The 144,179-nt window shown below is 45.0% G+C and overlaps 5 protein-coding genes, 2 pseudogenes and 1 gene segment (V, D, J or C); 3 read left to right on the top strand and 5 right to left on the bottom strand.

Annotated features, from left to right (window-relative positions):
* Nucleotides 1–2,097: 2,097 nt before the first annotated feature.
* On the bottom strand, nucleotides 2,098–23,186 carry LOC144673864 (D(2) dopamine receptor-like). The gene is made up of 7 exons (XM_078535503.1): nucleotides 23,079–23,186; nucleotides 15,792–16,114; nucleotides 7,012–7,140; nucleotides 5,618–5,900; nucleotides 4,409–4,501; nucleotides 3,171–3,357; nucleotides 2,098–2,285 (listed from the first exon to the last, which is right to left on the bottom strand). The coding sequence occupies exons 1-7, from the start codon at nucleotides 23,184–23,186 to the stop codon at nucleotides 2,098–2,100; spliced, it is 1,311 nt and encodes a 436-aa protein (XP_078391629.1).
* Nucleotides 23,187–30,872: 7,686 nt separating this feature from the next.
* LOC144673862 (uncharacterized) lies at nucleotides 30,873–32,347 on the top strand. The gene has a single exon (XM_078535502.1). It carries the CDS (start codon nucleotides 30,923–30,925, stop codon nucleotides 32,345–32,347), a length of 1,425 nt encoding a protein of 474 aa, XP_078391628.1. The 5' UTR covers nucleotides 30,873–30,922.
* Nucleotides 32,348–39,099: 6,752 nt separating this feature from the next.
* LOC144673856 (uncharacterized) lies at nucleotides 39,100–43,774 on the bottom strand. Of its 2 annotated transcripts, none has more exons than XM_078535498.1 (2): nucleotides 43,692–43,774; nucleotides 39,100–41,721 (listed from the first exon to the last, which is right to left on the bottom strand). In XM_078535498.1, the coding sequence occupies exon 2, from the start codon at nucleotides 41,607–41,609 to the stop codon at nucleotides 40,815–40,817; it is 795 nt and encodes a 264-aa protein (XP_078391624.1). In that variant the 5' UTR covers nucleotides 41,610–41,721; nucleotides 43,692–43,774; the 3' UTR covers nucleotides 39,100–40,814. The 2 variants fall into 2 exon arrangements, 1 of the variants encoding a protein (XP_078391624.1); XR_013574435.1 differs by lacking the exon at nucleotides 39,100–41,721 and adding an exon at nucleotides 42,702–42,794 and having other exon boundaries at nucleotides 43,692–43,760.
* A 1,248-nt stretch (nucleotides 43,775–45,022) lies between these two features.
* Nucleotides 45,023–46,007, top strand: LOC144673858 (uncharacterized). The gene has a single exon (XM_078535499.1). It carries the CDS (start codon nucleotides 45,053–45,055, stop codon nucleotides 45,941–45,943), a length of 891 nt encoding a protein of 296 aa, XP_078391625.1. The 5' UTR covers nucleotides 45,023–45,052; the 3' UTR covers nucleotides 45,944–46,007.
* Nucleotides 46,008–52,447: 6,440 nt separating this feature from the next.
* Nucleotides 52,448–116,232, top strand: LOC144673857 (uncharacterized; annotated as a pseudogene).
* LOC144673860 (uncharacterized) lies at nucleotides 62,347–63,392 on the bottom strand. The gene has a single exon (XM_078535500.1). It carries the CDS (start codon nucleotides 63,115–63,117, stop codon nucleotides 62,383–62,385), a length of 735 nt encoding a protein of 244 aa, XP_078391626.1. The 5' UTR covers nucleotides 63,118–63,392; the 3' UTR covers nucleotides 62,347–62,382.
* Nucleotides 81,409–91,337, bottom strand: LOC144673861 (uncharacterized; annotated as a pseudogene).
* A 10,901-nt stretch (nucleotides 116,233–127,133) lies between the features above and the next one.
* On the bottom strand, nucleotides 127,134–142,841 carry LOC144673869 (Ig heavy chain C region-like). The segment is given in 7 exon segments: nucleotides 127,134–127,552; nucleotides 128,269–128,577; nucleotides 129,197–129,511; nucleotides 129,727–130,023; nucleotides 141,020–141,066; nucleotides 142,306–142,606; nucleotides 142,735–142,841. Coding segments are annotated over 7 exon segments (1,719 nt in total).
* Between the last annotated feature and the right edge of the window lie 1,338 nt (nucleotides 142,842–144,179).

The following is a 144,179-nucleotide window of genomic DNA, read 5'->3' as shown; positions in this document are numbered from 1 at the left end:
CTCCACTTCCTCGCCTGACATATCCCCATATCCCTTAATATCCAAAAACGTATCAATCTCAGTCTTGAATATACTCAACGTCTGAGCATCCACAATTTTTTAGGGCAGGGAATTCCAAAGGTTCACAATGCTCTGAGCGAAGAGGTTTCTCCTCATCTCAGTCCAAAATTGCCAACCCTTTATCCTGAGGCTGCGCCGGCCCGCCCACCCATCACCCCACCACCACCCCACCACCACCCCACCACCACCCCACCACCACCCCACCACCACCCCACCACCACCCCACCACCACCCCACCACCACCCCACCACCACCCCACCACCACCCCACCACCACCCCACCACCACCCCACCACCCACCCACCACCCCACTACCCCACCACCCACCCACCCACCCACCACCCACCCCACCACCCACCCACCCACCCGTCACCCCACCACCCACCCACCCACCACCCACCCACCACCCACCCACCAACAACCCCGCCACCCCGCCCCCGCCCCCGTTCTGCCTCTCCAGCCAAGGTGGAAATCCAGACTTGGAAATATATCGCCGTTCCTTCACTGTCGCTGGGTCAAAATCCTGGAACTCCCTCCCTAACAGCAGCGTGGGTGTACCTACACCACATGGACTGCAGCGGTTCAAGAAGGCAGCTCAACACCAACTTCTCAAGGGGCGATTGGGGATGGACAATAAATGCTGGCCCAGCCAACGTAGCCCACATCCTGTGAACGGTTTTTTTTAAAACAGTGATCACTTATTGTCTCAAATTCTAACTTGATGGTGGACAGATTGGCATATGGCATTTTTTTTCAGGCACCATCTCGTTTCTGGGACAGCTTTGCTGAAGCATCTAGCACAGTGTGCATGACTAGAGATCTATAAAGATTTGAGCTTTCCATCACAATCTGTAAAGTGAGACAAGGACAGAGGTCACATCTCTACCCAAACGGGAATCAGGAGAATTGCGTATATTTCTCAGTATATTCACTGCTTCGAGGCATTATCTCTGTCCAAGAGTGGATTAAGGAGAAGAAAAGGCTTACGTTGGCATTAAATTAGAGCACAGAAGATGGCCATTTGGCCCATTGTGACTGTGCTGGCTCTCTGAAAGGACAGTCATGCAAGTTCTGGTACAATCACATTGCTTTTATATTCTGTGCCTCCATTTCTAAACTCAAGGAACCCATTTGCTTTTATTATCACTTTATCAACTCTGTTGAGTTGAACAGTAGCCTTGTGGTCATGTTACTGGACTAATAATCAGGAGACGTGAGTTCAAATCCCACCATGGCCAGAAGGAATTTAAATTAGGTTCATTAAATGAATCTGGAATTAAAAGTGAGTAACAGTGATCACGATACTATCATTCTTGTTGTAAAAAACCATCTGGTTCATTAATGTCCTTTAGGGAAGGAAATCTGTCATCCTTACCCGGTCTGGCCTGCATGTGATTCCAGAACCACAGCAATGTGGTTGACTCCTAGCTGCCCTCTGCAATGGCCTTGCAAGCCACTCAGTGGAATTCAAGAAGGCAAATCCCCATCATCTTCTCAAGGGGAAATGAGGGAGGGGCAATAAATGCCAGCCATGAATGAACGGAAAATTAGGTACCTGCCACCTTTAGGTTTGGGCTAATGTCTCTCTGCTCATCTCCACATCACCCATACGTTACATTTCGTGGTGGCACAATGATCAAGGGTTGCGTTTAATTCTGAGGATACTAGTTTGGGTGCCAGCAAGTGGGAACTTCAGTAAGGAACGCAACAACTAAACTCAGAGTAGGTGGCGATGGAAGGTGTTTAGGTGTAGAGAGACTGAATTTAAACTACATAACATTGTGGTGTGAGCACTCATCCTTTTATTGTCGTGTTCAGAAGGTGCCAGTGTGTGGTACACTCATGTTCCTCCAACTTTGGCAGGAAGGGATCATTCTGGCTTCCTGTTATGGTGTGGTGAAGACAGCAGAGACAAGGTGTTTATAGTCTGGGATCCTTAAAAGCCCGTGTCTCTCGTGTGGAGACATCAGTTGCAAGTCTCATGGTCTGGTCCGCTTGGCTCTCAGTCCCTGTTCCAGAGTCAGTCCCTGTTCCAGCTTCAGCAATGCAAGATCTTCATGATGGCTTTGCGGAACTCCACGTTGAAGGTCGTGTAGATGATGGGGTTGATGACGTAACCCAGCCAGGCGCAGGCGCTGTAGAGCGCTGGCGGGATGTAGCACGTCTGGCAGTGGACGTTCAGGATGTGAGTGATGAAAAACGGCAGCCAGCAGATGATGAAGACGCCTGCCAATCCGACAGAGAGAGAGAGAGGAAAAGAGTTGTCAATGCACATGTGGGCCATTTGTCATCGCAATGCAGTGACTCGTGAAAGGGTTCCTACACCACTCAGAGCTCCTCAACTATTTGGCAACAGGGCATCCATTAATTACTTACAGTTGCTAGTTCTTTGATAAAATTCACATTACATCTCTGGCACACAAGCTTACAAATTTGGTATCATCGGCATAGAATCCAATCCTAGAACAGAGCGATTCCATACAACTTAGCCTATTGTTCTAGATCATTGTAACACTATAGGACTCAGACTAATCTACTGGGAGTATGGTAACACCATACACAGCCAATTAGTCTAGATAATTACATTTCCGTGCAGCTTGGCCTATTGCTCTAGAACGTTGTGGTCTGGTGGAATGCAGCCTATTGTTCTAGATTACAGCAAAACCCATAGAACTTGGACTGATGATCTAAATCATTGTGCTACAATGCAACTTAACTTATGGTTCTAGATCATTGTGCTACAAGGCAACTTTGCCTATTTTCTAGATCATTTCAGGACTATTGAAGTTAGTCCACAGTTATAGAGCATGTAATTTAGCCTACAGTCCATGATCATTGCAAGATCCATGGAATCTATCCTGTTCTTCTAAATCATTGAGACACAATGGAACTTCGCCTATTGTTCTAGATACTTGTAACTACATAGAAATCGGTCTGTTGTTCTAGATCATTGTAAGAACCGGTAGACGTTTGCCTATTCTCGATCATTGTGGCACAACAGCACCTAACCAATTGTTCTAGACCACTGAGACTGTGGATCTTGGGCTATTGTTCTAGATCATTGTGACTCGGTGGAACATAGCCTATTGTTCTAGTTTGTTCTCGACTCACCTAAGACAACCGCCAACATTTGTTGCTTTCTTCTCCTTCTGGTGGGACAGTTTTCTTTCGCTGCTGATTTGGCCACTGGCACCTGTTTCTCGTCCGACACCCTCCGCACCTCAAAAGCGGTCCGCCTGAAGAACCTTGCTTGGCCATCGCACTCGGGGTCCCTGGATGCATCGATGGAGGAAGGGGCCTTCCATTTACCAGCCATCAGGCAGGATACGGAAGTGGTCCCAAGTTGGAAAGCCTGCGGAGTTCCTGTTGGCCTTGACCTCTCGGGAGGCCCCACAAAGTGGGCTCCCTCAGATTCTTCAGAGTAAGGGATTGCTTCTCGTACCAGTGTCCAGGATGCCAAAAAGAAGAGTAAATGGGTGTTACCAACAGCCAATAGCATAGACCAGAGCGCACACAAATCACAGGGGAGGAAAAGGAAGGGAATGACAAAGGGCCCTTGTCTCCAAGTCACCATTTTGTACATGGGGTGTGGGCAGTTAACTTGTTCACAGAATCATACTGCACAGGAGAAGGCCATTAAGCCCATCGAGCCTCTGCTGGCTCTTTGAAAGAGCTTTCTAATTAGTCCCACACTTTTTCCCGCTCTTTGCCCAACAGCCCAGCAAATCATTCCCCTTCAACTATTTACCCAATTCCCCTTTTGAAAGTTCCTACTGAATCTGCTTCCACCGCCCTTTCAGGCAGCGCCTTCCAGATCATAGCAACTCACCGTGTAAAAAGGAAAAAAAATCTCCTCATCTATCTCACTCTTTCTTTTACTGATTTTCTTCAATCTGTGTCCCTCTGGTTACTGACCCTCCTGACACAGGAAACAGTTTATCCTTATTTACTCTATCCGAACCCCTCATGATTTCACCCACCTCGATTAAATCTCTCTCTGAACCTTCTCTGCTCTAAGGAGAACAATCCCAACTTCTCCGATCTCTCCATGGAAGTGAAAGAAATTAGGGTTCTGTGCGATGGGAATGGATTGATCTATTGACATTCTGTGCAATAGGAGTGAAGGAGAAGGGGCTTGTTCCATTGGGATTGTGTACAATGGGAGTGAGTGGGAAGAGGTTTGGGTCCATTGAGATTCCGTGCGATGGCAGCGAATGGGAAGAGAGTTGATCAATGACCTTTGGAATGATTGGTGACCTTAGTGACAAGTGGGAATTTCGGCCACTCAAATTGAACTAGAATTTGTCAGTCAGCTCCGAGGATTCTGATGTCTCCAGATGAAGCCTTACCAATTTCTTTTTACTCACAATGGTGCTCCCGTTTGACTGGACCATTAAAGTGCAAAGTTTGACATCTTCCGAGTGTGTGCACTTATTCTGAAACTAAATAAAACAAAAAATGGAATTATCGACCCTGGCAACAGTGTAGGCACGAACATGGATACAAATACTTCATATTGGCCATAAAGAAAATCTATTGTTTACAATTTGAATTGAGAGATTATCCATTAAATAGGGCAAAAATCCTTTCAAAATTAATGACTTAAGTATTGCATTTTTAAAAAATTTATTCGTTCATGGGATGTGGGCTTCCCCGGCTGGCCCAGCATTTATTGCCCATCCCAAATTGCCCCTTGAGAAGGTGGGGGTGAGCTGCCTTCTTGAACCGTTGCAGTCCATGTGGTGTAGGTAAACCCACATTGCCGTTAGGGAGGGAGTTCAAGGATTTTGACCCAGCGACAGTGAAGGAACGGCCGATGTATTTCCAAGTCAGGATAGTGAGTGACTTGGTGAGGAACTTCCAGATGGTGGTGTTCCCACCTATCTGCTACCCTTGTCCTTCTAGATGGTCATGGTCATGGGTTTGGGAGGTGCTATCTAAGGAGACTTGGTGAGTTGCTGCAGTGCGTCTTGTAGATGGTACACTCTGCTGCCACTGTGCATCGGTGGTGGAGGGAGTGAATGTTTCAGGTGGAATATGATTGTGTGATACGCACAGTAATATTGCACAAGGAAATTTCACCCTGAATAGCATGTTTTTTAAATAATAAAGCAAGACACTGTCCCTTCCAAACACTCCCAGGACAGGTACAGCACGGGGTTAGATACAGAGTAAAGCTCCCTCTACACTGTCCCCACCAAACACTCCCAGGACAGGTACAGCACGCGGTTAGATGTACATTTCCCTCTATACCAATCTGCCGATCTGCAGCCTCCTACAAATGACCAACATCCTATAGTTGTGGTGACATCACTTCCTCAGTCATCCTGTATCCTCCCTTAAATGGCAGGTTGAAAGCAACTCTGCATCATGGCAGCGTGTCTGATACAAAATGGATCGAAGCCACTCTAACCCATGTCGAATTGAACCCGTGCAGCCTCTACACAAAGCGAACTTGGGCAGGATTTAATTGCGGCGTCTAGAGGTTAAAGGTCAGTCACTTACACCACGCCCACTACGCACATCCCCTCATTTTAATATTTGAGCTTGTTATTTACTCTTCCGACCTTTATGGGCGGTTTGGTTTCATGATCCATGGCAACGCTGAACCTCTTAGCTGCCACGCGCTTCCTCCTCTGTCTCAGCATGGCACAGATCTGGACATAAACTAACAGCATCACGATGAAGGGAACGTAGAAGGAGACAATAGAAGAATATAAGATGAAAAAAGGGTTCATGATAGCACATATGGTCTCTTCCCTTTTATCTGGAAGAGGACAGAGCACATTCCTGGTCTCCATAATTGCAAAAGCTGTCATTGAGTCACTAGGGAAGTTGTAACTAAAGGTTCACAAAGATGGCACTCGAATTACGAGCTTATAAATACCAGGCAAGACTGAACAGGCTGGGGCTCTTTCCTCTAGAAAAGAGAAGGCTGAGGGGTGACCTGATAGAAGCCTTTAAAACTATGAAAGAGTTTTGACAGGGTGAACCTAGAGAAGTTGTTTCCACTTTTTGGGTGGGGTGGGGGAGGGTAAGGCTGGTAGGAGACCAGAACTAGACAGCCATCAATATAAGATAGTCACTAGTGTTGTATGTACCTGCATGCCACTGTAATGTAAAGGTGCTCGGCAGAGTAAGGGTCAGAGAGGAACTGGAGAATAGCACCACCCATGGTATGATGTATAAAGTCACATGGTAACAGACTGAGAGAACAGTCTAGAGAGAACACTCTGGAACCAGCCTGCATGGAGGTAGCAGCGCCATGCATGACAGTAACCTGAGATCTATAAGTAGATAAAGAGTTCATGTTTAAATCTACAAGTCTCAATGTTGCATCGTTGAGACACCACTGCGCACCATAATACAATATGGTTGGCAGTGGTGGGATACCAGCACTATCAGCATACGGCAACAACTAGTAAATCCAATGGGGAATTCAGGAGAAACTTCTTCACCCAGAGAGTGGGGGAGAATGTGAAACTCACTCCCACAGGGAGTAGTTGAGGCGAATATTATCGATGTATTTAATGGGGAAGCTGGATAAACACATGAGGGAGAAAGGAATAGAAGGAAATGGTGATGAGGGAGATAAAGAGGGGGTGGGAGTGGGCTCATGTGGAGTATAAATTCTCCTCCTCCCCCCCTCTGGTTCTTTTCCCGATTCTCTTCAATCTGTGGTCCTCTGGTTACCGGCCCTCCTGCCACTGGAAACACTTTCTCCTTATTTACTCTGTCAAAACCTCTCATGATTTTGCATGCCTCAATTAAATCTCCCCCTGAACCTTCTCTACTCTAAGGAGAACGATCCCAGCTGATCCGGTCTCTCCATATAACTGAAGTCCCCAATCCTTGGGACTGCTGTGAGAATTCTCATGGCCCTCCCTTACCATAGAAGGAGACAATAGAGGAATAAAAGATGAAAGAAGGGTTCTTGATGGGCACAGCTTACCAGGGTGGTTTTTTAGCCCGAAGAGCAGCGTGCATGAGATGGCGAAGGACAGCAACCTGACCATGGTTATTATCAACGTGACTCTCCGCTTGGATATTGTAGAGCATTGGCATGGCAACCGCTGTATACCTGCAAGGGGTGTACAAGAAACAGGTTAGAGCTGTTAATGAACCGGACGGTCTTTAAAAAGCTCCAAAATAGGTGGTGAGTGAAGCAGGGAAGTAAGTTCAATAGGCCAAATGGCGTACTCCTGTAGCCATGACAACCAAGGGAGGTTGAGGATGAGGTTCCATTGATCCAGTCGGAAAAAGGTACACAATACTCCCAAGAACTAGCAAACAGCCAGACAAATAGGAGCAGGAGGAGGCCACTCGGCCTCTCGAGCCTGCCTCACCCATTCATTAAGATCATGGCTGATGTTCTACTTCAAATCCACTTTCCCACCCTCAGTGCCCAAAAATCTATCAATCTGAGTCTTGAGTATACCCAATGATGGAGCATCCATAGCTCTCTGGGGTAGATAATTCCAAAGATTCACAACCCTCTGAGTGAAGAAATTTCTCCTCATCTCAGTCCAAAATGGCTGACCTCTTATCCTAAGACTGTGACCCCCACCATTGTTCCAGACTCCCCAGCCAGGGGAGGGGGTGGGGGGTTAACAGCCTCCCAGAATCGACCCTGTAAACCCCCGAAGAATTTTGTACATTTCAATTAGATCACCTCTCATTCTTCTAAACTCCAGAGAATATGGGGCCATTCTACTCAATCTCCCCTCATAGGACATCCCTCTCATCCCAGGAATCAGTTTAGTTAGAGTTATGGATGGGGTTAGGGAGTTAGGGTTAGGAGTAGGGAGTTAGGGATGGGGTTAGGGTTAGGGGTAGTCAGTTAGGGGTGGGGTTTGGGGAGTTAGGGATGAGGTACGGAGTTAGGGATGGGGTTAGGGCCGGAGTTGGGAGTTACGGATGGGGTTGGAGAGTTAGGGATGGGGTTAGGGAGTTAGGATTAGGGATAGGGAGTTGGGGATGAGGTTAGGGAGTTAGGGTTGGGTTTGGGGTAAGGGGTAGGGTTAGGGATCCAGAACTGTGCACAATATTCGGGTGTAGTCTCACCAAAGATCTATATAATTATTTTAAGACATCTTTACTTTTTATATGCCAATCCGTTTGCAATAAAGGCGAACATGCCATTTACCTTTCGAGTTCCTTGCTGTACCTACCTGCTGTCTTTCTGTGATTCGTGTACAAGGACACCCAGGTCCCTCTGCATCCCAATATTTCCCAGTTTCCTACCATTTCCAACCAGGATCACAAGCGGGACAGCCTCTCTCATGGGAGGGTCCCATTCTCTATCGAGCTTCAGGGAGGAGGGGGGGAACCTTGTCAATGCACATCTGGCGAACCTGGAGTCATGAAAGGGCCACTCGCTGGCCGTTGGTTCTCGGTGGCCCCACTCCTCCCAAAACTAGGGAGCCCAGGAAAAGTAATGGAGGAATAAGGGAGGGTGGTGGGTAAAGGCCTGAGGAGGGAGGTGGGGGGTGGGGTGCAGGGAAGAGAGGGAGGAAGAGTCTAGCTACCCTTGTGCAGCCCAGAGGGCACTCCACTGACAATGGCACACGCGTGTCATGTACCCCACTGGAACGCTGATGTGTATGAATTCAGATGGACACATCACAAATTATGAATTAGGAGCAGGAGTCGGCCACTCGGCCCCTTGAGCCTGTTCCATCATTCAATAAGATCATGGCTGATCTGATTGTAACCTCAACCCCACATTCCTGCCTACCCCCGTTAACCTTTCAACGCTTTGTTAAGCAAGAATCTATCTAGCTCTGCCTTAGAAATATTCAAAGACTCTGCATCTACCGCCTTTTGAGGAAGAGAGTTCCATAGGCTCACGAACCTCTGAGAGAAATAAGTTCTCCTCATCTCTGTCTTAAATGAGCGACCTCTTATTTTTAAACAGTGACCTCTCGTTCTAGATTCTCCCACAAGAGGCAACATCCTCTCCACATCCACCCTGTCAAGACCGCTCGGGATCTTAAATGTTTCAATCAAGTCACCTCTTACTCATCTAAATTCCAGTGGATACAAGCCTAACCTGTCCAACCTTTCCTCATAAGACAACCCACACATTCTTGGTATTAGCCTGGTAAACATCCTCTGAACTGCTTCTAACGCATTGACACCTTTCCTTAAATAAGGTGACCAATACTGTACACAGTACTCCAGATACGGTCTCACCAGTGCCCCGTAGAACTGAAGCATAACCTCCCTACAATCAATTCCCCTCACAATAAACGATAACATTCTATTAGCCTTCCTAATTACTTGATGTAAAGGCTATTAGCCTTTTGTGATTCATGCACTAGGATACCCAGATCCCTCTGCATCTCAGAGCTCTGCAATCTCTCACCATTTAGATAATATGCCTCTTTTTTATTCTTCCTGGCACAGCCCCGCCACCCGGTGCCAAAAGGGCTGGAGAAGCAGGTTGTCCGCTACCATTTTAAGTCTGTTGCTGTGCAGTTTCCGCCAGGTGGAGTGAAATTAAACCCCTTTTTCCGATCTTCTCAGCACTTCACAGCGCCGAAGGAGGCTATTCTTCATCTATTCTGCATTTCCTACACTGCCAAAATCCGAGAGGTTATAACTCTCAGGAAAAACTGAACAGGCTGGGGCTCTTTTCTCTAGAAATGAGAAAGCTGAGGGGTGACCTGATTAAGACGATGAAAGGGGTTTTTCGATAGGGCAGCGAAAGTCTTTCTATTTTTGTGGGGTGAGACCAGAACTAAGGGCTATCAATATTTGATTGTCACTAAAAGGTGAGATGGCGGCATAACATTAATGTCTGGACTACTAATCCAGAGGCCTAGGCTAATGCTCTGGGAGACATGGGTTCAATTCCCACCACAGTGGTAGGTGGAATTTAAATTCAATTAATAAATCTGGAATTGAAAGCTAGTCTCAGTAATGGTGATCATCCATTGTCATAAATACCCTGTTTGTTTCACTGATGTACTTTCGGGAAGGAAAGTGTGATAGAGTTGATTTTCTAGGCAGCTTTGCTTGGTGGAAACGTTGAACTTTATTTACAAGACGGCAGCAGCAGTTACATGTGTGCATCTAACTCTATAACTAAAGAAGAATTCTCTCCTCGAGGGTCCCCGTGCTGCTAACTCATTGGTCCATACAGGTCATGTGATCTTACAACACATGAGTATTCTTAAAGCTACAGCCCTACGTTTAACAGAACTATAATTACTGTAGCCACCCCGCCCCACCCCCAACCTTAAACTTTTCTCTACCTTTTGTATTTATCTCATGCCATCACAATATTTACACAGGTCATGAAATTACAAATTCAGTCTTTAAGATAGTTTCCTGATCTGTGTGGAACGTCGAAGCTCCACGACTTCCGATTCTTTTGCAGGAACCATATTCTCTGGAACCGCATTAACATCAGTTACCTCATTAGGCACAGGCAGTTCAGTGTCTTCCACTCCGACAGAGACATCGGGCATGTCTGTCCTTGGTTGAGCAACTTCAACAGGAACCATAGGTTCAGCAATGGTTAGAGGTGGAACATCATTTTCTTGGGATATCTCTCTTCCTCAATGATCCACATGCTTACGGGTGATCCGGCCCTCCACTTCCATACGGTACGACAATGGTCCGGTCACAGAGCTTACTTTACCAGCTAACCACTTCAGTCCTTACATACACTGTTTCTCCAACAGTAAATTGTTGCTCATGACTATGCAAATCAGGAGTCGCTTTTTGGTTCCCTTGACTTTTCTCCATCTTATCCTCCAAATTGGGATTGTTCTGTAGTGAAATAGGAAACGAGCAAGTTTAGTTTCCGATGATCACCTGTTAACTTTTTCATTCTCGCCATTTATTGTCTTTTCAGGACCTTCCTCCTTTTTGTCTTCTGCTTTCTACCACAGAGTATAGTCTTGGCCTTCATCTTGACTTCACTGTCGGCCAGACTTCTCTCAGGTGATTTCTCAACTTGTCTTAGTTCAGTAATTGAGTTACCCATGACTTCATTATCTACTTGCATCTTGGAAAGGTCTACGACCTTTAGCTTCATTCAGCTGATTCTTCAGCTCTTCTGTCTCCTTCGTGTATCTGTTGGCTTCCTCCTGGAACCTTGAACATTGCTGCGTCTTCTGTGCCAATTCGTTCTTCAGTTTGCTCAGACTGACGTTAAATTCTTCCTGCTTCTCTTCGTAATTTTCCAGAGGTACAAATTTTGACCTGAGGGATCCTTGTGGTGTGTGAGGGTCTTTCAACAGGGTTTTTCTTTTCTTTGTGAAACTCACTCGCTTCAACTTGAACTCTGTAGTTCAGCAGAGTCGCCTTGAGTTTCTTCTGCTGTTCTTCCATGTCGTAGTTTAAGACAGTCTTCATTTCTTCAGGTTGCTGAATAGCTACACATTCCATTTGCATCCAGATGCGGTCCTTGGACTCTCTAGGCTCTTTCTGAAGGACCTTGCCTTGTTCCTTTTCCAACTCAGGAACTCTTCCTGCTTCCTTTTGAAATCTCATTGGCCAATCAAGGTTAATTTCCTTCAACCAATTTCGACTTAGAAGGCTTGGTCCTGTACCTTCTAATACCATCACTGGCAGTTGTGCTGTTTGGTGTCTATAATAAGCAGGTACTCTGGTGATACCTTATACCTGGATTTCTTCGCTTGTGTACGTTTTCAACTTGGTGGAAGTTTGTTCCAAATTTAATTGTTGAGCACCTTTATTTAAATATCTGAAATTGTGTTCTCCTACTACAGTGGTAGAAGCACCAGTGCCTACTTCCATTATTAAGAGTTTCCCATTCACCTGTAAAGTGACAGTGACTGGCTCTGTCTTCCCAACTCTCATGTTGAATAAGGATTAAATGTCAGAATTGGTTGTTTCTGGCTCTTCCACACTATATACTTCATTGGGCTTTTGTTGCCTGGAAGCCTGTTTTAATGTTGTGTTGCAATGTTTCAATATGTGTCCTTTTTTGTGACAAAAATAACATTCCACCTTTTAAATTGCCAATCGTTAGGAGTGTGATTGTTTCCACGTCGATAAAAATTAGTTTTCGAATTTGCTAATGGACTCGTTCCTCCTCCAATCCCTACAACCCTCCTTATCTCTGTAACCTCCTCTAGTCCCTACAACCCTCCTTAACTCTGTAACCTCCTCCAGCCCCTACAACACTCCCTATCTCTGTAACCTCCTCCAGCCCCCACAACCCTCCCTAACTCTGTAACCTCCTCTAGTCCCTAAAACCTCCCTATCTCTGTATGCTCCTCCAGCCCCCACAACCCTCCCTATCTCTGTAACCTCCTCTAGTCCTTAAAACCCTCCCTATCTCTGTAACCTCCTCCAGCCCACACAACCCTCCCTATCTCTGTAACCTCCTCCAGTCCCTACAACCCGCCCTATCTCTGTAACCTCTTCCAGCCCCCTACAACCCTCCCTATCTCTGGAGCCTCCTCCAGCCCCTATCTCTCTCTCTTTCTATCTCTCTCTCTCACTCTCTCCTGCTTTAAGACGTTCCTTAAAACCTCACTCTGTGACTGAGCTTTTGGTCACCGGTCCCTCATATCTCCTGATGTGGCTTGGGGTCAAATATTGTTTGATAATCACTTCTGTGAGGCACCTTGGAGACACTTCATTAAATTGAAGGTGCTGTAGAATCAAAAGTTGTTGTTGAAATTATAAACTTTCTGCTGCTGTTTTGCTGTTGACAGTTTTGCACTTATTGACATTTTTATTAAATAACACATCAATTATTCATTCATGTCAGAGAAAAAGCCTAGACATTTTCATATTCTAAACATAAATATGCCAAGAGAACGTGTTGATTTGAATCATTTGAATATGTGTTATAGCATCATCTTAACAATCTTCTGTTGAGAAACTAACACTTATTCTGCACCTACATTAATCAAACTTGGAGAACATTGGCTTAACACTTGGGTCGTTTTATGCATTTGTCACTGATGTGGTGTCTTTCATGAACGGACCACAGGAGACTCAGGTACAGGTTACGATCGTTTATTCGAGCAATTGCAAGGAGGGCACCATCTCAATACAGCTTGAGACAGTACTCTGCTAAGCTACAAGTGTTCACCATATTTATACATTATTGGTCACATACAAGAACACCCTCCAGATTCCAATCTTCTTAACATATAGGTTTACATTAAACAGACAAGTCTCTGGTACAAAGGTACATGCATCATCTGACCCTACTTTCACCCAGGCAGAGACCTGCCTTCCTATCTAAGCTGGGACCATCTGTCCTTCCCCTATCTGTTGAAGAACACACTTAAAATATGTTCTTGCCATCCTCTGACTCCAGTCTAACTCCCAGGACATTGCTGGTGATTGCAAACCCTGAGGGTGTACAAAGTTTGAGAGTGTAAAAGGTTCATCTGGTTTAACTGTTTAATTGTTGATTTACAGATTTGCGCTGGCCTGCCTATAGATTCTAATTTAAGTAATTCATTCCCTTATCATGAATTCTCCCTTACCATAAATTCTCATTTACTTTCTTCCCCCTAAAAGTCACTGAGGTCCATAGAGATATTACATCTCCATTGAAAAGAATATAAAAGGCGAAAATAATAGTTCGGGTAATTTCAAGATGAAGAGATTAAACGCTTGTGGACAATCTCGATAGTATGAAGTATAAATTAGTTTGAAAGCGCTGCAGCAAAGAATATTACAGTAATTTTCATTTCCTATAAAACTAATTTTGCTCCAGATTTGATTGTGTGAGAATAGTGCGATTAGATATCTAGCGGAGACATTATACAAAATGAATTATCTAGCAGTTCGATGATAATGAATGAATATTTTATCATTTGTGCAATGAATAGCTTCATTGCGCCGGCTGATCTTATGTTTGCTTTTTCTTTGTTTGAAGTGGTAATGAAAGCGATTGAGAGATGGGATTGCGAGATTCGCTCTTTGGAGGATCACAACACTCAGAAGAGTGCCCGACGGCTGCAATATTATCCCCCATCCATGACGATCGTTCAGCGGCCGAGGGTTGCCCACGACAATGTGGGAACGGCTTTTGCTGAGGCGGATAAGCCTTTGGTGCAAGTGAGCGTCACCAGCAGGGGGCGAGGTGAGGAAGGGCGACTTTTAATCACACAGCGAGTTGTTGTGATCTGGAAGGCGCTGCCTGAAAGGGCGGGGGAAGCAGATTCAACAGGAACTTTCAAAGGGGAGGAATCGGATAAATACTGGAAGGGGAGAAATTTTCAGGGCGACGGGGGAAAGAGCAGTGGGGGGTGGGGGGAGAGTGGGGATTAATTGGATTGATCTTTCAAAAATCTGCAGCAGACTCAATTTTCTTTTTATCTTTTTCATGGGATGTGGGCGTCGCTGGCAAGGCCAGCATTTGTTGCCCATCCCTAATTGCCCCTGAACTGATTGGCTTTCTCGGCCATTTCAGAGGGAAATTAAAAGTCAACCACATCGCTGTGGGCCTGGAGTGACATGTAGGCCAGACCGGGTAAGGACGGCAGATTTCCTTCCCTAAAGGGCATTAGTGAACCAGATGGGTTTTATAACAATTGATGATAGTTTCATGGTCACCATGACTGAGACTAGCTTTCAATTGCTGATTTATTAATTGAACTTAAATTCTAGCAGCTGCCTTGTAGGGATTTAAACCCATGTCCCCAGAGCGTTACATAGGGCCTTCAGTTTACTAGTCCAGTGACATTGCTACTACGCCACTGTGTCTCCATTTGATGGGCCAAATGGTCTCCTTCTGTGCAGGACCATTCCAATCTAATGGTGAAACAGGCTCGATGGACTGAATGGCCTGCTCCTGTCCCTATTGTGCGCAGTTTTGGTCTTATTTCCTAGGAAAGGGTATAATTGCCATAGAGGGAGTGCAATGAAGGTTCACTAGGCTGATTCCTGGGGTGGCAGGATTGTCATATGAGGAGAGATTGGGCTGACTAGGCCTGTATTCACTGGAGTTTAGAAGAATGAGAGGGGATCTCATTGAAACGTATAAAATTCTGACAGGGCTGGACAGACTGGATGCAGGGATGACGTTTCCTCTGGCTGGTGGGGTGGTCTAGAACAAGGAGTCATAGTCTCAGGAAATGGGGTAGGCCATTTAGGGCTGAGATGAGGAGAAAATTCTTCACTCAGAGGGTGGTGAACCTGTGGAATTCTCCACCACAGAGGCTGTGGAGGCCAAGTCACTGAGTATATTTAAGAAGGAAATAGATGGATTTCTAGACTCCAAAGGCACCAAGGGGTATGGGGAGAGCACGGGAGTGTGGCGTTGAGATAGAGGATCAGCAATGATCATATTGAATGGCGGAACAGACTTGAAGGGCCGAATGACCTATTCCTGCTCCTATTTTCTGTAGCCAGGATTTTATGGCCCCACCGCAGCGTGTCTCCCCCCCAGTGGACGCGGCGAGCCAATTAAATCTCCATTTAGTTCGGCAGGACCGTAATAACCCGCCGGGCAGGAGGGGCCATAAAATCCTGGCCTATGTTTCTATACGGCCAAGTTCAGTCTTGTGTTGTTCACCAATCGCCTGGTATCTAAATGGATGACCAGAAGAGAGACCTTGTTCTGGCCGTGACTGATGCACAAGTGACTGGCTCCAGGAAGGGAAGTGGGAAAAGGACTTAGGACCTCAATGACGGGGGGTGGGGTCGCTGAGGAGTGATGTCGGTAGCTGCGAGGCCCAACGCCCTTCGGGGCCCCTCCCGCCTATCGATAAGCGGGAGCGAACTAACGGTTTAACCTCCAGATAGACAACCCAGGGCATCACCAGCGTGGCCACCAGTAGGTCTGCCACAGCCAGGCTGACGATGAGGTAGTTGGTGGTCGTCTGCAGTGCCCTCTCCCTGGACACTGCCATGCACATCAACACATGGCCAAACACCACCACGAAGATCAGGAGGCTGAGCAATGCCGCGTAGAAATTGTAGCGATGCCTCCATTGCTCACCGGCCGAGTTGCTCCAGGGCCCCAGCTCCCTCATCTGCGAGTCATTCAGGGCGGCTGTGTTTGGAGCAGCTACTGGCAGCGACCTCTGAACTCCAGCCTCCTCAGTAGCCTGCAGAGGAAAGAAGGCAAAAATTTAACCCCAACCAAGTGGGAAAATGGTGCAACAATACCGGCGATCCAGGCACCAAGGGTAAAAAGGAAGCAATTGCGGCAACAACAACTTATATTTATCTAGCGCCTTTAGCAAGGCAAAGCGTCCCAAGGTGCTTCATAGGAGCATTATTACATTTGACACCGAGCCACATAAGGAGATATTGCGGCCAATAATTCGGTCAGAGAGGTCAGTTTTTAAGGGGTATCTTAAAGGAGGAGAGAGAGAGAGAGAGAGTCAGAGAGGTTTAGCGAAGGAATTCCACAGCTTAGGGCACCTGGCAGCTAAAGGCACGGCAGCCAATGGTGGAGCAATGGGAATCGGAGGATGCTCAAGAGGGCAGGATTGAGGAACGCAGGGAGGATTAAATCAGATGATCTGGTCATTAACCGCCTTGAAGTTGGCGGGATCTTGCTGTGTTCAATTTGGCACCCGCCTTTGATACTTCCGTCATTTGTTCAAAAAGGCTTTGGGACATGGGCAGGTCCAAAATGCGAACAATAGTTCTCTAAAATGTTCACATAAACACCCCTTAAACGGTGCCTCTTAATCCAATCTAGTTGGCTTTGACCAACAGTAAAGATTATGGTCGGCGAAGGTGTCATCTCCGGATGTTCAACTGTAATTTAATCTGATTCCATTAAAGCTGCCTTATCAAAACATTTATTAAATCAATAAAACCTCTTGTATGTCAAGCATTGTGCACAGACCATTTATAAGCATTAATCAGTTCACATGAGGGATGTGTGTTCACGATACCTTGAGAAGATAATTATATGAAATCTATCAGCAGCCATGATATGAACTACACAATTGTGGTCCCCAAACTATTGCTAACTCATTCATTGTATGTCGACTGGTCTACACACAAAATTAAATTACTCAGTAGATAATGATCTGCAGTGGTATGATTATACTCAGGGACAAAAACCCACCAGTCTGCTATGCCCCCTCCCCTCTCTCTCTCTAGATTCTTTCCCTACATAAATCCGCCTCGTCCTCTCTACTTACCTCTTTGAAGACTGCCCAATCCTCTCCTCTCTTCCTGCTAAGTGGACCTCCAATCCCAATGTAAACCACATGGGCCAATCTCACCGGATATCAACCAGCCAATCCTGTCCCTCAGGCCAACCCTCGGGTACCCTCCTCTCTCTTCTCAGGTTAAAAGCAGGTGAGAGAGGAAATGCGTGAGGAAGGAACGATGGAGAATGGAAGGGAAGGAAGGATGGAGGAATGGAAGGAATAAATTGGGGAAATTAGTTGTATGGGAGGAAGGAAGGAAGGGAGGGTGGGAGGAAAAAATATGAGGGAAGGAAATAATAAACCACTGGATTCCATCCGACCCTTTCTCCCTTGTATAACTCACTGGATTCCACCCTGACTCTCTCTCCTTTGTAAAAACAACTGGATTTCATCCTGACCCTTTCTCCTCTGGAAAAACCACTGGGTTCCACCCTGACCCTCTCTCCTCTGTAAAAAATCACTGGATCCCATCCTGACCTTCTCTCCTCTCTATAACCCACTGGATTCCACCCTGACCCTCTCTCCTCTCTAATAACACACTGGATTTCATCCTGACACTCTCTCGTCTGTATAAACAGGGAGAGGGAGAGAAGATCTGGGAGACCAGGGGAACGGGAGAGATGGAGAGAGACTGGGAGAAATGGGAGATTGGGAGAGAAAGAAACAGAGTTGGGATTCAAACCTTCAATTTTCTAAAGGCGGGTGTGGAAGAGACCGAAGGGAGAGAGCGGGTGGAAGGGGGGTGGGGTGAAGAGAGAGGTTGCGGTAGGGAGGAAGAACAGATTAGAGGAAAAGGAGGGAGAGAGAGAGCGCGAGAAAGGGAGATGATGAATGGGGATGGAAGAAAGGGAAAGGGAGAGAGACAGAGCGGGAGACGGGGGTAGTGGGAGAGGGAGAGAAGGAGAGGGGGACCAGGGGAAATGAGAGAGCGGGAGAGACGGAGAGGGAGACCGGGGGAGTGGGAGATTAGGAGAGAGAGAGACCTTGGGGAATGAGAGAGCAGGAGAGAAGGAGAGAGAGACTTTTTAAAAAATTCATTCATGGGATTTGGGCTTCGCTGGCTGGACCAGCATTTATTGCCCATCCCTAATTGCCCTTGAGAAGGTGGTGGTGAGCTGCCTTCTTGAACCGCTGCAGTCCACGTGGTGTAGGTACACCCAAAGTGCTGTTAGGGAGGGGGTTCCAGAAATTTGACCCAGTGACAGTGAAGGAACGGCCGATATATTTCCAAGTCAGGATGGTGAGTGACTTGGAGGGGAACTTCCAAGTGTTGGTGTTCCCATCTATCTGCTGCCCTTGTCCTTCTAGATGCTAGTGGTCGTGGGTTAGGAAGGTGCTGTCAAAGGAGTCTTGGTGAATTCCTGCTGTGTATCTTGTAGATGGTACACACTGCTGCTACTGTGCGTCAGTAGTGGAGGGAGTGAATGTTTGTGGATGTGGTGCCAATCAAGAGGGGATGCTTTGTCCTGGATGGTGTCCAGCTCCTTGAGTGTTGAGGGAGCTGCACTCATCCAGACAAGCGGGGATTATTCCATCACACTCCTGACTTGTGCCTTGTAGATGGTAGACATGCTTTGGGGAGTCAGGAGATGAGTAACTCGTCGCAGGATTCCTAGCCTTTGACCTGCTCTTGTAGCCACAGTATTTAAATGGCTCCTCCAGCTGTTGGTAAGGAGGACTTAGGGTCGACGGGGCTGAGATTGCTGTTGTCGGTTCCGGTGCCTATGTCAATGCCAGATGGCCCATCCTGTTTCGTTCCTTTTTCGAGACTTTGTAGCGGTTTTGATACAACTGAGTGCCAGCTCGGCCATTTCAGAGGGCATTTAGGAGTCAACCACATTGCTGTGGGTCTGGGGTCACATGTAGGCCATACCAGGTAAGGATGACCTTCCTAAAGGGGCATTAGTGAACCAGATGGGTTTTTACAACAATCGACAATGGTTTCATGGTTATCGTAAGACTTTTAATTCCAGATTTTTACTGAATTCAAATTCCACCATCTGAACCCACCACCGTTCGAACCCAGGCCCCCAGAGCATTACCCTGGGTCTCTGGACTACTAGCCCAGCGACAATACCACTACGGCATCGCCTCCCCTAACTGGGAAGTGGGAGAGCGGAAGAGAAGGAGAGAGAGAGACTGGAGAGAACGGGAGAGCAGGAGAGAAGGAGAGAGAAACCTGAGACAATGGCAGAGCAGGAGAGAAGGAGAGAGAGACCTGGGAGAATGGAAGGGTGGGAGAGAGACTGCGGGGAGTGGGAGAGGTGAAGAGAAGGAGAGAGAAACCGGAGAGAATGGGAGAGTGGTAGAGAGAGACCAGAGAGAACGGGAGAGCAGGAGAGAGAGATTGGAGAGAATGGGAGAGCGGGAGAGGAGAGAGAGACCATGGGGAGTGGGAGAGTGGGATAGAAGGAGAGACTGGGATGTGGGAGAGTGGGAGGGAAGGAGAGAGCGGGGAGAACGGGAGAGCGAGAGAGAGAAACCAGGGAAAATGGGAGAGCGGGAGAGAAGGAGACACCGGGGGTATGGGAGAGAAGGAGAGAGAGAACAGGGAGAGTGGGACAGCGGGAGAGAAGGAGAGGGAGACTGGTGGAGTGGGACAGTAGGAGGGAAGGAGAGGGAGACTAGGAGGGAAGGAGACAGAGACTAGGAGGAGTGGGAGAGAAGGCGACAGAGACTGGGAGGAGTGGGAGAGCAGGCGAGGAGAGGAAGATCAGGGGGGGTGGGAGAGCAGGAAGGAAGGGGAGGGAGACCAGGGAGTGGGAGAGTGGGAGAGAACAAGAGAGAGAGACCGGTGAGAATGGGAGAGCGAGTGGGAAGGAGAGGGAAACCAGGAGGAGTGGGAGAGTGGGAGGGAAGGAGAGGGAGACCGGGGGAAGTGGGAGAGCGGGAGAGAAGGAGAGGGAGAGTGGGGAGAATTGGAGAGTCGGAGGGAAGGAGAGAGAGCCCGGGGAGAGTGGGAGAGCGGGAGAGGAGGAGAGGGAAAACGGAAGAGGGAGAGGAAGGCGGACATGACAGAGAACCAGAATAAAACAGTGACAAAAACAAGCAAATGTGCTAGTTAGTGACTGTGGAGGGTGCATAATCCAGTGTGTGGGCAGAAAGAAATGAATCATAAAATCTTACAACACAGGAAGAGGCCATTCAGCCCATTGTGCTTGTGATGGCTCTCTGAAAGATCTATCCAATTAGTCCCACTTCCCCCACGTTGCTCTTTCCCCCATAGCCCTGAAAACATTTCCCCTTCAAGTATTTATTCAATTCCCCTTTTGAAAGTTCCTGTTGAATCTGCTTCCACCACCCTTTCAGGCAGCGCCTCCCAGATCACAGCAGATTACTCGCTGTGTAAAAAAAAAATCCCCCTCATCTCCCCCTCTGGTTCTTTTCCCGATTCTCTTCAATCTGTGTCCCTCTATTCACCGACCCTCCTGCCACTGGAAACAGTTACTCCTTGTTTACTCCAGCGAAAACCCTGATGGTCGTAGGGAAGGTGTCACGATATCAATGCCCAATCATTTACAGCTCAAATAGCTGACTGTGAAGGTGCCAGGCTTTACCAGGTGTGGCAGGAGGGCACCAGCAGCCTTTTCCTGGCTCCGTACTGATTTCCCTGGAGCTGTGCCGAACCCATAAGACCATCAGACCACAAGACATAGGAGCAGAAATTAGGCCATTCGGCCCATCGAATCTGCTCCGCCATTCAATCATGGCTGATAAGTTTCTCAACCCCATTCTCCCGCCTTCGCCCCGTAACCTTTGATCCCCTTACCAATCAAGAACCTCTCTATCTCGGTCTTAAATACACTCAATGACCTGGCCTCCACAGCCTTCTGTGGCAATGAATTCCATAGATTCACCAATCTCTGGCTAAAGAAGTTTCTCCTCATCTCTGTTCTAAAAGGTCTTCTCTTTACTCTGAGGCTGTGCCCTCGGGTCCTAGTCTCTCTTACTTATGGAAACATCTTCCCCACGTTCACTCTATCCAGGCCTTTCAGTATTCTGTAAGTTTCAATTAAATCCCCCCTCATCCTTCTAAACTCCATCGAGTATAAACCCAGAGTCCTCAAACGTTCCTCATATGTTAAGCTTTTCATTCCTTGGATCGTTCTCGTGAACATCCTCTGGACCCTCTCCAGGGCCAGAACATCCTACCTGAGGTTCGGGGCCCGAAATTGCTCACAATATTCTAAATGTGGTCTGACCAGAGCCTTATAAAGCCTCAGCAGCACATCCCTGCTTTTATATTCTAGTCCTCTCGAAATAAATGCCAACATTGCATTTGCCTTCCTAACTACCTGCAAGTTAACCTTAAGAGAATCTTGGACTAGGACTCCCAAGTCCCTTTGCACTCCAGATTGCTGAATTCGCTCCCCATTTAGAAAATAGTCTATGCCTCTATTCTTCCTACCAAAGTGCATGACCTCACATTTCCCCACGTTGTATTCCATCTGCCACTTATTCGCCCATTCTCCTAACCTGTCCAAATCCTTCTGCAGCCTCCCAGCCTCCTCAATACTACCTGTGCCTCCACCTATCTTTGTATCATCTGCAAACTTAGCCAGAATGCCCTCAGTTCCTTCATCTCGATCATTAATGTATAAAGTGAAAAGTTGTGGTCCAAATACTGACCCCTGCAGAACTCCACTAATCACCAGCCGCCATTCTGAGAAGGACCCCCTTATCCCCACTCTCTGCCTCCTGCCAGACAGCCAATCTTCTATCCATGCTAGTACCTTGCCTCTAACACCATGGGCTCTTATCTTACTGAGCAGCCTCCTGTGCGGCACCTTGTCAAAGGCCTTCTGGAAGTCCAAGTAGATAACATCAATTGGCTCTCCTTTGTTTAACCTACTCGTTACCTCCTTAAAGAATTCTAACAGATTTGTCAGGCATGACCTCCCCTTGATGGAACCATGCTGACTTTGCCCTATTTTACCATGCACTTCCAAGTATTCTGAAATCTCATCCTTAATAATGGACTCTAAAATCTTACCAGCGACCGAGGTTGTTGAACCCTCTGCCTGAGAAACAAACTTCCTGTGCTCCGGAGCTGTCCCCCATTCCCCGCGAGGGAGGCAGTGCGGCACCTTCGAGAGGGAGTGGGTTACCACAGGGCGGTACAAATATGTGTTGACAGGACTGAACCCAACCTGTTTGGATATAGAAAGAAAACTTGGCAGAAACTTTGCTCCCATTCACCAAATTTGTGCAGCACTGAAGGAGACCATCGAGCCTATTGAGTCCGTGCCAGCACTTCTGACGAGCGATCGGGTTAGTCTCACTACCACCACCCCCACCCTAACTCTTTCCCTTAAATGCTATTCACCTCGACCACTCCCAATGGGAGCGAGTTCCACATTCTCCCCAATCTCTGGGTAAATTCTCCTGAATTCTCCATTGGATTTATTAATGACTATCTGATATTGATAACACTAACCACCCCTACCCCCACCGCCCAGTTTTGGTCTCCTCCACATCTTCTCTACGTCTACCCGCTCGAAACCCTTTCAACATTTTAAGGACCTCGATCAGGTCAACCTCTCAGCCTTCTCTTTTCTGGAGAAAAGAGCCCCAGCCTGTTCAGTCTTTCCTGACGGTTATAACCTCTCAGATCTGGAATCGTCCTTGTAAATCTTTTTTTGTTTTGCATCTTCTCCGGTGCCTCTATATCCTTTTTTATAATACGGAGGCCAGAACCGTGCACAGTGCTCCCATCGCTCGAGATAGGGTAGAACAAAACTTCTGTTTTTCAACGTTCACCCTCTAGAAATGAAACCAATTGCTTATTGCTCTTTTAAATGTCTCTATCATCCTTCATCACCAACTTTTCGCCACTGGCGTTCCATTCCTGTTTGCTCCCCTTGATAATTTGGTGTTGAAAATTTGGTAGCACACTCACTTCTGCTCCGTACAGAGACTCCTTGCGAGTCTCCTTCCGCTCTTCCTTCCCTGCAGCAACCACATAGCGGAGAGTCTCACTCCGGCAGAGAGAGATGTTCTTGATCATTCAGGGCTGCACTGGTGCTGCCTGTACCGAACTATCAGCACAGCCTGTCTCTCCCTTACATACACATACACACACACACCATCAGAAACCTGCTCTCCTCAACATCATCCCTCTCCCTGACAGCTTGATGTTCTCTCACAATAAGCCAGACACCCAATCGGATTACAACTCAACATGCCAGAAATTAATTCCCCCAACTATATTCATTCTGACAGTTGGAGTTTGTTTCTGCTGATGTTAATAATTGAACTGAAGTTTAGTATTCTGGTTACATAGCAAATAAATCAGCATTGTTTTAAACATATTGTCGTAGATTTTTGTCTTTCCCACCTGAGTGTTTAACATCACTTGGCTGGAGCTCAGAAAGGACAATCTGGGGGAGGATCATATGGCAGGAACAGAACTTCAGCCTGGACACAGTCCAGGAGCATGGTGACCATCCACATCTTGTCCCTGTTGGATAAAATCAAACACAGCGTTTATTCTCCATCTGGTTATCTGACATTTTCATTATATACAGTTCACACGGATCTTCATGATAACACAAATATTGCATTTCCATCCTTCATTTCCATTTCGCTAATATAAGATTTGTTTCCCACAAGTCTATCTAGAACATCATATGGACCTTCCCAATTAGCAACCCGACCCGACCCCTTTTCACAAGGTTTTTAACATGACTTCATCTCCCATTGAACAGTTAATGTAACGGGTAGGGTTGTACTCCCAGGAGGTGTTGAGATGGGCAGCACCATCTTCTCCACTGCCTGTAGTCCCACTGAGGGAGGATGCTGAGGTTTGTTGGAGGTTCTGGAGAAACAGATCCTGAATCTGTCGAGTAGCAATGGGGAGTAGGATCGCAGGGCGATGCACAATCTGCATTTTGTGCCCTGTCATGAGCTGAATTGGGCTGCAATTGGAGCAGTGCACAGGATGGGAGTGAATGGTCATTAACACACCAGGCAAGGCAGTTGACCTTGACCAGATCATCAGCTCCCTTCATGACAGCTTTTCTCAGTACTGTTTTTATAGAAAAGTAAAGCCCTCGACTATCCCGCTAACTGCTCGGTGGTAGGTGATGTGGAAATGTTGTTCCACAACCACAAGATGACGGAACTGCTGCATTAATTCAGCTGTGAAATGAGAACCAATATCACTCTCTATCCTTTTCAGAAAGTCCCATCTGATAAAGATCTGTTCCCACAAGATTTTAGCTGTAGTGGCTGCATCATTTTTTACAGGCAGGGAAAGATTCAATCCACCAGGTAAGCATAACTACAACTACCTGGATATACCGGTCCCTTCCTGTTACTGTGGGTAGTGGGCCTGTATAATCAATCTGCAATGTTTCCCACGGAACGTCATTCAGATGAGACATGTCCGTTCACGAGTCCGGGTTAATTTGGTCACAGGTTCAGGTAGTGATGGACATCCTGGTGCATCCTGTGTTGTCAATAGTAATTATGCAACATATCGAGGATTGGAAAAAGAGAAACATGTCCCAAATTTGATCCATCAACAAAAATAATTCTTTTCTGAGGCATCAAAGTGTGACCCAAGTCAAATTAGAGCCACCCTTGTTGGATGAATGAGTCCTTGCTGAGAAAGGATGAGGGAAAGTCTTTGCTATGGTGTACGGCCTCTTTGGCCACAGTCACATCAGGGTCATGGTCCTGACAAGTTTTTAAATCACGTTTAACTGGAGTCTGTCGTACCAGTGCCAGTGTTCTGGGTGGATCCCATGGAATTCCCTCTGGAGTAACTTTCCTGGTGAGTCAGTCTGCCTGGGTATTACCATCACCCTCTTCACTAACTCTTGCTGCTGATGTACATTCACATTACAAATAGCAAATTGTTCCCGTCACTTACCAGCAATATACCAAATCATTCGGCATTTGGAGTGGTGGGTGAGTGGTTTCCTTTCTGTTGTGGAGAAGTTGTGTTTTTTTTTGCTAGAGAGGAAGGTTTTCCCTGAGGGAGTTACAACCAATGGATAGTTTCTGAATAGTTGGAGTTTCCATCAGTGGCAGTTTGAAGGGCTGTGATCACAATAAGCTCAGATTTCTGGGTTAAATATTATGTTGAGTATTTAATAAGGATATTACAGCTGTCATGAGGGACATAAGATGCAGCAACAGTCTGATACAGTCCTTATTCATAAAGTTGAGATCCATCCACATGAACACCAGTGAAATTGGACAGTGGTGTGGCCCTAATATGTCCAATGGACACGGCCTCTTTCACTGGACAAGTATGTGGGGTTCTTTCAAACTGCAACATCCCAGCTAATTGGCATTTGTGAGGTTACAGCATATTAATATCCTTGATTCGTAACTCCATAATTCATCTACTCTATCACATCAGGGATATTCCCTTCACTTGGCCCTTTGTTAATAATGTCACTGTGGTATGTGGGGTGTGCAGAATTATCGAATTAAACTCGACCAAGTACTCTGTACTTAACTAACCAGTGAACCCTTAAATAAAAGCAATATACTGCGGATAGTGGAGATCTGAAATAAAAATCGGAAGGTGTTGGAAAAACTCAGCAGGTCTAACAGCATCTGTGGAGAGAGAAGCAGATTTAATGTTTCGACTGCAATGTGACTCTTCTTCAGAACTGAAGAGATGGAGAAATAGGATGGGTTTTCTGGCATTGAAAAGTGGGGAGGGTCAGGTACAACAAAAGAGAAGGTCAGGAGGACGGGAGAGATTAAACAAAGATGTGATTGAACAAAAGGCAAAGGGAGTGGTCATGTTTGTAGTATAAAATAAAAAGCACGGTAAGTTTTAAAGTCAGAATACAGCAAAAATGGCTGTCCATTTCAGTTTCGAAGGAGGGGAGTAGACGGCAGAGCGGTAATTGCTAAACTAGTAATCCAGAGACCCAGGGCAATGCGCTGGATAATCCCACCACAGTGCGAATAAAAATCTGGAATTAAAAGTCGAATGATGACTACCCATCTGGTTCACAAATGTCATTTAGTGAAATGGTAACTACATGTGACAGCAATGTGGTTAACTCTAAATGCCCTCTGAGCTAGGGCAACTAGGGATAGGACACCTACATCCCATGATTGAATAAAATAAAGAATCATATTGGAATCAAAACACTAACACTGTTCCTCTCTCCAGAGGAGTTGCCAGACCTGCTGAGTTTTTGTGGCACTTGCGGTTTTATTTCAGCTCAGAACACTGGTCAGTCAATATTCCCAGATTCCGGGAGATCCTTTCCCATTCACCTCCTGCATTACTACAGCAGATATGCATCATTTTGACAGTACCAGCCGGGCTGTGGAATTACTTGGATAGATCGTCCAAAAAGGTCAGCACAGGGATGATGGGCTGAATAGTGTCCATCTGTGCTGTATCATTATATCAAAGAGTGAATATTCAGTAACATAAGATAGAGAGAGAAAGAGAGGAACCAGTGACTGTGGGATTGAACCCAGCCAGGGTCAGCACCTGCATGGGAGGAGAGAGAGGGGAACCATTGGAAAAAGCTTTAAAAACTCAGTGTATTCCGAATGGAGCAAAGATTTAAATCACGTTGGGAGATGGAACCTAGCAGCACACAAATTCACAAACATTTACGTGTCTTTTTTTAAAATTAATTTATCCCAATTGGTTAACAGAAAGATTTTCTATTTTGTATTTCGAGTGTCAATGGCGCTGCTGTTACCCAACATTCCGTGCGGATGTGAATGTGCTCTAGTCACTGTACAGGAGCCCAGTGCGCAGGCGCCGTGCTGATCAGTTGGGAGCATGCGCAATGTCACTTTGATCGGAGCCCAGTGAGTGCGGGAGAGGTTTTTGGAAATGGGTGAGGGAGGAATTTAGCCGGGAGGTGAGGGTAGGGAAAGGAGGCTTCATAAACACCCGATGTAGGCCGCAAGCCCAGAATCAGACTGTGCAGGAATGGGAATGGCGTTTGCAGCTCCGGGGAACAGACCCTGGTTAAAAACAAAAAAACGGCGGATGCTGGAAATGCAAAACCAAAACAGAAACAGAAACACCTGCAAAAACTCAGCAGGTCCGGCAGCATCGGCGGAGAAGAGGATGTTCTGTTGAAGGGTCATGAGGACTCGAAACGTCAACTTTGTTCTTCTCCGCCGATGCTGCCAGACCTGCTGAGTTTTTCCAGGTGTTTCTATTTCTGTTAACAGACCCTGGTTAACGGCCGCCATCTTCCGAAGGGGCAATTTGCTGCAGGGCGCATGCGCGGTCTTCCCAAGCGCCGGAATAAGAACATCAGGAGACCATTCAGCCCATCGAGCCTGTTCTGCCATTCAATAAGGTCATAGCTGGTCTGCTTGTCGCCTTAACTCTACTCTCCTGTCTGCGCCCCCTCCCTCCCCCCCACCCCCCCCCCCCCCCCCCACCACCCCCAACATAACGCTTGTGTCCCTTGTAGATCAAAAATCTGCTTAACTCAACCTTGAATATATTCAATGACCCAGACTCCACTGCTCTCTGGAGAAATGAATTCCACAGACTCATGACCCTCTGAGATAAGAAATTTCCCCTCCTCTGTGTAAAATGAGAGACCCCCTTATTTGTAAACTGTGCCCCCTACCCTTGTTCTAGATTCCCCCATGAGAGGAAACACCCTCTCAGCATCTGTCAAGAGCCCTCAGAATCTAACATGTTTCAATAAGATCACATCTCATTCTTATAAATTCCCATGAGTATAGTCCCAACCTGCTCAACCTTTCCTCATAAGACAACCCCCCTCACTCCAGGAATTGGCCTAGTAAACCTTCTCTGACCTGCTTCCAATGGAAATTGTCACTGCTTAAGTAATCCTAGGCCAGGAGGAGGGAATGTTGTGAATTTCTATCCTGGACAAACAGTGATGGATTTTGGAAACTCCTTTTACAGAGGGTTAGAAGGGGAGGATCAACACACAGGAAACTCAAACCAAGATAAACGTTTGTCTCCTCTGAATTTCAAACCTGGACTGACACATATGACTTTTGTAATATCCTTTTACAGGTGCTTTCACTGCTTGTAATATCTTTCCAGCTGCAGGCTCTGGCAGAAGATTTTAAATTTGAAAACAGTGAAATTGTTTCAGAGGTGAGTATTATTGAACATTCATCTACAATTTAGAGCTTTTAGTGCTGTGCTCTGGTTTCCATAGCTTTGGGGCTGGTGTGGCTTCTTTACTGTGGATCTGAATCTATGTCCATCCATTGCTCTGTTTCACCTCTGCCTCCCTGATCACCTCTTTTCCATTGTTTAACTTCCTCTCCCTCGAACAATGGGTGTATTTTAAACATGTTTGGTATTTCCCTGTTATTTCTGCCAGCTGTGTCTAAATGAGGTGTCCCCTGCTGCCCGTCTCCCGTCTTTCCACTGCTGATTTACCAGCTTTACCTTCCCGTGGTCAGGAATTGTTTTTCCTGCACTAGAGATCATTCTCTTCTGCTTCTGAGCTTATATTGACCATAAAATTCTGCTGAATTTTTATTCCCTGTAATTGATTCTGCACATCCTGAAATGTTAACTCTCTTTTTCTACAGTTACTGTCTGACCTGGAGCATTTCCAGCATTTGCTCTTTTTCTTTCAGATTTACAGCAAACACAATATTTTGTATTTGTTTTATTGCAGCTGTTGCTCACAGAACTGAGTCTAGAAACAGAGATGGACCATTTAACAACTGATTTGTAATGGGCTGCGTGTTGGTTGCAGAAGTTGGTCCCTGGCCTCCGGTGTAGGTCCTTTTTCATTGAATCTGAGGATCATTGAGTGATTGCAATTCAGAAGGTGCCATTTCGCCGTCATGCTCGTGCTGGCTCTCCAGAACAGTAAATCAGCTTGTCCCACTCCCCTGCCCTTTCCTCATAGCCCAGCAATTTATCCAATTCCCTTTTGGAAGCCTTTGTTGCATGAGTTTGAGCTGGAGTGGAGATGGAGGAGAAGCTGCTGGGATTAACCCTGAGGACTTTGGAACCCAGTCGGGCCCAGCAATTTCCAATGTGAAATTGTCATGGGAGGTAGATTCTAGGGGAGATCAGGTTGCTAAACGGACACTGTCCAGACAATGTAAAAGAATATTGTTTAAAGAACAATTATTTTTGTAGGTGTTTTTAATCTATTTTACATATCCATATTTACATACAAGTTTTTAAAATTTATTCTTGGGATTTGGGTGTCATTAACAAGACCTGCAGCATATATTGCCAATCCCCAGTTACCTGTGGAGAAGATGATGTTTGACCTTCTTGAACAGCTACAGTCCATGTGGTGAAGGTGCTCCCACAATGCTGTTAGTTAAGGAATTACACTTTTTTCACCCAGTGATGATGTCGGAACAGTGATATATGTCCAAGTCAATGACACTTAATTTGTTTTTATATAACACCTTAATGTAATAAAACGTTCCAAAGCATTTCTGAGGAATGTTACAAAACAACATTTGACAACAAGCCACATAAGGAAATATTAGGGCAGGTGACCAAAAACTTGGGCAAAGGCGTAGCTTTTAAGGAGTATCTTGAAGAGGAAAGTGAGGTAGAGAGGCAGAGAGCTTCAGGGATGAAATTCCACATTCCAATTTAACATCCTGCAGCAAGAGCTGGTCGAAGGAGTTGACAATTTTCGAGTGCAGGCAAGTCAATGAAGCCGGTAGATGGGGAGGATTGGAGGCGGTGGAGTGGGCAGTGAGATGTTATAAAGGTCCACTGGAGGCTTCGACACCCGAGTAAATTGCAGTGGCCCCGCGGTCGCAGCGAACGGTCCTGGGAGCAGCTGCGGGCCGCGGTTCTCAGTAAAATGGCGGAGTCAACGGCCGCCATCTTGAGCGGGGTCAATGTGCAGCAGTACGCATGCGCAGACATCCCTGTCCCTGTCAGCAGGAGGAGAGAATATTGTGCATTTCTATAAAAACAAAAAACTGCAGATGCTGAAAATCCAATACAAAAACAGAAACACCTGGAAAAACTCAGCTGGTCCGGCAGCATCAATGGAGAGAAAGGCGGAGTTTACGTTTCGAGTCCGTATGACTTCTTCAGAACTCGAGAGTCATATGGACTCGAAACGTTAACTCTGTCTTTCTCTCCACAGATGCTGTCAGACCTGCTGAGTTTTTTTCCAGCAATTTTTGTTTTTGTTTCAGATTTCCAGCATCCGCAGTATTTTGCTTTTATCTAGGTCTTTAAAATCCTCATTAGGATGGGCAGGTCGATGCGGACAGAATGTTTCCACTTGTTGGTCTGTCCAATGCTGGAGGTCTTGTGTACACAATAGTTACAAATAAATCCAACAGGAAAACTGGAGATATTTCTTTCCTCAGGCAGTAATTAAAATGTGGAACTCGCTACTACAGTAAGTGGCTGAGAAAAATACCTGAGACTCTTTCAAAAAGAAATTAAATGAGAACATGAGAGAAAAGGGATTAGAAAGATCAGCTGAAAGGCTGAGATTAGGTTGGCAGAATGGGAGGAGATTTGTGTGGAGTAGAAACTCCAGTACAGACTAGATAAACCGAATGGCCTGTTTGTGTAATGTACACAGTGTAATTCTTTGTAAACTTATTTTACAGGGTAATAGAAGAGGAGGATCTGCAGACAGGAATATCAAATCAAACCTCACGTCTGACAGAGTCAGCTGGGTCATTGGGATCTGAAGATTTGTACATCTGAAGGGATTTAATCGACCGCCTCAGCTGGAAACTGGTGAGAGGCTGTTCACCTGCTCCTCCTGTGTGAAGGGATTGATACAGCTGGTAAACATGCTGACACGACAGCGAGCTCAAAATAGTGAGAGGCTGTTCACCTGCTCTGCGTGTGGGAAGAAATTCATGTGCTCATCCAACCTGCTGGCACACCAACTCGATCACTTTGATGAGAAGCCTCTTCAATGCTCTCACTCTGGGAAAAGTTTTGAAACCTCTGAGGAACTGGTCCAGCAGCAGCGAGTTCACACTGATGAGAGACCGTTCAGCTGCTCCCACTGCGGGAAGAGGTTCAGGCTGTCCTCCTGCCTCGCGGAGCACCAGCTCCTTCACACACACGAGAGGCCGTTCAGCTGCTCTCTCTGTGGGGAGTCGTTCAGTGAGTCAGGGCATCTCACTGAGCACCAGCGAGTTCACACCAAGGACAGGCCATTCTGCTGCTCCCAGTGTGGGAAGGCATTCACTCAGTTTTCAAGCTACACTAAGCACCAACTGGTTCACTCCGATGAGAGACCTTTTAAATGCTCCGAATGTGAGAAAACCTTTAAAAGAAGCATTGATCTGCTGAGGCACCAGTGCATTCACACTGGGGAGAGGCCGTTCCCCTGCTCTGTGTGTGGAAAAAGATTCATTCATTCTTTCCACCTTCTGACACATAAGCGTGGTCACACTGGGGAGAGACCATTCATCTGCTCCGTGTGTGGGAAGGGTTTCATTCGGTCATCCAGCCTTCTTATGCACCAACGGATTCACACCGGGGAGAGACCATTCACCTGCTCCATATGTGGCAAGGGATTCACTCGTTCAAACCAAGTTCTGATACACAAGCGAGTTCATACTGGAGAGAGACCTTTCACCTGCTCCGTGTGTGGGAAGAGATTCACTCAGTCAGCCAACTTGCGGACACATCAGTGGGTTCACACTGGGGAGAGGCCATTCATCTGCTCCGTATGTGGCAAGAGTTTCTCTCGTTTGTCCTACCTTGAGGTACATGAGCGATTTCACACCGGTGTGAGGCCGTTCACCTGCTCCACGTGTGGGAAGAGATTCGCTCATTCTTCCCATCTGGTGAGACACCAGCGCAGTCACACTGGAGAGAGGCCGTTCACCTGCACAGTGTGTAGGAAGGGATTCACTTGTTCATCTTATCTGGTGAGACATCAGCGCATTCACACTAGGGAGAAGCTGTTCACCTGCTCCTTGTGTGGGAAGGGATTCACTGGTTCAACCCACCTGCTGAGACACCACCGCATTCATATGGGGTTGAGGCCGTTCTCCTGTTCTGTGTGTGAGAAGGGATTCACTAATTCATCCAACCTGCTGAGACACCAACGAATTCACACTGGGGAGAGGCCGTTCACCTGCTCCATGTGTGAGAAGAGATTTACTCGGTCATCCGACCTGCTGAGACATAAGCGAGTTCATATGTTACCAGAAAAGTTGGATTCAGTTGTTGATGCTGAGAATCACATCCAGAACTGAACCTTTTCTCCTTTCTAACTCTAGATTATTTCAGTTTTCATACCTTCAGTTACTCTCATGGACAAGTCCCAGCTCCCCGTACCTCCCAGAGTGTCTCAACTTTTTACGATTTACATCAATGACTGAGATGAGGGGAGTGAAGACATGGTGGCTAAATTTGCAGAGGACACAAAGATAGATAGGAAAGTATGTTGTGAAGAGGGCATGAGGAGGTTGCAGATGGATATAGGTAGGTTGAGTGAGTGGACAAAGACCTGGCAAATGGAGTTTAATGTGGGAAAATGTGAAGTTCACTTTGGCAGGGAGAATGAAAAAGCAGAGTATTACTTAAATGGAGAACGGCTGCATAATTCTGAGGTGCAGAGGGATTTAGGTATTCTAGTACATGAGTCACAAAAAGTTATTAAGCAGGAACAGCAAGTAATTAAGAAGGCTAATGGAATGCAATCCTTTATTATGAGAGGGATTGAACATAAATGTAAGGATTTCACGCTTGAGTTATACAGGACATTGGTGAGATCGCACCTCGAATACTGTATACAGTTTTAGTCTCCTTATTTAAGGAAGGATAGAAATACATTGGAGGCGGTTCAAAGGAGGTTTACTAGATTGATACCTGGAATGAGTGGGTTGTCTTATGAGGAAAGGTTGGACAGACTGGTCTTGTTTCCACTGGAGTTTAGAAGAGTGACGGGTGATTTGATTGAAGTTTACAAGATCCTGAACGGCCTTGACAAGGTGGATGTCGAAAGGATGTTTCCTCTTGTGGGTGAGTCTAGGGGGCACTGTTTTAAAATCAGGGTCGCCCTTTTAGGACAGAAATGAAAATTTTATCTCTCTCAGAGCATTGTGCAACTTTGGAACTCTGCCTCAGAAGGCGGTGGAGGCGGGGTCACTGAATATTTTTAAGGCACAGGTAAATAGATTCTTGTTAGGTGAGGGAATCAAAGGTTATCAGGATTGAAACATAAGATCAGCCATGATCTTATTGAATGGTGGAGCAGGCTCAAGGGGCCGAATGGTCTACTCCAGTTCCTATTTCTTAAGTTATTATGTCTCTCCTAGCCTTGGCATCCAGGGAAGGATAACACACCCAGGATCATTATTGGTAAAATTTTGCTGAACATTTCTGAAAAAAGAGACATGCTGTTGAAGTTTTTCATCCTGCACTCATCAGGACAGATTTGTAAGAATACCAATTGTAAATGGAACAATGATTTATACTACATGAGAGGAGGGGCTGATTGGTTGGCAAGAGGACTCTGATTGGTAGAGGTGTTACCATGGAAAATGCACCAGGCAGTAGTTAACTGCCAAGCTTTTGTTTAAATTCAAACCAGGTAGGTCGACTCTGATTGGTCATGGGAAATGAACCAGGGAATGACTGTCCCTAAGCTTTTGTTTTTTTGAGAAAGCGCAGTGTGTGGACATGCTCTTTCTGTTTGCAAAGGACGGGACCCTGTGTGTGAATACATGAGTTTCTAGCATGTGTAAGTGAGCTATACCGTGAGCATGACTGATAATTTTAAATTGTTTGTCAGTGTCATTCTTAGCACAATCAGATTTGTTTAGTAAGCGCTGTCCAATTGCAGAGTCGCTTATCATGTTGGACACTTAGTTCTGAGATTTGCAAGCATGGGCTGGTTTATTATGGTCAGCACTTTCCCTGTTGTGAACAGCCGAAGGGACGCGCTGTTTGACAAGAATGATACCAGAAATGTTTGTGTTGACATATGAGGAAAGGATTGACAGGCTGGGTCTCTTCTCTCTTGGATAAAGGAGACTGAGAGGTGACCTAATCGAGGCCTTTAAATTGATGAAAGGTTTTGATAGAGAGGATACAGAGAGAATGCTTCCTCTTGTGGGGAAGAGAGACCATCAATATAAGATAGTCACCAAGAATCCAATAGGGAATTCAGAAGAAACTTCCTAACCCAGAGAGTGGTGAGAATGTGGAACTCACTATCACAGGGAGTGGGTGAAGTGTATAGTATGGATGTATTTAAGGGGAAACGAGATAAGCACAAGAGGGAGAAGGGAGTAGAGGGTTACAGTGATGGATTTAGATGAGGAAAGATGGGAGGAGGCTCGAGTGGATCATAAACACCAGCATGGACTGGTTAGGCTGAATGGCCTATTTCTGTGCCTTATATCCTCTGTAATCCTATGTAATCGAGCTCTGAATCCACTGTATTATTTCTGTTTGTGTCTGGAAGCAGCATGGCATTAACCTGAAGACTAAACTCAGACTCTCCCAGGCCATTGTCCTTACCACCCTGCTCTATGGAGCAGCATCCTGGGTCTGCTATCGGAGCCACGTCAAAGCTCTGGAACGCTTCCACCAAAGACACCTGAGGTCCATCATGAGGATTCGATGGCAGGACAAAATCACAAAACAACGAGGTCTCCATCGTGCTGGGCTCAACAGCACAGAGACCACCCTCCAGAAAATTCCACTTGGATGGCCAGGCCATGTCCCCCACATGGATGATGACAGAATCCCCAAGCAGATCGTCAATGGGGAACTGCCTCAGGGTAAACAACATCAAGGTGGTCAGTACAAACGGTACAAGGACACCCTTAAAAAAGAGCCTTACAAACTTGTGCATTGCAGACCACCTCTCTGGGGAAAACATTGCAGCCGACCGGCCCATGTGGAGGCAAACACTGAAATTTGGTTCAGCATGTTTCAAGGACCATCTACTCCAGACTCGCAACATCCGATGTGCCCAGAGGAAGACCAGTGGTGGAGCAGCTGCAGAAGTTCCCCCGGTACCAACAACGACAACATGAACTGCCAGTCCATGGCAATCCCACATCAGACTCTTCAGTCATGAGAGGAGCCACAGAAAACGATGCAATCATTGACAGCTTGGACATACTCGAACAACGAGGCGTCTACCCCAACATTACCCCTGTTCCCTGGATCGGGGAACTATACTCTGTATGATTGCAGTGCTGTTAATAAAGTCAGGAAAGACAATCTATTGTTGTGAGTTTGATTATCTGGTGTCTGAAATCACAAGATTCAGCATTTAGAGTCAACAAGATGAACAAGGAAACACATCACGGCCCAATATTCCAGCTCAATATTCCCAGGAGAAAGTCTGTTATCTAACACCTCGAGTGGACAGAACAGAGAAAGATCCCATCTGTAAGAAACCCTCGAATCATTTGTAAATATCTTTCAAATGTTGACAGGTTCCAACTGTCAGTTTCCATTACACTGAAGTTAATGGGAGGTGATAGATCGGTTATTCCAGAACTGTAAAGAACACTAGTTAGACCACAGCTAGAGTACTGAGTACAGTTCAGGTCACCACATTACAGGATGTGATTGCACTGGAGAGGGTAGAGAAGAGGTTTATCTATATGTTGCCCAGATTGGGGAACTTTGACTGTGAGGAAATATCGGATAGACTGGGATTGTTTTCTGTGGAACAGAGGAGGCTGAGGGGAGATTTAATTGAGATGTATAAAATTATGAGGGGCCCAGATAGAGCGGACAGGACCTATTTCATTAACAGAGAGATCAGTAACCAGGGGGCAAAGATTTAAACTAATTGATGGAGGATTAGAGGGGAGCTGAGTAATGTTTTCACCCAGAGGGTGGTTGGGGATCTGGAACTCACTGTCAGAAAGGGTGGTAGAGGCAGAAACTCTCATCACATTTAAGAAACACTCCAATATACAGCTGGAGGTGCTGTAACCTCCAGGGCTACAGACCAAGAGCTGGAAAGTGGGATTAGACTGGATAACTAATTTTCGGCCAGCACACGCATGATGGGCTCAATGGCCTCCTCTGTGCTCTAAATTTCTGTGATGACAAGTGGTCCTCGTGTTTTTATCTGAGACAGGCCTCAGCCGAGTCATTTGCTCCAAGTGTTGATGTGATGGTTGAAGCTAAGAGGTGTCAGGTGTCAGGAGCAGCAAGAGCAGTAAATAAATGGAGATGTCAGTAAATACTGATGTAGTTTATCTGTATCTAGTTCCATTTTAATAACTTCTGCTGAATGTGGCCCTCACCCAGTGCCAGGATATCAGATCAGAGCCACCATGGAAAATTAGTTTGACACTCCTGAGTCTCTGTAATCTCCTCCAGCCCGACAACCCTCTGTGTAAATACAAGGTGTTGTTGGATTACACCCAGAGATAGACAATGTCAATCTGATTCCCCTCATCCACAAACACAACAACTTCTCCACAAAACACAAACAGGTTTGTAAGTTGTGACCTTCTTTTCTGGAAGCCATGTTGAGGATCTCTAATGGCTCCTTCTCTTTCCCAGTGATCAGAAACGGCATCTCTTAGGATCCCTTCAAGATCCTGTGATCGACATCACACTCATGGGCCTGTCGTTCCCTGTTTCTGATTTGTCTCCAATTCGTAAAGCGGGAACTAAGTGAGGTGCCTTCCAATCTCAGGGAACAATCCTCAACTCTCTTGAGCTGTTGAAGATTCAGCCAAGGGGCTCAAAGAGTAGCCGTCCCATCTCCTTAAACACCCTTGGGTGGGTATCATCTGGACCTGGAGCACCATCTAGTTTGAGATTTCCTATTTTATCCAGGATGACAATCACTTTCTACTTTAATATTGATGATGTTACTGTCAACAGCACATCCCACAGCTGGAATCTGAACATCATCCACAGGAGTGCAGACTGATGTGAAATAGTCATTTAACAGCTCTGTTATATCCTGGCAATCTGTTTCAATCTGTCCTGAACTGACTGAGACTCAAAACCATCTTTAACCATCTTCTCACTCCTGATGGAGCTGGAAAAGTTGTCACTATTATTCCTATAATTGTTCACCACCTTCTTTTCCAAAGATTGCTTCACTTCTCTAAAGGCTGCTTTTGTCTCCCTCAATTGTGGGTGATATTTGTCCCTATTCTCCTGGATACTGAATCCATCTTGTTCTAAACTGGGTTCAATGTCAGACAGTTCAGGGAGTCGGGAATCATTCACCCCTAGACCTACACTGACAGGTAAAACCCCAGAGAGCTCTTCAGTCAGGATTCCTCTGGTTTGTTACCATGTATTAGTCAGGATACTGAAATCCAGTTTTTTTACAGTCCACTCCTGGAGACCCCACAACCTTCAGCAGGGTCAGTGGTGGAGCTCCACAGCGGAAGTGATCCCAGAGTAACTGTCGGGATCACACTGCCATGGGTGTTCCAAGTTGGGTATTTTTAGTTATCCTGATGTCTCTCACACACACATCAATAAAACAGGGAATTCCTGGAAACACACTGCAGCTCCTGCTTTATCTGGAGATCAAGTGTCTGTTTTTTTTTATTCATTCAGAGGATGTGGGCTTCATTGGCTGGGCCAGCATTTGTTGCCCATCCCTAGTTGCCCTTGAGAAGGTGGTGATGAGCTGCCTTCTTAAACCACTGCAGTCCATGTGGTGTAGGTACACCCACAGTGCTGTTAGGGAGGGAATTCTAGGATTTTGACCCAGCCACAGTGAAGGAACGGCAATATTGTTCTGAATCAGGATGGTGAGTGACTTGGAGGGGAACTTCCAGGTGGTGGTGTTCCCATCTTTCTGCTGCCCTTGTCCTTCTAGGTGGTAGTGGTCGTGGGTTTGGAAGGTGCTGTCAAAGGAGCCTTGGTGAATTCCTACAGTGCATCTTGTAGATGCTACACACTGCTGCTACTGTATGTCAGTGCTGGAGGGAGTGATTGTTGGTGGATGTGGTCCTAATCAAGTGGGTTGCTTTATCCTGGATGGTGTCAAGTTTCTTGAGTGTTGTTGAAGCTGCACTCATCCAGGCAAGTGGGGAGTATTCCATCACACCCCTGACTTGTGCCTTGTAGATAGTGGACAGGTTTTGGGGAGTCTGGAGGTGAGTTACTCGTCACAGGATTCCTAGCCTCTGAACTGCTCTTGTAGCCACAGTATTTATATGGCTGGACCACTTCAGTTTCTGGTCAATGGTAACCCGCAGAATGTTGATAGTGGGGGATTCAGTGATGGTAATGCCATTGAATGTCAAGGGGCGATGGTTAGATTCTCCCTTGTTGGAGATGGTCATTGCCTGGCACTTGGGCGACGCGAATGTTACTTGTCAGCCCAAACCTGGATATTATCCAGGTCTTGCTGCATTTGGACATGGACTGCTTCAGTATTTGAGGAGTTGCGAATAGTGCTGAACATCGTGCAATCATCAGCGAACATCTCTGACCTTAAGATGGAAGGAAGGTCTGAAGCAGCTGAAGATGGTTGGGCCTAGGACACTACCCTGAGGAACTCCTGCAGTGTTGTCCTCAAGCTGAGATGACTGACCTCCAACAACCTCAACGATCTTCCTTTGTGCTAGGTATGACTCTGACCAGTGGAGAATTTCCCCCCTGATTCTCATTGACTCCAGTTTTGCTCGGGCTCCTTGATGCTACACTCTGTCAAATACGGCCTTGATGTCAAGGGCAGTCACTCTCATCTCACTTTGAGAGTTCAGTTGTTTTGACCATGTTTGAACAAAAGCTTTAATGAGGTCAGGAGCTGAGTGGCCCTGGCGGAACAAAACTGGGCGTCAATGAGCAAGTTCTTGCTCAGCGAGTGCTGCTTGATAGTATCGTTTATTTATGTTCGAGAGCGGACTGATGGGGCGGTAATTGGCCGGGTTGGATTTGTCCTGCTCCTTGTGTGCAGGACATAAGTGGGTACAGGCATAATTATCCCAGCAGTTAACTGGCTCCTATGAACTCTTCCATCTGTTATTTTAATGCAGACTTTCACAAAATTACTTAAAATGGGTTTATTTTAAACTAGTAACACCAGCCCTCAAGTTGTAGTTTCAGGACTGTCACACAAACACATTCAATCATCATGGAATAATTACCACAATCATTTTCAGACTGGAAACTTAAACCTGCCGTTTCACTCTCAGTCAGGAACAGATCACAGTTTTACACCAATCACTGATTTGACAGCACGTTTCCAGCATTCACCGTTGTTCTTCCTGACTCTAAACCCAGTTGTAAAGGAGCCTTCTGTTCCGTGTCTAGGAGCCCTGAACCATGAAAGAGAGCGGCTGGGACACATTTCATCCACACCTCAGGGTTAACCCACACACGGACTTTGCTGTCAGTGAAGAGAGATGAGAAAGACCAAAGTGCCGCTTGTCCTTCTCAGTGTGACCCTGAAGGACTGTGTCCAGGCTGAAGTTCTGTTCCTGCCGTATGATCCTCCCCCAGATTGTCCTTTCTGAGTTCCAGCCAGGTGATGTTAAACACTCAGGTGGGAAAGAGAAACATCTACAACAATGTGTTTCAAACAACATTGATTTATTTGACAAAAATAGCTGGAAAAACTCAGCAGGTCTGACAGCTTCTGCGGAGTTAACGTTTCGAGTCCATATGACTCTTTATCAGAACTGTTGGAGTTGAGGCTGAAAAGAGATCAGCCATGATTGTATTGAATGGTAGGGCAGGTTCGAGGGGCTGAATTACCCACTCCTGCTCCTTGTTCTTATGTTTTGTTAACATGATTCAGTCATGGATGTGATTAACAGCAGCAATAAGAGCAGAATACAACCTCTGCTGTCACCTGTGAACTCACTGGTTTCTCAGCAGGGTGGATGACCGATTGAATCTCTTCACACATACGGAGCAGGTGAATGGTCTCTCCCCAGTGTGGGTGCAATGGTGGACACTGAGTTCATATGATCATCTGAACCCAGTCCCGTAGTGAGAGAACCTGATCAGTCTCTTGTCAGTGTGAACATGTTGATGACATGTCAGCTCCATAGATCTTTCATAACATATCCAGCAATCCAGACATTTAAAAGATCTTCCGTCAGTGTGAACTCGCTGGTAGGTCAAGAGGTTGAATGAGTTGGGAATCCCTCCCCACACACGGAGCAGGTGAATGACCTCTCCCCAGTGTGAACTCACCGGTGTTGCTGCAGGACAGACAATCACCTGAACCTCTGCCCACACTGAGAGCAGGTGAATGGAGTGGATCCGGAGTGAATGCACTGGTGCATCATCAGTGAATGTGGGTTTTTAAAGCTCTTGTCACAGTCTAAATATTTAAACCCTCTCTCTCCAATATGAACTCACTGGTGTGTGTGTGGAGGCTGGATGGAGAAAGATGGGAGTTCAGGGCTCAGACAAGGAGGAACTTTAGACACAGTTTGGCCCAGTGGGCTAGTGGAAAGTAGGGGAGCAGCAGAGGCAGCTGATTGGATTGTCTCAATCTTAGTGACAAAGAAGCTCCATGAGCTCCTCATGCTTGTTGTTGGCGGTGAGGTTGGAGGATACGGGGAGAGCCCTTCAAAAGGAACTAACTTGTGTTAGAAATACTATAAAGATTCACCACACTGTGTGTTAACACAAAACTGATTTTTTTTTACATTTATCAACTATATTAACACCTATAGCTGGGATGGAGTTTATTAACATCAGCAGAAACAGACCCCAATTCCAGTTCCAAATGTGATTAACAGAAAAATCCAATCACTGTAGTGACTTGTGAACTCGCTGGTGTTTCAGCTGGCCGGATGAGGTAGTGAATCCCTTCCCACACTCAGAGCAGGTGAACGGCCTCTCCCCAGTGTGAATTCGCTGGTGTGTCAGGAGGTTGGATGATTGAGTGAAACCCTTCCCACACTGGGGACAGGTGAATGGCCTCTCCCCCGTGTGAACTCGCTGGTGTACAGTGAGTTGAGATGAGTTCCTGAACCCAGTCCCGCAGCGAGAGCACCTGAATGGTTTCTCATCAGTGTGAATACGTTGATGGGACATCAGGTCCACGGAACTTTTATAGCACTTCCCGCAGTCTGTGCATTTAAAAGGTCTCTCGTCAGTGTGAACTCGTTGGTGTGTCTGCAGGGTGGATGAATAAGTGAATCCCTTCCCACACTGGGAGCAGGTGAATGGCCTCTCCCCAGTGTGAACCCGTTGGTGTAACGCTAGGTTGGATGACTGATTGAATCCCTTCCCACACTTGGAGCAGGTGAATGGTCTCTCCACAGTGTGAACTCGCTGGTGTCTCACCAGGTGGGATGAGGTAGCAAATCCCTTCCCACACTCGGAGCAGGTGAATGGCTTCTCCCGGGTGTGACTGCGCCGATGAGTTTCCAGCTTCGATGGGTAATCGAATCCTTTCCCACAGTCCCCACATTTCAATGGTTTCTGCCCATTGAGACTGCATTTATGTTCTGACAGGTCAGATGATTGGCTGAAGTCCTGTCCACACACACAACACGTGTACAGTTTCTCCCCACTGTGAATGGTGCTTTTTCCTTCCATATTCAAAATCCAATGATGATATTCACATTACAATAAATTGGGTGACTCTGTCAGATTTTGATGTGATGTTTGGTTTGAGTTTACCGACTGCAAATCCTCCCCTTCTAATACCCTGTAAAATTAATTGAAAACAGAAAAAAGGGAGTGAGAGAGAACCCACAAAAACACAAAGGCAGGTTGTGAAACTGAGCTGAATGAATCTGGTAATTTGTGGGGTTGGCATTAAGAAAAAGTGAACATGAAAACTGCTGGATTGTCATAAAAACCCAACTGGTTCACTAATGACCTTCAGGGAAGGCAACCTGCCACCCAGTCTGGACCTACACAAGATCCAGCATCTATGCGCAGAGAGAGTGGGAGAGAGAGACAGAGACAGAGGGAGAAAGAGGAGAGAGACAGACAGACAGATAGAGACGGAGGGAGAGAGAAAGAGGGAGGGAGAGACAAAGGGAGAGAGATGGAGGGAGAAAGAGAGACGCACAGAGAGACAGAGACAGAGAGAGGTAGAAACAGAGAGGGAGGGCAGAGGGTGAAGGAGAGGGATTTTATATATCTACAATTCAACCAGAACTATGACAGCATCTCCCAAACGTTCAACCTCCACTTCCCGGAAGAACCAGGATAGGTGTATGTGAAAACTATCAACTCCAGGTTCCCCTTGTTAATTCCAATAACTATGCTGAGGAAGAATGAGTCTGAAACTAGCCTGTACCTTAAAACAGGTTTATTTCCAAGACAGCAGAGTCAAGTAACAGAGTCTCCCAGACACCCAGAGTAAACTAGTTTATATACAGTTGCAAAGATTCCCTAATCCTTCCCCTACTGGGGATAGCTGTGCTTAATTACCCACCTAAAGCTTGTATTCCATTGCAGCACAATTTCAACATTAACGTTTTGGAGCAGATGGAATTTCTGCTGAAATTCTGAAATGCCACAGAGTTACACTCCTGGCACAGCTGCACAACCTCATATCCCTCACCTGGGAAGGGGGAAGCATGACAGGGAATCTCTGGGACACTGTGACTGTGTTCAAGAGGGGAGATGAGTCCTATTGCGATAATTACAGAGGAGTCTCCCTGCTGTCTGCTATGGCAAAGATCATCCTCAATTGCGTCCTCCCAATGGCTGAAGAGCTCCTTCCAGAGTCGCAAGGCAGTTTTCCCCCATCGAAAGGCATCACCTTCACTGCAGGGAAAGCCCAAGAAATTGCAAGGAACTGCACCAACTGCTGAACTTGAATTCTTTCGACCTCACAAAAGCCTTTTGCACTGTCAAACATGAAGTTTAAGCAGTATCTGCCTCAAATTTAGCTGCGCTCAGAAATTTGCCACCAACCTCCACCTACTCCACAATGTCATGAAAGCCGTGATCCTCATCAACAGAACCACCACAGACTGTATCACAGTGAAGACTGGGATCAGGCAAGGCTGTGCCTTTGCACCAACCCTCCTCCAATTTCCTCTCTGCATCTCACTTTGAGAAAATTACCCACAGGTGTGGAGATAATTTACAGAACAGACGGGAAACCTACACCACCTTCAAAACAAAAGCAGAATCAGTCCAACCTCAGATACTGAGCTCCAGTATGTAGGTGCCTGATTTCTACATTAAATCCATCCATCTCCCTTGATTCCATGACTCTAAATACTCACTTGCCTCACAAACGTCCAGCAATCTCAGTTTTTTAATTTTGAATTGACCAAATCTCCACAGAATTCCAGATTTCCACTATATTTTCTGTGAAGTGATTTCTGACATTGTTCCTGAACAGCCGAGTCTCAGTTACACAAATAAATATCACTGATTTGTACATTTAAATGGTCACAATTATTTTACTATTAATTAGATATTCAACAAAATTGCAAAGAAACATAATAATTTTAGTAAAATAAGGTGAATGCTGGAAATCTGAAATAAAAACAGAAAGTTCTGGAAATCCTCAGCAAGTTTGGCAGCTTCTGTGAAGAGAGAGAAACAGATTTAACATTTCCAATCCAATATGATTCTTCTTCAGAACTGAGTATTTCCAGCATCCTGATTTAATTTTAAACACATAATTGATGTAAAGTTTATTGTCCTTACAGGTATCTGGATGTAAATCTGATTTCAGACCTTCCTCTGAACAGTTTGCAAACTGACTCCAGCTCATTGTCCATTCCTTCACTAAAGACCCGGATGGAAAACCCTCATCACAAGATGGCGGCGGCCGGTTGCCCGGGTAACCCGGGCCGGTCACCGGGGAGAAAGCCCCGCCTTCTCCAAGATGGTCGCCCATGCGCCTGGCACTCTGAACAAGACCCGTCTTCCTCTCCCAAGATGGCGGCGGCCGGTGAGGCAACTCCCAGTGCGCAGGTGCAGTGTGGGTGAGCGCTCTGAGCATGCTCAGTGTCAGTCATGGTGACAGAGTGAGGAGGAGCGGACGGTTCGGGAGGCGGGAGGAGATTGTGAGCACAGGGTAGGAATGGAAACCGCGGCTGGACTGGGAACTGGAGCAACTTCTGGGGTAGGCCCCAGGCCCCGTGTTTACCCCGCGGTGACAGGCCCGGGGGGAGGGAGCGATGGAGCCGGCGGCTGGACGGGGAGGATTTGGAAACACTTTGTGGATCCGCAAACCCTGAGGAATAATTGTCAGCTCCTGGTTTGCAGCTGCGGGGCTTCTCCCTCCCGGGAACAGGCCCAGGTTAACGGCCGCCATCCTGGCTCAGCGAGTGGAGGATGGTTCACATCAGAGGATGGGGGAGGGGGGACAATAAATAAGAGGTTACACTTTGGGCTCAAATCAATGAGGATCTGATCTGTGGGAAGGAAGGAAACCCTGGGAGGTGGGCGGGGAGGATTCAGAAACACCCGCTGGGGGCCCCAAACTCCCAATAAGACTCATTGATTTTATTGTCAGTCTGCAGACAGGAGCTGGAGAACTGAACCCAGGCAGGGGAGAGGGAGGGAGAAAACTGGGAGTGGAGGAAAGAAATGGTGGAGATGGTGAGATGGGTTTGGATTTCAGCCCAGGGAGGAGGGAGAGTGTGTGGGACGGGGATTTACAGCTTTGGGGGAACAAGACAGGAAAACAAGTTCCATAGAAACTAGAATTGTCTGTTTTGATGACTTTTGTAAACTCCCTTTACAGAATATTGGAAGGATTTGCAGATGTAAAACTCAAACCAAACATCATATCACAATCTGGATGACTCACTTAATTCATTTGGACCTGAATATCGTTGGCCTTTGAATGTGGAAAGATAAATGTTTATCTGTTCAGTCTGTTGGAAAAGATTTCAAACATTAGTGTGGCTGGAAAAGCACCGAGAAACACACACCCAAGTGAGTGTTCCAGTGAACTGACTGGAAATAACTGCAACCAGTTACACAGTCTGAAAAAACATCACACCATTCAAAGTGAGGAGAAACTGTACAAGTGTTGTATGTGGATGAGGCTTCACTGAATGTCCAACCTGGAGAGACACAAGCACATTGGTACCATGGAGAAACCATGGAAATGTCGGGACTGTGGTAAAGGATTCAATTATCCATCCCTTCTGGAAATTCATCAACACAGTCACACTGGGGCCAGCACCCAAGAGAAACTATGGAAATGTGAAGATTGTGGTAAAGGATTCAATTATCCATCCCAGCTGAAAAACCATCAACACATTCACACTGTGGAAAAGCCATTCACCTGTTCAGTTTGTGGGAAGGGATTCACTGGGTCATCCCACCTGCTGACACACCAGCTTATTCACACTGAGGAGAAGCCATTCATCTGCACTTACTGTGGAAAGAGATTCAGATCTTCTTCCAACCTCACTGCACACCAGCGAATTCACACTGGGGAGAGGCTGTTCGCCTGCTCGGTGTGTGGGAAGAGGTTCACTGGGTCATCCCACCTGCTGACACACCAGCTTATTCACACTGAGGAGAAGCCATTCATCTGCACTTACTGTGGAAAGCGGTTCAGATCTTCATCCAACCTCACTGCACACCAGCAAATTCACACTGAGGAGAGGCCGTTCACCTGCTCCTTGTGTGAGAAGGAATTTGCTCGGTTATCCAGCCTCCAGAACCACCAGCAGGCTCACACTGAGCAGAAGCTATTCACCTGCAGCTCCTGTGGAAAAAGGTTCAGGTGTTCATCCAGCCTTGTTAAACATCAGCGAGTTCACACTGGGGAGAAGCCATTCATCTGCTCTGTGTGTGGGAAAGGATTCACAAAGTCCTCCAACTTGGTGATACACCAGAGAATTCACACTGGCGAGAGACCGTTCATTTGCTCCGTGTGTGGGAAGAGATTCACTCAGTCACAACACCTGCTGAGACACCAGCAAATTCATAAATGACTGCGGGGATTGGTTTCTGCTGTTTTTGCTGCTGTGAATCAGGTCCAGCATTGGCATTCTGATGTTATTAACAACCCCACAACTGGCTGGAGTTGAATGTTCCGGAGATGTCACTGATTTTCGGGTCTGCAATGTCCCGTTTTAAAAGCACCATCTGTGATCTTTCCCCTTAGTTTAAGAAATCTCAACAAGAACCCGCTTACAATAAAATTATGAACTTTTACTTCAATCCTAAATTGATCTTTGATGAAAAATCTACAATTCAGTGTCTGAAGGGTTCCTCCGATTAACATCTCCAATTAGAAAGTGCTAATTAATCCTTGCTGACAATTCTTAATGACTTCCACATTTTTCATAGTGACACCTCCATTATGAAATTAAATTAAGGAACATAAACAAAACAGTAAAATATTTTACAGGCACATCAATAAAAGCTTCATCAATCAACATTGATATTGATGAAGTTTGGAAGTCACTGATTCAATCATTTCTGACACAGCAGCAGCAACTTTTGGTAAAGGTGGAACCCACAACAAAGACTAGTTTGAGACCCACTCAGCAGAGATGGCATCTGTCATTGAAGCAAAAAGCAAAGCCCACCAGATGCACAGCATAGAACACTCAATCACTTAAAAGTATCAAGACAGTTGTGCAAAAAGAACAGGGTGATGATGTGCAAATAAACTCTGGATCAACTTACATGAAATCCAAACCACCTGTGACAATGGTAATCTGCGTGCTATGTATGATGGGATCAAGAGCACACTTGGTCCTACCATCACCAAAGTTGCCCCCCTGAAATTGAAATTGACAGATGGTGAAGTACTCACCAACTGATGTAAACATATGTCCTGCTGGGTTGAACACTACTGTCAGCTGTACACCCATGAGATGGACATCTCCCAGTTTCCGTTTGACACTTTCCCACAGCTTCCTGTCAGGGTTGAGTTGGATGAGCTCAAAAAGACCATCGATTTCTTAGCAAACAGGAAGGCACCCGGCTCTTGCAGCCAAACTGCTCAAGCACAGAAAGTCCCATCTCCTGCCACACTTTCACGACCTCTGTCTCTATTGGAAGGTATGATCCCTTCGACCCGATATGTGTGATTCAAAAATCATCACAATATACAAAAGCAAAGACTACAGGGGCATCTCACTTCTCAGTGTCACAGGGAAGACCTTCGGTAGGGTTTTGCTTAAAAGACTACATCTACATGCAGACCAGTTGGGGATGGGGTGTGGGGAAGCAGCAGAGTCGAGCCTGAGACAGAAGTCTTTTGTTCTCTGGAACATTTGGAAACAGCAGCTTATTGTGAATAGTATAATTCAATAAATAAAGTACTTGTAGAAAATAGACTCTGAACAACCTTCATTAGATTAATTAGTCTTCTAAAATTAATTTAACAACTGGCTATTTCAGACTGGTACATTCTTTGTTTATAATATGAGTTGTTCATTGAATCAAGTTCGAATGAGAGTCCCTGACCTGTGAAGGGATTTGCTTTGACACAGAACTAGCTAGCGGGCTGGGAGCAGTGGAACCCAAGTCTTGGCTGATTATAGTGAATCAGTGCCAGTTTTCAGTCACAGTGACCTGCTCACGAAGGGTTCGATGGGGCCCCACGATGGCTCTGTATTGCTGTCAGGCTCTTGGAAAGCCGAGTGAGTGAGTGGGGGCATTGGGAAGAGGGGCTGCTGAATGAGTTGGGGTAGGGGTGTAGGTTGGGAAGAATTGGGGGGGTGGGGGGGCGGGGGGCAGGGTTGAGAAGAGAAACTGCTAAATGGATGGGGTTGGTGAATGGGACTGCCGAGTGAGTGAGTGGGTGGGATTTGGAAAGAAGGGCGTGTGTGTGTGTGTGTGTGTGTAATGGGCGGGGCGGGGGGGGGGGGGGGGGGGCGGTGTGAGGGAGCAGCTGATTACAAAGTGTGTGTGGGAGGATGGAGGTGTGAGGAGTTTCACTGAGTTGGCTTAACCTACGAATGTGTAAAATAATATTTTTAGCAAGTTCTTTAAAAATACAGACTTTCATATTGATATGTTGATCTATGATGTGGATTTTAACAATTATTTGCTGAATGTTACTGTGCTGCTTTATTGCTTTGTTTTTACTGGCGTCTGGGATCACATTAATTTTCAAGAGTTTTGTTGTATAGATGTTTGTTTATGCAATGTGGGCATCACTGGCAAGACCAACATCTGTTGCCCATCCCTAATTGCCCTCGAAGGTATTGGTGAGTTAAAATGGTGGCACATTGGAAAATAGCTGGTGACACACTGACATAACCCTTTGCTTCACTTCGCATGTACATAACCCAGCAAGCTCATGTTGTTGTTAGTATGGACTTCATCCTGTATTACAGGCACTAACTGCATTGAATGCTCATCTCACTCTGGTGACTTGATACAAAGGCATTGGTCACAGTTTTGATGGTAATAGAAGGTAAACAAAAGGAAAACTCAGGTTTTACCCACTTGAAGTTGAATAATTCCACCCATTTGAAGTGGGCTAGAAGAATTTGAATTTATTTCACATCATAAAAACTGCTAAATTACATGATTCCTTATCACCAAAAGATTTTCAGACCTTTCTGTCTTTGGCTATTCTCATCCCTGGTGACTGCAGCCACTTGGCAACAGGCGCCAACACTGAAAACAACAACCCACAACCCCACCTGAGAACCACTTCACATCTGACACTTGTGGCAGAACCTGCCTCCCACGGATTGGTCTCTTCAGCCATCAGTAAAAGTGAACCATATGAGGCTCCCCCATCCCCAACAGTTTGATTTGCTGTACGTCCATCATGTCATGTAGATGGAAGGATGACGATTCCGTTGCAGTACCAAGGGAGCACTGCACTGTCAGATGAGATCTTCAGCCGATGGGTATACAAGATCCATTGCTGCTATTTTGACGAGCAGGGAAGCTCTGCCCAGTGTCATGACCAATGTTGATCCCTTGATCAACATCACTCAAACAGCTTTTCTGGGTCTGATCATGTTGCTTCCATGGGATCTTGCTGTGCATAAATGAGCTGCTGTATTTCCTACATTACAACATGTGCTGCACTTCATAGAAATTTCATTAGCTGTTAAATGCTTTGAGATATCCTGGTGTCATGAAAGGCTCTACAGAAATACAAATCTTTCTTGAACGGAGGAGAAAAGGCCCAGAAATGGAACAGTTGACAACAAGATTTCAATTAGTCTCCTCTTATCCTGGAGAAAACAAATACTCCACACAGTGTGTTTGACACCAAGCTGATTAATTTAACATTTATCCAGAATTAAACACCAGCCCAGTTATAGGGATCATTATCAGCAGAAACAAACACCTCGTATCAAAATGAACATTGTCCAGTCCTGGAGGTGATTAACTACGGTAATAACAATGGAATTCAAACCCCTGCAGTCACTTGTGAACATCCTGGTGTCTCTGCAGATTGGATGACACATTGAATCCCTTCCCACACACAGAGCAGATGAACAGCCTCTCCCTGACGTGAACTCGCTGGAGTGTCAGCAGAAGGAATGGATATTTGAATTCCTTCCCACACACAGGATAGGTGTAAGGCCTCTCCCCAGTGTGTGAGCACTGGTGTTGCATCATTTGATTTCTGCTTTCAAATATCTTCCCACAGTCAGAACATTTAAAATGTTTCTTAATGGAGTGAACTTGCTGGTGTTTCTGAAGGTGGGATGTTCATGTGAATCCCTACCCACACTCTGAGCAGGTGAATGGCCTCTCCCCAGTGTGAATTCGCTGGTATTTCAGCAGATCTGTTGGGCCTTTAAAGCTCCTCTCACAGTCAGAACATTTGAACAGTCTCTGAGCACTGTGAACAAGTTGGTGTGTCAGCAGAACAGATGATTGAGTGAATCCTTTCCCACAAATCGAACAAGTGAATGGCCTCTCGCTGGTGGGTATTAAGATTGGATGAACTCCTGAATCTTTTCCCACAGTCAGAGCAGGTGAACGGCCTCTCCCCAGTGTGAAGGAGTTGGTGTGTCAGATCCATTTTTCTTTTGAAGCTTTTCTCATGGTCAGAACATTTAAAATGTTTGTCATCGGAATGACCAAGTTGATGTGTCAGAAGGCGGGATTACTGAGATTCACTTCCCACACACAGAGCAGGTGAATGGCCTCTCCCCAGTGTGAATACGCCAATGCATTTCCAGCAGGGATGGGGAAATGGATCCGGTTCCACAGTCCCCATATTTCCATGGTTTCTCCATGGTGTTAGTGTCCCTGTGTCTCTCCAACGGACAATCAGTTGAAACCTCATTCATACTCAGAACACCTGTACAGTTTAGTTTCTGTCTGCTGTGAATGGTGTGATGTTTATTCAAGCCGTGTAACTGGTTAAAGCTCTTTCCATAGTCAGTGCATTGGAACCCTCTCACTTGGATGTGTGTCCCAGTGCTTTTCCAGTCACACTGATCTTTGTAATATTTTTCCATAGACAGACGAGACAAACATTTCTTCCTCTACATTCAAAGGCTGATGATACTCAGATCTTGATGACTGAGGTGACTCTGTCTACTCTTGACTTGATGTTTGAGTTTCCTGTATACAAATCCTCCATTTTAATGACCTGGAAAAGGAGTTTACAATAGTCATCGCTGTAAGTCCAGGATAGAAATTCAGAAGACAATTCTAGTTTCTTTGGAAGATATTTTTCCCTTTTGTTCTCCAAAAGCTGTAAGTCCCCATTCCACACAGTCTCCCTCACCTTGGGCTGAAATCGAAACCCGTCTCACCATCTGCACCATTTCTTTCCTCCACTCCCAGTTTCTCCCTTCCCCTCCTCTGCCTGGGTTCAGTTCTCCAGCCCCTGTGAGCAGGATGAGAGTAAAATCAATGATTTTATTATTTATTAATGATTTTTCTCTTGGTCACTGAGACCCTGAACACCCGCCCTCCCTTTGTTGCGTCACCAAGATTGCAGCGCATGCGCTCTCCTACCTACTAAAACAAGATGGTGGCCGTTGATCTGGGCCTTTCCCCGGGAAAAAAAACTCGGAGCCTCAAACGCCGGACTGCAGGTTCTCATTCGGTGCTGGCAGCCGACACTGGGTGTTATTGATACCTCCCTGCCCACCCGCCGGGTCCATCGCTCCCTTCTCCGCTTACCGGCTGCAAATGCGGTAAACAAGGGTTTATCCATCATCATCATCACTGCGCCTGCGTATTGCTCTCCCGGGGTGTGGATAGGGGGCATTCTCCACCGCGGCGGATGATGGGTAAAAGCCCCGCCATTGACAGTCCCGATTAGTTTATAGTTATTTATTTACGGGTGGTTGAAGGGAAGGACTCAATTCACCCCCATCCATCTGCAGGAACATTGAGTTGCAAAAGTATTGCACTGAATTGAATTCCTACCCCGAGAGCTTTACAGTCCTGTCAACTGTTAAGCTTCGTGGTTGGCACAAAAGCTTTATGGTGCTACAAAAACTTTTAGATTGCCTATGCATTAAGCAGTCCCTTTTACTGTTCTTAGACAGTAAGAAGTAAGCTTTTAATATATCTGTTAGTAGATGTTGATAAAAATGTTTCCCCTACGATTGTTTCTTAATTTTCCCAACCGCTCCTACTGTCCAAGAGAGAAGCCGATTGGTGTATCTGGGTCACGTGTGTGTCCAGAGGGGCTGAGCTTTGTAGCAGTACGCATGCGCAGTTATCCAGGGCCCGGAAGCAGAAAGAGAATGTTATGACTTTCTGTCCAGGGCTGACAGTGATGGATTTAATAAACTCCTTTCACAGGGATTAGGAGGGAAGACTCACGAAAACAAACACATAGGTTTCATATTTGTGGTTTCTTTTAAGTCAGTCATGGGCTGTATGCATTGCTGGCAAGGACAGCAGTTGTTACCCATTACTAATTTCCCTTGTGGTGGTGCTGAGCCGCCTTCTTGCACTGCTGAAGGTAATTTGATGTCGGTACGCTCATAGAGTTTTTCTCTGTCGTGTGTTTTGACACAACTGAGTGGCTGGCTAGGCCATTTCAGAGGGCAGTTGCAATCAAGCACAATTCTATGGAAATTGAGAGACAAAAGAAAGTTCCATGGTAACTAGAACAGTCGATTCTAAATATCTGTCCTGTATTTACAATAATAAACTTTATAAATTTAATTTACAGGGTATTAGAAGGGGAGGATTTACAGAGTATGCAAACCGAAGTACCAAGATACACACACAAACCTGAGTGAGAGTATCCCAGTGAACTGACTGTGGAAACAGCATGAACCAGTTCCACAGCCTGAAAAAAACATTGAACCCTTCACAGTAGGGAGCAACTGGACACGTGTTCTGAATATAAATGAGGCTTCAACTGATCGTCCAACCTGGAGAGCCACAAAGACACCCGCATCGTGGAGAAACCATGGAAATGTGGGGACTGTGGGAAGGGATTCATTTGCCCATCCCAGCTGGAAGCTCATCGACGCACTCACACTGGGGAGAGACCATACACCTGCTCCGTGTGTGGGAAGGGATTCACTCTGATGTCCAGCCTTCAGTTACACCAGCTAGTTCACACTGACGAGAGGCCATTTAAATGTTCTAATATTGGGAAAGGCTTTAAAATCTCACCGGATCTAATTAAACACCAGTTTGTTCACACTGACGAGAGACCATTTGGTTGTTCTCAATGCGAGAAGAGATTCAGACAGTCATCTCACCTCATTCAACACCAGCGAGTTCACACTGGAGAGCGACCCCTTACCTGCTCCATGTGTGGGAAGGGATTCACTTCTTCATCCAACCTGGTGAGACACCAACGGGTTCACACAGGGGAGAAGATATTCACCTGCTCTGTGTGTGGGAAGCACTTTTCTCAGTCTTCCAACCTGCTGAGACACCAGAAAGTTCACACTGGGGAGAGGCCGTTCACCTGCTCTGTCTGTGGGAAGAGATTTGCTCGTTCTTCTCACTTGCTGACACACCAGCGAGTTCACAAGTGATTGTAGAGGTTGGAAATTGCTGTTAATCAAGTCCTTTGTTTGTTTTTGCTGATGTTAATACCTCCTATAACTGGCCTGGAGTTTAATATTCTGGACATTGGTCAAATGTATCAGTTTTGGGGGAAGCAGACTGCATGTCATAAAATCATAAGAGAGGAGCAGACCATATGGCCCATCGTGCCTGCTCCGCCATTCAATACGATCATGGCTGATCGTTAGCTTCAATTGCACTTTTTCGCCCACTCCCCATTTCCTTGATTCCCTGAGAGACCAAAAATCTGTCTATCTCAGTCTTAAATATGTTCAACAATGGAGCATGTACAACCCTCTGGGGAAAGAGAATTCCAAACATTCACATGTCTTCATGTGAATAAATGTCTCCTCACCTCAATTCTAAATTAACCGGAGTGTGTGCCCCCATCTCCTCGATTCGCCAGCCAGGGGAAACAACCTCCCAGTGTTTACCCTGTCAAGCCCATTCAGAATCTTATATGTTTCAGTGAGATCACCTCTCACTCCCCTGAACGCCAGAGAATATAGGCCTCTCATCGTAAGACAACCCTCTCATCCCAGGAACCAATACAGTGCTGTACTGCCTCCCAATGCAACTATATCCTTCATTAAATCTTCATCTTCTTCAGTTCTCTGCCTGAAAGCAGGTCTGACTCACAGCACCCTGATCTCCACCCTGCACAGGGCAAGGAGGCGGGTCCCAAATCCACCCCAGCTGGAACAGGAATCAAACTCCATGCTGTTTGTACCAATCGGATCCACACCAGCCATCCAGCAAACTGCCCGCCTAAGGAGTCCGAGTTGCTATGACAACATACACTTTAACATACATGTTGTAGTCCGGAGCTAGAAATAGTGATGGAAGAGACTCCAATCTTCTTTCCACCACATGGGTGACACGGACTCCCTCCCTCTCTTTCCATCTGCCATCGGTGTGAGTTGGGAGCGTTTATAAGTTGATACCCGAGCTGTTTGGCTGTGTGATGAACACAGCTTCCGTGGCCAAGTCCTGGAGTGCGACTTGAACCCAGAGCTTCCGGCTCAGAGACAGGGACATTACCCACTGCACCACAAGACCTCTTCCTTCCTTAAATACGGAGACCAAAACTGCACTCAGTGCCCCAGTTATCCTCTTAAATTCTCCAGGATAAAAGGAAAGTAATTGATGTCCTTTTACTGACACTTCCATCTTTGGACCTTTCCCCCTTTCTAACTCTCGATTATTTCAGCTCTCCTACCTTCAGTTCCTCTCATGGACAAGTCCCAGCTCCCCATACCTTCCAGACTGTCCCTCCTAGTCTTAGCATCCAGGAAAGACATCACTAACATATCCAGGATCACTAAACCCAAAGCTCAGTTTGTTAAACACTTTCAGCTACTGGACACAGTGTGTGTCCCACAGCATCTCTCGCACCTTTGATGTATGAATAGAGCATCATGTCTTTAAACCTGGTTTAAATTGAAATTGACTCAGCAAATGTATTAACAGCCTTGTGCTCACAGTCAGAAAAATGCACAGGTATCCTTGTGGTTATAGTTTGAACATGGTCAGATCACGAATGTAGTGAACAAGTTAAAATATAAATATCTCCAGTTTAGCCACAGCTTGTTCGACCAGAGCTGGAAAGAAAGCTCTGAATCCACTGAATTATCCTCTGTTCCCCATATTGGGTAAGTATTTTTTTGATATAATAATATTTTATTCAAGAAATATGTTCACAGCCCAAAGGCTGCATTGCAGTGTAACTTACGTCAAAAAACTCATAAAATTCATTTATAGACGAAGTAATCAAGTTAAAAATATGGAAATGTGACAATCACGTAATAATATGAAATAGACAAACAAATTCAGCAGGGAAGTGGTAGATGGGATATAAAAAGAAGGAATATTGAATTAAAATTACAAACCAATACACTTTTCCTATATTACAGTTCCTGAAGTACATATAAGTTTCATCGTTCAAGTGCTTCTCAGAGGACCGGAACCATGTAAGGAATTACTCTGTCTGTATGATTGCAGTGCTGTTAATAAAGTCAGGAAAAGACAATCTGTTGTTGTGAGCTTGATTACCTGGTGTCTGAAACCACAAGATTCAACATTTAGAGTCAACAAGATGAACAAGGAAACACATCATGGCCCAATACTCCAGCTCGATATTCACAGAAGGAAGTCTGTTATCTAATGCCTCGAGTGGACAGAACAGAGAAAGATCCCAACTGTAAGACAACCTCGACTCATTTGTAAATATCTTTCAAGTGCTGACAGGTTCCAACAGTCAGTTTCCATTACATTGAAGTCAATGGAAGGTGAGAAAGCGCTTATAAACGTTCCATACACAAATGCAACTTGTTATTGCCATAAAATGGTAGACTCAGGAATATCACACAAATTTTAAATCCTCGTACCGTAATAATCATCAGACTGGAAACTTAAACCTGCTGTTTCACTCTCAGTCAGGAACAGATCACTGTTTTACACCAATCTCTGATTTGACAGCACGTTTCCAGCATTCACTGTTCTTCCTGACTCTAAACCCAGTTGTAAAGGAGCCTTCTGTTCTGTGTCTACGAGCTTTCAACCATGGAAGAGAGCGGCTGTGACACATTTCTTACACACCTCACGATTAACCCACAAGTTCAATCCTGGATGTGATTAGCAGCAGCAATAACAGAATTCAACTCCTGCAGTCACTTGTGTACTCGCTGGGGTTTCAGGCTGGATGACTGCGTGGCCTTCCCACACAAAGAGCAGATGAACAGCGTCTTTCTAGTGTGTACTCGCTGGTATTTCAGAAGCTGGTCTGACTGAGTGAATCCCTTCCCACACACACAGCAGGGGAATGGAAGCTCCTCAGTGTGAACTTGCTCAACGCCAGCTTGTCAGATGAGTAGGCAAATTTCTTCTCACACACAGAGCACCTGAATGATCTTTTTCCGGTGTGAACATGCTGGTGTGTCAACACACTGGATAATTGAATGAATCCATTTCCACACATAGAGCAGGTGTATGGCCTCTCCCCATTCTGACTGCGTTGATCAGTTTCCAGTTCAAATGGGGAAATGAATCCCAACCCACTGTCCCCCAATTCCACAGATTCGCCAAGGTGCCAGTGTCCTTGTGTCTCTCCAGGTTGGACGATCAGTTGAAGCCTTACACGCGCAAAACAACATGTGTACAGTCTCTCCCCAGTGTGAATGGTGCGGTTCTTTTTTCAGGCAGTGCACCTGGTTAAAGCTCTTTCCATAGTCAGTTCACTCTCACTTGGGTGTGTGTGTCTAGGTGCTTTTCCAGTCACACTGATGCTTGAAATCTTCTCCCATGGACAGAACAAACATTTCTCCTTCCACATTCAAAGACCGATGATATTCAGGTCCTGATGAATCGAGTTACTCTGTCAGATCTCGACATGATGTTTGTTATGACTTTCCCATCTGGAACCCCTCCCCATGTAACCCCCTGTAAAAGGAGGTTACAGAAATTATCTCTGTAAACACAGGATAGAAATTCAGAACTGACAATTCTAGTTTCTATGGAACATTTCCCCCCTTTCTTTCACCCAAATCTATAAATCTCTGTCCCACACACTCCTCTCCCTCTCTGCTCATTGTTCCAGATTCAGTGTCCAGTCTCCTACTTATTCTTTTCTCCTCCTGTCCTTAAACACTGATTCAGACTGTGGGCCAGTCCCACTCGCTGATTCTAATTCTGCCAAAGAATTTGGCTCAGAACTGTTTATGAGGTTGCACATAAGGCCAATGTTATAGGGCATGGAAATGTCGGAATCGCAACACGTATATTGACCAGTGAAGGTAGACATGCAGTAGACGGTAGTAGAGATTAGCAAGTATCTCAACCACCACGATGAGGAATGGGAGCTCATTTGACTGCTCCATTTCAAAGGTAAACTCGAGCACCGGCTGGAACCCATTAAGGTGTGTAAGGAAAATCTTACATGCAGCTGCAAATTCAAGTATAGGAAATATATCATCTATGCCTTGGGAATACGCAAGGGGTAGGGGTTCTCTCCAACAGGATTTCCATTGGTCTCTTTCACCATTTTCACCTGAAGAAGAGTCACACAGACTCGAAGCATTAACCCTGTTTCTCTCTTCATAAATGCTGCCAGACCTGCTGAGTTTTACCAGCGTGTAAAATTAAAGCATATGGGATTGGGGGTAATGTATTGAGATGGATAGAAAACTGGTTGGCAGGCAGGAAACAAAGAGTAGGAATAAACGGGTCTTTTTCCGAATGGCAGGCAGTGACTAGTGGGGTACCGCAGGGATCGGTGCTGGGACCCCAGCTATTCACAATATATATTAATGATTTAGATGAGGGAGCTAAATGTAATATCTCCAAATTTGCAGATGACACAAAGCTGGGTGGGAGGGTGAGCTGTGAGGAGGATGCAGAGATGCTTCAGGGTGATTTGGACAAGCTACGTGAGTGTACAAATGCATGACAGATGGGTGTCCTCGTACACCAGTTGTTGAAGGTAAGCATGCAGGTGTAGCAGGCGGTAAAGAAAGCAAATGGTATGTTGGCCTTCACAGCAAGAGGATTCGAGTCCAGGAGCAGGGATGTCTTGCTGCAATTACACAGGGCCTTGGTGAGACCACACTTGGAATATTATGTGCAGTTTTGGCCTGCTTGTCTGAGGAAGGATGTTCTTGCTATAGAGGGAATGCAGCGAATGTTTATCAGACTGATTCCTGGGATGGCGGGACTGACATATGAAGAGGAATTGAGTCGGTTAGAATTATATTCGCTGGAGTTCAGAAGAATGAGGGGGGATCTCATAGGAACCTATAAAATTCTAACAGGACAAGACAGGGTAGATGTAGGAAGGATGTTCCCGATGGTGGGGGAGTCCAGAACCAGGGGTCACAGTTTGAGAATACGGGGTAGACCATTTAGGACTGAGATGAGGAGAAATTTCTTCACCAGAGAGGTGGTGAGCCTGTGGAATTCGCTACCACAGGAAGTAGCTGAGGCCAAAACATTGTATGTTTTCAAGAAGGAGTTAGATATAGCTCTTGGGGTGAAAGGGATCAAAGGATATGGGGAGAAAGCGGGAGCAGGCTATTGAGTTGGATGATCAGCCATTATCATAATGAATGGCGGAGCAGGCTCGAAGGGCCAAATGGCCTACTCCTGCTCCTATTTTCTATGTTTCTGTTTTTGTATTTGATGTCCAGCATCTGCAGAATTTTGCTTTTATTTTCCCATCAATACCTTGTATTAATACATTTTTACTCAGTGAATGTTTCAAACAAAAGTCTAAATCTTTTGCTAGCAATAAGTTCTGAATCGAGCCAGTGTCTCTCAGGATAACAAGCTTTCCAGGCCCTTTCTTGGACAAAAAATGTAGTGACTTCCCCTTCAAATATAAACCCTTCTTAATCCCTCATGTCTCTATTTTCACCCATGGTAAATACATTAGAAGATTAGAAGGAATAAATCCTGTTCATTCTCATATCATTTCACTTTCCAGCTCTTATGGGTTTGCGACCAGTGGTTTGTTGTCACTAAGGTGTTGTGAGTCAAATCATAGCTATCAGCTAAAACAGCAGCTTCCCTTATAGTAAAAACATACAGTGCACCAGGTGTGTAATAATGCTGTTTTTAAATTCTTCCATTTCGATTATTTAATCCACATTCTCAAAACTGTAAAATTTTCATTGCTCAAAATCACCTGTCAAACATCATTTCTTTTTTACGTAGCAAATTTTATGAAGGTTTGGGTCTGTCTTTTCACAAGGTCCAAAATTTTAATAGATACGATTTGGGAACGAGCTCATATGCATTAAGCACCACAGTTTGAACAGTCTCATAATTTGAAGCTTAACTTGAATAAACATCCATTGCCTTTCCCAATAACCCCTTTGCAAAATAAAAGCCCATACCTTCTTTGGCCACCCTAACTTTGCAACAAATTTTCCAAACAAGGCAGAATCTCTCCAATGCCTTCTTCAGTGAAATTTAGGCATGAGGCAAATGTTCCTTGCAAAATGATAACTCACAGTGGGACTCGACTCATTGTCTGAACGGTTAGTTCCTCTTTCACCACTTAACTTAGGATTTTCTTTAGCCAGTTCATAATGTTTAATTTTTTTCTCTCTTTGAAGCTCTCTGTTTCTTTCCTTATCTCTTTCTTCCCTTTCTATTTTTTCCATTTGGAATTCTAGTTCAAGCCTCAGCATTTCCATTTTTTTCTTCTTTCTTTTTCCTTTTCCTCTCCTTCATGTTCGAGATTTTGATTTTCTCTACCCCATTGGAATTCTCACTCAAGTTTTTGATCTGCAATTGAATTCTCGGTAACTCATCTGGACTGTTATCTGGGTAAAGCTTTTCTTCTTCCAATTCCAAATGCGGTGCTATTGCATCAACTATTTCTGCTTTTTAAGTCCCTGCTTTGAAATCCAAAAACCACTGTTTTGCTCATTCCATCAACCTCACCTTTACTCATTGTTTCAAAACACCCAGGGATAAATCATCGCCCTGAAGACGTCTTAGCAATTAACAAAACCATTCTGCTTCTCAATGAATATGGTAAGGTTCATTCTGAAATATTGTTAGCCTAAACCTTAGCAAAACATAGCGCACCCTTACCAGTCTGTGGATTCAGAATCCCGAATGGGCCCCAAATATTGTTACAATCCTGATAGGGACCATTAATGTTTAAAGAAAAATCCGAACACCCACTAAATAACTGAATGAATTATGCCACAATATTTGACATTTTGAAAAAAATAAACTTTCCTGTATATAAAAGAATTAAATGATATAAGCGCTACCACTTAAGACCATGTTATATAAATACTTAAGTTATAAACCCGGTTCTAATTTTTAGTTCCACCAAGAGTTCCTTTATACATTATGAAACCCTAAGGGTTCATTCACTTCTCCTGGAGCCAACCCATATGCCACAGCCCTCTGGAATTCACTTTGATTCCTCCTCAGTATTCCACCTACTCTTCCAAGCTACAAGATTTCCTGGGCATCTTTCCAGTAGCTTTTTGCCAATCTACCTGTTAAAATTTCTTTATGACCTCACAACTGTGGATTCCTCCACTCAGGCTTGAGCCTCACTGCCTTATTGCCCTGACTTTGGACAGACTGACTGCTTCTCCCCATGCTGCTCCCACAGCTTCTTCACAGCTCTTTCAAAGCTCACTGTTCAAGCTGACTCCTATCTGCCACAAGGCTAACTGCCTTTCACTATCAGGATCATTCAAGATTTCTTCCTCTAGCTCCAAGCTAGGCAAATCTTCCAGCTTCTTTTCCCCTCACCAACTCCAAGTGAACTGCAACGTACACAAGACCAAATCTGTAACTGTCTTCTAAGGACATAGGAAATAGGAGCAGGAATAGGCCATTCGGCCCATTGAGCCTGCTCTGCCATTCAATTAGATCATGGCTGACCATCTGTCTCAACACCATTTTCCTGCACTCTCCCCATATCCCCTGATGCCTTCGATATCTAAAAATCTATCAATCTCTGTCTTAAATGTACTCAATGACTGAGCCTCCACAGCCCTCAGAGGTAGAGAATTCCAAAGGTTCTTCACCCTCTAAGTGAAGAAATTCCTCCTCATCTGAGTCCTAAATGGTCTTCCCCTTATTCTGAGGCTGTGTCCCTGGTTCTAGACACCCCCAGCCAGGGGATATATCCTTCCTGCATCGACCCTGTCGAGCCCTGTAGAATTTTGTAGGTTTCAATGAGATCACCTCTCATTCTTCTAAGCTTTAAAGAATATAGGCCCAGTCTCCTCAATTCCTCCTCATAGGGCAATCCTGCCATCTCAGGAATCAGGTGAATCTCTGTTGCACTCTCTCTATGGCAAGTATAACCCTCCTTAGGTAAGGTGACCAAAATTGTACATAATGCTCCAGGTGTGGTCTAACCATGGTTCTATACAATTGCAGCAATACCTCTTTACTACCCTCCTCAAATCCTCTTGCGATAAAGGCCACCATGTGCCTTCCTAATTGCTTGCTGCAACTGTATGTTAGTTTTCAGTGGCTCATGAACAATGACGCCCAGGTCCTATTTATTCTAACTCTCTGTTTTCTGTCTGTTAACCAATTCTCAATCTATGCCAGTAAAGCTCCCCCAATCCCATGTGCTCTAATTCTGCTTACTAACCTCTTATCGAAAGCTTTCTGAAAATCCAAAAGCTCCACATCCACTGGTTCCCTCTTATCTGTTTTGCTAGTTACATCCTCAAAAAACTCCATCAGGTTTAAACATGATTCCCCTTTCATAAATCCATGTTGATTCTGCCCAATCAGATCATTATTTTTTAAGTAACCAGCTATCACATGCTTTATAATAGATTCTAGTATTTCCCCTGCTACTGATGTCAGACTAACAGATCTGTCATTCCCCATTTTCTCCCTCCTTTTGTAAATAGTGGAGTTATATTTGCCACCTTCCAATCTGCAGGAGCCATCGCAGAAACTATAGAATTTTGAAAGATGACCACCAATGTATCCACTACCTCTACAGCCACCTCCTTCAACATTCTGGGATGTAGATTATCGGATCCCAGGGATTTATCAACTTTCAGTCCCATTAATTTCTCTGGTGCATGTTCACTAATACTAACCTCTTTCAGTTCCTATGCTCACTAGTCCCTTGGTTCTCTAGTATCTTTGGGGCAATTTCCGTATCTTCCTCCATGAAGACAGACAAACATTTGTTTAGTTTCTCTGCCATTTCCACATTCCTCGTTTAAATTCTCCTGTCTCCACCTGTAATGGGCCCATACTTGTCTTTGCTAATCCTTTCCTTTTCACATAAAAAAAGATTTTATAGTCAGTTTTTATGTTTCTCACCAGTGTGTTCTCATATTCTATTCTTTCTTTATTTATCAGTTTCTTGGTTCTCCTTTGCTGAATTCTAAATATCTCCCAATCCTCAGGCTAACTACGTTTTAGGCCACTTACTTTGATCTAATGCAATCTTTAGCTTCTCTTATTAACCACTGTTGCATCAACTTTCCTGTTGGGTTTTTGTTCCTGTATTAATTCCTTAAATGCCAGCCATTGCCTGTCTGCCACCATACCTTTTAATGTAGTTTCTCAATCTACCACAGCCAACTTGCCCCTCATACCTTTGTAGTTTCCTTCTGTGAGAAACGCCAGATAAATAAAACAAAAGAACCTTCTAACCACCACAGCCCATTTCTGTAACAGTGAAGCATGCGTTTAAGGCGGTGAGGGGGTTCCAAACAGAAATACAAACCAGATCTCTTTTACCTTCCAAACACCAAATATCAACTAGATTTTTGCAACAAGGCTCAAAGAGCATCAATCCACCGGAAGCAAAGTTGTGAGACCGGCCAGTCCAGCAGAAAGAAACCCTCCGACCCTCCCACTTCACAACTGTCAGAATGAACATGGTTCAGTCCTGGGTGTAATTAACATCAGCAATAACAGCAGAATCAAACCCCTGTAATCACTTGTGAACTCGCTGGTGTCTTTGCAGGTGAGATAACTGAATGAATCCTTTCTCACACATGGAGCAGCTGAATGGTCTCTCCCCAGTGTGAACTCGTTGGTGTGTCAACAGGTTGGACGACTGAGCGAATCCCTTCCCACACTCAGTGCAGGTGAACGGCCTCTCTCCAGTGTGAACTCGCTGGTGTATCAGCAGGGTGAATGATTCACTGAATCCCTTCCCACACTCGGAGCAGGTGAATGGCCTCTCCCCAGTGTGAACCCGCTGGTGTGTCAGCAGATGGGATAACTGAGTGAATCTCTTGCCACACTCAGAGCAGGTGAATGGCCTCTCCCTAGTGTGAACTCGTTGGTGTGTTTGCAGGCTGCATAACCGACTGAATCCTTTCCCACACTCAGAGCAGGTGAACGGCCTCTCTCCAGTATGAAGTCGCTGGTGTGTCAACAGGTTCCAGGTGTGAGTGAATCCCTTCCCACACACGGAGCAGGTGAATGGCCTCTCCCCAGTGTGAACTCGCTGGTGTGTCCGCAGGTTGTTTAAATGAGTGAATCCCTTCCCACACTCTGAGCAGGTGAACGGCCTCTCCCCAGTGTGAATGCGTTGATGAATCTCCAGCTCAGATGGGGAACGGGATTCCTTCCCACAGTCTCCACATTTCCACGGTTTCTCCATGGAGCCGGTGTCCTTGTGTCTCTCCAGGTTTGATGATCTGTTGAAGCCTCGTTCACACATAGAACAACGTCTATGGTTGCTCCCCACTGTGAATGGTGCAATGGTTTTTTCAGGCTGTGTAACTGGTTAAACCTCTTTCCAGTCAGTGCACTGGGGTGTGTGTGTCTCAGTGCTTTTCCAGTCAACTGATGTTTAAAATGGTTTGAAGCAGACAGAACAGAAACATTTCTCCTTCTAGATTCAAAGGCCAATGATATTCAGGCCCTGATGAATTGAGAGACTCTGTCAGATCTTGATGTGATGTTTGATTTGAGATTTCTGTTTGCAATTCGTTCCCTTCTGAAGTCCTGTAAAAGGAGTTTACAAAAGTCATCACTGTCAGTTCAGGACAGAAATTCAGAACAGATGATTCTAGATTCTATGGAAAACACCTCTCTCTCTCATTCCTCAAAAGCAGTAAATCCCTGTCCCCCGCACTCTCCCTCCATTCGCACTCTGCTGTACCTAATATACACCCTCCCAAGTCTCCTGAAGGTGTTAATTGATGCTGATCAACATTCACTGCTTCCTGTCCTCAACAGAGAGATCATAAGTAATAAGAATAGGAGTAGGCCATTCGGCTCATCGAGCCTGCTCTTCCATTTAATAAGATCAAGGCTGATCTGATTGTAGCCTTAACTTAAAATTTCCTGCCTGTCTCCCATAGTCTTTGACTCCCTTGTCAATCAAAATCGGTCTAATTCAGCCTTGAATTTATTCAATGACCCAGCCTCCACTGCTCTTTGTGGAAGAGAATTCCAAAGACTAAACACCCTTTGAGAGAAGAGATTCCTCTTCATCTCTGTCTTAAATGGGAGACCCCTTATCTTTACACTGTGCCCCTCTCGTTCTAGATGCCCCCATGAGAAGAAACATCCACCCTGTCAAACCCCCTCAGAAACCTGTATGTTTCAATAAGATTACCTCTGTATTGGCTCAGCCTTTCCTTGTAAGACGACCACTTCATCCCTGGAATCAGCCTAGAAAACCTTCTGTGAACTGCTTCCAATGCATATTCCTCCTCTGTAGGGAGACTAAAACTGTTCACCGTTCTCCAGGTGTGGTCTCACCAATATTCTGTACAGCTGCAGGAAGACTTCCCTACTTTTATATTCCACTCCCCTTGCAATAAAGGCCAACACTCCATCTGCCTTCTGTTATGATACAGCAGGTGGTATTTGCCAGGCTGACCAATTCCACAAGGGAAGCTTGGCTATGCTATCACAACAGTTTTGCAATTTGTATTAATTATGAAAAGGTTTGTGCACTGAATTCAGAAGTAATAAGTCCACTAACCCCTTTAGCAATTTTACAAATTAAATTAAAATATTTATTAACAAAGAAAAATACATACATAAGATTAAAAGATACATGGTTACATAATATTATAACAATTTCCAAAATTCCTAATTAACCAGGCTCACAACTACACAACTCACAACTGCTCCCCCTTGTCCTCACTTATCAACCCACCAGCCTCCGCGTTCAAAGAATCATCTTCCACCATTTCTGCCAACTCCAGCATGATGCCACTACCAAACACATCTTCCCTACACCCACCCAGGCGGCTTTCCGCAGGGATTGTTCCCTCCGGGACACCCTGGTCCATTCCTCCATCACCCCCTACACCTCAACCCCCTCCCACGGCACCTTCCCATGCAACCGCAGAAGGTGCAACATCTGCTCCTTTACTTCCCCTCTCCTCGCCGTCCAAGGGCCCAAACACTCCTTTCAAGTGAAGCAGCATTTCACTTCCACTTCCCTCAATTTAGTCTACTGCATTTGCTGCTCCCAATGCGGTCTCCTCTACATTGGAGAGACCAAACGCAGACTGGGTGACCGCTTTGCGGAACACCTTTGGTCTGTCCGCAAGCATGATCCAGACCTTCCTGTCGCTTGCCATTTCAACACTCCACCCTGCTCTCATGCCCACATGTCCGTCCTTGGCCTGCTGCAATGTTCCAGTGAAGCTCAACGCAAACTGGAGGAACAGCACTTCATCTTCCAGCTAGGCACTTTACAGTCTTCCGGACTTAATATTGAGTTCAACAATTTCAGATCATGAACTCTCTTCTCCATCCCCACCCCCTTTTCCAATAATTTATAATTTTTTTACAACTATTTTTTTCTTTTCCCTCAGATTTTTAAATTTATTTCAATCTATTGTTTCATCTCCACCTTTTAGCCCATTTCGATCCCATCCCCCCACCCGCACTCAGGCCATCTTCCACTAGCTCGCTTCCCTTAATATCCCCATTAGCACATCTTTTAGATAATATCACCACCATCAACACCCCTTTGTTATTTTGTCTCTGACATCTTTGGCAGTCTCTTCTTGGCCTCCACCTATCACTGGCCCCCTATCGAACTCTCCTGTCCCACCCTCTTCTACCAGCTTATATTTCATCTCATTTCTATATGTCTTAGTTCTGATGAAGGGTCATATGGACTCGAAACGTCAACTGCATCCCTCTCTGCAGATGCTGTCAGACCTGCTGAGTTTTTCCAGGTATTTTTGTTTTTGTTCACAACTACACACCCCCTTTAAGGCAACAGTCCAAAATAGATTATAAATTTGTCGAGACAATCCAGCAAGGTTACCACGAGCACCCACTCGACAGTGGAATTCCAAAGGCTTTTAACATAATTTTGGTTACTGAAACAGCAGACTTCTGCAAAGTGGCTAGAGGCGTTTCCCCAATTCTGTTTTACATGGTGTACCTTTCAGATCTTGCACAGCCATGCCCCCACACAGCCTTCCATCCTTCTTTAAATATATTTTCCTTATTAGATTTCTAATGTTCCTCCATGTCTTTGGAATCTACTTTTCCCATAATATAAAAAATTCATGTTATCATTATGCTCAGCACTTTTAGGAAAAATCAATGTAATAACCTTGTTCTATTTATTTTGCCAGTCGTAAAAACCTTATCACGTCTCATTAAAATCCAACAACTTTTCCCCTGAGCTAAGAATGCAAATTTCATTCATACCCTATCTGCTGACTTTACCCTCGCTCACTCATTAGCATTTCAAATGACCTTTTTACACCTAACACTTATGATAATTTCAACCTTGCAGTTTATCCATCTCTAATTCAATTAAATTAGTCACACAGACGGAACCATCCACACACACAAAAGCCTACTTTACAAATTCCCACATTAATATTCTGGAAAAATGATAGTTTCATGACACTTCCTAATTACTTGCTGTACCTGCATGCTGACTTTTTGCACTTTCTGTACAGGGATACCCAGATCCCTCTGTTCTGCAGCATCCTGCAGTCTCCCTCTATTTAAATAATATTCTTTTTTATTCTTCCTGCCAAAGCCGACAAGCTCATATTTTCCCCACACTATACACAATCGGCCCCTTTTTTGTCCACTCACTTAACCTATCGATATCCCTTTGCAGACTCTTTGCATCCTCTTCACAACTTGCTTTCCTACGTATTGTTGTATCACCAGAAATAGTACAGTCGGTTCCTTCATCCAAGTCATTAATATGCATTGTAAATAGTTGAGGCCCCAGTACTGACCCCTGCAGGACTCCACTTTGTTAACCTGAAACTGGCTAATTTACCCCAACTCCTTGTTTCCTGTTGGCTAGCCAATCCTATTTCCGTGCTAATATATCACCCCCACAACCATGAGCTCGTACCTTGTGTCGTAACCTTTTATGTGACCTCTTATTGAATGCCTTTTGTAAATCCAAATATATGACATCGATTGGCTCTCCAATCACAGATGTTAAACTGAGTGGCCTGTAGTTTCCTGCTTTCCATCTCCCACCTCTCCTGAATAGAGGTGTTACATTTGTGGTTTTCTAATCCACTGGGACCTTTCCGAATTTGAGGGCACTTTCAAAGTTGATGAAACAATGCAGCCACTATCTCTGCAAACACTTCCCTTAAGACCCGAAGAAGCAGGCCATCAGATCCTGGAAACGTGTCAGCCTTTAGCCCTATTAGTTTTCCTAGTGCTTTTGCTCTAGAGATTGTAATCATTTAATTTCCTCCTTCCCTCTTGCCTCTGCTTCTCTACTATTCTTGGGATGATTTTGTGTCTTCTACTGTAAGACAGATACAAAATACTTGTTCAAAATCTCTGCCACTTCCTTCTTTCCCATTATTAGTTCCCCAGTTTCACCCTCTAAGTGATTGAAGCTCACTTTCACTACTTTTTCCCTTTTTATATATTTCTAGAAGCCTTTAATGTCTGTTTTTATATTTTTTGCTGGTTTATTCAAAATTCTCTCTCTTCATTTTTTTAGTTTGTTATCCTTTGCTGGTTTCTAAGATTTTTCCAATCTTCTGGCCTACCACTAATCTTTGTATCACTGAAAAATCATCAAGCAGGCTGCTAGTCTAAATATGTACATGTGTTTATAATAATGGACTGAAAGTGTAAGGTACAATATTGACCAGAGGTACAGGTGGGATGTGACGAAGAACTTTATTTTGGCAGCGAGTGGTCATGTTCTGGAAAACTCTGTCTATAAGGGTTTGGAAGCAGAGATGATCGATGATTTAAAAATGGAGTTGGGTGGGCACTTGAAAGAAATAAACTTGCGGGGGTATGGGGATGTGGAGAGAGAATGGGACTGACTGGATTGCTCTACAGGGAGTTGATATGGACTCGAGTTGCAAAATGGGCTCCTTCTGTGCCGTACTGACTCAATGACTTTAAATACATAACATAGCTACAGTATTATATTACAAAACTAGAAATAATAAGAGATGTTCTTTATTAGATGTATTACTTATGGTTCTCCAATATGTGCCATGTAACAACACTAGTAGTTTCTCTGTCCTATATTAATTTACCGTCCCCATAATTGTCAGCCAAATCCTGGGAAACCACCCCTTTAATTGTGAACATTAGGAATCAGGCCATCAGACAAATAAATGTGACAAGCTGAGAGAGCAAAGGATGTCAATGTCTTTGAGAGAGAGAGGGAGACCTGGGCAACCTTTCCAGAGCCTGCACCTTCCCTGGATTCACTTCCTTTCCCTTCAGGAAGAGTGACATCACAGGACAGTGTGAGAGAGCGGCGGAGAGATCAGAACCAGCACAAGTGCGGGGAAGCTTCAAAAAGTGACACCAGCACAAAGGTGAGAACTGATTGGTGAGTAGTGGCTAAGTGTTTTTCTCCAGCTGTTCCCGAAGTTTAAAATAGAATAAGCTAAGAAAAGATAGTTCTAGTTTTTATTTAAAGTTATTAAATAATTTAAATTTTTTAATGTGTTTAAAGTAAGGTTTTTTTTTCAACTAGAGGCATGGCAGGGCAGCTCCGTCCCGTGTTATGTACCACCTGCAACATTTGGGAAGTCCTAGATGCTCCTTGCGCTCTGACCGACTACGTGTGCAGGAAGTGCCACCAGCTACAGCGACCTGAGCTCTGAGTTTCGGAGCTTGAGCAGCAGCTGGAGGCACTGAGGTGCATCCACGAGGCTGAGAGTTTTGTGGATAGCACATTTTTAGACGTGGTCGTCCCACAGCTTATGAAAGTGCAGACAGAGAGGGAATGGGTGACCATCAGTCACAAAAAAGGTGTCAGGCAGATAGTCAGGAAATCCCCAGGGTGCATCTCGCTCAAGAACCGTTTGTCTGTGTTGGAAAGCGATAAGAGTGACGGTTCCTCTGGGGAGTGCAGCCACGCTCATGGCACTGTGAATGGCTCAGCTGCACGGGGTGGGGAGGAAAAAGAGGGGAAGAGCAATAGTGGTAGGAGACTCGATAGTAAGGGGAACAGACAGGCGTTTCTGCGGCCGTAGACGTGACTCCAGGATGGTATGTTGCCTCCCTGGTGCCAGGGTCAAGGATGTCACTGAACGGCTGCAAGGCATTCTAAAGGGGGAGGGCAAACAGAAAGAAATCATGGTATATATTGGTACCAACGACAAAGGTAGAAAGAGGGATGAGGTCCTGCAAGAAGAATTTAGGGAGCTAGGAAGCAGATTAAAAAATAGGACCTCAAACAGGCCTCAACTATTTACTTCCGGTGCCACGCGCTAGTGAGTATAGAAATAGGAGGTCAGTCCAGATGAATGCGTGGCTGGAGAGATGGTGCAGGAGGGAGGGCTTTAGATTCCTGGGACATTGGGACCGTTTCTGGGGGTGGTGGGGCCTGTACAAAGCGAACGGGTTGCACCTGAACCGGAATGGGACCAACATCCTTGCGGGGAGGTTTGCTAATGCTGTTGGGGAGGGTTTAACTAACTTGGCAGGGGGATGGGATCCTGAGAGGAGGTTCAGCAGGGGAAGATGCACAGCCAAAATTAGAAGAGAGAGCAAGTGAGTTTGGAAGGAGTAGAAATTATAGGCCAGTTAAGGAACAAGGGAGTTTGGCAAGATTGGATGGTATTTATTTTAATGCAAGGGGTCTGACGAATAAGGCAGATGAGTTGAGGGCACAAATTAACACTTGAAAGTATGATGTCATTGCTGTCACAGACACATAGTTGAGAGAGGGGCAGGATTGGCAGCCCAATTTTCCAGGATATAGGGTCTTCAGGCGAGATAGGGAAGGAGGTAAAAGGTTATCGCAATATTGATCAAGGAATCAATTAAAGCAGTAAGGGGGGATGACATCTTAGAAATCTCCTCAAATGAAGCCACATGGGTAGAACTTAGAAACAAAAAAGGAGCAATCACATTGCTGGGAATGTACTATTGGCCCCCAACCAATCAGAGAGAAATAAAAGAGCAGATATGTAGGCAAATTTCAGAGAAGTGTAAAAATAATAGGGTAGTAATAGTGGGGGATTTCAACTTCCCCAACAGTAACTGGGTTAGTCATAGCGTGATAGGTTTAGAGGGAGCAGAATTAAAATGCATCCAGGAGAACTTCTTAAGCCAGTATGTAGAAGGTCCAACAACGCAGGGGACGGTCCAGGACTTAATTTTAGGGAATGAAGCCGGGCAAGTGGTAGAGGTATCAATGGGGGAGCATTTTGCGGACAGTGATCATCACTCCGTTAGATTCAAGGTTATCATGGAAAAGAACAAAAATGGGCCAGAAATCAGAGTTCTAAATTGGGAGAAGGCCGATTTTAACAAAATCAGATATGATTTGGCCAGAGTGGACTGGGAGCAGCTACTTGTAGGTAAATCTGTGTCAGATCAGTGGGACTCATTCAAGAAGGAAATAGGGAGAGTACAGGGCCAACATATTCCAGGAAAGATAAAGGATGGGGCCAACAAATCCAGGGAACCCTGGATGTCAACGGATATAGAGGATTAGACAAAGAGAAAAAGGGAGGTTTATGGCAGATACCGAGGGGCTCAAAACAGTGGAAGCCCTGGAGGAGTATAGAATGTGTAGGGGGAAATTTGCAAAGCAAATTAGGAGAGCAAAAAGGGGGCATGAATAAACATTTGCAGGTAAAATAAAGGAAAATCCAAAGTTATTTTACAAGTGCATTAAGAGTTCGAGGATAACTGGGAAAGAGTAGGGCCCATTAAGGACCATAGTGGTCATTTGTGTGTGGAGCCGGAAGACGTAGGTAGGGTTCTAAATGAATACTTTGTGTCGGTGTTCATAAGTGAGAGGGACAACATCAGTATGGAAATTAGGCAGAAGGATTGTGATATAATTAAGAAATTAGCATAGAAAGGGAGGAGGTTCTAAGTGATCTAGCAGACTTAGAAGTAGATAAATCTCCAAGCCCGGGTGAAATGTATCCCAGGCTGTTGAGTGAGGCAAAAGAGGAGATAGCAGGGGCTCTGGCAATAATTTTCAATACATCTCTGGCCACAGGAGAGGTGCCAGAGGACTGGAGGACAGCCAATGTGGTACCGTTATTCAAGGGAGGAAGGAAGGGATAAACCAGGGGACTACAGGCCAGTCAGTCTAACCTCAGTGGTGGGGAAACTATTGGAAGAAATTCTGAGGGACAGAATGAGTCTACATTTGGAGAGGCAGGGATTAATCAAGCACAGTCAGCTTGGTTTTGTTAAGGGGAGGTCACGTCTGACCAATTTGATTGAACTTTTCGAAGAGGTGACCAGGTGTGTAGATGAGGACAATGCATTTTATGTAGTCTACTTGGACTTCAGCAAGGCTTTTCATAAGGTCCCGCATGGGAGACTGATAACGAAGATAAGAGCCCATGGGATCCAAGGCAATTTGGCAAATTGGATCCAGAATTGGCTGAGTGGCAGGAACTAGAGGGTGATGGTCGAGGGGTGTTTTTGTGACTGAATGCCTGTGTCCAGTGGGGTTCCACAGGGATCGGAGTTGGGTCCCTTGCAGTTTGTGGTACATATAAACAATTTAGACTCAAATGTAGGAGGGTTGATCAGTAAGTTTGTGGATGACACAAAAATTGGCGGAGTGATAAATAGTGAGGAGGATAGCCTCAGATTACAGGAGGATATAGACGGGCTGGTCAGATTGGCTGATCAGTGGCAAATGGAATTTAATCCGGATAAGTGTGAGGTGATGCACTTGGGCAGGACAAACAAGGCACGGGAATACACGATGAATGGTAGGACCCTGGAGAGTACCAAGGATCAGAGGGACATCGGTGTGCATGTCCACTGGTCCCTTAAGGTAGTGGGACAGGTAGATGAGGTGGTTAAGAAAGCATATGGGATACTTGCCTTTATTAGCCGAATATAAGAGCAGGGAGGTTATGATGGAACTGTACAAAATGCTGGTTAGGCCACAGCTACAGTATTGTGTGCAATTCTGGAATCCGCATTATAGGAAGGATGTGTTTGCTTGAGAGAGAGTGCAGAAGAAATTTACCAGGATGTTGTCTGGGCTGGAGAATTTTAGATATGAGGAGAGATTGGATAGACTGGTGTTATTTTCCCTGGAGCAGAGGAGATTGAGGGGGGACATGATTGAGGTGTATAAAATTATGAGGGGCATAGATAGGGTAGACAGGAAGGAACTTTTCCCCTTGGTGGAGGGATCAATAACCAGGGGGTGTAGATTTAAGGTAAGGGGCAGGAGGTTTAGAGGGGATGTGAGGAAGAAATTTCTTTGGTGGGAATCTGGAACTCACTGCCTGAAACTCATAACATTGAAGAAGTATTTGGATGTGCACTTGCGATGCCATGGCGTACCAGAGCGGGCCTAGTGCTGGAAAATGGGATTAGAATAGTTAGGTACTTGTTTGACTGGCGCAGGCTCGATGGGTCGAAGGGCCTTTTTCTGCGCTGTGGACCTCTCCGACTCTGTGAGTTCCTGTAAATCAACAATTTACCCCCAGAATTAGAAAAGGAAGAGAAAGTGTTTTACTCACAGATGTTGGACACAGAAGGAGGTTGCAGGCTCTGTGAAGCTCTATCTGCAGTGACACAAAGCCAGCGCTCTGATTGGCTGGAGGATCAAAGGCCTTCCGGTCCTCCAACTTTTTCCATTGGTCAACACCACAACATGGCAGACAAGGGCGGGCCTTCCTCCGCACATGCGCAGTTTCCCCGCTGCCTTGGACATGCGCATTCCTGGACCGCCCGCCCGCGCGGCGGATAGCTCAGTTTCCCCAGCGCGGGCGGTTGTGGGAGATTCGACCGCCATTACCCATCCGGAGCCCAGTCGCCAAACTCCTCAGACTGGGATGAAAGGTGGGCGTGGGGACGCAGTGACAACACCCTAACACAAAGTAAATGTGGCATTGATTGCGACGCCCCCTTAGCAAAGCGGTTTGTTAATTTCAGGAATAAAGATTTAGACACCTGGGTGACATATTGGGGAGGGCAAGAGGTGAGTATGAAACTGAGCCTATTAGGGGAAGCGAAATGGGAAAAAGCAGGAGGAGGGATAGTAGGATGAATTGGGTTTACAAACAGTCGGGTGGAGGGAGTGTGTGGGAGACAGCGATTTATAGTTTGAGAGGGAGAAGGATATTTTTGACAAGTAGAATTGTTAGTTCTGGTTTTCTGTCCGGAACTTACAGTGATTACTTTTGTTTACTCCCTTTACAGGTATTAGGGAGGAGAATTTTGGACATTAAACTCAAAACAATTAGCATGTCAAGATCTGACAGTCATTCAATTCATCTGGATCTGAATATTTTCAGTCTAGGAAGAAACATGTTTGTCTCTTCCATCTGAGGGCAAATATTTCAAACACCAGTGTGAATAGAAAAGCAGCGAGACTTGTGCATCCAAGTATTCCAATGTATTTGCAGCGACCAGGAGGATCAGGGAGCAGGAGGTTCAGGAAGCAGGGGTGGTGGTAGGCAGGAGGTAACTGAATTAAAAAGTTACATTTTTCATTCAAAATAAAATAAGTTGAAAAATATAAAAGCGATTTAATTTACCAATGTAGGAATTTAGCAATATAGAAATTGCAACTTAGAGGGTATAATGTTTCAATATTTGTTTTTTTCCTGATAAGGAAATTCCCACAGAACCTAACTACAGTTTTAACATTGATTCCAATGGGAACCAATTATCCACTTAAAGTCGTTTGAGTTAAAGTTGTGATTTTCAGGATCACAACCACAACTTTAAATAAATACATGTGTATTTATTATTAAGTACAATATATGATTTTGTTTTAGTTACATGCATTGCTCTGTATCATAACATCATGTAGTAAGCAATGATAATTTAGTTAAGTAGTCAATTGGCTCTCACGTTGCAGATTTTTTGTTGGAGAGACCCTTGCTTGAAAAATAGTGAAGATCATTGGTGTAGAGGGTAGCACATTAGCATGGATCGAGGATTGGTTAGCTAACAGGGAACAGAGACTAAGCATAAATGGGTCTTTTTCAGATTGGCAAGATATCACGAGTGGAGTTCCACAGGGATCAGTGCTGGGCCCTCAGCCATTTACAACCTACGTTAATGATTTTGATAAGGGGACGGATGGTGTGGTTGCTAAATTTAATGACACAAAGATAGGTAGGAATGTAAGCTGTGAAGAGGACATAAGGAGGCTACAAAATTATATACATAGGTAAGGTGAATGGGCAAAGATCTGGCAAATAGAGTATAATGTAATGAAATGTGAGGGTGTACATTTTAGCAGGAAGAATAAAAAAGAAGCATATTATCTAAATGATGAGAGATTGCAGAGCTTTGAGGTGCAGAGGGATCTGGGTGTCCTAGTGCATGAATCACAAAAGGCTAGTATGCAGGTTCAGCAAGTAATTAGGAAAGCTAATAGAATGTTATCATTTATTGTGAGGGGAATTGAATATAAAAGTAGGGGGGTTATGCCTCAGTATACAGGGCATTGGTGAGACCACATTTGGAGTATTGTGTACAATACTGGTCTCCTTATTTAAAGAGAAATTAAATGTGTTGGAAGCAGCTCAGAGAAATTTCTTCCTGAAAAGGCAATGGATGCAGAGTCTTTGAATATTTTTAAGGCAGAAGTGGATAGATTCTTGGTAAGCAAGGGGGTGATAGGCTATCCAGAGTAGGTGGGATGCAGATTTGAAGTTACTATCAGATCAGCCAGAACCTCATTAAATGGTGGAGCAGACTCGAGAGGCTGAATGGCCTACTCCTGCTCCTTATGTTCGTAAGATTTACTAGGTAATACCTGGAATGGACGGTTTGTCTTATTAGGAAAGGTTGGACAGGTTAGGCGTGTACCTGCTGGAGTTTAGAAGAGTAAGAGGCACCTTGATTGAAACATATAAGATCCTGAGGGCTCTTGACAGGGTGGAGTTGGAGAGGATGTTTCCTCTTGTGGGAGAATCCAGAACTAGAGGTCACTGTTTTGAAATAAGGGGTCACCCATTTAAGACAGAGATGAGGAGAAAAATTTTTCTCTGAGGGTTGTGAGTCTTTGGAACTCTCTTCCTCTGAAGGCGGTGGAAGCAGAGTCTTTGAATATTTTTAAGGCAGAGTTAGACAGATTTTTGATAAGCAAAGGGGTGAAAGGTTATCGGGGGTAGGCGGGAATGTGGAGTTGAGGTTACTATCAGGTCAGCCATGATCTTATTGAATGGCGGAGAAGGTTCGAGGGGCCGAGTGGCCTACTCCTGCTCCTAATTCTTATGAAAGATATTTACCATGTAAATAATATCCTTGATTGTGCATCCCAATAACCTCCATTAAACCAATTCCCCTTTAATATTCCTGATCAACCGAGTGCAGAAACCTGGAATATGCAATGAAGAGGCTTTGTTCCATCAATCACAGCAGTGTTTACACAGGAGGCACAGTTGATCGAAATCCAGGGAAATGCAGTCACCAGAGTCTCGGAGAGATTCCACTGGTACAGAAACTAAAGAACAGATATTTCTTATATCAGCTTTTAGTGGAAATACCACAGAAGGACGATTCAAACTCCTCATTGACCCAACAAGAAGTTATAACTTTCTTGTTCAGACAACATTGTGGTGCTGATGCTGGAGTGTATTAATATTCAGTGAGGCACTGAGAGTCAAAACCTGATGGTTCCTGTAAAATATCTCCTGTACATTCCGAGCAGACAATCTCCACCTCAGCCTCTAATCTCCTAAGCAGGTTGACTCCTTCATGAGCTATAGTTCCACAGGCACCATCCATTCTGCAGGGAAAAGGTTATTCGGGCTCTTCTGAAACCAGCTGATGTCATGCTGCTATTGATATCTCTACATAATGCTGTGACTTTTTACTCGATCATGGGATGTGGGCTTCGCTGGCTAGGGCAGCATTTATTGCCCATCCCTAGTTACCTTCGAGAAGGTGGTGGTGAGCTTCCTTCTTGAACTGCTGCAGTCCCCGGGTGTAGGTACACCCACAGTGCTGTTAGGAAGGGAGTTCCAGGATTTTGACCCAGCGACAGTGAAAGAATGGCGATATATTACCAAGTCAGGATGGTGAGTGGCATGGAGGGGAACTTCCAGGTGGTGGTGTTCCCATGTGTCTGCTGCCCTTATCCTTCCAGACGGTAGCGGTCATTGGTTTGGAAGGTGCTGCCTAAGCAGGCTTGGTGAGTTCCTGCAGTGCATCCTGCAATAATGCTAACTTTAGCCCCTGTCTGTTAAGTAGGAATGTTTAAATCAAATTAAAAGCATCCCTGAGTATTGGAAGCAGGCTTTAGTCATTTCAGTTGCAGACAGTGATTCACTGTGGGTAGCTCTGATGATAATGAATAGCCCTTTTAATGGGACCCTCCGGCACTGCTACAAGCACAATAGGAGCTATTTCCCTTCACTCCACCCACCTCCCAGACTGAAACTGAAGGGACAACATTGTGTTTAATTACTGTCCTGTTCCCTGTTCCGTTCACTGCTGCCTGCTCTGATGTCATGAATTAGACAATAAAGGAGCTTTCAGCAGATTGGATGAATAAGAGAACAAAGGACCTCATTGGATACCACCTGCTGATTCTGTCAAGAATGAACCAATAGGCAGAGACATCGGATTTAACTCAACATTAACCCGCTCTTCACGAAAACAATTTTGGGTTCAGCCCATTCTGTTCAAATCCGGCATCAACTTTCAGTAAACATGTCTTTATCTGGATGTCACGTTTCTGTTATATAATTGTCCCAGCAGTTAACAGGGTCCTGTGAACTCCTCCATCTGCAATTATAATGGAGACATTAACTGATTTATTTTCATTGGTTTTATCTTAAATTAGAATATGTCTGTCTTAAAATGATAGACTCAAGACTGTCACACAAACATGTTCAATATTCAGAGTTTAGTAACCAGTCATTTTCAAACTGGAAACTTAAACCTGCCATTTCACTTTAAGTCAGGAACAGATCACAGTTTTACACCAATCTCTGATTTGACAACACGTTTCCAGCATTCACCATTGTTCTTCCTGACTCTAAACCCAGTTGTAAAGGAGCCTTCTGTTCCGTGTCTAGGAGCTCTGAACCATGGAAGACAGTGGCTGGGACGCATTTCTTACACATCTCAAGATTCACCCACATGGGGACTTTGGTCTTTCGCATCTCTCTTCACTGACACCAAAGTGCTGTTTGTCCCTCTGAGTGTTACCCTGACGGACTGCGTCCAGGCTGAAGTTCTGTTCCAGCCACGTGATCCTCCCTGCAGATTGTCCTTTCTGAGCTCCAGCCAGGTGATATTAAACACTCAGGTGGGAAAGACAAAAATCCACAACAATATATTTAAAACAAAGCTGATTTATTTGACATTTATCCAGAATATTAAACTCCAGCACATGTCAGAAATGTGATGGAATACTCCCCACTTGCCTGGATGAGTGCAGCTCCCACAACACTCAGGAAGCTTTATACCATCCAGGACAAAGCAGCTGGCTTGATTGGCACACCTTCCACAAACACTCACTTCCTCCACCACCGACGCACAGTAGCAGTAGTGTGTAAAATCTACAAGATGTACTGCAAGAACACATGAAGCCTCCTTAGACAGCACTTTTCAAACCCTCGACCACTACCATCTAAAAGAACAAGGAGAGCCGACACATGGGAACACCACCATCTGGAAGTTCCCCTCAAAGCCACTCACCATCCTGACTTGGTAATATATCGCCATTCCTTCACTGTTGCTGGGTCAAAATCCTGGAACTCCCTTCCTAACAGCACTGTGAGTGTACCTACACCACCTGGACTGCAGCAGTTCAAGGCGGCAGCTGCTCACCATCCTTCTCAAGGGCAATTAGGGAAGGGCAAGAAATGCTGGCCCAGCCAGCAATGCCTGCATCTCATGAACAAATACTTTTAAAATGGCCAATTATAGGGGCATAAACATAAGAAATAAACCCCAAATGCCAGAACGTACATGGTTCAGTTCTGGATGTGATTAACAGCAGCAATAACAGTGGAATCCGACCTCCTCAATCATTTGTGAGAATCTGGAGAGGAGAAAAGAATGAGAAGGAGTTTGGACACTGAATCTGGAACAAAACGCAGAAAGGGAGAGGAGTGTGTGGGACAGAGATTTATAGATTTGAGGGAAATAAAGGGGAAAATATTCCATAGAAACTAGGATTATCTGTTCTGAATTTCCATCCTGTGCTTACAATGATAACTTCTGTAAACTCCTTTTACAGGGGTTTAGAATGGGAGGAGTTCCAGCCAAGAAAGTCATCACAAACACCATGTCGAGATCTGACAATCACTCAATTCATCAGGACCTGAGTATCATCGGCCTTTAAATGTGGAAGGAGAAATGTTTCTCTGCTCTGTCTGTGCGGAAAGATTTCAAACACCACTGTCACCTGAAAAGCATTGAGAAGCACACAACCGAGTGAGAGTGTTCCAGTGCCCTGACTGTGGAAAGAGCTTTCACCAGTTACAAAGCCTGAAAAAAGATCATATCATTCACAGTGAAGAGAAACCGTACACGTGTTCTGTGTGTAGATGATATTTTAACTTATCATCCAACAGAAAGAGACACAAGGACTTCCAAATCCTGGAGAAACTGTGGAAATGTGGGATCTGTGGGAAGGGATTCAATTACCCATCTGAATTGGATATTCATCAATACAGTAACATTGGAGAGAAGTGTTCACCTGTTCCGAGTGTGGGAAGGGATTCATTCAGTCAGCCCACCTTTTGACACACTGAATCCAGACCTCTCAAATGTTTTGAATGTGAGCAGTGATTTAAAAATCAAAAGAATCTGCTGAGATACCAGTGCATTCACACTGGGAGAGGCCGTTCACCTGCTGTGTGTGGGGAGAGGGATTCACTAATTCATTCAACTTGCTGAAACACCAGTGAGTCCACACTGGGGAGAGACCTTTTAAATGCTCTGTCTGCAGGAAATGCTTTAAAAGTTCTGAGGAATTGTCAGGTCATCAACGTGTTCACAGTGAGGAGAGACCGTTCATGTGCTCTCACTGTGGGACTCAGTTCAGGCGATCATCTCATCTCACTGAACACCAGCATATTCACACTGGGGAGAGGTTGTTCACCTGCTCTGAGAGTGGCAAGGGATTCGCTTCTTCATCCAACCTGCTGAGACACCAGCTTATTCACTCTGATATGGAACTTGTTAACGTCTGTCAGGAGAAAGTTAAATATAGCATTGATCTCACGAGACAAAAACAGAGTTACAGTGGAGAGAATACATTCATCTACTCCGAATTAGGAAGGAATTCACTTGGTCACAACACCTGCAGACACATGAACACACACTGGGGAGGCCTTTTACCTGCTGTTTGTGGGTAGGGATTCATTCAGACATCCCCCCTTCTGAAGCATATTCACAAGTGACTGCACAGGTTGGATTGTGCTGTTATCACTGCCATTAATCACACCAGGTCTGAACTTGAGGGTTAGCCCTGGGGTGTCTGAGAATTGTATCCCAGCCACTCTCTTCCAATGCTTCAGAGCTCCTAGACACGCAACAGAAGGCTCCTTTACAACTGGATTCAGAGTCAGGAAGAACAACGGTGAATGCTGGAAATGTCAAATCAGAAATTGGTGTAAAACTGTGATCTGTTCCTGACTGAAAGTGAAATGGCAGGTTTAAGTTTCCAATCTGAAAATGATTGTGATATTTATGGTGCGAGGATTTAAAATGTTTGTGTGACATTCCTGAGTTTACCAATGTAAGGCAATAACAAGAATTTGCCTTTCTGTGTGGAACCTTGAACCTCTCTTACCTTCCATTGACTTCAAAATAATGGAAACTGACTGTTGGAATCTGTCAGCATTTGAAAGATATTTACAAATGATTTGAGGGTTTCTTACAGTTGGGATCTTTCTCTGTTCTGTCCACGCAAGGTGTTAGATAACAGACTTTCTCCTGTGAATATCGAGCTGGAGTATTGGGCGGTGATGTGTTTCCTTGTTCATCTTGCTGATTCTAAATATTGAATCTTGTAGTTTCAGACACCAGATAATCAAGCTCACAATAATAGATTGTCTTTTCTTGTCTTTATTAACAGCACTGCAATCATACAGAGTAATTCCTTACATAGTTCCGGTTCTCAATGAAGTAATTATAAATGTCATCATTTATATACTTCATAGCCTGTAATATAGGAATGGTGTATTGGTCTGTAATTTGAATATAATTTTAATTCAATATTCCTTCTCTGAGTATCCCGTCCATCACTTCCCTGTTACCTGCTGCATTTGTTTGTCTATTGTTATTACCACATGATTGTCACGTTTCCATGTTTTTAACTTGAGTTCTGAGGAAATGTATGAATTTTATGATGTAAGTTACACAGCAATTCAGCCTTTGGGCTGCAAATGCATTTCTTGAATAAAATTCCATGATACTAAAAAAAATAGTTCTCCAATCTGCAGAACATTGATAATACAGTGGATTCAGAGCTCCCTTCTCCCCAACTGTGATCTAACAAGCTGCAGCTACACTGGAGATAACTATATTTAACTTGTTCACTACATTGTTGATCTGACCCTGCTCAAAGCATAACCATAAGGGTATCTATGCATTGTTCTGAGTGTAAGCACAAGGCTGTTCACTATCACACAGAGATACTGTTTCCTTGGTTCACATCTCTATACAAAGTCCAGCTCTTTACACATCCCCTTTCTACACAATTGCAGCAGACATGAGCAAGGATGTGAGGCTCATCAATATTCACCCACATTTCATAACAGCAAAGGTTCCACTGGGACAAAGGTCCAGTCATTTTCTATTACAGGCAAAATACAGAGCGCACAGAGTTTAACAGAGTCTCATCAGCCTGCAGGCTCCTGTTAAATACAGAGCGATACAGGAACACACTGACAGCCTAACAGAGTCTCGTCAGCCTGCAGGCTCCTGTAAAAATATATTTACTAAACGGATTTCAATTTAAACCAAGTTTACAGACTTGATACAAAAACAAAAATTGCTGGAAAACTTAGCAGGTCTGACAGCACCTGTGGAGGGAAAGACAGAGTTAATGTTTTGAGTCCATACGACTCTTCTTCAGAACAGACTTTATAGACTTGATGCTCTATTCACACATCAAAGGTGAGAGAGATGCTGTGGGACACACGTAAGTCCAGGAGCTGAAAGTGATTCACAGGCTGGGTTTTGTGTTCAGTGATCCTGGGTGTGTTACCGGTACCTTACCTGGATCTCAAGGCTAGGAGAGACACTCTGGAAGGTATGAGGAGCAGGGACTTGTCCCTAAGAGTAACTGAAGTTTTGAGAACTGAAATAATCTAGAGTTAGAAAGGAGAAAAGGCCCCAAAAATGAAGCAATTGGCAACAGGACATTCATTAATCTCCTTTTATATTGGAGAAATATGGAACACAACACTCTATGCATTTCCACGAAATCAGATTATCTCACATTCATCCAGAATATTAGTAAGCTCTATAATAGGGTTGGAGTTTAACATCAGCAATAACAAACAAACACAGCTCACCACCACCTTCTTGAGGGCAACTAGGGATGGACAATAGATGCTGGCCCGGCCAGCGAAGTCCACATTCTGTGAATGAATTTTTAAACAATGATTAACAGCAGAATCCCACCCCTGTAATCACATGTGAATTTGCTGTCACCTCGCCAGGTGTTGTGACTGAGGGAATCCCTTCCCACACACAGAGCAGGTGAACAGCCTCTACCCACCATGAGTGCGTTGGTGCATCTGCATCTCACTCATCCTTCTCACATTCACAATATTTAAAAGGTCATTTATTGGTGTGAACACGTTGATGTGAAGTGAGGGTGCTTAACCGAGTGAATCCCTTTCCACACATAGAGCAAATGAATGGCCTCTCTCCAGTGTGAACTCGCTGGTGCCTCAGCAAGGTGGATGACTGAATGAATCCATTCCCACACATGGAGCAGGTGAATGGCCTTTTTCCAATGTGAGTCTGCTGGTGCCTCATCAGGGTGGATGACTGAGTGAATCCTTTCCCAAACACGGAGCAGATGTACGGCCTTTCTCCAGTGTGTGTGTGTTGGTGTTGCATCAGGTGGTTTCTGCTTTTAAAGCTCTTCTCACAGTCAGAACATTTTAAAGGTCTCTTGTTGGAGTGAGCGCGCTGATGCGACAGCAGGTTTTGTGACTGAATGAAACCTTTTCCGCACACAGAGCAGGTGAACGGCCTCTCCCCAGTGTGACTGCGCCTATGAATTTCGAGATGGGATGGGTAATTGAATCCTTTCCCACAGTCCTCACATTTCCACAGTTTCTCCATGGTGTGGGTGCCCTTGTGTCTCTCCAGGTTGGATGATCATTTGAAGTCTCATCTGCATGCAGGTCATGTGTGTGGTTTCGCCCCACTGTGAATGGTGAGATGTTTTTTCAGCTGTGCAACTGGTTAAAGCTCTTTCCAAGTTCAATGCACTGGAACACTCTCACTGTGTGTGACTTGGTGGTTTTCCAGTCATTCTGATGGTTTAAATCTTTTCCAACAGACAACAAATATTTCACCTTCCAAACTCAAAGGCCAATGATACTCAAGTCCTGATGAACAGAGTGACTCTTAAATTTTGATTTGAAGCTTGGTTTGAGTTCCCTGTCTGTAAATCCTCCCTTTCTAATGCACCTTTACAAAAGTCATTGCTGTGAGCACGGGATACCCTGTAAAAGGAGATTGCCAAAGTCATCACTATCAGCCCAGGATAGAAATTCAAAACACACGATTCTAGTTTCTATGGCACATTTTTTTCTTCTCTTGTTCCCCCAAATCCGTAAATCCCGTCCCACACACTCTCCCTCCTCCCTGGGCTGAAATCCAAACCTATCTCACCATCTCCACCATTTCTTTCCTCCACTCCCAGTTTTCTCCCTCCCTCTCCTCTGCCTGGGTTCAGTTCTCCAGCTCCTGTCTGCAAACTGACAATAAAATCAATGAGTCTTATTGGGGGTTTGGGGCCTCCAGCGGGTGTTTCTGAATCCTCCCCGCCCACCTCCCAGGGTTTCCTTCCTTCCCACAGATCAGATCCTCATTGATTTGAGCCCAAAGTGTAACCTCTTATTTATTGTCCCCCCCTCCCCCATCCTCTGATGTGAACCATCCTCCACTCGCTGCCCCAGGATGGCGGCCGTTAACCTGGGCCTGTTCCCGGGAGGGAGAAGCCCCGCAGCTGCAAACCAGGAGCTGATAATTATTCCTCAGGGTTTGCGGATCAACAAAGTGTTTCCAAATCCTCCCCGTCCAGCCGCCGGCTCCATCGCTCCCTCCCCCCCCCGGGCCTGTCACCGCGGGGTAAACACGGGGCCTGGGGCCTACCCCAGAAGTTGATCCAGTTCCCAGTCCAGCCGCGGTTTCCATTCCTACCCTGTGCTCACAATCTCCTCCCGCCTCCCGAACCGTCCGCTCCTCCTCACTGTCACCATGACTGACACTGAGCATGCTCAGAGCGCACACCCACACTGCACCTGCGCACTGGACTCCTACAATCATTGATAGGGGACTTTGCACAGTGAGGGGCATTCTGGGTAAATAATCCGCCATTGAATTGGCAACTCATGTTTCAATGTGTCGGCTTCCCAATCGAGTTCGGGACCCGGGCGCGACACACAAAATATATACTTAAAGTGTGTAGATACCCAAATGTCTGGACCTTCCTCCCTGATGCAATCTGTGCAATTCTCCCCCACCTCCAAATGAAATTTCATATTGGAAAAATGTCGAAGGTTGAAATTCACAAAGATCAGTGCTGGTACAAACTCGTGGAAACAACCTGCTGAGTTTCCATCACTTTTTTAAAAAATTTCCGATCTCCAGTATCCACAGTGTTTTGCTTTTGTTTCACTGCTGGTACCTCTGTAAAGAAATATAAGCTGAAAAGCTCAGATGGGGTAGATGGAATGGAATGTGTCTTTTTTGAAATATAAACACCAGCAGATTAGTTGAACAGAATGCACTGTTTCTGGACTCCATATTCTCCGTAATTCAATGTGATCTCCTATTTGCTCCTGATCACCATGTTGCACATCCACCACTTGTACTGCACATGCTCAGAGAACAACCTGAGTAATCGCACTGGGCTCCTGTAGTCATTGATGGGGCACATTCTGGCACATGGAAAACTATGGATTGTAACAGTGTCAGTTAAAGTCCAATTAGTGAAAAAAATTTTATCACCACATCGAGACTGGACCTGTTTCTGTAATGTTATTCCAAGGGATAGCCATTAATTAATGCTCGAGTCCATACAGGAGGTGATTTAATACTTGGGGCCACAAAAGCCCCCATCCCTACCATAAACTCTGTTCCTCATCACCGACTCCAGCCCCCTCCCTTACCACAGTCTGAGGTTGAAGCAGACTAATAGCAACCTTAGTTTCCTATTTGAGCCTGAGCTGAGGGCTAAGCTACTGACAACGTGTCTTCTCCATCACTAAGATCACCTCCTTCCACCTCTGTAATATCGGTTGTCCCCATCCTGCTGAAGCCCATTTCCTGCTGAAATCCTCGTCCATGCCTTTGTTGCCTCCAGATTCGACTATCCAATGCTCTCGTGGCTGGTGTCCCATCTTCCACCCTCCATAAAGGAATGCTCATTCAAAACTCTTCTGTGGACAGCAGTTTAGTGGGAATAGGGTCAATAGAACAGAAGGTGGGTCTCATGGACAAGATGAGTTCTTGAGAGGATAAGGGGGGATCGGAGAGAAACTAAAGAAAGATGAGTTCAGAGCTAGAGCCGGGCAGATCTTTAGAGGAAGTTGGGCCCGATGGTCAAGTGGAAAGGAGGGAAGCAGCAGAGGCAGCTGGTCAGATTGTCTCAACCTTAGAGACAAGGAAATCTGTGAGCTCCTCACACTTTCTGTTTGAAGTGAGTGTGGAGGAGACAGTGGAGAGGGAAAGCCTTTCAAAAGGAACTAATTTGTGTTAGAGATATTAAAGTGACTCGTCACACTGTGTGTTTAACATAAAGCTGATTTATTTTACTTTTACCTAGAATATTAACACCTATTACTGGACTAGGTTTTATTAACATTTGCAGAAACAGATCCCAATGCTATTTTCATTTTGAGACAAGTGAGGGGGAAATATTGGGGAGGTCAATGCAACACGAAGATTGTATTCATTGATCTGGAGAAGGCTTATGACCAGGTGCCCAGGGAGGAAGTCTGGAGATGTGTTAGAATTCATGAAGTCCCTGAGAAGTATGTATGACTATTACAGGACATGACCAAGGAGTTCCAGACAAGAGTAAGAAGCTGTGTGGGAGAGAGTGAGTTTTTCAAAATCAAAGTTGGATTGCACCAAGGATCGACACGGAATCCCTTCCTCTTCCTGATTCGCATGTTGTAACTGTGAGAGGGAGTGAAATTTACAGATGACACTGAGCTATGATGAGAACATGACTGAGTATCTGGGGAACTGGAGAAAAGCGCAGGTATGAAGATTAGTTTTTTTTTATTCTTTCATGAAATGCGGAGTCACTGATAAGACCAGCATTTGTTGCCCATCCCTAACTGCCCTTGAACTGACTGACTTGTTAGGCCATTGCTGGGGGCAGTTAAGAGTCGACTACATTGCTGTGGGTCTGGAGTTACGTGTAGGCCAGACTGGATGAGGACGGCCGATTTCGTTCCCTAAAAGGAAGAAAATCCTTCCTTCACTAGTGAACCAAAGACCCAATTCATGGACTGTCGGTTTGAGCCTAGGGAAGAGAATCAGAGTGAAGGTGAAGAGCTTAGGGGTGAATACTTGGAGAATGTGAGTAGCTTCAAGTACCTGGGGCCAGCGATGGCAGAAGATGGAAGTATGGAAATTAAGAAACAGATTAGCTTTGGTTGGAGTAATTGGAAGAAGTGCAGTGCAATGTGATGTGATCGAAAAGTGTCACTGAAATTGAAAAGGAAGAATCTACAGGACAGTTGTGAGACCGGCCTTGTTATACATAGCAGAAACTTGGGTAATATCAAGAAGAGAGGAACAATGACTGGATACAATGAGATACAGGTGCTGAGATGGATGTGTGGAGTGACAAGAAAGGACAAGATCAGGAACCAGTATATCAGGGGGTCAGTGAAGATTGTGGAAACATCGAAGAAAGTAGCTGAGAAGAGATTGAAATGGTCTGGTCATCCATTGTGGAGAGAAAGAGGAAATGTGGTGAGGTGAGTGATGGACATGGGACTGTCAGGAAGAAGGAGAAGAGGAAGGTCTAAGGGCCAGATGGAAAGATGTGGTGGCCAGAGACAGAAATGCAGTGGGATTGGAAAAGGAATGTGTGAGTGACAGGGGATGGAGAAGGTGATCAAGCAGCATTGTGGTGACCCCAAGTAAAATGGGAGGAAGATGAAGTAGTAAAAAACAGATCCTAATGAACATGGTTCAGTCCTGGGTGTGGTTAACAGCAAAATCAAATCACGGGAGTTACTCATGAACTTGCTGGTGTTTAAGCAGGTTGGATGACCGAGTGAATCTCTTCCCACAGTCCAAGCAGGTGAACAGTCTCTCCCCAGTGTGAATTAGCTGGTGTACAGTGAGGTTAGATGATGTCTTGAACCCAGACCCACAGTGAGAGCACCTGAACGGTCTTTCATCGGTGTGAACACGTTGATGGGATATCAGTGCCCCAGAACTTTTAAAGCACTTCCCACAGTCTTGGCATTGAAAAGGTCTCTCATCAGTGTGAACTCGTTGGTGTATCATCAAGTCGGGTGACCGAGTGAAGCCATCTCCACACTCTGAGCAGGTGAATGGTCTCTCCCCAGTGTGAGTGAGTTTATGTAAATGCAGGTTGCCGGACTGAGTGAATCCCTTCCCACATATGGAGCAGGTGAACGGTCTTTCTTCAGTGTGAACTCGCTGGTGTCTCAGCAGGTGGGATGACTGAGTGAATCTCTTCCCACAGTCAAAGCAGATGAATGGTCTCTCCCCAGTGTGAACTCGCTGGTGATTCAGCAAGATAGATGAATGGGTAAATCCCTTCCCACAATCCCAACATTTCCATGGCTTCTCCCCGTTGTGATTGCATTTGTGTTTCGAGAGGCCAGATGTTCGGCTGATGCCTCGTCCACACACAGAACACGTATACGGTTTCTCCTCATTGTGAACGGTGCTTTTTCCTTCCATGTTCAAAATCTAATGATATTCAGGTTACGGTAAATTGGGTGACTCTGTCAGATTCTGATGTGATGTTTGGTTTCACTTTCACGGCTGCAAATCCTCTCCTCCTAAAAACCTGTCAAATTGATTTAAACCAGAAAAAAAGCAGTGAGAGAGAACCCACAAAAACACAAAGGCACCAGAAAAGTGACCATGACCAAGAGGGAGAGAGAGAAAGAGTGAGAGAAAGAGAACGAACTGCCTTCTTAAACTGCTACTGTCCATGTGATGTAGGTACACCCACAGTGCTGTTAGGGAGGGAGTGCCAGGATTTTGACCCGGCGACAGTAAAGGAACAGTGATACATTTTCAAGTCAGAATGCTGAGTGGCTTGAAGGGGAACTTCCAGGTGGTGGTATTTCCATGCATTTGCTGTACTTGTCTTTTTAGATGGTAGCGGTCGTGGGTTTGGAAGATGCTAAGCGTCTTGGTGAGTTCCTGCAGTGAATCTTGTAGATAGAATACACTGCTGTCACTGTGCATCAGTATTGGAAGGAGTGAGTGTTTGTAGATGGGGTGTCATCAAGCGGGCTGCTTTGTCCTGGATGGCATCAAGCTTCTTGAGTGTTGTTGGAGCTGCACTCATCCAGGAAAATAGGGAGTATTCCATCACAATCTTGACTTGTGCCTTGTAGATGGTGGGCAAGCTTTGGGGATTCAGGAAGTGAGTTACTCCTCACATGATTCCTAACCTCTGACCTGCTCTTGTAGCCACAGTATTTATATGGCTAATCCAATTCAGTTTCTGGTCAATAGTAACCCCCAGGATTTAAATGGTGGGGGTTTCCGCAATGGTAATGCCATTGAATGTCAAGGGCTAATGGAGAGATTCTATCTTGTTGAAGAGGGTCATTGCCTGGCACTTGCATGGCGCGAGTGTTTCTTGCCACTTTTCAGCCCAAGCCTGGATATTGTCCAGGTCAGCAGCATTTGGACATGGACTGCTTCAGTATCTGAGGAGTCACAAATGGTGCTGAACATTGTGCAATCATCAGCGAACATCCCCACTTCTCACCTTATGTTGGAAGGAAGGTCATTGGTGAAGCAGCTGAAGATGGTTGGGCCAAGGACACTACCCTGAGGAACTCCTGGAGTGATGCCCTGGAGTTGAGATAACTGACCTCCACCAACCACAACCATCTTCCTTTGTGCTAGGTATGACTCCAACCAGCAGAGAGTTTTCCCCCTGATTCACATTGACTTCAATTTTGCTAGAGCTCCTTGATGCTTCAGTAAATCAGTTGCTGCCTTGATATCAAGGGCAGTCACTCTCACCGCACCTCTGGAGTTGCTGGAGCTATGTTAAAGGTGCTTTATAAATACAACAAATTGTTGTTGACTTGGACCTATATCACCATTCCTTCATCACTGCTGTATGAAAATCCTGTAACTCCTTATCTAACTGCATTGTAGGAGCAACTTCACCACACGGACTGCAGCGGTTCAGGAAAGTCAAACATCATCTTCTCCACAGCTAACTGGGAATAGGTAATAAAAACTGCTGGTCTTGTTAGTGATGCCCAAATCCCAAGAATAAATTTTAAAAACATGCATATGTCAAATAGATCAAAAGCATCAAAAGAAATCCTTGTTCCTAAAACAGTTACATTGCCTGGACAGTGTCTGTTTATTAACCTGTTCTCACCTAGTATCTACCTCCCTCGACAATTTCACATCGGATATTGCTGGGCCCAACTGGGTTCCAAAGTCCTCAGGGTTAAACCAAGCAGCTTCTCCTCCATCTCCACTCCAGCTCAAACTGATACAATAAAGGCTTTCAAAGGGAATTGAATAAGCACCTAGAGAGGGAAAATTGCTGGGCTATGAGGAAAGGGGAGGAGGGTGGGAATAGCTGATTTGTTCTTGAGAGCGCCAGCATGGGAATGATGAGCTAAATGGCCTCTGTCTGTATTATAATCATTCTATGACTGCATAAAAAAGACCTATACTGGGGGCCACGGACCAACCTCTACAACCAACACCCACCCTGATGCAAATAAGTTTTTAATTGGTCCATCTCTGTTTCTCGATTCAGTTCAGAGAGAAACACCTGCAACAAAAAAAAGCAAAATACTGCAGTTGCTGGAAATCTGATATAAAAAGAGCAAGCGCTGGAAATACTCAGCAGGTCAGATAGTAACTGTGGAGAGAGAAAGAGAGTTAACATTTCAGGATATGCAGAATCAATTCCAGAGAATAAAAATGGAGCATAATTTGATGGTCAACATGAGCTCATGAGCAAAAGAAAAACGATCTTTAGTGCAGGAAAAACAATTCCTGACCATTGGAAGATAAAGCTGGTAAATCAGTATTGGATAGCCAGGGGATGAGTAACGGTGGAAACCTCATTTAGACACATTTGGAAGAAATAACAGTAATATACCAAACATGGTTAAAATACATCCAATATTAGAGGCAGAGGAAGTTAGACAATGGCAGAGAGGTGGTCAGGGAAGGCAGAGTGAAACAGAGTAATGGATAGACATGGATTCAGAACCACAGTAAAGGAGCCACACCAGCCCCAGAGCCATGGAACCAGAGCACAGCACTAAAAATTCTAAATGGTAGATGAATGTTCAATAATACTCACCTCTGAAACAATTTCACTGTTTTCAAAATTTTAATCTGCTGGAGCCTGCAGTTGAAAAGATAGCAGAAGCACTGGAGTTAGAGAAAAATCTCATAATTTTCAAATCTTCTAACTCCCTGTAACAGAGATTACAAAAGCAATAAATGTCAGTTCAGGATATAGGTTTAGAAGAGACAAATATTTCTCTTGGTTTCAGTTTGCTGTGTGTAAATCCTCTCATTCTAACCCCCTGTTAAAGAGATTTCCAAAATCCATCACCGTCTGTCCAGGATAGAAATTCACAACATTCTCTCCACCTGCTGCCTGTCCCAGGATTACTTAAGCACTAGTTAAACCACACCTAGAATATTGTGAACTATTTTGGTCCCCTTATCTCAGGAAAGATATAGTGGCATTGGAGGCAGTCCAGAGAATGTTCACGAGGTTGATCCCAGGTATGGAGGGATTTTCTTATATGGAGAGGTTGAGTAAGTTGGGCCTGTAATCATTGGATTTTGGAAGAATGAGAAGTGACCTTATTGAAACATATAAGATTCTTAGGGGGTTTGACATGCTGAGATGCTCTCCCCTTGTAGGAGAGTCCAGGACCAGATGGCATAATCTCAGAGTAAGGGGTCGCCCATTTAAAACAGAGATGAGGAGAAATTTCTTCTCTAAGAGGGTAGTCAATCTGTGGAACTCTTTATCACAGAGGGCTGTAGATTCTGGGTCGCTAAGTATATTGAAGGCTTAGATTTTTAATCAGTAAGGGAATCAAGGGTTATGGGGAAAAGGCAGGAAAGTGGAATTGAGGATTGTCAGATCAGCCACGATCTCATTGAATGGCCTACTTCTGCTCCTACGTTTTATGGGACATATGTGCATTGGAAGCAGTTCAGAGAAGGTTCACTCGGCTGATTCCTGGGATTAGGGAGTTTATTTTCGATGCAAACGTTAAGCAGTTTGAATTTATACTCATTGGGGATTAGAAGAATGAGAGGTGATCTTATTTAAACCTGTAATATTCAGGGGTCTTGACAGGATAGATCAGGGAGGATGTTTCCACTCAAAGAGGATTCTAGAATTAATGGGCCAGTTTAAAAATAAGGGGTCTCTCCTCTCAGGCTGAGATGAGGAGGAACTTCTTCTCTCAGAGGGTTGCTAATCTTTGGAATTTTCTTCCCCAGAGAGCAATGAAGGCTGGCTCATTGTATATATTCAAAGTTGAGTTAGATAGATTTTTAATCTACAAGGGAGTTATCGGGGGCAGGCAGCAAAGTGGAGTTAAGGTCACAATCAGATTAGCCATGTTCTTATTGAATAGCAGAGCAGGCTCGGTGGCCCACTCCTATTTCTGATGTTCTTAGGGTGGCCGCGCAAACGCCCTGCAGCACCTTGACCCTCTAAAGATGGTGGCAATTAACTCGGGCCTGTCACCAGCTCTTGTGCGCAGAGAGAATGAAATCGATGAGTCAATTATTTTTTTTCTCCTGGTCACGGGGACCCTAAAGCCCCGCCCCGCCCCGCCCCTCTGTTGCATCACCAACACAGCCGCGCATGCGCTCCGTTCCTCGGTGGCCATTAAACTGGGCCTCTTCCCGGGAAAAAGCCCCAGAGCTGTAAACGCAGGACCCGCAGAGTTTTATTCAGGCCTTGCGGCCTACACCAGATCTTTATGAAGCCTCCTCTTCCTCCCCATCCCGACTCCCGGCTCCATCCCTCCCTCCACCTCATCGACTCTCACCCGCTGCAAAAAGCGTCTCCCGTAATTACAAGGCTCTGACCAAAGTGACACTGCGCATGCTCTGGACACAGTCCAATATTGCTCCTGCGCACTGGGCTCCTGTAGAGGGAATAGGGCACTTTCACATTCGCAGGGGATGTTGGGTAACAACAGCGCCATTGATACTCCAGACAGAAAAGAAAATCATTCTGTTACCAATTGAGATAAATTGATTTAAAAATCACATAAATTCTTGTCAATGCTGTGTTTCATTTCTCAAAGTGATTCAAACCGCTGCTCTCCTGTGTTTTAAAAACTTTTCTGACTCTATCTCCTCCTCTGAAGGTGTTGATTCGGGCTGGCTGCAATCCCACAGTAGCTGCTTCCTCTCTCTTGATCTCGCTATCCCCGATACTGAATATTCACAGTTTTATAGAATGATACAACACAGATGGAAACCATTAGGCCCATCATGCCTGTGCTGACTCTTTGGAAGATCTAAACAATTAATTCCTCAGACCTGTTGGCACTGTCAGAACAATGTATATCTGCTGTAGAGATGGAAGCGGTGAATGGAAAAGTTGGCTACGTATCAGACACACTCACCACTGTGGAATGATCAATTGTCCAGTTTATTACGCAGAATTGAGTGTTCACTGGTTGGTTAAGCACACAGAGTATTTGGTGGTGTTAAATTCAAAAATTCTACACACCCCCATATACTGCAGTGACATTATTAGTTAAAGGCCAAGGCAAGGGAATATCCTTGGTGTGATAGAGTAAATGAATTGAGATACAAAGCAATGACATTAACATCATAAAACTGAAAAAATTACCAATTGGCTGGAATGTTGCAGTATGAAGGAACCCCACATACTTGTCAGGTGAAAGAGGCCATATACAATGGACCTATTAAAGCCACACCACTGTTAGGCTCCACTGGGGTTTATGTGGATGAGTCTTGGTTTTATGAACAGGGACCATATTAGACCGGTACTACATCTTTGATTCCCCATGACAGCCGTAGTATCCTTAGTAAATGCCCACCACAATACTTAGTCCAGAAATCTGAGGTTATTGTGATCAAAGCCCTTAAAACCGTCACTGATTGAATCAGCAACTATTCTGAAACCTCCTTGGGTTGTAACTCCTTCAGGGAAAACCCATTTCTCTGGCAAAAAAAAACATAACAGCAAGGAAACCACTCACCCACCACTCCAAACTCCGAATGATTTGGGATATTGCTGGTAAGTGTCCGGGGCAATTTGCTATTTGTAAGGCGAAGGTACACCAACAGCAGGAGTTAGTGAAGAGGGTAAAAACCAGGCAGACTGACTCACTAGGAAAGCTGTTGGGATGTGCTAGGGATCCACCCAAAACTCCATCATTGGCACCGATATGACAGACTCCAGTTAAACCTGATTTTAAAATTTGTCAGGATCCTGACCCTGATGTGACTATAGTCAAAGATGCCGTACACCATAGGAGACTTTACCTCATCCCTCAAAGCAAGTAAGGACTCGCTCATCCGACATGACGAGGTTTTTCTATTACAAGGATGACTCTAATTTGACTTGAGTCACACCTCAATGGCTCAGAAAAGGATTCATTTTGTTTGTGGGTCAAATTGGGGACATGTTTCTCTTTTTCAAGTCATCGATATGTTATACAATTACTATTGGTGGCAGAGGATGCACCAGGTGCACCAGGATGTCCATCATAACCGGAACATGTGTCTCCTCTGTGTCCAAATCAATCCAGATCTTCAAAATTTAAGGTTCCAATGGACACATTCCACCTGAATGATGTTCCTAGGAAGCTTTGCAGATTGATTATACAGGTTCATTATGCACATAAAAGGAAGGGATTAGGATATCATGGTAATTATAGATACGTTTACTCGGTGGATTCAAGATTTCTTGGTATGTAATAATGATGAGTCACTACAGCCAATATCCCATGGGAATAGATCTTTACCAGATGGGGCTTTCTGAAAAGGATAGAGTGATATTGATTCTCATTTCACAGCAGAAGTAATGCAACAGCTCTGTCATCTTATGGGTATGTAACTACATTTCCACATCCTCTACCGCCCAAAGTCCGGTGGGATGCTCGAGAGCTTTAATCACTCTGGATAAACAACACTGAAAAAAGCTGTCATGGAGGGAGCCTATTCAACACCTGCAGGGAGAACAACCTCATCTGTTACATTATCTCCTAAATGGGAGATGAAGTAATGTTTAAAAAAAATTGTGAAAAGAGGTAGGGCTAGGAGGCTATTTGGGAAGATCCATATGATGTTCTGGATAATTGGGAGAATAAAATCTTATATTATTTAATTGGAAATGAGGAAGGGAAGCACAATATCCAAGTTACTATGGAGATCAGTGTAAACAGTACAAAATGAAAAGGTCAGATAACCACATGGGGAATAAACGCTTGTGTTTGATTTTACCCAACAGGGACTTGATGTGGATGGTCATCGTGCTGCTGGACTGTGTCCAGGTTGAAGCCCTATGCATTTCCCCCAGATTATCCTTTCTGAGCTCCAGCCAGATGATGCTAAACACTCAATTGAGAAAGACAAAAATCTACAACAATGTGTTTAAACCAAAGTTGATTTATTCCACATTCAAACAGAATATTAAACTCAAGCCCAGTGATGGGATTATTACCATCCGAGACAAACCCTGATTCTCACAAGGAACGTGGTTCAATCCTGCCTGAGATTAAAAGCAGATTCCAGCCTCCACAGTCAGTTGTGAACTCGCTGGTGAGTCAGCAGAGTGGATAACTGAGTAAATCGTATCCCACACATGAAGAAGATGAACAGACTTTCTTCGGTGTGAGAGTGTTGGTATGTCAGCAGATCATTTTTACTTTTGGTATTGAAATGTTGTCTTATCAGTGTGAATGCGCTGGTGTCTTCACAGATGAGGTGGAGTAATAAATCCCTTTTCGCACACAGAGCAGGTGAACGGCCTCTCTCTGGTGTGAACTTGCTGGTGTATCAGCAGATGGGGCGACTCAGAGAATCCCTTCCCAAACTCGGAGCAAGTGAAGGGCTTTTTTCAAGTGTGAACCAGCTGGTGTATCAATAGGTCGGATTAACAAGGAAATCCCTTCCCACAGTCGGAGCAGGTGAGTGGCCTCTCCCCGGTATGAACTCGTTGGTGTGTTAGCGGGTTGGACAATTGCCTGAACCCCTACCTGCACTGAGAGCAGTTGAGCGACCTGGAACAGGAGTGAATGTGTTGGTGCTTTTTCAGCCCACATGGATGTATAAAGATCTTCTCGCAGCCGGAACATTTGGACTCTCTCATCACTGCGAAGCTGCAGGTATCTCAACAGGGCAGAGAAATTAAAGAACCCCTTCCCACACTTGGAGCAGGTCAATGGCCTCTACCCAGTGTGTCTGAGTCGATGAGTCTCCAGCTGAAATGAGTAATTAAATACCTCCCCCCAGTCCCCACATTTATCTGGTTTCTTCTCAGTGTGACTGTGCATGTGTCTCGACAGGCCAGATGAATGGCTGAAGCCTCGTCCACACACAAAGCATGTGTACGGTTCATCCCCGTTGTGAACAGTGTTTTTTCCTTCCACATTCAAAGGCTGATACTGTCCGATTTTGACTTGATATTTGTTTTGAGCTTTTTGTTTTGTTTTGAACCTTCCCTTCTAACACCCTGTAAAATGAATTTAAAACAGGGCAAAGGGAGTGAGGGAGAACGCACAAAAGCACAGATAGGTGATGAAACTGAACTGAATGAATTTTAGTCATTTGTGGAGCCAACACGAGGAAAAAGTGACCATGAAAACTGTTGGATTGTAAAACCTAACTGAGTCATTGATGTCCATCAGGGTAGGGAAGCTGCCACCCAATATTGACCTACAATAAGACTGTGGCCTCAACAGAAGCAGATAGACAGGTAGAAGGTTTCGGGCTGTGGCGTGGGAATGATACTGAAGGAGAGGGGTCTTATGCATTGACATGTCGACAAGAACTTAGACATGACCTCCTAAAACTGTGTCTTCCACCCACTTTAAAGACAATAACAGCAGGTGCATGTGGAAAACTTCATGTTCATTTCAAGTCACACACACCATCCTGACTTGGACTCTGTTTCTTCATCATTGCTGGGCGAAAATCCTGCAATCCCTTACCTAACAGCATTGTCAAAGTGCCTTCAGCACAAGGACTGCTGTGGACAAAGAAGGCCCAGAATCAATTTCGTGTGGAGCAGGTTGGATTTCACGGGATGTGGCCATTGCTGGCGAGGCCAGCATTTATTGCCCATCACTAATTGCCTTTGAGAAGGTGGTGGTGAGCCACCTTCTTGAGCTACTGCAGTCTATGTAGTGTAGGCACACCACACTGCTGCTGGAAAGGAGTTCCAGGATTTTGATCAGCTGATAGTGAAGGAACGGTGATATAGTTCCACGTCAAGATGGTGAGTGGCTTAGAGGGAAAATTGCAGGTGGTGGTGTTCCATGAGTCTGCTGGCCTTGTCCTTCTAGGTGATAAAAGTCGTGTGTTTGAAGGTGCTGTCGAACAAAACTTAGCGAGTTGCTGCAGTGCATCTCATAGATGATACACATTGTTGCCACTCTGCAATGGTGGTGGAGGGAGTGGATATTTAAGCTGGTCGGTGGAGTGTCAATCACGCAGGCTGCTTTGTCCTGGATGTTGCCAAGCTTCTCGAGTGTAACTGGAGCTGCACTCATCCGCTATATTTGCTGGCCTTGCTGGCAAAAGCCTACACACCAAGAATTAATTTGAAAAACTAAATGGAAATGAATTAAAAGCCTTTACTGAAATTATTGCTCTGAAGAGAATACTTGTTTATTTTGTAGGGGCTGTGTCTGTTTAGCAACCGAACATCCCAGAGGAATCTATCTCCCCTGGCAGTGCACACATTGGGAATTTTGAGGCTTAACTGGGCAGAAAACTACACAGAAGATTCTCCCCCATCCACATTCCTTTTCAAACTGATACAACAATAAAGATCCACTCAGGAGGCCAGGGACAGGCAAAGGCATCCAACTCCAATCCTGAGGCAAATACTGGAAATATTATGTTATTTATGTGCAGAGAGAACCGAAAAAGAATTCCATTCTGTTGAGTTTTTGCCAGGATGCAGGAAAACACTTACCTGCAGCTGTTCATTAATGGTGGCCAGCCCTCCCACAAATCCCCGCGCCCCAGAAACCGCTCTATCCAACTCGCTCCTTTCTCCAGGCGCTTAGAGTGCGCATGCTCCCCAGGGCCAGCCGCGGGGCATTCTGGGCGGCTCCTTTGTTGTGAGTCGGACGCGGTGGAAATTGGAGAAGAAACCGGAAAGCGGCGGCGAGGATGGGGGAGGCGCTGCAGCATCGCTTTGATGGGCAGCCCAGCCCGGGGAGATCACCGCACGGCCGCCGGGCCCGGCCGCTCTCATTCGGCCTCTGAGAGCCGCACTCGCTGTTCCTGAGGCTGCGCTCGCCCCCCGCTCAGTTTCTCCATTGAATCCTGTTTCTCTCCTTGTTTCTCCGAACTCAGATTCACCGCCTCATTTTCTTTTCTTCCTCTGAGCCCCTGAACTCCATCTGACAGGGTCATGTTGGAGAGCGGGCATTGACTGTCCTGGGAAACAACAGCAAGAGGAGCTCAGAGGCCGGAGGAGCAAAGGAGCAGCGAGTTCAGTCACCAATCGGGGGGGGATTGAGGACTGGATCCTGAGTCAATCAAATCAGGGGAGTCGGAGTGAACCCCTGGGGAATCATTCATCTCTGAAAAATTAAATGAGTATCTCTTTAATCAAAAATACAATTTAACATTTATCAGTTTAATTTTTAAAAATTCTTTGTTATCTCAATCCTAGGACATCGCTGCAGGAATTCCTCAGGACAGTATCCTGGGCCCAACCATCTTCAGCTGCTTTATCAATAACCTTTTTTCCATCATAAGTCAGACTTGGGAATATATTGCCGTTCCTTCATTGTCGCTGGGTCAAAATCCTGGAACTCCCTTCCTAACAGCGCCGACACCACATGAACTACAGCAGTTCAAGGAAGTGAACAGGAAGATTTGCTGACAGGAAACTCAAACCAAAAATCACGTCAAAATCTGACAGATTCACTCAATACATCAGGTGCTGGATATCATTGAACCTTTAATGTAGAAGGAGAAATGTTTTAACCAATTGCACAGCGTGAAAAAACATCTAATCATTCACAACGGGGATAAACTGTGTACGAGGTTTGGTCTGACCATCCAACATGGACAGCCACGAGGACACCGGCACCATGGAGAAACCGTGGAAATGTGGGGACTGTGGGAAGGGATTTGGTTCCCCGTCAAAGCTGGAAATTCATCAACGCAGTCACACTGGGGAGAGGCCATTCACCTGCTCCGTGTGTGGGAAGGGATTCACTAGTTCATCCAACCTTCTGAGACACCAGCACATTCACACTGAGCAGAGTTCAGTCATCTGCTCCGTGTGTGGGAAGGCAATCGGTCATTCATCAAACTTTCTGAGGCACCAGCAAACTCACAGTGGAGAGAGGCCGTTCACCTGCTCTGTGTGCGGGAAGGGATTCACTCAGTCATCCTACCTGCTGACACACCAGCGCATTCACACGAGGGAGAGACCGTTCATCTGCTCCTTGTGTGGAGAGGGATTTAACCAATTATCCAGGCTTCTGAATCACCAGAGAATTCACACTGGGGAGAGCCCATACACCTGCTTTATCTGTGGCAAGGGATTTCATCGGCCTTCCAAACTACTGACACACCAGCGAATTCACACTGGGGAGAGGCCATTCACCTGCTCCATGTGTGGGAAGGGATACACCAATTCATCTGACCTGTTGACACATCAGCGAGTTCACACTGGCGAGAGGCCATTCACATGTTCCGTGTGTGGAAAAGGATTCATTCGGTCATCCCACCTTCTGACACATCAACTTGTTCATACTGATCAGAGACCTTTTAAATGTTCTGAGTGTGAGAAGACCTTCAAAAGTGAAAAGGATCTGCTGACACACCAACGAGTTCACACTGGGGAGAGGCCATTCACCTGCTTTGTGTGTGGGAAGGGATTCACTCAGTCATCCACCCTGCTGACACATCAGCGAGTTCACAAGTGACTATGGGGATTGAAATCTGTGGTTACTGTGGCTGTTAATCCTGTTCAGGATTGAATTCTTTCATTCTGGCAGATGGAGTTTGTTTCTGCTGAAATATAATTGTGCAAAGATGAGTGGCAGCTCAGAAGACTGGACAGAATTTAAAAAAAGAGGATGACTGAAAGATTAATAAAGAGGGAAAAATTCGAATATGAGAGAAAGCTAGTTAGAAATATAAAGACAGATAGTAAGAGTAAATATTGATATTTAAAAATGAAAAGTTAACAAAGTGAAGGTTGCTCCTATAGAAAGTGAATCAGGGGAGTTATTAATGGAAAATAAGGAGATGGCAGATTAATTGAAGAGGTATTTTGCATCGTCTTCACTATAGAGGGTACAAGTAACTTGCCAGAAATGGCTGTAAATCAGGAATTGGAAGGGAGGGAGGAACTCAAGAAAATTATAATCACCAGGGAAGTGGTATTGAGCAAATTGTTGGAGCTGCGGGCTGACAAGTCCCCCTGTCCTGATGGATCCTGGGGTCTTAAAAGAAGTGGCTAGTGAGATAGTTGATGCATTGGTTTTAATTTTCCAAAATTCATTAGATTTGGAGAAGGTTCCATCAGATAGGAAAAGAGAAAATGTAACTCCTTTATTCAAAAAGGGAGGGAGACAGAGAGCAGAAAACTATAGGCCAGTTACTTAACTTCTGTCATAGGGAAAATGTTAGAAGCATTATAACAGGGCACTTAGATAAATTCAAGGTAATCAGGCAGAGTCAACAAGGTTTCGTGAGAGGGAAATCATGTTTAACCAATTTATTGGGGCTCTTTGAAGAAGTAATAGGTGCCGTGGATAAAGGAGAACTGGTGGATGTACTGTACCTATATTTCCAGAAGGCATTTGATAAGGTGCCTCATTAAAGGTTATTGCGGAAAATGAAATCTCATGGTGTAGGGGGTAACATATTGACATGAATAGAAGATTAGCTAGCTAACAGGAAGAAGAGAGTAGGCATAAATGGGTCTTTTTCTGATTAGCAGGATGTGATGAGTGGTGTGCCACAAGGATCAGTGCTGGGACCTCAACTCTTTACAATTTATATAAATGATCTGGATGAAGGAACCGATGGTACGGTTGTTAAATTTGCTGATGACACACAGGTAGGAAAATAAATTGTGAAGAGGACATAAGGAGGCTAAAAAAGGATCCAAACAGGTTAGGTGAGTGAGCAAAGATCTGGCAAATGGAATATAATGTGGGAAAATGTGACAATGTCCATTTTGGCAGGAAGAATAAAAAAAGGAGCATATTATTCAAATGGTGAGAGATTGCAGAGCTCTGAGATTCAGAAGGATCTGGGTGCCCTGGTGCATGAATCGCAAAATATTAGCATGCAGGTGCAACAAGCAAAACTGAAAGAATGTTATCGTTCATTGTGAGGGGAATTGAATACAAGAGTAGGGAGGTTATGCTTCAGTTATACAGGGCACTGGTGAGCCCACATCTGGAGTACTGTGTGTAGTATTGGTCACCTTATTTAAGGAAGGATGTAAATGCATTGGAAGCAGTTCAGCGAAGGTTTAGTAGATCAATACCAGGAATAGGCAGGTTGTCTTATGAGGAAAGGTTGGACAGACTAGCTTGTATCTGTTGGAGTTTAGACGGGTAAGAGGCAACTTGATTGAAACACATAAGCTTATGAGGGGCCTTGTCAAGGTGGATGTGGAAAGGATGTTTTCTCTTCTGAGAGAATCTTGAACTAGGGGACACTGCTTAAGGGGTCGCCCATTTAAGAAAGAGATGAGGAATTTTTTTTTCTCCATAGGGTTGTGAGACTTTGGAATTCTCTTCCTCAAAAGGCAGTTGAGGCAGAGTCTTTGAATATCTTTAAGGCAGAGATAGATAGATTCTTGATAAGCAAGGGGTGAAAGGTTATCAGGGTAGGCAGGAATGTATAGTTGAGATTACAATCAGATCAGCCATGATCTTATTGAATGGCGGAACAAGCCTGAGGGGCCGAGTGGCCTACTCCTGCTCCTAATTCGCATGTTCGTATATAAGTTAATAAACCATATCAATGGGCTGCTGTTTAATATTCTGGATAAATGTCACATAGCATGTCAAACTTTGTTTTTCACACATTGTTGTACAATTTTGTCTTTCCCACCTGAGTGTTTAACATCACCTGGCTGGAGCTCAGAAAGGACAATCTGAGGGAGGATCATTCGGCAGGAACAGAAGTTTATCCTGGTCACAGTCCTTCAGGGTCACACTGAGAGGGACAAATGACACTTTGGTCTTTCTCATCTCTCTTCACTGACAGCAAAACCCACATGTGGGTGAGTCCTGAGGTGTGTAAGAAATGTGTCACAGCCATTTCTATGCAGTATGTACAGCCTAAAGATGACCAAGTTCAGACTGTGTGGAGTCCAAGGCCACATAGAAAAGTGGATGGAAAAATATAAACTCCCTGTAAATCTAACCCTCTGATTTCTGTTTGGAACCATCGTGGTTCAAAGCTCCTAGGCACAGAGCAGAAGGTTCCTTTACAACTGTGGTTGTTCAACCTGAGTCAGGCAGTCTGGGAATGTGCTTTTAAATCAGAGATTGATGTAAAACTGTGCTCTGTTCCTGACTGAAACTGAAATGGCAGGAATAAGTCTCCAGTTTAAAAATGACTGTGGTGATTATTCTGAAGTTTTTAAGGTTTATTAATGACAGTCCTGAGTCCACTACTTTAAACCAATGTCAACAACAACTTGTGTTGACATAGCACCTTTAAAAAGTGAGACATAGTTAAAAATAAATAATGTAAAGTCTGCATTGAAATAACACATGGAGGAATTCACATGATCCTTTTAACTACTGGGACAATTATACAACAGACATCTGATCTCCAGATAAAGAAGGACCTGCACTGTGTTTTCAAGAATTCCCTGTTATATTGATGTGTGTGTGTTAGATCCTAGGATTTTGTTGTAGTCTTCCTCAGTATTAACTGTACTTCCCAATTTGGTAATCAATTAATTCATGTTAGGGGGAAATAAAGGAATACAGTAATGGTCAAGGGACTTGACTTAAAATATCCCAGCATGCAAAACCACAATTGCTAAGTAGTTAACATTTAAAGTTCAGGCTGGGACAGAGAGAATGCTGAACCTTGCACATTCCTTGCGAGCATCAGCAAGGCCATATTGGACGAAGAAGAATGTAAATATGATAGATTGGGAGTTTTGGGAGCTAGACTGGAGTCAGAGGATGGCAATAACAGATTAAGTGTGCTCTTCAACAGATAGGGGAAGGACAGATGGTTCCAGCTTAGATAGGAAGGCAGGTCTCTGCCTGGGTGAAGGTGGGGTCAGATAATGCATGTACTTTTGTACCAGAGACTTGTCTGTTTAACGTAAACCTATATGTTGATGAGATCGAAATCTGGAAATTGTTCTTGAACGTGACCAATAATGTATAAATATGATGAACACTTGTAGTTTAGCAGAGTACTTTCTCATGCTACATTGAGATGGTGCCCTCCTTGCAATTGCTCGAATAAACAATCGTAACCTGTACCTGAGTCTCCTGTGGTCCGTTCATCAAAGACACCACAACAATTCATAAATAAATCAGTTCATCACTTCCTCGTGTCATTGTACACTCTGCTACTGAATTAAAGATTTAATGAATTGTGCAACAAAGTTTTGTTAACTGGGAATTCTTATCTGTGATTTACTGAAATTCTGCTCCCAAATTTTAAAATTGGGTTTCTGATTTCTGAGTCCAAATTGTTTATGTAAATTGTGAGTAACAGTGGCCCCAGCATTGCTTCCTGTGGAGCATCAATTCCCATCTTTTACCAGTCTGAGTCACTTTGCTTAACCTCTGCTCTCTGTTTTCTGTTTTGTAACCAGCTTGTTATCCATAACAGTGTGTACAACCTACAGGGTAACCAAGATCAGGCTGTGTGGTGTGAAGGTCCAGGCAGCAGAATGGATGGAAAGATGGCTACAAAACAGTATTCAGAGTGTTAGATTTACAGGGAGTTTGGAGCCATCATTTCATCCATTCTGCTCTGTGGCCTGACCTTCACCCAGACCATCAATATAAGGGGGTTTATCTGTAATACCAATAGGAAAGTAGGGGCTGAAATTATGCAAAGATGTCCTGTATTGTCTAAAATCTCCCACCAGGGCTGATCACCAGGGTGGCCATAGACCGCTCAATATCTGTTGATGGCTTAACTTTTTGTTGTTGCTTCTGTTCAAGATGTTGTCCATTATAGATTAAGGTTCAGAGAAAGTGCTGGAATTAGATAGTCAAAACTGCTTTGAGTCCCTGGAGCGTAATGTTTACTTGAATTTCTATAACATTTTGGTCCTTACAGACACTGATACTTTATCCCCAGTCCTAGTCAGTAGTCGGGTTGGCGATGTGAGGCAAAACCTGGTCCACCTGATCGATAGGAAGTGTATCCATGTGGGTTTGTGTGTGTGTGTGTCAAACCAAGTGGATGTCCTTTGTAACAACATGAAGAGTTTTTTTTTCCAGATCCCTTCCTTTCCTCTCACTATTATCCTCAGTTAGTTTAGAAAATCCTTCTGTACATCATCTTCCAACATGCTACTGTCTCCACTAAATACTTCCATCAGTCATACTAGCAATGGGATCACTGATATCACAGGAATCAGTTCTGAAATACTGTCACTCTGATTTTAAGTCTTCCTGGAGTAAGACATTGATCCAGATCTTCCCACCTAACACCAATCCATATTCCCATCTGAGTTCCAGATTTTAATGTGATTGTCCCATATGTTTAGCATCTGTTCATCTGTGAGAGATGATGGGAATGCAGCCTCAGAACTTTGGTGAGATCAGATGAGATGATCTGCTGCACTCCATCTGATGGCTGAACAAGCCGATACTGTAAAGGCAAAAGTGCCCCGTATGAAGGTATTCCTTACTCCTGTTGTGGGATGATCTCTGCTGACACCTTGATTGTCTGTGTTGGAGTTTCTGAAACCACATGTCGCTGTGGTGGTGAACTCCTGCAAACAGCTGGTGTTTCCAATTGCATCAATCATCAGTTAGCTTCCCACTTGTCATGATTAATATCGAGGGCTTTCATGTCTCATCTTTGAAGCTTTGATGTGATTGTGCACTATAGAAAACATATCTAACTCCTTTAAACCTGTTTCAGCACATTCCCTTCATACATATTACAACAGATTGTCTTTGAGATCAGTTTTTCCTTTACATTCCGTGTTGTTCTGAATGATGACAGTATTAATCATCTCCCTAACCTGTCCTAAACCCTCCTGCCTGCTCATTTATTGAAACCAAGGACTCCCCTTGTTGTGGTGACATTCCCTGTCTGCCCAGTTATTCCTTTAAGTTTGTGCCTCGTTTCACCATGTTCCCAAATTTCAGTAATAAATGTTGAAATGTTTGCTCCACACCCACAGGGTTTCATCTGTTTAAAGCCACAAACAGAAAAGTCCAGCTATCTCCTGGAGTTTGAGACAAATCAGTTTTCAAAATGATGCAGAGTTTCAGCCAATGAGGGAGATCCGCGCTCAACCCCGCCCCTCATTCACTCCGATTGGTTGGAGGGCCAACCACACCCCCTTGATCCTGCAGTCCCGCCCCCATCCACCAATGGTCCGGAGCTGCCGTCAATCACCTGGACATTGTGACGTTTGCATGTGCAGTGTGGCTGCTGGAGCTGGACATCAGAGCGCAGGTGCAGTCCCGCCTCGAGTTTGGAGCATGCGCAGTGTGAGTGAGGGCGAAAGAAAGCTGCTTGTTTGTTAGGTTCGCAGCCGGTAAGATAAAGGGCGGAATTGAGGGAGAGATGCAGCCGGCCGGTGGACGGGCAGGTTTCGTAAACACCTTGAGCCGTTCTGAAGCCAGAATAACAAGCTACCGGTTCCTCGCTGGTATCTGTGGGCGGCAGTTCCCCCGATCCGCGTCCCTAGGTGAGAGACCCGGGTTAACGGCCGCCATCTTGTGCAGCAGGGCGCATGCGCGATCGTCACTGTCAGCAGGAGGAGATGATATTGTGTATTTCTATCCTGGACTGACAGGGATGGATTTTGGAAACTCCTTTTACAGGGGATTAGAAGGGGAAGATTTACACACAGCAAACTCAAATCAAGAGAAATGTTTTTCCCTTCTCAGTTTCTGTCCTGGATTTATAGTGACGGTTATTGTAAACTTACAGGGCACTGGAAGTGGAGGATTGACAGACGGGAAACTGAATCCAAACATCACATCAACATCTGACAGAGTCGCTTGATTAATCCGGACCTGAATATCATCAAAGTTTGAATGTGGAAGTGAAACAGTTTGTCTGTAGGCAAAGGTTTCAGGTAAGTATGAGAATAATGAACTGGGGGAAAGCCAATTTCCGTGAGGTAAGAATGGATCTGACCCAGTTAAGTTAGAATCAAAGGTTGGCAGGTGAAACTGGAACTGAAAAATTGGCAGCCTTTGAAAAAGAGGTAGTTTAGACACAGTCAAGGTTTATTCCCGCAAGGCAAAAGATAGGGGCAAGAAGTCCAGAGCTCTCACGATGACAAAAACGAGAGAGATTAAGATGAAGAAGAAAAAATGTGCTTCTTGCAGATGTCAGGTGTAAAATAGAACCAAGCTGAATAAAAGAAGTTCAAAGCAGAATTGGAAAAGCAATTAAGAGAAGCAAAGAGAGAGTATGAAAAGAGATTGGCAGGTAACTTAAAAATTAAAATGTCTTCTGTAGGCATACAACTAGGTAAAGGGTGATAAAGGTATGGGTGGGGCTGATTAGGGACCACAAAGGGGATTTACACATAGAGGCAAGGGGCATAGCTGAGGTATTAAACTAACAATTTGCACCTGCCTTTACCAAAGAAAAAGACATTGCACAGGTCCTGATGAAAAAGGAGATAGTTGAGACTCTTGAAGGGTTTAAAATTGATGAGATATTGGATAAGCTGTCTGTATTGAAAGATAGACAAGGTACCAGGATGGTTTCCATCCACAGATACTGAGGGACCGGAATCTCAGGAGGCTTCACACCGCTGGCTGCTCGTGAGGAAGTGATCTCTGATCAGATTAATGTGCTTCTGCTGTAAGTATTTAATAAAGTGTCCGAACCTCTCATTGTGCTTCCTGTCCAATATCCCCCTTGCCATGGATCTTCCAATTTACCAACTGGGGGAAAAAAATGGCTGTTCACTGATTGGTCTCGATGGCGGCTGGTTTATCCAGAATGCCCTGTGGGTCAGAAAGTCCCCTATCAATGAGAACAGGAACCCAGAGCGCCACCGTGGGGACCGGGCTGTGCTCTGAGGCAGGGGCACAGCTGGGCGATGTTACTGAGGTGGAAATGGGTGGTTTTAGTGATTTGTAGTCAGTAGCTCGGCTTGGGCTGAAATTTGACAACAAGATTGTGAATAGTCTGGTTCAGCCTCAGAGAGCTGCAAGAGGGATGGAGTCGGTGGTTAGGGAGTGGAGACAATGGCTTTCATCTTCCCAACATTTCAATGGAGGAACTTTCTGCTCATCCAGTACTGGATGTCAGACAAGTTAGGACGGTGTGTGAGTTGGAGGTGATGGTGTTCATTGACACGTGTTACTTTCGTACTTCTAGGTAGTGGATGTTGAGGGTTTGGGATATTCTGCCAAAGTTCTGGTTGAGCTGAAGATGTATTAAACACATCTTCACCCCCTGCACCTCCCACCTCTCTCTTTCATCCCATGGAGGCCAGAGTCTTGTGTAGACCCAGACCAGGTGGCAGGTTCCATTCCCTGAAGGACATTAGTGAACCAGTTGGGTTTTTATGACAATCCGGCAGTTTTCATGGTCACTTTTCCCTGGTGCCGGCCCCACAAATTACCAGATTCATGCAGCTCAATTTCACAACCTGCATTTGTGTTTTTGTGGATTCTCTCTCACAACTTTTTTTCTGTTTTAAATCAATTTCACAGGGTATTAGAAGGGGAGGATTTGCAGTCGGGAAACAGAAACAAAACATCACAGCAGAATCTGACATTCGCCCTGAATATCATTTGATTTTGAACATGGAAGGAGAAAGTACCGTTCACAGTGGAGAGAAATCGTACATGTGTCCTGTGTGTGGACGAGGCTTCAACCGATCATCTGGCCTGTCAAGACACAAGTGCAGCCACATCGGGGAGAAACCATGGAAACGTGGGGACTGTGGGAAGGGATTCAGATTCCCGTCAGAGCTGGAAGAGCATCGGCGCAGTCACACTGGGGAGAGGCCGTTCACTTGCTCAACGTGTGGGAAGGGATTTACTCTTTCAAGCTACCTGCTGAGCCACCAGCGAGTTCACAGTGAAGAGAGACCTTTTAAATGCCCAGACTGTGGGAAGTGCTTTAAAAGTTCCTGCGAGCTGATGTCCCATCAACGTGTTCACACTGACGAGAGACCATTTAAATGCTCTCACTGCGGTACTGGGTTCAGGCGATCATCTCAACTCACTGTACACCAGCGAATTCACACTGGGGAGAGGCCGTTCACCTGCCCCCAGTGTGGGAAGGGATTCACTCAGTCATCCCACCTGCTGACACACCAGCAAGTTCACACGGGGGAGAGACCTTTCATCTGCTCTGAGTGTGGGAAGGGATTCACTGCCTCATCCTACCTGCTGAGACACCAGCGAGTTCACACTGGGGAGAAGCCATTCACCTGCCCCCAGTGTGGGAAGGGATTCACTCAGTTATCTAGCCTGCTGACACATCAGCAAATTCACACTGGGGAGAGGCCATTCATCTGCCCTCAGTGTGGGAAGAGATTCACTACCTCATCCAATCTGCTGGCACACCAACGAATTCACACTGGGGAGAGGCCGTTCACTTGCCCCCAGTGTGGGAAGGCATTTATTCATCCATCCCACCTGCTGACACACCAACGAATTCACACTGGGGAGAGACCATTCACCTGCCCCCATTGTGGGAAGGGATTTACTACCTCATCCAAGCTGCTGGCACACCAACGAATTCACACTGGGGAGAGGCCATTCACCTGCCCTCAGTGTGGGAAGGGACTCACTACCTCATCCAACCTGCTGACACACCAGCGAGTTCACAAGTGACTAAAGTGGTGGGATTTTGCTGTTAATCACATCCAGGACTGAACCATGTTCATTGGGATCTGTTTCTGCTGATGTTAATAAACTACAGACCACTTAGGGGGGCGAATATTCTGGATAAATATAAATAAATTAGTTTTGTGTTAAAAGGCACAATGTGTTGAACCTTTTTAAAATCTCTAACACAAGTTCATTCCTTTTGAAATGCTCTCCCTCCATCCTCACCCCCAACAACTGGTGTGAGGGTCTCATGGAGCTTCTTTGTCACTAAGATTGAGACAATCGGATGAGCTGCCTCTGCTGCTTCCCTCCTTTCCACTCGCCCTCCCTAAAGTTCCCCAATACCTGAGCCCTGAACTCACATCTTTCTGTAGTTTCCCTTCCATCCCCCCTCATGCCCTCTCAGAGCTCATCTTGTCCATGAAATTCATCTCTTGCTCAATTGACCCTACACCCACTAAACTACTGATCACGTTGGGGGATGATAGGAAACTTGGAAGCATTGTAAACTTTGAGAAGCACAATGTTGAACTTCAAAAGGACGGAGGCAAGTTTGTGGAGTGGACAGATAGGTGGCAGATGATGTTCGTTGCGGAGAAGTGTGAGGTGATTTTTGTTTTTATTCATTCACGGGATGTGGGCTTCGCTGGCTGGGCCATCATTTATTGCCCATCCCTAGTTGCTCTTCAGAAGGTGGTGGTGAGCTGCCTTCTTGAACCGCTGCACTTCATGTGAAGTAGGTCCACCCACTGTGCTGTTAGGAAAGGAGTTCCAGGATCTTGAACCAGCGAAAGTGAAGGAACGGTGATATATTTCCAAGTCAGGATGGTGAGTGACTTGGAGGGGAACTTTCAACTGGTGGCGTTCCCATCTATCTGCTGCCCTTGTCCTTCTAGATGGTAGTGGTCGTGGGTTTGTAAGGTGCTGCCGAAGGACCCTTGGTGAATTCCTGCAGTGCATCTTGTAGATGATACACACTGCTGCAACTGTGTGTTGGTGGTGGAGGGAGTGAATGTTTGTGGATGTGATGCCAATCAAGCAGGCTGCTTTGTCCTGGACAGTGTCAAGCTTCTTGAGTGTTGTGGGAGCTGCACTCATCTATGCAAGTGGGGAGTATTCCATCACACTCCTGACTTGTACCTTTTAGATGGTGGACAGGCTTTGGGGAGTCGGGAGGTGAGTTACTCCTCGCATGATTCCTAGCCTCTGTCCTGCTATTGTAGCCACAGCATTTCTATGGCTAGTCCGGTTAAGTTTCTGGTCAATGGTAACTCACAGAATGTTGATAGTGGGGGATTCAATGATGGCAATGCCGTTGAACATCAAGGGGAAATGGTTGAATTGTCTCTTGTTGGAGATGGTCACTACCTGGCACTTGTGTGACGTGAATGTTACTTGCCACTTGTCAGCCTAAGCCTGGATATTATCCAGGCCTTGTTGAATTTGGACATGGACTGCTTGAGTATCCGAAGAATCGCGGAACAATGTGCAAACATCAGCGAACATCCCTACTTCTGACCTTATGATGGAAGGAAGGTCCATTGATGAAGTAGCTGAAGATTGTTGGGCTGAGGACACTACCTTAAGGAACTCCTGCAGTGATGTCCTGGAGCTGAGACGACTGACCTCCAACAACCACAACCATCTTCCTTTGTGCTAGCTATGACTCCAACCAGCGGAGAGTTTTCCTTATGATTCCCATTGACTTCAGTTTTGCTAGGGCTCCTTGATGCTGCACTCGGTCAAATGCGGCCTTGACGTCAAGGGCAATCACTCTCACCTCACCATGGGAGTTCAGCTCTCTTGTCCATGTTTGAACTAAGGCTGTAATGAGGTCAGGAGCTGAGTGACCCTGGTGGAACCCAAATTGGACGTCAATGAGTAGGTTATTGCCAAGCAAGTACCGCTTGATAGCAATATCGATGACCCCTCCCCATTACTTTACTGAAGATCGAGAGTAGGCTGATGGGGCAGTAATTGTCCGGGTTGGACTTGTCCTGCTTTTTATGCACAGGACATACTGGAGCAATTTTCCACATAGCCGGGTAGATGCCAGTGTGTACTGGAGCAGCTTGGTAAGAGGCGCGGCAAGTTCTGGAGCACAAGTCTTCAGTACTATTGCCGGAATGTTGAGAGGGCCTATAGCCTTTGTAGTATCTCGTGCCTTGACATCATATGGAATGAATCGAATTGGCTGAAGGCTGGCATTTGTAATACTTGGGACCTCCGGAGGAAGCCGAGATGGATCATCCACTCGGCACTTGTGGCTGAAGATTGTAGCAAATGCTTCAGCCTAATCTATTGTACTGATGTTCTTGGCTCCTCCATCGTTGAGGATGGAGATATTTGTGGAACCTCCTCCTTCAGTGAGTTGTTTAATTGTCCACCATCGTTCACGACTGGATGTGGCATTTTGGTAGGAAGAACATGGAGAGACAGTATGAAATAAAGATACAATTGTTCAGGGGGTGCTGGAGCAGAGGGACTTGGGTGTATATGTGCATAAATCATTAAAGGTGGCAGGACAGGTGGAGAGAGCAGTTAATAAAGCATACAGTATCCTGGGCTTTATCAATAGGGGCATAGACTACAAGAGCAAGTAGGTTATGCTGAGCTTATATATGACATTATTTAGATCTCAGCTGAAGTACTGTGTACAGTTCTGGGCACCACAGGAAGGATGTGAACGCGTTGGAGAGAGTGCAGAAGAGGTTTACGAGAATGGTTCCAGGGATGAGAAACTTCAGTTATGAAGATAGAGGTTGGGACTGCTCTCCTTGGAGAGGAGAAGGGTAAGAGGATATTTGATAGAGATGTTCAAAATCATGAGGGGGCTGGATAGAATTGGTAGGGAGAAACTTTTCCCACTTGTAAAAGGATCGAGAATGAGAGGGCACAGATTTAAAGTGATTTGCAAAAGAAGCAAATGTAACGTGAGAAAAAACTTTTTCACACAGTGAGTGGTTCAAGTCTGGAATGCACTGCCTAGAAGTGTAGTGGAGGCAGGTTCAATTGAGGCATTCAAGAGGGCAGTAGATGATTATTTTAATAGAAACAATGTGCAAGGGTGCAGGAGAATGGTGCTCAGTCAATGCTTATTTAGAGAGCCCTGCAGACACGACGGCTGAATGGCTTCCTTCTGCACCGTAACATTCTGTGATTATGTTTCAGAAAGTTAGTGCATGGGTCCTCTGTCATAGTGCTCTCCTGGATGTGAATAACAGCATCGATAACTCCCTATGGTCAAATGTGAGCCTGCTGATGTGTCACCAAGTAGGATGCATGAATAAATCTTGCACACACACATTTATACAACCTCTCACCAGCCGGAATGTACCCATTGTACAACAAATCCTTTGATAATTTAAATATGGAATGTTTACAGGTGGGAAAACTGAGTAAATCACTTCACACACATGAAGTATCTGAATGGTCTCCCTCTCACGTTACTGTGCTGGTGTGTCAGAAAGAAGGATGGCTGAGTGAATCCCTTTCCACATGCAGCTGGTGAACAGCCTTTCTGCATTGTGAATGTATCCACGAGTTAACAGGGAATTGAATGTCACTCCAGTCAACAGTAACTACAGCATGTTGTATATAGCACTTTAGCCACAGTAAAAAGTTCCAAATCCCTTCACAGCTGTGTTAACAATCCCCACACTAGTGGGTAGATTCCCCACACCTCTGTGCTTGTGTCTCCAATTTGGTTCCCAGAACAGTGCCATCATTTCCATCCAAAAATTGAAATGCACCTATTTTGCCAAGGTAAGTGGTCAATTCCGTGGTGTAACACCCCAGTGGTTGTAAGCAGCAGATCCTCTGGCTCAGTATGAGATGTGCCTTGTTAGATGGGCTAGGAATGTAGTATAAACACAGCCTGACAGATGCTTCATCAACTCCAAGTCACAGTACACAGTTAAATGATCTGAGGGCCAAATGGACTCCTTGAACTCTCTCATTGCATATTGTTCGATAAGAATGAGATCACACCTATCTGATCATCTTTTATCAACTGGAGTAGGTCATTCAGCCCTTCGAGCCTGCTCTGCCATTCAGTTAGACTCTGGCTGATCAATTCATCTCCTCTGAACTTGAGGGACAAATTCCTGAACAGTTAGCTCCAGCCAGTTATAGGGGTTATTAACAGCAGCAGAAACAAATGCAAACTGTCCAAATGAACATGGTTCAGACCTGGATGTGATTAACAACTGCAATAACAAGAGAATCCACCTCCAGAAGTTATTTGTGAACTCGTTAGTGTCTCATTAGGTTTTGTGACTGAGTGAATCTCTTCCCACACATGGAGCAGGTGAATGGCCTCTCCCCGGTGTGAACTCGCTGGTGTGTCAGAAGGTCAGATGAATTAGTGAACCCCTTCCCACACATGGAGCAGGTGAACGGCCTTTCCCCAGTGTCACCACGCTTGTGTTTCAGGAGGTGAGATGAACTGCTGAATCCCTTCATAGACACAGAGCAGATGAATGGTCGCTCCCCAGTGTGAATTCGCTGGTGTGTGAGTAGGTTGAATGATCGATTAAATCCCTTCCCACACATGGAGCAGGTGAACGGTGTTTCCCCAGTGTGACTGCGTTGATGACTTTCCAGCTGGGATGGAGATCTGAATGCCTTCCCACAGTCCCCACACTTCCATGGTTTCTTGACCTTGTGATTCTCCAGGTTGGCCGATTCCATGTCAGTAGATCCTCCTTTTCAAATATCCTGTAAAAGGAGTTTACAAACATCAGCACTGTCAAGACAGGATAGAAATTCAGAACAGAAAATTCTAGTTTCTAGAAAGCATGTTTTCCTCACGTGTTCCTGCAAAGCAGTAAATCCTCATGCCACACACTTTCCCCCCTCCCTTTGCTGGAATCCAAACCCAGGGTTACCAACTGTTCAGTATTTTACGGGATTGTCCCTTATTTGAGTTAACTGTCCCAGGCTGCAAAGTGCAAGGATGATGTTTGTCCCATAAATTGGACCTACATTGAACCTTATTCAAACTGTTCTGGCAGCCAAACCTCATCCCCACCCACCCTCACAGCTCTGGCAGCACCCCACTCAACAGCCTCCCTCAACACACACATATGGACCCCATGGCAGGCCGTCCCTTAATTATCTCTGTGAGAGTTGCTCACCCTGCCAAACCCATCACATCATTTCCACCATCCTTTGCTCTGCTCCCAGTTATCTCCCTCTACTCTGGCTGAGTTCAGTTCTCAAGCCCCTCCGTGCAGAGTGAGAATAGAGTCAATGAATCAATCATTTTCTCTCCTGGTCACAGGAACCCTGAAGCCCCGCCCACTCTTTGTTGCTTCACCAAGATGGCCGCACAAAGTTTTTTACTGCAAACGCGGGAGCTGCAGGTTCTTATTGGGAGTTTGTTCTCCCAAAGCTGTAAATCCCCGTCCCACACACTCTCCCTCCTCCCTGGGCTGAAATCCAAACCCATCTCACCATCTCTTTCCTCCACTCCCAGTTTTCTCCCTCCCTCTCCTCTGCCTGGGTTCAGTTCTCCAGCTCCTGTCTGCAGACTGACAATAAAATCAATGAGTCTTATTGGGGGTTTGGGGCCTCCAGCGGGTGTTTCTGAATCCTCCCCGCCCACCTCCCAGGGTTTCCTTCCTTCCCACAGATCAGATCCTCATTGATTTGAGCCCAAAGTGTAACCTCTTATTTATTGTCCCCCTCTCCCCCATCCTCTGATGTGAACCATCCTCCACTCGCTGACCCAGGATGGCGGCCGTTAACCTGGGCCTGTTCCCGGGAGGGAGAAGCCCCGCAGCTGCAAACCAGGAGCTGTTAATTATTCATAACGGTTACTCCAGCTCACAATGCCCGGGGACTGATTGACGGGAGGGAATGACCAATGGGAAGAGGGGATGGAGCTGGAGGACCGAACGAGAGCAGCTGGTCCTCCAATCGGAGTGAATGAGGGGCGGGGCTGAGCCCATAAATCCCTCATTGTCTCCGGAGGCGCCCCGGCTGCACATTTTCCACGATATAGGTGGCGGCCGTTAACCCGGCCCTGTCTCGGGTAATGGCCCGAGCAGCTGCAGCCGGTTCAAATATTGTAAACAAAAACAGAATTACCTGGAAAAACTCAGCAGGTCTGGCAGCATCGGTGGAGAAGAAAAGAGTCGACGTTTCGAGTCCACATGACCCTTCAACAGACGGCTGTTCCAGGCCAATAGGAAAAGGGGGCGGGACTGGAGGTCCGCCAATCAATCAGATTGAACGAGGAGCGAGGCTGAGCCCGGATCTCCCTCATTGGCTGAAACTCTGCATCATTTTGAAAGCTGATTTGTCTCAAACTCCAGGAGAAAACTGGACCTTTCTGTTTGTGGCTTTAAACAGATGAAACCTTGTGGATGTGGAGCAAACATTTCAACATTTGATCGTGAAATGGATTCATTCAGGACAGACAGCAGGGATTATTTCAGGAAATGACAGAGTGTAGCGATTGTTTCTCTTTGAACTCATCCCTTGGAGAACAGTGTGATTCATGGAAGAATTCACAGGCTGTTCAAAGCTCCTTTCTTATCTGGAATCATTCAATTCCAGCCGATTTGCTGGTCCGGCTTCAACCGGAAGAGTTTGTTGAGCTCTCACAACTCGCTGGACGGACCTATCCTGCCTGATATCAACCCAGAATGAGCTCGAGAGCCGTCTTCAATCACCAGGACTGCCTGCAGAGGGGTTTCTGACTCAGAGGCGGCAATGTTCTTTTGTTATTAATAACCCTAAATCCCTCAAGCTCCATTGAACTGACAGGGTCTCTTTTCTAAATCCACTTAATTGTTTAAATGACATATTGATTTTACTTTGCAGCTTAATGGTGGCACTTACATCATCTAACCACCTCCTTCATGTGAGAGTGCAGAACTACAGTAGCTGCAGAAATCACACCTTTCTCTATCCTCTATCAAGCCTTTCCTCATCCCCTCAGAATCAAACTATTCCTATCTTTGCCCAGTATTTTCATTATCCTACAATGAAACGTCTCTGTTTATTATTGCTTATTTATTGTGAATCTGATCAAGCTGCTCCAATGTTCATTTTAATTCAGTTTGCATTATGTTTACTCTTGGTCTATCATATTTGCTTCTGTTTCTGCCTTATCTTCTTGTTCAGCCTGCTTTCACTGGAGTGAGCTTTCTGTGGTCAGAATTCAGTTAAACGACCTGTTCAGCTGCATGTATTCTCTCAGTGCCCTGGTGCCTGTGTTATTTATTTGGACATTGTTTAATACTTCGTCAGCAGTCTCCCGATTCAAGGATGACATCTACTTCAGGTGGTGAGTTTCTGCCGTGGGTCTTCTTGTGACTGAACAGACTGATTCTTGGCCTGCAGATCTTTGGAATCATGGGGCAGGACATCCATGAAGTATTGGGATCTGGAGCGCAGCATTTGCTTCCATTTCTTTCCTTCTCTGCTGCTGCTCTGCCTCATCATGAAGACGCGTGACTCAAAGCGTGATGCAGCTTGATGGAAAAATTGTCGCCATTCTGAACAATTGGGAGAAAGCTCCTCCAGGTCATGAAGGTCAATGCTGCTGCACTACAAGGTGAGCAGGCTGCAGAAAATTGGTCTGTATTTCATTGAATATTGAAGTTTCAGTGGTGATATGATGCTGGTTTTTAAAATTATCACTGTGCTTGTGAGGGTAGATACAGGGAAAATATTTGCTCTGCTGGGGAATCCAGAATAAGGAGGCAGAATCAAGCCTATAGAATATGGAGTGAAATCATGAACAGTGTGTTCAGAGAAACGTGGAAATCAGGACCAATCTCCCCAAAAGGCTATGGATGCTGGGTCTCGCTCACTCTCTCCCTCTCTCTGCATTTCACCATCTCATCTCTCTCTCCCTCTCTCTCTGCATTTCACCATCTCATTATCTCTCTCTCTCGCTCTCTGTGTCTCTCTCTCTCTCACTCTATCTTTATCTTTATCTCTCTCACTATCTCTATCTTTATCTCTCCCTCTCTCCTACCATAGAGGCCAGAGTCTTGTGTAGGCCCAGACTGGGTGGCAGGTTCCCTTCTCTGATGAACATTAGTGAACCAATTGATCTGTTAGGGCAATCCAGCAACTTTCAATGTCATTTTTCCCCAGTGTCGGTCCTACAAATTCACAAATTTTCAGTTCAATTTCACAACCTGCCCTTGTGTTTTTGTGGGCTCTCTATCACTTCATTTTTTCTGTTTTAAATCAGTTTCATAGCGTATTAGAAGGGGAGGATTTACAATCAGGAAACTGAAACGTACGTCATACCAGGGGATCTGATGGAGTTGCCTAATTTATCATCGGACATTGAACATGGAAGGAAAAGGCACCGTTCACAGTGGGGAGAAACTGTATACGTGTTCTGTGTGTGGATGAGGATTCAGGGGATCATCTGGCCTGTTGAAATACAAGTGCGGTTACACTGGGTAGAATGTGTGGAAATGTGGGGAATGTGAGGAAGGATTGAGCTACCCATCTGAGCTGGAAATTCACCAATGCAGTCAGACCGGGGAGAGGCCATTCACCTGCTCAATGTGTGGGAAGGGATTCACTCGTACATCTACCCTGCTGAAAACACCAGCAAGTTCACACTGGGGAGGGGCCATTCACCTGCTCAATGTGTGGGAAGGGATTCACTCGTACATCTACCCTGCTGAAAACACCAGCAAGTTCACACCGGGGAGAGGCCATTCACCTGCTCCGAGTGTGGTAAGGGAAAACATCACAGCGAGATAACTGTCTGAATGCAATGGTAGAGAAAGGAATTGACAACCAGAAGCCGAAGGGTCCAATGCTTTCCCATCAATCATCAATAACATCATTCACAGCTTCCATTTCTTAGCTGCACCTCCTTCCAAACATTGTGATCCATTTTCCTCAGGCTGTGTTCCTGGGTTTAATATTTTCCTGCTTTGTGACCTCATTCTGAAATCAGATTCGCTTCCATCTCCAACACAAATTGAGTTGCAAACCTGACAGACAAACAATGGAAAAAAAGTCAGTCAGTGACACGAATCCCATGGTGCTCATTTTCAGATTCACAACAGCCAGTTTCTAAATAAAAAGACGGAATTTCACAGTGAAAAGGATTAGAAAGTTGTTTTTCTTAGAAAGTTCTGATGAAGTGTCATTCGGACTCAAAACGTTAACTGTGTTCCTCTCCGCAGATGCTGTCAGATCTGCTGAGTTTTTCCAGCTATTTTTGTTTTCGTTTTAGAAAGTTGTTGTTGTTTATTTGTGACTCCCTCACTCGGGTATTCCGTAAATGCTGCTTGGAGGTTTAGTGACCGGGATATAATCTACCTGTGTTTTCCTGAGCCTGTGCTCGGTGTATAGGGAGGTTTAGCCCGTGTTGGAGTATCTTGCATCCCAGGGATGGACAGTAACCCGCTGATTGAAGCTGCTGTCGCTGCTTTCTGCTGGCAGCGGGTGATTGGAGAGTGTGGGGCCGGAATATTGCTGCTTCTCTGCTTTTCCCTGTCCCACTCACTGTGGAGCCGAGGAAGAGAGAATCACTGATGGGTTTGTTTGAATCTCATAACTTCATATCTTTTCAATGGGTTAGATATAGGTGCATGGCAGGTCTGATCCTTTTCTCTTTACATTTGAAATATTCATAAGAAAGCGCCTCTTTGTCTGGGATCACTGAATAACAGAAGCACGAGCCTCGATTGTGGACTAATTTCTTGAAGCCAATATGCACCTTGATTACCCAGAACTGTGGGGTGATGAATGTGATGGGCTGACAAACAGTGAAAGCTTCGTCCCCGGGTGGTCTCGAATCACCAACCTTCCGGTTAACAGCCGGACAAGCTGACCAATTGCGCCACAGAAAAACTCGCAAGATGTGTACTTAAAGCTTCAGATGCCGCTATCAGAATGATCATTGTTCTCTACGAGTTTTACTTTTCCAAAATAAAGGGTGAGGCATTGATTTGGATACATGGAAACAGCCTGATCCCACCCACTGCAGACACATCCACGTCACCCGGAACCAGCTCTCCTACAGTCTCCCTTCGAGCTTTTTGGTGCCTTGTCTGTCAGCAAGTATTCTGATTGTCCCGAAACCAATATTCGGTTTAAATTGCTGTAGTGAGGAGAATCCTTTCAATGTCTCGGATCAGTTAATTTCAATGATAACATCAGAGTCATTGGTCCAGTACCTGATAGAAGGGAATGGTACCTTGAACGGTCAGTCGGACAGTTCACACTTCATTCTCCTCTGATCCTGGTCCCCAAAGATTTTCGAACGATTCGCAAAGCTGGAGACTGGGTTTTCTGCTTTGGTTCCTTTTCCATCTTCTCAACTGCCAGCTGGCAATATTTTCTAAAATCTCATTGCAATTTTCCACCTTACATCAAGTCCATAGATGAGGAAATTCAGTTTTGTGGAGAGATTATAGAGGCCGCGATTGTTCCCTTTAGAACAAAGGAGGTTAAACAGAGATTTCATGGAGCTTTTGAAAGATATGGAACAATATTGAAAGAGGTGCAGGAGTTTCTGCAGTGCCCATGCGCACTGTGTGATCATTAACAAAGTTTCCCTGACCCAATGACATCAAGAGTTGGACTTTAGATTCCGATATAGTTTTTGAACCATAAATGTATTTATGCAGCTGATTTCATACCGAACTTTCCAAAGAGATTGATTCAGATCAAGCATGTCCTCGTATTTCTCAGTCGCCCTATACAATCTAATTCCTGTTGCTGTACAACCTGTAACAGGGACTGTTATATAAAAGAGGGAAAGGTTTGCTGCAGCTCCACAAAGCTCTGGTTAGGTCACACCTGGAGGGCTGTGGTTCTGGGAAAAGCACCTTATAAAGGATCAATATTTGCCTTGAAAGCTTCAGAGGAGCCGCATTGATTCTGTTGGTGGGTTTGGAAATTGAAAGTTGTACATCCGCAGCTTGTGGCACAATTTCCCCTCACTGTTCACTTCATGTTCATGTCGAACACATTCGATGCTGTTATTGGCTGAACAAGTCTTCTGTGTTATAACTAAACAGGCTGTTATTCGGCGCTCTCTCTCCTGCCGCCCGGGTTTGGCCCTCATCAGGGAATGTTGTTTTCTTGTTGCTGTGTGAACTGTCACAATGAACTGATCCCGGAGTCTCTTTCCCCCGGGATCGACAAAACCCGTCACGTCTCTTCTTCTTTCATTCTCACTCTTTCATTCCCAGTTTGAGTCGGTTCTCCTTTCGGGCCCTTCAACAAATCCATTTGGACGGACAAGTGGCAGCTGAAATTTAATGTCCGGAAGTGTGAAGTGATTTACTTTGGTCGGAGAGGAGAGGAAACAAAATAAAGGTTACAATTTTAAAGGGGCTTCTGTGTTGCACAGCGAATGGTTCGGACCTGGAGTATATCAGTTCGGTTCAGTTCCACGAGGCGATGGACGCATTTTTTCCATCCCAAACTTCATTCACATTAGTTGTGTAGCTTCACGTTAAAAAGGTTCAGGGAGAAAAAGCAGGTAGGGAAGATGCAAGAGGAGATTGTTTCTTTCTGTATGTTTTTACATTGGAGGCCGTTCAGTTATTGAGCGTTACAAAGTGGACGGCGATTGAAATTTCCAGTCAAGGCAATGACAATTTTAGACGTCGCAGTGGCCGAGCGGTCTAAGGCGCTGGATTTAAGTTTCAGTCTGTATGGAGGCGTGGGTTGAAATCCTATCGCTGCCAGAGTTTCAGACTGTCCGTATTTTCAATCAATTTTGCCATACCCTTCAGTCATTGAGTTGGAGAGGGCTGCAGCACGGAAAAAGGCCCTTCGGCCCATCGAGTCTGCGCCGGTCAAACAAATACTTAACTATTCCAATCCAAATACTTCTTAAATGTTATGAGGGTTTCTGCCTCTACCACCCTTTCAGGCAGTGAGTTCCAGATTCCCACCACCCCCTGGGTGAGAAAATGCTCCCTCGCATCCCCTCTAAACTTCCTACCCTTTACCTTAAAATCCGTCCACCAAGGGGAAAAGTTCGTTCCTGTGTGCCCTATTATGCCCCTCATAATTTTATGCACCTCAATCATGTCCCCCCTGTGTGTGCTCGGTGTGCAGTGCTCCATTCTGGCGGAAAGATCGAGGAGAGGCAGCAGAAATTGCAGGACAGCCAGGAATAGATGGGGCTGCATTTATTCATTCCCTTCTGTAAACCCTCTGTCGTTTTATGTACAAAACATTAAAAGGTACATGGCGACGATGTACGGAACTGACTTGCTTATGTAATGGGTTTGAAACCCTTTAGAGTTTCCTGATACAGGTGAAACTCCGACATTTTGAACCTGCAATCTACATTTAGTAGTTTACATTTCTCACTGTTCCTGTTTTAAGAATGAGTTACAGAATTGCTTATCTATTAAATGGACTAAAAAACCTTTCAAACGCTTCCCTGTATTTTTCATTTCCGTTCATCTGTCGGCATTCACCAAATTTGCAGTTGGAAATGGAACAAAAACGGAGCCAATTTGGTGACATCCTTGCTTTCTAGATGTTTGTCTCTCCTTAGGCCGCTGTCACTATCGGTGTCTATGTCTGTGTGTGTTCCTCTGCGTGTGTCAATGTGATTCAGTTCCCCGAGGGGGATGAATGCATTTTTACTATCATAAACTTTACTCACTTTCGTTGTGCATCTTCATGGTAAATCGCACAGAGAATAACAGTAGGTTTAAAAGTTGGAAGAGGATCTTAACCTTTCTGGCGCTGTTGGCGTAACTCGTGGTTAAAATAGTGGACTTATCAAACCAGATGCTGTGAGTTCGATCCCTGCTGGTGCCTGTGGATAAAGTTTAGCTGATGGAAGCAGTGGAAATGTAAACTATGGGGAGGAATATCTCGGCTGTGAAGAGATTTAGACACGTCAGGGTAACAAGGTTAGAGCATGGGAGAATACTTTCCAGATGTGCAAAGCTATTAAGAAGGTCTGACAGAAATTGAAAAAATACTGAACCATTTAGGTACAACAAGTAATTAGGAAAACAAAAACAGAATTACCTGGAAAAACTCAGCAGGTCTGGCAGCATCGGCGGAAAGTTAGGAAAGCTAATAGAACGTTATCATTTGCTGTGAGGGGGAATTGAAGTAAGAAGGTTATACTTCAGTTGTACAGGACAGTGATATCAGGAGTACAGTGTAGAGTATTGGTCTCCTTATTTAAGGAAAATGTAAATGCGTTAGAAGCAGTTCAGAGAAGGCTTACTGAACTAATACCAAGAATGGGCGGCTTGTCTTATGAGGAAAGGTGGCAGGCTAGGCCTGCATCCGCTGGAGTTTAGAAGGCTAAGAGGCAACTTGATCGAAATCTTTCAGATCCTGAGGGGTCTTGACAGGGTGGATGTGGAGAGGATCTTTCGTCTTGTGGGAAAATTTAGAACTAGGGGTCACTTTAAAAATAAGGGGTCGCTCATTTAAGACAGAGATGAGAGAAGTTTTTTTCTCAGAGGGTCGTGAGTACTTGTAACTCTCTCCTTCAAAAGGCAGTGGAAGCAGAGTCTTTGAATATTTTTAAGGCAGAGCTAGGTTGATTCTTGACCAACAAGGGGGTGAAAGGTGATCGGGGTAAGCAGCAGGTTTCAATCAGATCAGCCATGATCTTATTGAATGGCGGAGAAGGCTTGAAGGCCCGAGTGTCCTACTCCTGCTCCGAGTTCATATGTTCACATGTTCTTTGAGTCCAGACTGCTTCCCGGCTCAGTGCGCAAATGCCAAAAAGTCAAGGATGATTGAAATTTTCACTGAGCAACATGTAAACTGACAGTGGATTCACTCGGTGCAATGGTGTGTTCCAGTTCTATATGTGCAATCATAGAATCAATTTCTAATTGTTGTTTTGAACCCAATATTTCTAATGGGCTGGCTGTTATGCACATGTTTGTTCTAATTTATCCCATTTACAAAAATAAATATTCGAAAACTATTTGTGTGGGAGGTTACTGGATAACAGCAGGCCTGGAAATGGAGCAGAGAGAGAGGATCCCTGGAGTGATGTTCAGTCAGTTCAGGAGGATGGTATCAGAGGGAATGGAGTAGGGAGAGAGGATCCCTGGGGTGATCTTCAGTGAGTTCAGGAGGATGGTTTCAGAGTGAATGGAGAAGGGAGAGAGTATCCCTAGGGTGATGTTCAGTGACTTCAGAAGAAAGGCATGAGAGAGAATGGAGCAGGGAGAGAGGATCCCTGGGATGATGTTCCGTGAAATCAGTTGTTTGTTGTGCCTGGCAGGCCGCAGGGCCTGGGAATTTCCACGATTTGTGCTCCCTGGTGTTCCTAATAAGCCCCAAACTGTGGTAATAATTTGCAGGATTACTGCTCGATAATGTGTTTGTGTCAGATCGGCCCTAGTCTCTAGGAATCTCCCATGGTTTGTGTCAACGGTTCAGTCTGCGGTATTTGTGTATTTTTTGTTATTCATTTATGCGATGTGGGCGTGGCTGTCTGGGCCAGCATTTATTGCCCATCCCTAATTGCATTGAGAAGGTGGATTGTGACGTCTCTGCCTTGTGAGTATTTAATTGGACAAGGTGGAGAGAGTCCAGGCGAATGCTCTGGGCGCATGGGTTCAAATCCCAACATGGCAGCTGCTGGAAACTCTTTTGAGTTACCAACAGTCACAGATTGCAACTCTTTTCGAGTACAATCACAGTTCTTGGTTTCCAGGAGTGGGACATGAACCCACAACCCTCTGATTCAAAGGCGAGGGTGCTATGAACTGAATGTGAATTCAATTATTAAAACCTGGGATTGAAAACTAGCCTCAGTAATGGTGACCATGACAACTGTCACCGATTGTCGTAAAAACCCATCTGCTGCACTAATGTCCTTTAGTGAAGGAAATCTGCTACCCTTACCCAGCCTGGCCAACATGGGATTCCAGGTCTACAGCAACCTGACTGACACTTAACTGCCCTCTGAAATGGCCTTGGAAGCCGGGCTGTTCTGGGCGGCCTTGCCAGCTACACCCACACCTCATGAAAGGGTAAAGAGATAAAAAAAAACTTTTATTCCCTATCTAACCCCTGCTGCACCGACCCTGGGAGTGTTAGATGGGACAGTGTAAAGGAAACTTTCGTCCTCCATATACTGTCCTGTATGGGCCTCTGATGAAGCAGATCCCTGCTGTTTACAATTACCTGACATGTGACTGTGACAGGCCTGAATATGAGTGAAATCACCGAGGTTCCTCTCGCTGTGCAATCATCCTGGCTCTGAAGTTTGCCATAAAAAGGTAGAGATAAAGGTGTATTAACACCAATGGGTCGCTGGATGGCGCAGTGACTCTTTCACTGAAGGACCTTGGGCTCTGAAGAAGAGTCATGAGGACTCGAAACGTAAACTCCTTTTTTTCTCCACAGATGCTGTTGGGCCTGCTGAGTTTTTCCAGCATTTTCTGTTTTTGATTCACATCCCAAACAGGAATGGTTAAAAAAAATCTGGGAAAGGGGAGGAAACAGTGTAATAGGGGAAATGGAGCGGTGTCGATGGGCCTGGGGGAAAGGAGTTCAGCAAAGTCAGTTTGTTTCACATTCATGATTTATTAACAATTTCGGAGAACATTTTACAGAAAAGTTTATTTTAAAGTCAACTGGACTGAATATGATGACTGAGTCACACTGAGAACAGAACACATTCGCTCTGAGCTGCCAACTGTATGTACAGCTGTGACAGAGACCAGAAAGAGAAAACCGGAGCTCAACATAAAGGGAAGGGAATAATTGTGAATGAGGAATGAGGAAAGCTACTTATTTACACATGGAATTCAAACTACTGGGGAATTATAAGCTACAATTACAACACAGCCATAATTATCTCGCACATTTCAAACAGAGAAGCGGAAATACCGTCCATGACTGTCTTAGTTACAAATTCGGAAACATGAACTGAAGGTATTTCATTTTTAGATTCACCGAGAGGACATATTTTAAATTCGTAATACAGAGGTCTCAATAAACGGCTGAGGAAAATCTACGGTGTCCAAAATTCAACCGGTCACTTGATCTGCAAAAGAGGATAAAATAATGAAGCAGATGTTTAGAATGTGGGACATTTATGTTAGTGTTTTAATCAATGAAACATTGAGAGATTTTTCAAACCGCTTCTGTCAGTTTGAAGTGTGAGTGGATTGAATCTTCTGACCTTCACCAGAGTGATGGCAGTGCTGTAGAAAATGCTCAGGAAGAACAGGATGATGAATGTGGAAGCGGTTGTCCAGATGTTGCCGTTATCATCCTCAGAGTCTTCAATCCAGGTGCGATCTGTGGAATCTGCGAGGATATAACCGAGGAAATATAATTAGGTTGTTTATTAATCTTGGATATCTTTTAAAATATATACTCTTTACTCTTTCCTAAGTTATTAATGTATTCTCTAATTTAATGTTCAATATATATCTACTGTTAAGCTCGTGAATTTCAGCAACCTATCTCTGTAACTATCTCCACAGCTGTTCTTCCTTTACAATCCTCGTATAGTCCGAGTCGGAAAATATAGAAAATTATCTCCAATATCAGTTTATTTTCGAACAATTTCGTACGATCTATTATTGGAGAATATTATGATGGATATCGAGAGAGATTCACTGAGCAACTTATTTGGAAACTATGAACGTTGCTTTTTAAAATCTCGGATGTGAGTTCTCATCTTGGTTGTCTATTTGTGATGGGAATGTTTGGTGCGTCATTAACTTAAATCAGATTCTCAGTAAGAACATTGTTTCAGTGTGCTTTTCGGATCATTATGTAATAGGGACAATTGCCGGAGAATACATCGGTTAAAAAAGTGCATTTGAATTCTACCTTCTACAATAGCCTGGCGTTTGTGTCATGCTTTAGCTTTTATATATGTGTGCATGAGTATATCGTGCCTTGAATCACCCTTTGTTTCTGTGTCCATATGTGTGTATGAGTATTGAGGTGTGTTCATTTGCCAATGAGTGCTGTCTTGTGCATTTCTGTGTCTGCGTCTGCATGTATATTTTGTTTTTTTGCCAATGTGTATGTATGAGTGTGTTATTGTGTGTGTTTATGTATTGATATCTATGTTTATTTATCACTATCTGTGTTAATGTGTGTTTACGCGTTCTTGTCTGCTAATATGTGTTAATGTTTCTTTTTGTGTTCCACGTATGTGTCAGCATATTAATGTCTGTGTCACAGCGTGTGTGTGTGTGTGTGTGTGAGAGAGAGAGAGTTTTTAATGTGTGCATTTGTGTCTTGATGGATATTTAAAACTATGTATCAATGCGTGTTTATGTTTTCATACGTACTAACGTGTGCTTTTTGTGTTCTCGTGTGTATATGCGTGTTTCATGTTTGTGTCTACATGTGTGCCTGTGAATGTGTTAGTCTGTTCCTCTATGTGTTTGACTGTCTGGGTGTCGTCTACTCATGTGTGTGCATGTGTTCATGTGTATCCATGTACTTGTTTTAATGTATATGATAGTGTGTGCCTTTTTGTCTGTATTTCTGTTATTGTGAATGTGTGATGATGCATATTTGTGTCCATGTATGAGTCTGCTTGTCTGGTTTTATTTGTTTGTGTGTGTGAGATTGTGTATATGTGTGTTAGTGTGTGTATGTGTGTGTGCACGTGTGTATTTGTGTGTGTGTGTGATTGTGTATATATGTGTTCCTGTGCCTGCATTTGTGTGTGTATTTGTGTTTATGTGTGATTGTGTGTGCGTGTGTGTGTGTCTGTCTGTGCGTCTGTGCCTGTGTTTGTGTGTGCGCATATGTGTATTTGTCTATGTGTGTGTGTTTGTGTGTGTGTCTGTGCCTGTGTGTGTGTGTGCCTATGTATGTATGTGTGTGTCTGCCTGTACTGTGTGTGTTTGTGTCTGCGTGTCTGTGCCTATGTGTGTATGTATGTATGTTTGTGTGCGTCCACTTGTGTCCCTTGTGTGCATTTTTACTATTTTTCAGAGTTTCACCAGGTCCCAACGATCGAGTCTGACCCTGATAGTGAAACTTTTGGTGAATATTTTTAATATTCTGTATAAACGTGTTTTCTGTGAGATGCAAGGTGATATCAGGTGAACGAATGCAGACAATCAACCATCTGCCTCATAAAATTCAGGGGCAGAACCGTGAACAACCCAGGGAGGATTTAATAACCAGTTTAGATTCGGATTATGGGAAATCAATCTTAGCATAAGATTAACTGGAACAAGAGTGTGAAAACTTCTTAAAATTATGTTGCATAAATATATATTTTACAACATTTTAAGCATGATGGGACTTTAAAACTTGTGGCCAGTAAGCTAGAAGCCGACTTCTGCTGTTGGTAACTGGGTCTTTACAGTAGATGCCCGTTCCCTTCCAGATTCTCTGCTCGGGGACTGAGAGTCCAGTGAGTTAATAGTTTTGCTCCGTCTGGTTGGCTAAGCAATTTCCCTTTCGGTTCTCTCTGCTGAGAAGGTGGAGACACACCGGGTTAACCAATGGCCTTCCTCGTCTTTATGTTTAGGAAGTGGAAGTAAAATTGGCTAAAAATTTTCCTTTCAGTTTTCTCTGTTGGGGAAGTGGAGGTACAGTGGGTTAACAATTTCCCTTCCCCACTCTCTGTTGGGGAAGTGGAGGTACAGTGGGTTAACAATTTCCCTTCCCCACTCTCTGTTGGGGAAGTGGAGGTACAGCGGGTTAACAATTTCCCCTCCTCCTCTCTCTGTTGGGGAAGTGGGGGTACAGTGGGTTAACAATTTCCCTTCCACCCCTCTCTGTTGGGGAAGTGGAGGTACAGTGGGTTAACAATTTCCCTTCCCCCTCTCTCTGTTGGGGAAGTGGGGGTACAGTGGGTTAACAATTTCCCTTCCCCCTCGCTCTGTTGGGGAAGTGGGGGTACAGTGGGTTAACAATTTCCCTTCCACCCCTCTCTGTTGGGGAAGTGGAGGTACAGTGGGTTAACAATTTCCCTTCCCCCTCTCTCTGTTGCGGAAGTGGGGGTACAGTGGGTTAACAATTCCCCCCCCTCTCCCTGTTGGCGAAGTGGGGGTACAGTGGGTTAACAATTTCCCTTCCCCCTCTCTCTGTTGGGGAAGTGGAGGTACAGTGGGTTAACAATTTCCCTTCCCCCTCTCTCTGTTGGGGAAGTGGGGGTACAGTGGGTTAACAATTTCCGCTCCCCCTCTCTCTGTTGGGGAAGTGGGGGTACAGTCGGTTAACAATTTCCCCTCCCCCTCTTTCTATTGGGGAAGTGGGGGGTACAGTGGGTTAACAATTTTCCCCTCTCTCTGATGGGGAATTGTTGAGACATGTTTCTGTGTGACCCTCACTTCAATTCCCAGTGGGTGCGATGCAGCAACTTAAAGCTGGCATCCATTTTAAAGGAATGGACAATAAGAGAAGCAGCAACACCGAGATCTAAATGTGCTGAGTTTGTTTGCCGGAAATAGGAAATTGTTAGATTTCCCCTCAGTGGGAGGAGAGTTGGTGATGTTATTTTGCAGAATCCCGTGATGAATGAGCTTTACTCTGTCTCTAACCCAGGGTGTATCTGAGCTGGGAGCACTGGGTGTACAAGACTTGGTTCTGAGCCCTGGAAATATCCGATTTTAACTAAACAGCTCTAACATTAGCAAAAGTGGAAAACAACATTAATTAAGCGATTGTGCATTTAAATCACAATTGGAGAAAAGGACTTTATTATTTTTTTATTGAAGTTTGAAACGTAACCGAGAGATTCTCATTGACATGAATTAACGGTGTCCATCAGTGCAAGGGAAATATTCACAAAACTCGGTTTACCGCTGGATTTATCAACCGTTCTGTTGATGATCTTCAAGGGGATCGCTTCATGTCCCACCACACAGGAGTAAGAAGCGCCGCTGGCCCACTCCTCCGCTGCAATGGATAACAGGCTGTACATGAAGAAGGAGCTATTGCCGTTCTCCGCCACCACCTCGGTGTTCTGGTAGTTCCCAGGATTCACCGGCTTGTCATTGACGGTCCACTTGACGAAGATCTCTCGGGGGGAGAAACCTCTCACTAAGCAGCTGAGGGAGACGAATCTCTGAGCGGAGACATCTTCTGCCGAGGGCAGGAGGACAGACACGGACGGTTCCCGCAGATTTTTACCTGCAGAAAATGTACAATAAATGTCAATAAACTGGATAATTTCGTAGACAATGAAACCGCTGGTTAGATGTGAGAGAAACGTGTTTTGTGATGAATATTAAGGGGTTTCATTATCCACTTCTTGGAAATATATCACCGATCCTTCACGATAGCTGAATCAAAATCCTGGAACTCCCTCCCTAACAGCACTGTGGGTGTATCTACATCACATGGACTGCAGCGGTTCAAGAAGGCAGCTCAACACCACCTTGTCAAGGGCAATTAGGGGTGGGCAATAAACGCTGGCCCAGCCAGCGACGCCCACATGCCATGAATTAATAAATAAAAATCTTTGGGATCTGTCCGGTTTTCCAGCTCGGGGCAGAGTTGGATACAATCCTTTTCCCTGACAACTTATGGGGTTGGACGAGAAAGTTTCTCAAAGTTTACAGCACAGAAACAGGCCATTCGGCCCAACTGGTCTGTGTTGGTGTTACAGCTTCGCACCAGGCTCCTCCCATCTTGCTTCATCTAAACCCAATGGCACAGCCTTCAGTTCATTGTTCATTCATCTACTTATCAATTTCCCCCTGAAAGTCCACAGGCCCAGAGCGTTTAGTTGGCGAAATTGCTAATCAGAGTAGACCATAAATACACTGAATAGTAAATATTCATTCTTACACTTACACTGGAAATAGACACATTGAACTACTTATTGCTTCAATCTCACCGCTCACCTGGTTCCTTGTGGATGGAACTTCTTAAAGGAGTCGGCAGATCCTGATGGCTCACCACGCAGTAGAACTCAGCCCCACTCAGCCAGGCTTGTGTCGAGATGTTTACGTTGCTGACCACACTGTCGGGATCCTCTCCCGGTTGGACGGCGATCTCTGATTTCAAAGGCTTCTTCTCTTGTGTCCAGGACACGAGGACTCCATAAGGAGCATTAGAAACGATGCAGGTTAAGGTCACTGTCGCCTCCAGTAAGACCTGTTCTATTGGCGGTGGCAGTAGAGTAATTGTGGGATCGTTGCAGTGGGAATCACCTGTGAGACAGAAATGAAAATCAACCAAAGTTTCACATTCAGAATCAGGACAGCAGTATTCAGCCTTCACTCCCTGAAGGAGAATAAATCACCTTGGACATATCAACCTCTAAATATCGTCTTTAATTTTCTTTACACAATGGAAAACCAGCTTGGTCTGTGTAAATTGTTCTCATAATTTAAGTCGTTCAGCCCCGGTAACATTCTCATGAATCTGCGTTGCCCCAGTCCCAATACAAATATACCATTCCTGGGCCCTGGAATGCAGTACTGAAAGCCGTTTTATAAATAGGGTGGATGCACTTTCCAACACTCTAACCCGAAGCTGTTACCAGTGAAGGGTTCCAGACACCTTCTGCCTCTCTAAGTATGATCAGCTGACTCAGGGTAAAGCTAATGTCAAGTCCACCTCACTCACTCTATGACGTCAATGCAGAGACGTGACGTGATAAAATCCTGAATGGTGAACAATCCGAATGCAGCCCTTACATCGGAATTAAACAATAACTACATGATAGTAAATTAGAAGTTGTTCCGTCTACTAACTGCAATAAATTCCTGATTTGATTAACATCGGAGAGCAGAATGATCTATTGCTTCCTCGGTTTGTATTTCTTACCCTCACACTTGGTGGCGTTTCGACTTTGGGTGACCCCTTGGTGAGTGACCTGACAGGTATAGACCGCGTCGCTGAACCATTCCCCAGCGGAGACTTTCAGCCGACTGGTCGCCGAGAAGTTCCCGTTCACTTCAAAGGCGGGAGAGGTGACAATTCCTGAATCCATGGGTTGTCCATTGTTCAGCCACTTCACGGTGATTGGATTTGGTCGGAAATCGATGATTGAACAGACGGCGGTTGCAAATTTGTTGGTTGTGATTTCTTCCCGGGAACTCACGGTGAGGAGAATAGTTGGAGGGACGATGTCAGGAGGACCTTCAAGAAACACAGGTTAAACATTTCTGGGAGAAGAAATTGATAACAGACACAATTAATTCCTATATTTTAATAGGTTCTTTTCCGTTAATAGACACTAACCCTAGAATTTGCAGGGATCAAATCTATGCAGAGCACTATAAATGTGTTATAACCAAGGCCCTATACAGGTTAATCACAGCCTTTCTGTTTCTCACAGGTTCCCCAACACTTACATAATATTGCAATGTTCTTGTCTGAGCCGCTGTATTGAACCTCACACTTGATTTTGCTGCATTCCCCCTCTGACTCGGTGATGGTTAACTGGCTGCTCAGGGTGAAGGTTCCCTTCTGGTTTCTCACTGACGGGTAAGTCTTAAATCCAGTGATCGGCTGCCCATCTTTCTTCCAGGTCAGGCTAGTGATTTCTGGGGAGTAGTCCATCGCCAAACAGCCGTAGGTGACGGAGCCGTCGGTGTTGTGTTGCTGACAGGAGGAGACCAGGCTGTAGAGAGTGGGCGCAGACGGTGTCGCTGGGAAAGAATGGCCGATTGAGCAAGTTAGACTCTGTGATTTGTGATCATTAAGTCACCAAACAACTCAAAATTTGACTATAACTATAAACATATCCTAATATATTCCAACTAAAACCCACATCCACATTTGATCATTTATTATTTCCATCATTTGGTGATCCTTATCTGTCGGAACCTCTTTAGAAACCCACACCTCTTTTTCCGCCCCTATCCCATGTCTAAAATAGAACATTTTGATGTCATCTGAATGACGTACCCTTCAGTGGATTAAGATGGAAGAGCAGAGGATTTCCACCATTATTTCGCCACCATTTATTTCTCAATCAACAGCACTTGGTGATAGAGAAATTGTCTCATCATTCATATCATTGCAGTTTGGAAATTGGCTCTGCTCAAATTGGCTGATGCCCCCTCCCTTCTCCACGTCCCCCCAAAACAAAGAATAGCAAAGACCCTTAGAAAGTACCTTTGTAATGGTACCTATATAATGACCATAGAACTCTAAACTGAATACCAGTTACAGTAAGTACGACATTTTCCAATCGTATGTACATGTGAACATGCGGATTAGTAGCGGGAGTAGGCCATTCTGCCTCTCGAGCCTCCTCCACCATTCACTCCGATCATAGCTGATTGATTGTGGCGTTAACTCCATATTCCCGCCTATTCTCCGCTAACCTTTGACTCCCTTGTCAATGAAGAATCTCTCTACCTCTGCCTTGAAATATTAATGACTTCTCCTCCGTCGCACTCTGGTGAAGAGAGTTCCAAACTTTCACTACCCTTTGAGAGAAAAATAAAATCTCCTCATTTCTGCCAGAATGGGATACCTCTTATTTTCCAACTGTGTTCCCTATCGTTAGTCTCTCCCACAAGTGGAAACATCCTTTCAGCATCCACCCTGTCAATTTTCCCCAGGATTTTATATGTTTCAATAAAATCAGCTCTCATTCTTCTAAACTCCAATAGATACAGGCCCAGCCTACCCAAACTTTCCTCATAAGTTAACCAACAACACCTCCCAGTATCATTTGAATGAATATTCTCTGAACGCTTCTAATGCTTTTATATCCTTTCTTAAAGGAGACTAAATCTGGACACAGTAATTCAGACGAGGTCTCATCGACGCCCTGTTAAACTATAGCAAAACATCTTTACTTTTATATTCTATTCCCCTTGTAATAAATGACAACACTCCCTTTGCCTTCCTCATCACTTGTTGTTCCTGCATTGTAACATTTTGTGATTCATGCACCAAGGGATCCTTATCTTTCTGTACCTCAGGGTTCTGCAATATCTCTCCTTTTCAATAATATGCTGCTTTTGTATTCTTCCTGCCAAACTGGACAAGTTTATATTTTCCCACATTATACGGCATCTGTCATTTTTCTGCCTACTCACTTAACCTATCTATATCCCTTTGCTGGGCCTTAATCCCCTCTTCACCACTTACTTTCCTATCTATCTTTGTGTCATCAGCAAATTTCGCAAATTCATTCGGTCCTTTCATTCAAGTCATTGATATAAATTGTAAATAGTTGAGGCCGCAGCATTGATCCCTGTGGCACTGCACTTGTCACAAAACCATGATGGATCTACATAATTGCATTTGGATTTTCTTAGTGACCCGTGATAGGATCCTTAATAATAGATTCCAGCATTTCCGCTCGGACAGATGTTAAACTAACTGGCCTGTCGATTCTTGCTTTCCCGTTACCTCCTTAATTTGATATAAAAGCCTTATTCTCTATTTTCCAATCTGATGAGACCTTTCAACAATCTAGGGGAGTTTGGAAAATTAAAACCAATGCCTCTGCTATTTTAGCAACCACCTCGTTCAGGCCAAGATATTTGGCCAACTTCTCTGCCAATTTCCTTATTTTCCTTTATTGTCCAATCCGTGTCCCGCGGCTGGATTGTGGCCCCCGAAGCCCCTCTATATGGACCCTGGAGCCGTTGTTCAAAATGCTGGTAAGGAGGGTAAGTGGAGTTCAAGATTTCTGGAAGGAGCTGCTCCTCCAATCACAGGCGAGCCCTCTACCCCGTTAGCTGCTGATAGGCCCGCTAGTCAGCCTATCAGCAGTAAAAGTGGGAGACAAACAGGTTGTGTTTGGAGGGGCAGCGACCACCCTCTGGAGAAAGGCGCAGGGAGCCAGGGGGAAGCGCACAGAGACATTGTCTCCCTTTTATGCCAGGTACTGAGTGCCTTTCCCTGGGAATGGAAAGGATTTCAGGAGGAGGAGAGACAATGAGAGAGAGAGAGAGAGAGAGAGGGAGAGATAGAGAGAGTGGGGCCCAGGGCGTCTGGGGCCTCGGCTCGCAAATGCTATCGCCCGGATCTCCCCGCTATAGCCCGGATCTCAGCCCTTCCACCACCCTCCGCCTCTCTGCACCGTCCCCCCCCGCCTCTATGCCCTTAAACCACTGGCTCTCTGCCTTTCCCCTCCGGTCTCTCTGCCCTTTCCGCCCCGGCATCTCTGCACTTTCCCCCCCCGCAACTTTGCCCTTTCCCCCTCGCCTCTTTGCCATTTCTCCCCCAGCTCTCCGCACTTATTCCACGGCTCTCTGCCTTTCCCCCCTCAGCCTCTCTTCCCTTTCCACCCCCCGCCTCCCTGTCCATGACCCTCCCGCCTCTCTGTCCTTCCCCCTCCCCGCCCTTTCCCCCTCTGCCCCTCGCCCTTTCCCCTTCTGCCCCTCGCCCTTTCCCCTTCTGCCCCTCGCCCTTTCCCCTTCTGCTCTCCCCCCTCCCGCCTCTCTGTCCTTTCCCCCTCTCGCCTCTCTGCCCTCCCCCTCCCGCCTCTCTGCCCCTTCCCCCTCCCGCCTCTCTGCCCTTTCCCCCTCCAGCCTCTCTGCCCTTTCCCCCTCCCGCCTCTCTGCCCTTTCCCCCTCTCCGCTCCTCCCTCCCGCCTCTCTGCCCTTTCCACCCCCTCCTCTCTGCCTTTTCCCCCTCCCGCCTCTCTAACCTCTCCCTCTCTCCGCTCCTCCCTCCCGCCTCTCTGCCCTTTCCCCCTCCCGCCTCTCTGCCCTTTCCCCCTCCCGCCTCTCTAACCTTTCCCCCTCCCGCCTCTCTGCCCTTTCCCCCTCCCGCCTCTCTGCCCTTTCCCCCTCCCGCCTCTCTGCCCTTTCCCCCTCCCGCCTCTCTGCCCTTCTCCCTTCCACCTCCCTTCCCTTCTCCCTTCTACCTCCCTTCCCTTCCCCCTCCTGCCTCTCTCCCCTTTCTCCCTCCCGCCTCTCTGCCCTTTCCCCCTCCCGCCTCGCTGCCCTTTCCCCCTCCCGCCTCGCTGCCCTTTCCCCCTCCCGCCTCTCTGCCCTTTCCCCCTCCCGCCTCTCTGCCCTTTCCCCCTCCCGCCTCTCTGCCCTTTCCCCCTCCCGCCTCTCTGCCCTTTCCCCCTCCCGCCTCTCTAACCTTTCCCCCTCTGCGCTCCTCCCTCCCGCCTCTCTGCCTTCCTCCCACCCGCCTCTCTGCCCTTCTCCCTTCTACCTCCCTTCCCTTCTCCCTTCTACCTCCCTTCCCTTCCCCCTCCTGCCTCTCTCCCCTTTCTCCCTCCCGCCTCTCTCCCCTTTCTCCCTCCCGCCTCTCTGCCCTTTCCCCCTCCCGCCTCTCTGCCCTTTCCCCCTCCCGCCTCTCTGCCCTTTCCCCCTCCCGCCTCTCTGCCCTTTCCCCCTCCCGCCTCTCTGCCCTTTCCCCCTCCCGCCTCTCTGCCCTTTCCCCCTCCCGCCTCTCTGCCCTTTCCCCCTCCCGCCTCTCTGCCCTTTCCCCCTCCCGCCTCTCTGCCCTTTCCCCCTCCCGCCTCTCTGCCCTTTCCCCCTCCCGCCTCTCTGCCCTTTCCCCCTCCCGCCTCTCTGCCCTTTCCCCCCAGCTCTCTGCACTTACTCCACGGGTCCCTGCGCTTTCGTCAGGCTCTCTGACCTTTCCACCGACGCTCATCACTCCATTCGGCCATGCTCCACTTTCTGACACTGTGAGGACTCAGGCCTCGCTTCCAGGTCTCTCTTCCCTGCAGGTCCCGCCCTCCCACACACCGATTTAGGAAAAGTGATCTAGTAAGTGAGCATGTGCATGATTGACAGTGAGAGTGGCTGAGTGACAGAGTGAGGGTGGGTGGCTGATTGCGTGAGGGTGCGTGGGTGAGTGGAGGAGTGAGTGAGGGTGGGTGGTGAGTGAGCGAGGGTGGGTGTCTGAAGGTGGGTGAGTGAGGATGGATAAGTAAATGAGGGTGGGCGTTTGAATGAGGGTAGATGAGCGGGTGAGTGAGGGTTGGTGGGTCTGTGAGGGTGGGTGTGTGAGTGACGGTGAGTGGGTATGTGAGGGGGGGTGGATGAGTGTGAATGAAGCTGGGTGGATAAGGGTCAGTGAGGGTGAGTGATGGTGGGTGAGTGAGTAATTGATGGTGAGTCAATGAGGGTGTGTGAAGGTGGGTGAGGGTGGATGAATGAGGGTGTGTGAGGGTGGGTGAGTGAGGAGTGCGAGTGAGTAAGGGTGAGGGAGTGAGGGTGAGGGAGTGAGGGTGAGTGAGTGACTGTGGGTGAGCGAGGGTCAGTGAGTGAGGGCCAGTGAGTGAGGGCCAGTGAGTGAGGGTGAAGAAATGATGGTGAGGGAGCGAGGGTGTGTGAGTGAGGGTGAGTGAGTGAGTGAGGTTGAGTGAGTGAGTGGGTGAGGGTGAGTGATTGTGGGTAGTGAGGGGACCCAGGTGCAGGAGGCTCATCAAGGCGATTTTTCTCCGGATGTTTTTCCGCTCCGGCTCAGCTTTCCGTTGCCTGTTGTCCACAGCCGAGCTGGGGGCTCCTCCATTCGGCTCCACCACCTCCACCTCCTCCTCTTCCTCTCAATCGATCTTGTCCCGATTCTCCATATTGATCAGCTTTCAGTAACACTGGCTGTGTAAAGTCAGGCAGCAGTGTAGATCGCTGGCCAGCTGCTTTAACACCCATGCCTTTCTTTGAGAAACCTGTGTCAGTGCGAGAATAGGCAGACTGAGGGGGCTGGAGGAGACGGTTACAGCAAAACCAGGATGGGCTGTGCAGGCTTCTTGCACCATGTGTGCACCAGTATTGGGGATCCAGGCGGCTGTGGTCCGCCACATCTCCCTTTTTTTTGTTTCTATATGTTTGGTTCAACACTTGGAAATTCTCCACATATACAGTGATGTCACCTGTGTAATTTCATTTTACACAACAGGTCCTCAGAAATGGAGCAATGAACATGCATGCAGCTTAACGGATTTTCATTCTGCAATTAGTATTTTCAGCCCACTTCTGTGTGTGATAATGTGTGTGTGTGTGTGAGAGAGAAAGAGAGAGAGAGAGTGCATGCAAGTGTATGTGTGTTTTTGAGAGAGAGAGAGACAGAGACAGAGAGAGACGGAGTGTGTGTGTGTGTGTGAGATAGGGAGTTTAATTGTGAGAGTGTGTGAAATGGAGAATGTGTGGGAGAGAAAGACTGCGTGTGCTTGTGAGTGTGGGAGAGAGAGAGAGAGAAAGAGAGAGTGTGTGAGAGAGGGGGAGAGTGTGTTTTTCTGTGCGTGTCATAGGGAGTATAAGTGTGAGAGTGTCTGAGATAGAGAAATGTGTGTGAGAGAGAGTATGTGTGTGTGAGAGAGAGCTGCTGTGTGTGTGTGTGTGAGAGAGCGACTGTGTGCGTGTGAGAGTTAGAGGGAGAGAGAGAGAGAGAAAGAAAGAGAGTGTGTAGGGGTGTGAGTGATTGGTAGTATAAATGTGTGAGAGAAAGTGTGTGAGAGAGCGAACGTGTGTGTGTGTGGGAGAGAAAGAGTGTGTGAAAGACAGAGCCAGTGTTTGTGTCAGAGAGAGAGAGAATAAGAGAGAGTGCATGTGTGAGAGAACAAGTGTGTGTGTGAGAGGGAATGTGTTTGTGTTTCTGTGTGTGTGACAGAGAGAATGGAGAGTGTGTGCATGTGTGAGAGTGTGTATGTGTGTGGGAGAGAGGGTGCATGTATGTGAGAGAGAGAGAGTGGTTGTGCATAAAAGAGTGTGCGTGTGTGTGTGTGTGAGAGAGAGAGAATGCATGTGTGAGAAAGAAAGAGTGCATGTGTGTGTGAGAGAGATAGTGTGCACGTGTGTGAGAGTGTGTATAGTTGAGAGAGTATGTGTATGAGAGAATGTGAGTGTCTGTGTGACAGTGTGTGTGAAGGAGAGAGGCAATGTGTGAGAGACAGAGTGTGTGCATGTTAAAGAGAATTTGAGTGTGAGAGGGAGAATGTGAGTGTGTGTGTGTGTGACAAAGAGAGCATGCGTGACAGAGAGAGTGAGCGAGTGAGGGTGTGTGGTTAAGAGACTGAGTGTGTCGAGGTAGATCAGCCATGATCTTACTGAATGGAGGGCAGGATCGAAGGGCCGATATCCTCTCATTCTCTCATTTCTGTCATTCCTCCCCCTGCAGGCGGCAATCCAATGACTCAGTTTTTGATGGCGGCTCCTTTTCCCCAAATCCCCCGCGGCTGGTTATTTGGAGCGGGAGCCTGGTCATTGTCCATTTCAATCATTTAAATAACTCGAAACTTCTGATCAGATCAGAACAGGCGCTGCTCTCTGGAGCCTCACTGTCACTCCCTGATTCTGTTTGTTCTGAAATTGTGCTCAAGTTCAGCTCACTCACGTTCAATGATTTTCTGATACTCAAAATGCTGAAACATAATTAATGGATTAAAATTTATACATGTTCTCTCCAGAAATATTGTTAATAACAATTAACGTTCGTCATTTCAACCGAGCAATGGAACAATTTGTTTTCACAGATCTGGTTCAAGAACTCACAGCCAGTTAGTTCGATGCTGATTCAGTTTGTTTGACCTCTGCAGGGAGAAGACTCTCAGGTCAGTAACAGGACAAGTTAAGATATGGATTAAAGCCCCCACTCCTCCCCCAGTACACTCCTGTCATCAGCTGCAAGGGTGGGATTCAACAGAAAGCCAACTCTCCACTCAACTGTCAAACACTCCGGGTCAGGTACAGCACTGGTTTGATATAAAATAAAACTCCCTCCACATTGTCCTATCAAATATGCCTAGGAGAGGGTTCAATCCGGTTTTGATATAAATGCTGTGGCTGCAAGAGGCGGTCAGAGGCTTGGAATTCTCTGGCGAGTAATTCAACTCCTATTGCCCAAAGACAACTCACCATATACAAGGCACAAGTCAGGACTGGGATGGAATAGATTTCACTTACCTCAATGAGTGAAACTTCAAAAAACCCCAAGAAACTCGACACTATCCAGGACAAAGCAGCCCACAGAATTGGTACCCCATCCACTACCTGAAACATTCACACCCTCCCCCACAGACGCACAGTGACTGCAGTGTGTACCATATACAGGATGCACTGCAGCAACTCGCTAAGGCTCCTTCAGCAGCACCTTCAAAACCCGCAACTTCTAACTAGAAGGACAAGGGCAGCAGGTGCTTGGGAACACCACCACCTGTACGCTCCCCTCCAAGGCACCCACCATCCTGACTTGGAACGATATCGCTGTGCCTTCAATGTGAATACGTCAAAATCCTGGAGCTCCTTTCCTAACAGCACTGTGAGTGTACCTGCAGCTATTCAAGGAGGCGGCATTTCAACACTTCAAGGGATAATTAGGGATGGACAACAAATGCTGGCCTTGCCAGCGACCCCAACATCCTATGACAGGATTAAAAATAAGATACAGGCTAATTTCTTACTCCACACTGTCCAACTAAATAGGTCAAGGACTGCTACAGCACGGATTAAAATAGGATAAAACTCTCTCTGCATTGCCTAACCGAACATTCCCACGATACATACATCACTGGTTTAAAATCGACCAAATCTCCTTCGACAGTCTGTCTGTCGTTTCTGAATTGCCCTTTCTGACTGTCACAATGGGTTGGGTGTCTCATTTCTGAGGCGCCTGGTCAAAAAGTCAAACTTTCACTTTCTCACTGATAAGTTTTTTGAAGAAATAAATCAAATTGCACTTCTTGAAATCCAGGAGAGCGAACCAGAAGGTTAACAACCAGTCAGGAAGATTCTTGGTTCCAGCACAGTGACCACGTGCACAGAAACAGAACAAACACAAATGGTGCAACAATCAAGTTCCCAGCAGATAGATCTGTTCAATCTGTCCATTTCATTCAAGCTGTTTGATTCCAATTGATGAACGGTCAATTTACTACAATTATTCCACAACTTCTTTGAAATTAATCTGATTTTCATTTCAAAATTCCCTTTTAAGTCCATCTAATTCTCCCTGATCTGTCTCAAATCTCCAAATAATATAGGATTTAAGTTACCCTGAAAATGAGCATAGCAAAAATTACAGGTTCAAGATAGTTTGGTGTCCGTAACAGAGACTCAGTGACAGGGTAAGAATTAAACAAATCAGGAAACACTCACATTGAAAACCGATTACCCGCTGATTTGATTTGATTTTAGGTATGAATAGAACCAATAAAATCATCGAGGCGAAACACCTTATCGAGCTGAGCACAGCTGAGTAAGAAAAGTACTCTTTTCTAAATTAATTTTGGATACAATTAAAAATTCTCTCCACTGAGATTTTGCATTCACCATAATGACCAGTATACTATTTAATTGTTGGAGCACATTTATGTTGAATTAATTATCACTAATATTATATTGTAAGCTAATTATCTTGTTATTGTCAATTCATTTTCTTGTCAGCTGATTTTTACTCTATAATATTAAAAATGGTTTTCAAAAATTGAAAACCTGTTTCTCCCTGGTACTTTGTGAAATAATTGGGGTTTATTTAAATCAACCTGACACTGAAACAATGTTAAACAATAAACTTCAAATTGCTAGATGTTAACATTCAGGCAAGTGTATCAATTTTACTTAAATCTAAGCACGATTTACTATTTGACTTCTACTTCTACTGCACTGTTTTAACCAACAATATTGTAAGATATGCGTGTTTCTGAACGCATTGAGAAATCATAAATTCCATCTATTCTCATCGAGTAATTCACAGGGTGAATTTATCAGTAGAATATTTGAAATACTTTGAAATCTGGCCGGGGTCACATCGCATTAAGTGTCTATGAGCTGCAACATCATCTGTTTGCTAAAGGAAGCTTGTCTTAACTCCAAACTATATGTAAAAAAATGTTCCTGGCAGTTACTTATTATCAATAAAATTGTTTCCTAGATAACAATCCCTATTCTTTAATTGTTACTTATATTGTTCATTGAAAGAAGATCCAAACTGATCAATATAAAACTTGATGAGAACAATTCATTCAGATTATCTGCGATACTGAAATATAATCAGCAAATTGAATCGAGATTTTGTTCTTCAATTTAATATTTAATAAGAATTAAGCATGAATCTCAGATATAATCTGTTCTTCTCCTATAATCCTATCCTGTGTACAGCACAGCTATGGTAGACAGGATGTTGTTATTAAATTCAAAACTAACATTAATGTTTGTAATTAAATTAATCTGTTCTAATTTCAAGCTTTTCCTTGTCAATATCTATTCATATGCAGCCTGCACCTTCCTACAGTTCAAAAAAAATGTAAGAACAATTCATTTACTGCCAGCGAATTCCACCCCCCCCACCCCCACCCCCAGAAAGCTGTTTAAAATTAGATTAGTGACAATTGTCTCGTTAACCAAATCCCAATAACATTGAAGGAATAATATGGTTACGGCTGCACAGAAAGAATGTAATAACCGGATAGACATATTGCCAAACTGAAATGTCAAACTCCTCTTTAAGTCAATGCAAACGTTATCAGGGATATAAAAAATAATTCAAAATCCCTTGTGAAATTGACCAAATCTGTAGAATCAGTATATTCTTATTGAAATTATTTCATGCATAATCACAAAATGTTTCCAGCCTAAAAACTTTCCCGATCATGTTAATTGTGCGCAGTGCACAACAAAATTATGAAAGGCGATTAATGATCAATTATGTTAACATGAAAGCTGTTCAGCCAATATGGAGAAATATTACCACATTATAATTTTTTGAATTGTATTAATTTTACTCTACAACTTGAAAACTTGTTAATTATATAGTTTCTGATTGCAGTAACGATTTATGTTCTGAATGAGCGTCATAATCCATGGTTTAGTTTAATCTGCAATTATCACTTAAAATAAAGACAAAATGTTTTAACACATCTTTAAACGCTTTTTCCCCATTTCTGAAACCTGTCTGTTTTCTGCCTACAATCGTGCTTCAAGCATATACAAACGCGTCGGCTGTTTTCATTCAATCACAAAACGTGTAACCGCTCAATGTCACCGAGTTTAAACAATGCAGCAACAATGCAGAACCGCTAAGCCGTTTCACAAATTCTACTTATTGAAAGCCACCCAGACACACAATATTCTCGGGAGAAAAACACCAAATCACATCACTGAGGGGCTGAAACCCGTTTCATGGAGAAGCAGCTCAATTGTACAAACACTTCCAACAGAATCCATTGTAACATTGCAAGAAAATCTCAATATCGAATCCAGGCAACACGCTCGCCACTAAATAAATGAATAATTAAACTAAACGGAAATATGGAATAATGTCAACAGCATTGTGAGTAGGCAGAACATGTTCAATAAATTAATACTGAAACTTAAGCATATTTTGTTAATATTGGGTTTGATTTCAAACCTATTTAAACCCTTGTGCAACAGACGGTAAAACCCGCAGGCGTTCGATGTCACCGAGATTAAACATTGCAGAAACGTCAAATTGTTTTAACAAACGTTAGATATTTCAAGTCGCCCGGCCACGCATTATCCTCAGCAGATAAACACCAAATCACAACAACCAGGGACCGAATCCCTCAGCAGCACCATTTGTCAAGACAGTGGAATTATATAACTCAATTTAAGCAGAATCACATGAAACATTGTAAAATAATCTGCATACAGAATTCACCAAACCCACGTTTCAATGAACGAATGAATTATTAAAATAACAAGAATATAAAGCAAAGACTCAAGTAAAACAATCACTAAATAAATGTGTGGTTCTTACCTGCAGTCACCGTCACCATGGTCCCTTGTGCCCAGTAGCCCATACCGTCACAGTGTTACACTCCCTGGGCTGTGCCATACAATAACTGTCCCTGCACGAAAAAGACAGAAATCCACCATTATTTTAAATATTCATAAGTCAGAGGCAAAGTAAGATCACGATGTATCTTCACGAAATTATATTTGCGTGTGTAGATATCTTTAGCTATTCATCAATGATCCTCATCTTTTATAATTCAGAGTAACACATGAACATGTTACTGAAATCACCAACTGATGAACGGATAATTATCACAGTTTTTCAATTTTAAACCACGTTTTTTGGGCAGTTCTGGGCATAAATAATACTTCACTGTAAATATAGCAGGATTGTAAAAGCGAGCACTGACCCAGGCAGACTCAATTAGTGCTGAGGGGTTTTTGTATTGACAGTAACTGCTGTGCCATCCCAGCTATCACAGTGAGACACACCATGTCAAATACTGCGGCAGACTGTTCTCTGTAAATACAGAAATTTAATTTCACTTCCTTCTCAAAAACCTGATTCCGACACGCCTAAAAGTGAATCAGTGAGACATTTCAGCTTGTACTGGTGATTATACTTATCAATGTGAATGGAATTCTTTCAAAACCTCTTTGCAGATTTAGCGTGTCCGTCAACACTCACAAAACGGAAGACTGTTATATCTTTTCACAAACCAATATTACCTCTACCCATTATTTTATTTAAATTTGATTTTCTTTGGCGTTCCTGCTGTGTTAGTGATCGCGAATTTGAACAAACTCCTTCTCTGAGGTTTTTGTATGAGGATGTCGCTATGCACAGCACTGTGACCCGCTGCTGTAGTATCACAGTGAAATACACCCGCACAAAAACTGCACCCACTCTCTCAGTGCTGCCTCTCAATATTCACTTCAAATAGACGTTTACTTCTGATCTAGAAGTGGAATTCATGCAGCAGTTTACAAAATTGAACGAAAAGAGACTCCCTCCAAGTATCAGATATATTAAAATGAATACTATATCCAGGTCTGTAATTGCGGAAACTGTTAACAGTAAATATCAACACAACCAAAAGCTCAGCTCATTACATCGACTGGTTTGTTAGTTTTACTGTTAAATTTGCTGTGCTACTTATGTCAGGAGCGCCTTGTTGTCTGGTCCTGATCGTTACAGTTAATATTACATTTAAAACAAGTACTGACCGTCAGGTTACGATGGAAGTTGCTGAGTCCCTCTCGATCTGTTCTTGTTCGGGTCCAGCCCTGGTTCCTCTCGCTGTGTGTCTTGCACAATAATAGATGGCGGTGTCTTCAGTCTTCAGTCTCGTCATGTCCAAGGAGAAGGTGCTCCTTGAAGTGTCTTTGGACGCAGTAAATCGATCCTTAATTCCTGGGGCGTAGTATTCGTATGATGAACTATAGTAGCTAACCAGCCACTCCAGCCCCTGTCCGGGAACCTGTCGGACCCAGTGCATCCAGTAGCTGCCAAGATCGAAGCCGCTGGTTTTACAGGTCAGTTTCAGGGGGCCTCCAGGACGCCCGGTCTCTGCCTCTGGCTGAGTCAACACAACATCCGACTGGACACCTGTAAAAATATATCAAAAACCCAGAGGATTAATCCTGGTGAACTGATTCCTGACTCTGTAACATTCCAGAGAGAGACTAACACTGAGACAGTAACATTGAGAGACTTGGACAATAAAAACTACTCACGGGATAAGAAAGTCAGCAACAAACTGAGAGAAATCGCCGACCTCATCTTTCTGGTCATTTGGGGAAAATGGTTCTGTCCAGAACTCAGTGAACAAACCAGCTCCCGGACTGTTGGATTCCGGCCCCAGTGAGCGGCATTTAAATACCCGGCAGAAGGGGGCGGGTTTCCAGGCGCCGCCTGTTGATTCGCTGGTGGAGGCGGCGACTGGATCCACGCCCCACCTTCCACATCCCCAAAAGAATGGACTCAGATATTTACAATAGGCTATTGTTAAAAGTGGACATTTTATCTGTATCGGGATATTTGGCTGAATGGATTTATTGTAAAGTCTCCAGTGGTTCTAATGGTGAAATTACAGTTGAGCATCTGTTAATAAAAATATAATTCCATTGTAAATTAAGTCCATTTATTTCTACACTACCTCACAAGGGGCTGAACCTAAAACAATAAATTACATTATCAGGGAATAAAGGGACTGTCAGCCTTTGTTGCAGCAACTCCGGGTCTCTATCTCATTCCAGCAATAAAGTATCTTCAGTCATAGGAATTATTATTGATTTATGTAACTAAATGCGGGAGATGAAAAAAGTGATTTTATTAACAATGTGGGTGGTTATCGCTGTACAATTTGGGTCCGGAGATAAGAAGAATCTCCTCACATTGTACAATGTCTCTCATTGCATTTCTCGAACTGCCCCTGACCCTATGACAGCCCTTTGAAAATTAGCGACAAAAGAAGCCCACCTGCCTGATAATTAAACAGTAAGTTTACACAGAAACGTAAAATTTACATCAACTTTTGACAGAGAAGTTAATGAATCAGAACGGACACGGAGATCAGCACAGTTATCCTTCAGCATCCAAATCATTGCAACTAATTTTATTGACCACCGGCTGTCTACCATTCACTGGTATTGGGAACACAGGATATCAGGGCTTTACGACATATTACACAATATCACAAGAATAAATGTTTTATCTTCCACTGAAGCGGGTAATGAACTGGTCATTTCTCCACTCATTGGCAACTATGAGAGGGTCTGTTAAATAATCGTAATCAGCACAAATTAAACTGTACAGTACACGGTGCTAATCGGGTATAAGAGACCCCTCAGGCTAAATGAGGTGCAGAACTCTGAGAATATTCAAGGAATTCCTGTGGGTTCAAGACAATTCTATGATTTTCTTTTAATTTAATTTCTTTTATTTTTTTGTCATTCTACTCAGCTCATTAGACTGGGGGATTGGGACCATCAACATCGCCCTCTCGCACTCCATGAAGTTCTTAATAAACTGGCTTTAATAACTGGAATGTCTTTTACTTAGAAATAATATAAATTAAATAGTATACGGCCAATTTTCTGGTCGTGTTTAATCTCGGCATTCATTTAAATATTTCCTCAGTTAAAGTACCATTTAAAATGTGTATTTCGTGTGCGACAGA

The sequence above is a fragment of the Cetorhinus maximus genome, unplaced genomic scaffold (genome assembly GCF_964194155.1).
Source record: "Cetorhinus maximus unplaced genomic scaffold, sCetMax3.hap1.1 HAP1_SCAFFOLD_495, whole genome shotgun sequence".
NCBI lineage: Eukaryota > Metazoa > Chordata > Chondrichthyes > Lamniformes > Cetorhinidae > Cetorhinus > Cetorhinus maximus.
The sequence above is the reverse complement of the archived record's forward strand: the minus strand, read 5'-3'. Positions and strand labels throughout refer to the sequence as shown.

What these genes read in the sequence shown, in the direction of transcription:
- LOC144673864 (XM_078535503.1), bottom strand. Translation starts at nt 23,186, where the DNA reads ATGATCAAGAACATCTCTCTCTGCCGGAGTGAGACTCTCCGCTATGTG. An exon ending in AGTCTCTGTACGGAGCAGAA is followed by an intron (nt 16,115 to 23,078) that starts GTGAGTGTGCTA and finishes TTTCCTCTGCAG; the next exon opens with GCTACTGAGGAGGCTGGAGT. An exon ending in CGCCCATAAAGGTCGGAAGA is followed by an intron (nt 4,502 to 5,617) that starts GTAAATAACAAG and finishes TGTTTTATTTAG; the next exon opens with TTTCAGAATAAGTGCACACA.
- LOC144673862 (XM_078535502.1), top strand. Translation starts at nt 30,923, where the DNA reads ATGCTGACACGACAGCGAGCTCAAAATAGTGAGAGGCTGTTCACCTGC.
- LOC144673856 (XM_078535498.1), bottom strand. Translation starts at nt 41,609, where the DNA reads ATGGAAGGAAAAAGCACCATTCACAGTGGGGAGAAACTGTACACGTGT.
- LOC144673858 (XM_078535499.1), top strand. Translation starts at nt 45,053, where the DNA reads ATGTCCAACCTGGAGAGACACAAGCACATTGGTACCATGGAGAAACCA.
- LOC144673860 (XM_078535500.1), bottom strand. Translation starts at nt 63,117, where the DNA reads ATGTGTGAACGAGGCTTCAACAGATCATCAAACCTGGAGAGACACAAG.